The sequence below is a fragment of the Staurois parvus genome, unplaced genomic scaffold (genome assembly GCF_062004578.1).
Source record: "Staurois parvus isolate SC_StPar_1 unplaced genomic scaffold, SC_StPar_1.0 ptg000285l, whole genome shotgun sequence".
Lineage (NCBI taxonomy): Eukaryota > Metazoa > Chordata > Amphibia > Anura > Ranidae > Staurois > Staurois parvus.
This window is the reverse complement of record NW_028318081.1, coordinates 1,410,226-1,532,121: the sequence shown is the minus strand read 5'-3', so window position 1 is coordinate 1,532,121 and position 121,896 is coordinate 1,410,226. Positions and strand designations below refer to the sequence as shown.

The 121,896-nt window shown below is 42.8% G+C and overlaps 1 protein-coding gene across 1 annotated transcript; it reads left to right on the top strand.

Annotated features, from left to right (window-relative positions):
* Window positions 1–3,417: 3,417 nt before the first annotated feature.
* Window positions 3,418–108,350, top strand: HS3ST6 (heparan sulfate-glucosamine 3-sulfotransferase 6). The gene is made up of 2 exons (XM_089682113.1): window positions 3,418–4,093; window positions 107,061–108,350. The coding sequence occupies exons 1-2, from the start codon at window positions 3,630–3,632 to the stop codon at window positions 107,677–107,679; spliced, it is 1,083 nt and encodes a 360-aa protein (XP_089538239.1). The 5' UTR covers window positions 3,418–3,629; the 3' UTR covers window positions 107,680–108,350.
* Window positions 108,351–121,896: the final 13,546 nt, after the last annotated feature.

Genomic DNA, 121,896 nt, shown 5'->3' with positions numbered 1-121,896 from the left:
CTATTCCTCCAACTAACACCAACAACGGGGCACTATTCTTCCAACTAACACCAACAATGGGGCACTATTCCTCCAACTAACACCAACAATGGGGCACTATTCCTCCAACTAACACCAACAATGGGGCACTATTCCTCCAACTAACACCAACAATGGGGCACTATACCTCCCATTAGAACCAATGATGCAACAGTAATGTCGGGGCATTTTTTACTTCCACTGGCCACAGTCTGGCACCCTTAAAGCCTGAAGGACAGTAAGCTGACCCTTAACTTAGAAAGTTTGGAGACTCCTGATCAGGGGTGGACGGACAAATCATGGGGCCCCCAAACAATAGGGGATCATGAGGCCCCTGTGTCCTCACCCACAATCAAACCACACCCAAAAAAGCCTATGAAAAGGTACCAGGGGCATCTCATGGGGCCCCCTACTGACCCAGGGCCCTCGGGCAGTGCCCGTGTTCCCAAATGGTCAGTCCGCCCCTGCTCCTGATCTATACCAAGCCCTGTATACCGGTATAGGTGTAAAGGGGGACACACAATAAAACTCTGAAAGGGTTCCCCCCCAAATCAACACTAGACTGTTTTCTGAGCATGCAGCTTGGCTAATGCATAAAGAAGGAGAGTGAGCATGTGCCCCCTTCCTAGACCATAACTGGCAAATGTCTTCTATATAAGGAGGGTACTGAGCCAGGGGGAACTCCCTTGCAAAGTATAATTTCTCTATATTGATGAAGACAAGGGCCTCTTCTCAATTACCCTGGCCTGGTGGTTGTGGGGGGTCTGCCAAGGGGGGTTCATCAGAATCTGGAAGCACCCTTTAAAATGAAGGCTGACCCCAGATACTGGCCCTCTATGTGAAGGGGGAAGGAGTATATGGTACCCCTGGTTACTCATTCACAAAAAAATTGAAAGTATATGGAAACCACACATTTGATGAATGATGATGATGATGATGAATTATATAAATTCATCATCAATCTTGACTTCCGGTAATTTAGATCCATGTCAGTCTTGATGAATGACAAATCCAAAGAGTGATGTATCTCTGGTGACGTCATAGACCAAATATCTTCCATGGCCATGCCCACCCTGCCATGAGGTCTGGATGGCTACGGGACAGATATATGCATTTATTGGCAAGTGACATCCTCTTCCCTCCCTCCTCAGTCTTGCGGTGTGTGGATGTTAGTGAGAGAACCAGAAAACAGAGGACTAAAGGGAAGTGGATCTTTCCAATCTCTCACACAGAAAGTGATACACTTTCCTTCTACAACTGCAATATGCTGAGACCCTTTGAGGTTAATGTATGGGGGAAAGGCACTCTGATTAGGAGATACATGCTGGCTCCAAATGAGGGGCTAAAAAACTATTCAGACCAAAGACAGCCAGGGAGATAGCATTTCCAGAAGAAGGTTGACAGTAACAGTCTGTGGATTCCTCTCAGCTTTAGAGTGAATGTGTGCTCTGCAGGACAAAGAGACTGCTTCTCCAGCATTTGTCCATTCTCAGCAGCACAGACTTACTTGGAGTGGCAGTGCTGATTGGCTAAACCTTTTATTTCTTTCTTCCTTTTCTTTTCTTTCTTTATTTCTTTCTTTCTTTCCTGACCAATCTTATTTTCCTATTTGTCTGTCTACCTATCTTTTTTTCTTTTCCTTTTCTTTCTTACTTTTTCTTTTTCTTTCTCTCTCTCTTCTTTCCTTCTTTCTATCTATACTGACCAACCCTTTATCTGTCTATTTTCTCTTTCTTTCTTTCTATATCTATCAAGACATCTTTCTTTCATTCTTTTATTCTTTTTTACTTGGACTTTTTAAAGTAGATTGCAAACTGTTTTCTGTCTTTCCACTTCATCTATCTCATTATTTTCTATCTATCTATCTATCTATCTATCTATCTATCTATCTATCTATCTATCTCCTATGTATTTATCTATCTGTCCATCCATCTAATATCTATTTCTGACATATGTTTTAAATATCAATATATGTTTATTTTGTTTCTTCTTGCATATCTGTCTGTCTGTCTGATATCTATCTCTTTACTTATTATATACTGAATTATCTGTATTTCTTTTATTTCTTCTTTTATCCATCTATCTATTTATATCTGACATTTTTTATATATTAATATATGTTTCTTTTGGTTCTTCTTGCATCTATCTATCTATCTATCTATCTATCTATCTATCTATCTATCTTTTTTTTATTTCTTGTATGCTGAATAATCAATCTGTCTGTATTTTCTTTCTTTCATATACTGACCTATTCTTTATATATCTCTTAATTTCTTTCTTTTTGTCATCTTTTTATCTCTGACATATTCTTTATATATCTAGCAATATGTCTTTCTTTCATCGGACTTTGATAGTGGATTGCAGACTTTGGGTTCCTAGCTGCGGAGTGCCCTGCCTATGCTGTGGTCAGTGTCGTGGTCTGTACACACGATAAGAAAATCGTACAAATATTTCCGTACAAGGAACGATCAGCCGATTATCTGATCGTTACTATGATGCTTTTGACAACCGATTCTGACTTTTCAGACAAAAACCGAGGGTGCAAGCTAGAGAACATGTATTGTTTGTGAACACAATGTTTGATTTTTGTTTGATTTGTACAGTTATCATACAGAAATAACTGGTTAACCCTTTGAGGACCGTAAGGTTTTGGAACGCCAAAAGAATCAATTTTTTTGTTTTTAAAGTTCGTACACTTCAGTTGCTGTAACTAAGCCATTTAATGAAATAATTGGCAAAAAGCTAGATCCATTTGTTGTTTGTTGATAAGAACTAATATTTTGACTCAAACCAAAAAAAAAAAAGAGTTTTAAGTTCTTAATCGGATGATACACGCAATTACAAACATGGGACAAATACGTCCCTTGGTCCTCAAAGGGTTAACCCCCAGGGCATGATCAGAAGCACAGAATGGCCCCCCACTTAGTATGAAGCGATGTTGGCTCAGCTCGACAGTGTCGTGGGAGAATGTTCTCTCCAGTCCATAGCACTCCGACTACACGCTGATTGGCACTTCGGTGCGACCTTCTCACGGTGGGTACCAGGCTATCCTGGAGCCATCACAGCCCATATGAATGTGATGGAGCTTCTCCAGCCATGGTTCACACAGGAGCCCAGCCCTCACCATACATGGTGCACATTCTGATGTTCTCCCACTTCATCCAGAATGGAACAAATAAAAGTTGTTGTGTCTGTGTCCAATGTAACGATCAGGTACATACAGATCGGCTGTGGGAAGTAACAATGTATCCTGTAATCCGTTACTTTGTCATGGTACAGAGTGCTGCCAGACAGAGGTAAGTGTGTGATGTGAGAAGCTGTGATGGGAGGACTGGGAGGTGATGTTCCAGGAGGAGCTGTCAGATGTCAGGCTGGCTCCTCCACTCCCCCGACCAGCACAGAGCACGCTGTAGTCAGGAAAAGTCTGTCGGTGTGTGCGGTGCTTGTACAGAGCGCTCCTGTGCGATCTATGGTAGATGGACGATGCTGCCCCCTCTCCCCCTCCCCTCCCCCCACACACCACTCTCCTAGGACTTAGATCGCAGCCCGGTGGGGAGAAGTAGTGGGCACAGCTGTGCCATGCCGGCCATCCCTGCCCCCCGGACCCACTCATGGGATGCGGCACCCTGAACCCCCACATCGGATCTGCCGCCCACCTGGAAGCGCTGCGGGCTCAGCCCAGAGTCTCCCTGCTGCTGACTATGATCTTCCTCTTCACCTTCTTCTTCTACTGCCTCAGCGGCTCTTCCTGCGAGACCCAGCTCGGCGCATCGGACGGACAGCGCTCTGCGGGCGAGTCGGCGCCGACCCTGCTGCCGGACTACCGGAGACCCGAGCTCAGCCCCCGGAGGATGAACGGTACGCACCCAGCGCAGCACCGAGCGCAGCACAGCCCCCTCTCCGGTCACAGCGCCTACGGGACCAAGAACTTTCCCCAAGCCATCATTGTCGGGGTGAAGAAGGGGGGGACCCGGGCGCTGCTCGAGTTCCTCCGGGTGCACCCCGATGTCCGGGCGCTGGGCGCTGAACCCCACTTCTTCGACAGGTGCTACGACAAAGGTCTGGACTGGTACAGGTGAGATGGGGGAGGACCCCTACATTACATACCGCCTATAGGATACCCCTACTACATCTATATACCACCTATAGGATACCCCTACTACATCTATATACCACCTATAGGATACCCCTACTACATCTGTATACCGCCTATAGGATACCCCTACTACATCTATATACCACCTATAGGATACCCCTACTACATCTATATACCACCTATAGGATACCCCTACTACATCTATATACCACCTATAGGATACCCCTACTACATCTATATACCACCTATATAGGTTACCCTTACTTCAGCTATATACCACCTATAGGTTACCCCTACTACATCTATATACCATCTGTATACTGTTACCTCTACTACATCTATATACCACCTATAGGATACCCCTACTACATCTATATACCACCTGTATACTGTTACCTTTACTACATCTATATACCACCTGTATACTGTTACCTCTACTACATCTATATACAATCTATAGGTTACCACCTGTATACTGTTACCCCTACTACATCTATATACCACCTGTATGCAACTATCCCTACTACATCTATATACCACCTGTATGCAACTATCCCTACTACATCTATATACCACCTGTATGCAACTATCCCTACTACATGTACATACCACCTGTACACTGTTACCTCTACTACCTCTGTATACCACCTATACAACTATCCCTACTACATCTATATACCACCTATACAACTATCCCTACTACATCTACATACTATTACCGCTCATATATGTATATACCACCTATATACTGTTACCTGTACTATCTCCATATACCACCTGTATACTGTTACCTCTACATACTACCTGTATACTGTTACATCTATATACCACCTATATACTGTTACCTCTGCTACCTCTATATACCACCTGTATACAACTATCTCTACTACATCTATATACCACCTGTATACTGCTACCCCTACTACATCTATATACCACTTATATACTGTTACCTCTACTACCTCTATATATCACCTGTATACTATTATCTCTTCTACATCTATATACCATACAGTATATAATCTATTACTGAAACTATTATCTCTTCTATATCTATATATTATATTCTATATTATCGATCCAACGTTGAACTATTATCGGGTCTATTCTCTTCTATTCTGTCTTTTCTTGCATTTTTCTTTTATCTAATACTGACCTATCCTTCATTTATCGATCAATATATCTATCTCATCTTTCCTTTCTATGCTTTCCTTCTTTCTATCATCTATCTATCCTTTTCTTTCTTTCTTTCTTTCTTTCTTTCTCCAGAAGCACCTGCCTCCCTTGTTCTTGCAGTACACTATGGACCAGTGGTCTCCAAACTGCCGCTTGGGGGCCGGATGTTGCCCTTTGCTTGCCTTTATCTGGTCCTTGGGCAATCATTCCACCAACTGCCACCAATGACAAGCCACCATTCCACCAACTGACACCAATGAAAGGCCACCATTCCCCTCTTCTAATACCATAAACAGGGCACTATACTTCCCTTTAAAATGAACGAGGCACAGATGCATTTCTACCCCCACGGCCACAATCCGGCGCTCCTAAAGCATGAAGGACAGTAAGTGGCCCTTTGCTTAGAAGGTTTGGAGAGCCTTGCTATGGACAATTGTTGTGTGCTCTAATGTTCTATGAACTCAGTGAGGAGGCTAATATTGCATTGTGGACAATGTGAGTATAGATCTGGGGGAAAGTGAAGACTTGTATGAAGTATAACCACCTTCATGGAAGCATTCCTTCGTAATCCACGTGTACCTCAAAAAGAAGAAAACTCTACATAGTGCATTATCCCTATTTCATAAAGAGAAAATATAATCAAAAACCCAGTGTTAATTGTGTACAAAAACCACCACATGCCCACTTCTAAGTGGCTGTATAAAATACTCGTGCCCTATCTAAACTTGTGTATAGCTTTAAATCTCATTTCGTAACAAAGAACCGGTGCTCCGATGCATCCTTCCCTCCATAGGTGATACCTCTGAAAGAACATATAATAGTGTAATATCCTTTGATATCTATAAATAAGTGCTCCTCTCCTCCACAGCACTAGTGCACTGTAAATCCAATCTCCACCGCCTTCCAAACCATGAACCTTACCAGACTGCACAATCCACAAGCATAAATAATAATGGCTTTCCTCATCCAACATTACTTCAGCTCTCAATGTCCACATGGCGCCATAACATGGGTCAGAAACAAAACCATATGGTGTAGTATGTCTTCTAAAATGGGTCTAATTTATTAAAATTATGCTTACAATCAGAAAGGAATAAAATCGCATATCACTTGAATACAGAACTCATGTGTCCCCGTCGGTACCAGCGTCCAACATACAGAACCTATCTCAAGATGGCCGCTCCATAACTTCTGGTCTACGTCTACGTCGGACGTCACGTCCTTGATGCGTTTAGTCACTTCCGACTTCTTCAAAAAGGGCCTTTTTGAAGAAGTAAGAAGTGACGAAACGCGTCAAGGTTGTGATGTCGGATGTAGACGTAGACCAGAAGTTATGGAGCCGCCATCTTGAGATAGGTTCTGTATGTTGAACGCTGGTACCAAGGGGACACATGAGTTCTGTATTCAAGTGATATGCAATTTTATTCCTTTCTGATTGTAAGCATAATTTTAATAAGTTAGCCCCATTCTAGAAGACATACTACACCATATGGTTTTGTTTCTGACCCATGTTATGGCACCATGCGGACATTGAGAGCTGAAGTAATGTCGGATGAGGAAAGCCATTAATATTTATGCTTGTGGATTGTGCAGTCCGGTAAGGTTCATGGTTTGGAAGGCGGTGGAGAGTGGATTCACATTGCATTAGTGCTGTGGAGGAGAGGAGCACTTATTTATAGATATCAAAGGATATTACACTATTATATGTTCTTTCGGAGGTATCACCTATGGAGGGAAGGATGCCTCGGAACGCCGGTTCTTGTGGAATTTTGTTATGGAATGAGATTTAAAGCTACACACAAGTTTAGATAGGGTACGAATATTTTATACAACCGCTTAGAAGTGAACATTGGGTGTTTTTTGTACACAATTAACACTGGGCTTTTGATTATCTTTTCGTTTTATGACATAGGGATAATGCACTATGTAGAGTTTCTTTCTTTTTGATCTACAAATGGATTACGAAGGAATGCTTTCATGAAGGTGGATTGATTAGGAGCACAAATTTGTATTGATTTGAGGATTTCACAGACGCTGAGAAAGTTTTTACTTTGACTTTGGACTTTCAGGGGAGAAAGTGTGACTTTTTGTGTCTAGGGTGTTGCAGTATTGTTTCAGTTTATGATTTTGGGTGTAACGAATTTCTGATATTGCATTTGTATGAAGTATAGACAACATGCACACTATAGATACAAAAGTGACACTTTCATATTTGCAGACAGAATCTCCCTTAACATTCTAACATGATTGATCAGCAGTTCTGTTGGCAGGGATGGTCTGTGCAGCAACATTCATTATTTTGCTTTAAAAAGGCTCCATGTACACGGGACATTTCTGAACGATGGAAACTGACTGCTGGAAAACGTAGGTTAAAAAACGTCTGTTTAGCTGCGTTTGCATACCGCGTTTATGCGCATTTATGAGTGTTTGAGTTTAGAAGCGTTTTTTTAAAGATAACCTCAGGAGACCTTCCCAAATGCTCAGAATGCACTGAAAAATAGTAAAAAATTAACTATTTCAGCCATTTTGAGGGAAATAGAGAGAGTAGAAGCAGAGAGAGCAGTATGTGTTGAGATTAGCTGTCTTTTTTTTTGTGGTGTTTGGTTGTGTTCCGGCTCATTTCTGTGCAGAAATTATTGCAGCAATGTCTAACATATTTTCTTTCATGTGAAACCTCAAAGTATGGTGTACCGGGTCCATTTGAGTACCGGGAAAACGCTTTGCATGCATTTTTCATGATAAAAAAAGGCTCTGGACAGCATCTGGAAATGGAAGAGTTAAAAAAAATTTCAAACGCAATCGCTTATAAACGCGGTTAGCATCTACTCCTGAACGCAAGTTTTCTGCATTTCAAAAAATGACTGTAAACTCAATTGCCTGTAAAGGACGATGTGTACATGGACACAGAGGAAAACATTAGGGAGAGTTCAGGGGCTGCTGAAAAAAAACGCTGAACAGTTCTTAAACATGATTTTATCAGCTGCAGTGTACATGAGCCCTTAATCAGAAATATAGAATCAGAGATCAATATTGTAGCATTGTGCTGCAGACTGTGGAAATCATGTTTTGCTATGTAGAATTACAGTGTGTTCACTGAGGACATAGCAGTGGAAAATCAGTCATTTTAGCACCTTGTGTTTGAGAGCAGAAACCTGGATAGCCGCAGGAGCCCCATACACACTGTGCTGAGTCTGAATGCTGGTTATGCTGTCTCTGATATGTTGTGTTGATATGGCAGATCCAGTGTCAGAGAATATCTGGCTGTGTGTATCCAGTGCTGGCATTTCATTGTAAAGTCATGGGCGCCGTGGCTCAGACTGGCATCCATCATCCACAAGAGCTGTCCACGCCATCGCATTTCATGTGCTCTACAATGGTGGTTCACAGCGAGCTAAAAGCCCATGAAAACTAGTTACCAGTATGAAGTTGTTCAATCTGTGCGTTGCCGTTCAGATCTGACATAGTGGAAACGAACGTTCCCTGATCGAATTTATTTACATGCAGTTTACACTCAATTCCATGTGTCGTGCATAGGGCTGCCCATTCACTTCAATAGGCTGCTCTGTGAGCATTTGTCACCAAAAAGAAGCTCCTGCTCCTTTTTGGGCAACAAGCTTCCTGCGTTTTTTTTTAAAGGCGCAATTTACAGCATATTTTGCGTGATTCTGTCCCGAGACAATCGCAGCAAAATCGCACTGTGTTTGGGGTACCATTAGGAATTACAGAACCCAGAAATATTTTGCACATTTTACTTTGAATTGGAATCGCAGGCGGAATCGCGGTGACTCTGTCGGTGATTCCAAATGGAGAAGTGTGCATGGCGCTTTACAGGGCAATGTGTTGCGTTTTTGAAAATCCCTGCTTGCTGCATCCGCTGTCTCTTTCTTGTGTGTTATAAGCAATGAATATGGCACCCCCAATAATAAGCAATGTATGTGTTTTTCAAGTCACACAATTGTATTTCCCGTGTGCCTGCAGGAAGAAAGTGCATGTCAAACGCACAAAATGCGTCTTGCCTTGCTGAACTTTTTAACGCAAGGTATTAAAAATGTGCTAAAAACATACGCTTTGCAGGAAACACACGTGCGTTTCCGAATGCCGTGCTGTGATTGGGCCTTTACAATGAACGGTTCTGATTGTTTCCTTTTGGCCTGATAAATATACAAATAAAAGCATTTTGTTATATCTGTTTGATAAAAAAACAAACAAACCCTGTTGATCCTCCGAGAAATTAAGTGAGCTGATAACTTCCCGTACTGAGCTGACAATGCTCAACTGTTTTTATCAACCCTATATTAATTCTCTCCGTCGGACTACAGAACCCCTCCCCATTGTTATGAAGCAGAATAGGGGGGAGGTGTTCTGTAGTCCCATCCTAGGGTGACAGCTACTTCATACCTACAGTATAGTGGGAGACGGTTGTCACCCTGAGCGAAGAGAGTGTGTTACTTGTAGGTGAATTTAAGTGTTTTGTTATCTCTGATAAGTGCAAAAAAAATACCTGTTGATTCCGCCAGAAATCAGGTGGGTGAATAACTCCCCTCCCTCTTAGATTGTAAGCTCCCAGGATCAGGGCCCTCCAAGCCCTCTTGTATTGAACTGTATTGTTGCTGTATTGCCTTCCTTTACATTGTAAAGCACTGAGCAAACTGTTGGCGCTATATAAATCCTGTATAATAATAGTGAGCAGGGGCAGACTGACAACTCATGGGGCCCCTGGGCAATAGGGGATCATGGGGCCCCTGTGTCCTCGCCCACACTTAAACCACACCCAAAAAAACCTATGAAAGGTGCCAGGGGCATCTCATGGGGCCCCCTACGGACCCCAGGCCCTTGGACAGTGCCCGAGTTCCCAAATGGTCAGTCCGCCCCTGATAGTGAACTGACAATGCTGTACTGAAACCGCATTTTTATCAGTAGTCTCTGTGGACTACAGAACACCTCATCCTATGTTATGGAGAAGAAAGTAGAGGGTTTTGTAGTCCTGTTGTAGAGTGACAACGCTACATACAGTAGGGTGAACGTTGTCACTGTGGGACAGATGGGGTTTATTTACTAAAACTGGAGAGTGCAACTGTGCACAGAAACCAATCAGATTCCAGGTTTTATTGCTAAAGCTTAATTGAACAAGCTGAAGTTAGAAGCTGATTGGCTCCCGTGCACAGCTGCACCAGATTGTGAGCGCTCAGGTTTTAGTAAATCTCCCCCCCCATAGTGTGTTACTAAAAGGCTGTAGAAGCGTACTAGGTGAGCACAGCACTGTTGATGATTTCATGGTCCTGCCTTGCCATGTCTGATTTTCCTGAAGGGCGGAATTACACTTTAATTCTTCCTAAACATCACTCGGTCATTACGGGCCGAGCCTCAGAGAAGCAGTCAGTGTGTCAAATGAGACGGCCTTATCACAATCTATCTATTTCTGCATTATATAAGGCGTCTTTTTGGTAAATTAATCCCGGGATTTATTAGCTGTGCTGTGCCGGCTGAAGCAGAGAGATTTATTGTTGGGGAAATATATCTGATCGCCAAGGCTGCTGGAGAGGCAAGCAGGTCTGCCCTGGAGTTTAAATGGAACAGCGGCGTGCGGAGACTAGAAGCTGCAGTTACGTATGCGAAGTGCGTTTTTTTTTTTTCTTTTGAGTAAACAATGTTTAAAGGCCAACTCCATATACAAAATATTTGTTCGTTTTGTGAATTTTGTTCTAGCTTCTTATGTCTACAGTGGTGATTTAATGTGGACCTTTCAGTAACTTTACAAGTCTGCATAAATAAATGACCGACGTTTTATAAAAGATCCACATTTATCGAGAAAAACAATCTCATCGCCAAGGCTAAGTCAGGCTAAGATGATGTCATCAGTCTGCTGCAGGTGGGAGGCAGCATTTGTCCAGTCTCCTCTCCCCCAGTGATCACACTGCAACAGTGTAACATCGTAACTTTGTAGCAAGTCATAAGGTGAGAGGCTGCAGCAGGGACTGATTTGTCTCAGGCATGTATGAAGACAGCCAAGAACTGCACAGGCAGCAGGATTTACATTGTGTCATCTGAGAGCCATCATCTCAGCATAGGAAGCAGATGCTGCAACTGGATGATGCTTGAGCAAAAATGCCTCTGTTCATACACTGGGCTGGATGTGACATAATGTGGACTGCTCCATCCTGTATATTATAATGTATGTTAAATATTCCCCACTGCCCCGCTCTGAATGCTGTGCTGTACGTTACACATCCCACACTGCTCCCCTCTGAATGCTGTGCTGTACGTTACACATCCCACACTGCTCCCCTCTGAATGCTGTGCTGTACGTTACACATCCCACACTGCTCCCCTCTGAATGCTGTGCTGTACGTTACACATCCCACACTGCTCCCCTCTGAATGCTGTGCTGTACGTTACACATCCCACACTGCTCCCCTCTGAATGCTGTGCTGTACGTTACACATTCCACACTGGTCCCCTCTGAATGCTGTGCTGTACGTTACACATCATACACTGCTCCCCTCTGAATGCTGTGCTGTACGTTACACATCCCACACTGCTCCTCTCTGAATGCTGTGCTGTACGTTACACATCCCACACTGCTCCCCTCTGAATGCTGTGCTGTACGTTACACATTCCACACTGTTCCCCTCTGAATGCTGTGCTGTACGTTACACATCCAACACTGCTCCCCTCTGAATGCTATGCTGTACGTTACACATTCCACACTGCTCCCCTCTGAATGCTGTGCTGTATGCGTACAAATTCCACACTGCTCCCCTCTGAATGCTGTGCTGTATGTGTACACATTCCACACTGTTCCCCTCTGAATGCTGTGCTGTATGCATACACATTCCACACTGCTCCCCTCTTAATGCTGTGCTGTATGTTATACATTCCACACTGCTCCCCTCTGAATGCTGTGCTGTACGTTACACATTCCACACTGCTCCCCACTGAATGCTGTGTTGTATGTGTACACATTCCAGACTGCTCCCCTCTGAAGTACATTCCACACTGCTCCCCTTTGAATGCTGTGCTGTACATTACATATTCTACTGCTCCCCACTGAATACTGTGCTGCATGTTTTCACATTCCACACTTATCTCCTCTGAATGTTGTGTTGTACGTTAAACACTCGATACTGCTCCCCTCTGAATGTTGTGCTATACATTACACATCCCACACTGCTCCCCTCTAAATACTGTGCTGTATGTTACACATTCCATACTATTTCCTTCTAAATCCTGTGCTGTACATTATATATGTTACACTGCTCTCCTCTAAATGTTGTGATGTATCTTGCATATTCTACGGGATTGCCCTCTGAATGCTGTGATGTATGTTACATATTTTACATTGCTTCCCCCTGAATGTTGTGCTGTAGGCTACATATTTCACATTACTTTCTTCTGAATGCTCTGTTGTCTGCTTCATATTTCACATCTTTCCCTTCTGAATGCTGTGCTGTATAATACATATTCCACACTGCTCCCATCCTAATACTTTGCTGTATGTTAAATATTTCACATGACTCCTCCTCTGAATGTTTTGCTGTATGGTACATATTCCACACTGCTCCCCTCTGAATGCTGTGCTGTATGTTACATATTTCATAGTGTTTCCCTCTGAATGCTGTGCTGTATTAAACATATTCCACAGTGTTTCCCTCTGAATGCTGTGCTTTATGTTACATATTCCACACCATTCCCCTTTGAATGCAGTTCTATACATTACATATTCCTCACTTCTCCAATGTCAATGCTGTACTGTACATTACATATCCCACACGGCTGCCCTCTGATTGCTGTACTGTACATTACATATTCCACACAGCTGCCCTCTGATTGCTGTACTGTACATTACATATTCCACACGGCTGCCCTCTTATTGCTGTACTGTACATTACATATTCCACACGGCTGCCCTCTGATTGCTGTACTGTACATTACATATTCCACACGGCTGCCCTCTGATTGCTGTACTGTACATTACATATTGAACACTGCTCCCCTCTGATTGCTGTACTGTATTTCACATATTCCACACCACTCCCCTTTTAATGCTGTGCTGTATGTTACATATTCTACAGTGTTTGCCTCTGAATGTTGTGCTTTATGTTACATATGCCACACTGCTCCCCTCTGAATGCTTTGCTGTACGTTACATATTCCAAATGCTGTGCTGTATGTTACATATTCTACACCTCTCCCATCTGAATGCTGTGCTGTACATTACATATTCTTCACTTCTCCCCTCTCACTGCTGTACTGTACGTTGCATATTCCACACGGCTGCCCTCTGTTCATAGATGGTTCCAGCTGTAGCAGTGACCATGCTTCTCTATGGTGGGAGATGTCACAGTTCTGTGGTCCTCATGGAACCCGCCTTCTCAGACCTTCATATGGTCCTGCAATGCCATCCACCGTTCTTGTCATGTGATCTACCAGGAAGGATTCTGATTGGTTGCAGAGTAGATATTGAAATGTTTTGTGAATTCAGCCACTGTTATTCTCTGGATACTGAGTCATGTTCCTGTAAGGGGAGACGATCGCACAGCACGTAGAGTCATCCACATCTGCATTTTTTTTTTTCTACTAAGCATTTTTAAGCATGTTTTATGCCTTTTTCCATTTGTTGAAGTGAGTTTCAGAAGTGCGGTTTGGTGCTTTTCAAGTCGTACTACAGTGTATCTGAGCACCACAAACCAAAAATGCTGCTAAATTCGTTTTTAATATTTAAATAAAACCACCCTGTCTATCCATGCCCCCCCCCCCCCTCTCTAGCGTTTCTGATGATTCATGCAGCATTGACTTCCTGGAATCCATCTGCCCTTAGCTCAGGCAGGAGGGTATGCCTAACTGGGAAAGCCCCTTCTCCCCTCCAGAAGACTCCTGGGATGTATGACATCATTCTGCCTAGGCAAGAAACCAGGAAGTAAGTGAAGAAACGTAAAAGTAATTTAAAACAAGTAAATATGATATACTTTCCTATTTCTTTACTAACGCTAGCAGCATGAAGTTTACAAACAGTCCATGCTGATTGAGAAAGTGCCACTCACATATTATGCAGTCCCCCTTCCTCTCCGATGTATGACACGTGCAGTACACCCATACATCGGAGAGGAAGGGGGACTGCATAATATGTGAGTGGCACTTTTTTTATATTAAATAAAGGAGTCTTTTTGGCATACTAAATACTGCACTATGGAGGATCTCTTTTGTTGCTCACTGTGCTGGTGAGATACTATTCCACAGAATATCCTACCTGAGAGACCTGGAAACTTGTAGGAAACCAACTACAGGGGGATTGGTACCAGCCAGGATTGTAAAGGATCCAGGGTGATCCTGAAGGCTTTTTGGCCCCTTGGGGTCACCGGAAGGAGGTGAGGAGGCATTGTAGCCACAGTGAAAGAAGTGTGCTGACACTGTTACAGATCTTACAACACCATTTGCACGTTGCATGAGCATATTCAGCACCTATTTTTTATATGGACTATCAGATTATTTAGTGTGTTCATATGTGTTTTCTAGTGTGGTCACCAGGGGCGGACTGACAACTCATGGGGCCCCCGGGCAATAGGGGATCATGGGGCCCCTGTGTCCTTGCCCAAACTCAAAAAAGCCTATGAAAAAGGTACCAGGGGCATCTCATGGGGCCCCCTACTGACCCCAGGCCCTCGGGCAGTGCCCGAGTTTCCAAATAGTCAGTCCGCCCCTGGTGGTCACATTTGGCACATTTCACCTATTTGTTTTTTATCCCTTATCCGTAAGGGTCCTTATCATTGCTTTTTAGTTGTGGATATCATGTTTTGAGGTCACCTAGGTGACTGGGCACATTGTGTTTGGCACTGCATTGTGTGTTTATTTACGTAAGTACACATATTTGTTTATTTATTTGAATTATTGGGAGAAGCGCTGCACTATTTTCCATTAATTCACTGTATATGGTTCTTAAAGTGATATTACTGTTGTGGGTTTTGTAACACTTTAATTTGACCTTTGCCTCTAATATACACTGTATAGCAAAAATGATACATTTCAACAAAATGTTCAGTTTTTTAATATGTTTGTCAAAGGTTTGGGAAAATGACATGACAACTCTTAACTCAGCACAATGCATCACAGCGTACCTCAGTGCATATACCGTGCATTACGGCATGCTTTGTGGTTTGCAGGCCATTCATAATGAATGAGCTGTCCTAATGTAAGCCACATACAGGCATTGCATTGTGTGCATTAATGGACTGACACAGAATGCTTGCATGTGAATGGACCTCTAATTTCACTCACACCTATGGTTGGCAACCGGGGATCCTCATTTTTAAAGATTTTCTCCCCTGTTGTGTCTATAGCAATGGTCTCCAGCGGCCCGATGGCCAGGTGTGGTCCTTTGCTTCATTTTATCCAGCCCTTGGGGCATTATTCCCTCACTGTCAGCAACAGTGGGGCACTATTCCTCCTACTAACACCAATCATGGTGCACTATTCCTCCTACTAACACCAATCATGGTGCACTATTCCACCTACTGACACCGATCATGGTGCACTATTCCTCCTACTGACACCGATCATGGTGCACTATTCCACCTACTGACACCGATCATGGTGCACTATTCCACCTACTGACACCGATCATGGTGCACTATTCCTCCTACTGACACCGATCATGGTGCACTATTCCTCCTACTGACACCAATCACGGTGCACTATTCCTCCTACTGACACCAATCATGGGGCACTATTCCTCCTACTGACACCGATCATGGGGCACTATTCCTCTTACTGACACCGATCATGGGGCACTATTCCTCCTACCGACACTGATCATGGGGCACTATTCCTCTTACTGACACCAATCATGGGGCACTATTCCTCCTACTTTATATTGATCATGGTGCACTATTCCTCCTACTGACACCGATCATGGTGCACTTTTCCTACCGCTGATACCAATGATGGGGCACTATTCCTCCTACTGACACCAATCATGGTGCACTTTTCCTACCGCTGATACCAATGATGGGGCACTATTCCTCCTACTGACACCAATCATGGGGCACTATTCCTACCGCTGATACCAGTCATGGGGCATTTTTTACTGCCACTGACATCAGGACATTTTCTACTCCCACTGGCCACAGTCCAGCCCCCCCCCCCTAAAGAATGAAGGACAGTAGACTGGCCCTTTGCTTAGACAGTCTGGAGAGTTCTGGTCTAGCACAGGAAGTGAGGGGACATCTCCCTTGTAGGACACAGATAGCCAAAAACTATTAAATTAACTGTTTCCTCCTCTAATAAAAAAAAAATGTTGTAAATCGGCTTTAGATATTTTTTTAAAGGGCTCTCAAGCTGTTTATACACCGTATGACGGGTGAAGGAGAGAAAAAAATCGATTGCCTCATCAGCTCCAAACAGCGTGGATGGAGGAATCACCCCTGCCAGCTATTGTATTATGAAAACTGGCACCCAGTGATTGAAAGCCGCGGCCACAAATGGCGGCACGGGTAGGGCACGTGCCCCCTACCCAGAAATGCAAAATTAGATATATATGTGATTTTGCGCACCTGTGCCGCCCTATAGCAGTGTTTCAATGAGTACTGTTACAATTAGAAGACGCCTATGTGAAGCCAAGCTATCTGCAAGAAGCCCCCGCAAAGTCCCACTGTTGGAAAAAAGACGTGCTGAAGAGGTTACAATTTGCCAAAGAGCACATTGACTGGCCTAAAGAGAAATGGCGCAACATTTTGTGGACTGATGGAAGTAAGATTGTTCTTTTTGGGTCTAGTGGCCGGAGACAGTTTGTCAGACGACCCCCAAACACTGAATTCAAGCCACAGTACACTGTGAAGACAGTGAAGCATGGTGGTGCAAGCATCATGATATGGGGATGTTTCTCATACTACGGTGTTGGGCATATTTATCGCATACCAGGGATCATGGATCAGTTTGAATACATCAGAATACTTGAAGAGGTCATGCTGCCTTATGCTGAAGAGGAAATGCCCTTGAAATGGGTGTTCCAACAAGACAACGACCCCAAACACACCAGTAAACGTGCAACATCTTGGTTCCAGACCAACAAGATTGACGTTATGGAGTGGCCAGCCCAATCCCCGGATCTTAATCCAATAGAAAACTTGTGGGGTGACATCAAAAATGCAGTTTCTGAGGCAAAACCAAGAAATAGAGAAGAACTGTGGAATGTGGTCCAATCATCCTGGGCTGGAATACCTGATCACAGGGGCCAGAAGTTGGGTGACTCCATGCAACACAGATGTACAGCAGTTCTCAGAAACAGTGCGACTACAACCAAATATTCATTAAGTGATTCAAAGGAAAGCAAAATCTTCAAATATTTTTCAGTTTATATAGTGAATGTTTGAGTTTGTAAAGAAGAATACAAACACTGCTATTTTTTTTGAACCGTCTAATATTCACTTTTCTTCAATTTGTTTAGAGGAACAACACAAATTTGATCTATTTTTCTTCCTGTTTTGATTTGGAATAGAATGTGTCGTGTTCCCAATGCATTTGTGTGGATGGAAATAAAAGCTATTAGAAGGATTTTGAGCTTTATTCACTTTTTTCAACACACTGCTATTATTTTGAACACAACTGTATGTACGTATAATGTACATCAGTGATGGCTATCTCCATCTAGCAGCCGCCGTGCGCACTACTTACTTCTGACTTATGTTATCCTGCTAGAGTGCACACACGAGAAACCTCCAGAAACTTTCAAGGGGGCCCCAAGGTTTGAACTGCCTAGGAGCCTCCATAGAGTTTATTAAAGCACTTCCAACAGTGATCTGCAGTCAGATCACTCTTCAGAGAGCAGTTGGCAGGCAGTGAGATGTTTTATCACCTGCTTTAACCCCTAGAACCCCACACTAGCTCACTGCAACCAAGTTCATTGCACACAATTACGGGGTGCTTGCAGAGCAGCCTCATTCACTTGAATGGGTCACATTCAGCAGGCACTGTGCCCACATAAAGCAACAGAGGACAGAATTTCTGCCACGGCCACAAAACACCACAGTGGCAGTATGTGTACACCCCAACCCTGTGTTGCCAGTTTACAGTTTGTATAAAACAGACACACTTCTCTTATCCGCAAATGTTCATGAACAGGAGAAAAGTGCCCATAAAAAATCCCTTTGTTATGGTCTCTGACTGCCATATTCTGCTGTGAGAGGGTGCTCTGCCGGATTCTGATGTAAGGGGGCGCTCTGCCGGATTCTGATGTAAGGGGGCGCTCTGCCGGATTCTGATGTAAGGGGGCGCTCTGCCGGATTCTGATGTAAGGGGGCGCTCTGCCGGATTCTGATGTAAGGGGGCGCTCTGCCGGATTCTGATGTAAGGGGGCGCTCTGCCGGATTCTGATGTAAGGGGGCGCTCTGCCGGATTCTGATGTAAGGGGGCACTCTGACAGATTCTGATGTAAGGGGGGCACCCTGCTGGACTGCTGTAGTCCATACATTAGTAATTTTTGTTCGTACAACAATGTGTTGGAAAAAAAAAAAAGTTACAAACTACAAATTTGATGTGGATGGGAAATCTTTCCTGCTGAGGTATGTTCTGACAGCAAACAGGCTTCAATGTAATAAGAGAAATCCTTTTGCGCTCTTATGCAGGTACACGCAAATACTAACTGGTATGCACAAAGTATTCTGCAGCTGCTAACATCCAATCTTATACCAAGCAGACAATAATCATATACATGTAAAAATGATGTAGCGCTAGAACATATATACAATATATTCACACGGTCACCCGGTGGGATAACTTATGTCTCGATATTATCAACGTCCTACAATAGTGAGGAAATCAGCATGTGCACAGCCAAAATATGTGAAGTCCTTAGTGCACACAATAGAACACTGCAAACTGATCCACACATAAAAATCCAGTGATCCGTGTCACATTCCTCTTAGGCATGCAAAATAGGGGAATGTGTATGAACCCACAAACCCTCGAATGTGATCCTAGAATGGCTAGAGTGGCCTCTCACCTCCAGCCTGCGACCCTACAGGGCCACAGCGCTTAATGTAGACTCACACCCACAAGACTGGGGTAGGCTCCTCTTAATGCTGGATCATAAAGATGTCTCTGCAGCTTCCACCTCTCCTCTGATGTCCTTGCGGGCCAGTAAGCCGGATGTGTCCCAGCTCAGATCCCCATAAGATATAAAGACATATCCTCCATAGTGTAAAACTGTTTATTAAAAGTCATAAAAACGAAGAGAAACACACTCACATGGGCCAAAAGACAAATCGCGTTTTCCCCATATGCTGGGTGTAAGCATAGACCTCAGAAGGTGTTCCAAAATGGCGCCACGCCGGAAGTGCGTCACCACGTCAAGCCGTCGACGCGTTGCGTCACGTGACCTCGTGACTTCATCAGGGCCCGCAAGGACATCAGAGGAGAGGTGGAAGCTGCAGAGACATCTTTATGATCCAGCATTAAGAGGAGCCTACCCCAGTCTTGTGGGTGTGAGTCTACATTAAGCGCTGTGGCCCTGTAGGGTCGCAGGCTGGAGGTGAGAGGCCACTCTAGCCATTCTAGGATCACATTCGAGGGTTTGTGGGTTCATACACATTCCCCTATTTTGCATGCCTAAGAGGAATGTGACACGGATCACTGGATTTTTATGTGTGGATCAGTTTGCAGTGTTCTATTGTGTGCACTAAGGACTTCACATATTTTGGCTGTGCACATGCTGATTTCCTCACTATTGTAGGACGTTGATAATATCGAGACATAAGTTATCCCACCGGGTGACCGTGTGAATATATTGTATATATGTTCTAGCGCTACATCATTTAAACAGGCTTCAATGCCGCCAGAATACATTTATCAGGGCTGCCAGCTATAGTCGGCGGTGCTAATCGTGCAGAAATTTTCCTAGAGGCTGATTTTATAGAAGTCGATTGGTAGACCGATTTCTGTACAACCAGCCTGCCCATACATGGATCGAAATACAGCCAGTCACTACTGAAGCAGATGAATTTTGATCCATGTACGGTATGGCCGACTAAGACAAAAATATCCTTTTTGTGTGTATAACAACATATGAAATGGAGAATTTAATGGAAAAAAAAATGTTCCTTTGTGCTGAGGTTTATTTGTGTCTTTGAGACTGTCGGTTGTGGCACAATATTTAGTATGTTGTGGGTACAAGGAGTGTGGTATAGGTGTGCATTGTATACAGCAGGCACAGATTCTGTTCAATCCCTCTTTAAGATCCTCCCACTGGACAGCCACAGAACATATTTCTCTGTTCTTTCCCAGGGTGTACCATGTCTTTCATGATCCTAGTCTTGCTCACATTTTGTCATCCTGTTTTGACATTTTTATAATAAAGCCAGTCAGGTTACTTGTTATGGATATTAATATTGTTAATGTTTGCATATTGTTTGGAGGCTAAGTTCACCCTTAAAAAACATATTACATGTCCTGTGCACTGCTATACTGAACCCTGTATAGTTCTCTGCTGACCGCCTGTCCTCTGCCCTGCTGAAACCCTGTAGACTGGCCTACAAACTGCTGACTCCTACAATACACTACCATACTGACCCCTGTACTCCACCCTGCTGACCGCCTGTCCTCTGCCCTGCTGACCCCCTGTACACTGGCCTACAAACTGCTGACTCCTACAATACACTCCCATACTGACCCCTGTCCTCCACCCTGCTGACCGCCCGTTCTCTGCCCTGCTGACCCTCTGTACACTGCCCTACAAACTGCTAACTCCTGCAATACACTACCATACTGACCCCTGTCCTCCACCCTGCCGACCGCCCGTTCTCTGCCCTGCTGACCCTCTGTACACTGGCCTGCAAACTGCTAACTCCTGAAATACACTACCATACTGACCCCTGTCCTCCACCGTGCTGACCGCCCGTTCTTTGCCCTGCTGACCCTCTGTACACTGGCCTACAAACTGCTGACTCTTGCAATACACTACCATACTGACCCCTGTCCTCCACCGTGCTGACCGCCCGTTCTCTGCCCTGCTGACCCCCTGTACACTGCCCTGCAAACTGCGTATCCCTGTCCTTTGCTCTGCTAACCCCTTTCCTCTGCCCTGCTGACCCCCTGTACACTCCACTACTGATTTCTGTTTTTGTACACTGCCCTGCTGACCTCTTATCCTCTGCCCCCCCTGATATTTTCTTTACTACACCCCCATATCAGACTGGCTAGATCCGGCGCTGTCTCTATAACATGAAACAAGGACACAGAACCCCCATATGTTTTAGATACAAGAAAACATACCTAAACACAGAGGTGCAAATAGGCCCACACGCTAATCCTCTCCTTGGCAAATGCATTGGCTGTCGCCAATCGCCATATACATCTAAATCCAGTTTCTTTGTAAAGTTTCCTCCAGCAGATGTTCTATATTGAATGTGAAAAGCCCGCTCTTCAAGTCTTCACAGAATCAAACGTTTTCCCTTGCACTGTAATAATTAATAGCGTTTGATCTTCCGTGTGTGTCCCTGCCAAACAGACTGTAGAAGTTTGTAAAAAAATGACTTTGGAAGAATAGCAGATGCAGTGGTGAGCAGTCCTGGATGAAAAGGAAGTGCGTTTTTTTTTATTTGGTCATTGGATGGAGGAAAAGCTGGCTTTCATTTTGGAGATTTGTCTCCGTTTTCTATTTTAGCATCGGGCAGTATTAGTTCTATGCTGTAGGCCGTGTATAGGGGTTTCAGAGGCTGGGTTGTGTCAGACAAATCTTGTTGGCCAGCATACCAGGGTGTTGTCACCAGTTTTAGGACCTGGGTGGACAGGCTTTGAGCCTGTGTCAATGACATCAGATTGAGATGATTGGCCTCCTTTTAACTTGCATTTGACTTGCTTCAAGCAGGTTTTGCTTACTCATAGATTTGTATGGCAATGCAAAACCCACTTGAAGCAAAAAAAAAAAACCCATTGACACAATTCATAAGACAGATAAGAGAGAATGGAGGAATATACATAAAGAGTTCACTTCCTGTTTCAGAAAAAGGTTTTCACAGGGGCAGAAAGTGAGGAATATGCTCTAATTGGTGGTGACATAAGGATGGGAGGAAGTGCAGGGCCCTCGAGTATTGTTTTGTTACTGTATTGTCTCATGTTCTGTCCCCAACTATAATGTACAGTGCTGAACAAACCTTTTGGCGCTATATAAATACTGAATAATAATAATAATAAGCCCACAGAATACAGAGAGGGACACAGACATCTGATACTCCTGGAAGTGTCAAATGCCAAAAGAACAGAGTGAAGGCAGGAGACACAAGTTGCCAAAGTGGTTCTTTTAGGAGCTCCTCTATCACAGGGCACCTTTATTTGGATTTTTTTTTAACGCAGACAGAACACATAACGATGAAATATTGTATTGCATTAGCCAATCATTTTTTGCTTTCTGTTTCTTCATAGCCCACATAACTGGGGAGGATGGAGGGTATCTTTTGCCCTACAAATCTAGCCATCACTACCTTTTGTAGCTGCAGGATATGTGGAGCAATTCATCTTCAAAATTTATGTAAGAAAGTACTTTAAGTTTCTATTCAAAATCTCAGCCCCCCTGACTCCCATCAAAGCAGTAACTTGTAGGCGGGGGCCAGGGATTGAATATCCAGAAGGGAAGGAAAGACACATGGAGATCCGAATTTGCAGAAAAGTGTACTAACGTGAAAGTTCCATGAACACAGTTATAGAATTTATATGACAGTGCTGAACTGGCAACAACAGAGAAATGTGCAGTCCTTGGAGTAAGTCCTTGGACTCAGATGCCAACAACACCTTGCAGAGGAAGGGGCTAGCAGACAGGGATGCAACAAGACATATGGAGTTGAAAGGCTCCACACTGATGAACTGGTGACAAGTCCCTATTCTGTCCTATGCTAGGCACACTCTCCCTGACCAGCAAGTACCTGTCCCTGACCTAACCACATGCCAAAATTTTGAACGGACCAAACTTGCGTTCAAGAGTAGATTTTACTGGCGTTTCAAAGATGCTGTCCAGAGCCTTTTTTCATCATCAGAAATGCATGCAAAGCGTTTTCCATGTATTCAAATGGACCCGATGCACCAGCGCAGTCAGTTCCAGGTTTCGCGTGAAGGAAAAAATGTTAGAACGTGCCGCATTATGCTATGGGATCCATAGTGAATACAACCAGAAAAGACAGGTCATCCCAACACATACTGCTCTCTCTGCTTCTGCTCTCTCTATTTCTCTCAAAATGTCTGAAATAGTTAATTTTTTACTATTTTTCAGTGCATTCTGGGCATTTTGGAAGGTCTCCTGAGGTTATCTTTTAAAAACGCTTCTAAATGCAAACGCGCATAAATGTGGCTAAACTGACGTTTTTTAACCTACGTTTTCCAGCAGTCAGTTTCCATAGTTCAGAAGAGTTTTCCAGATGCCCCGTGTACATGAGCCCTAAAAATGTCCATGAGGTCAATTCCAGCCAGGATACTATCTACATGGAGTTTCAATGTTTTCCCTCTGTTTGTTTGGGTTTCCTCCAGATATTCAGGTTTCCTCCCACACTCCAAAGACATGCTGGAAGGTTAGTTGGCTCCTGCCTGAGACATTAGATTGTAAGATCCTTGAGGAAATTACAGGGACCGATGCAGGGGCGGACTGACCATCTGGAAACTCAGGCACTGCCCGAGGGCCCGGGGTCAATAGGGGCTCCATGAGATGCCCCGGTACCTTTTTCATAGGCTTTTTTGAGTTTGGGCAAGGACACAGGGGCCCTATGATCCCCTATTACCCGGGGGCCCCATGAGTTGTCAGTCCGCCCCTGGACCGATGTGAATACACAGTACGTAAAGTGCTGAGTAAATTGTTGGCACTATATAAATACCTGTAATATCGAATATGAATTTTAGATGCAAAGAAAAACGTTTAAATCATGCTCATTTCAGTTGTTGGAATGCAAAGTCTCCACATAAATATAGCACAGGCTCCTCTATTTTCAAGTCCCAGGCATGTATGTGTTACATGAGAAGCCCTTGTGTTCCTGATATGTGTTCTGATTTACAACCCTCATGACAGCCATGAAAATGCCTTCTCTGCTGCCGTGAAAAGAGAAAGCCCCAAAGTATTTTCTGTGCAGTGTTCGCACCGACTACACTCGCCATTCACGGGCAAGCTTTGGCGTAAGTGTCAGATGCAACATGCTATTATTTACCATCAGGCCTCAGAAGTCACAGGATCGATCAGTGAAGCGGATTATCTGTGCTGAGTTGTTTCCCACTTTCTTACAATAGACCTTTAGGGATCGTAAATGCGGCCAGACCATTCTTAGGCCAGGAATGAGGTGACCTGTGACCTTTGCCCCCGGGCAGTTGTTATTTTGGAGTATAGTTTCTCTATTAGGGCTAACAACAGGGTCACAGCCTTTGTAATGTGAGAAATGGCATATCTGAGGATTTAGGTGTCAGAGATCTTAAAAGGTGCCAAGTTTACGAGAGGCCTCTAGAATATTAACTTGGCCATTGTGTTTAAAATGCAACAGTTTAGAGAAAGCCCCTTCTGAATATGCCAGAAGACCTTAGAGAAGGTTCAGCAAATCTGTTTGGGGTCAGATTGTGGAACGTTCACGTCTTAGCCGGCACCTTCTTGACCCTTTTCAATGCTTCCTGGTCAAGCCTGCTAAGATGAAAGTTCATCGGTTGTGATGCATTTTAAGTTTGCAAAAATGGTTAGGAGGTATAATTTCTGGTAGCAGATGTTTTGTATGTCTCTTCTGCCAGAAAAAAAACAAGCCTTTTTTTTCAATGCAGTGCAATGCAGTGGACATCATCAGTCCACTCTCAACATCTGCAGGGTGCAAAAATGGTGCCGAGTGCCAGAATAATGTAACTCAGTGTGGAAGAAGCTTCTGAGAAGATGGTTGGACCATCATGGACCTGTCATTGCTAGAGGACTTTATGAAAAGTGCTCTAATGGCCATGCCAACCTCAACTTCTACTGTAAAATATGTCAACATTTTTTGGTTGAATTGTAAAAGTTAGAACCTTTGCCAGGTTTTTATTGCTGTTTGTGTCCCAGTTGGAGAGATTCACACTATTTGTCCTGAAAATCATTGTCAATGGGACAGAAAGTGGTGGGAAATCCAACATTTTGCAGAATCCACTAGAACAGAAGGGGAGGGTAAATCTTCAACAGGGGTACTTGTTCCAGTGACAACTAAAGTTGGCTGTACACCCAGAGCCGTGGATAAGGGGGTACCACCAGTCCTCCTGTACGGGGCCCAGGCCAGCAGGGGGGCCCAGGCATCTGTGTGAACTGGGTATGGGCAGGGAGGGTGATCAGCAAGACGGGGGGACAATTACTGGAATCAATCCTCTGTATGGCTCTTTCTGCAGCAGCTGAAAGCTGGATTCTTCTCCTCTCCCTCTGGTTGGCTTTCATGTGCTGTAAAGAGCCATACAGGGGATCGGTTCCAGTAATTGCCCCCCTGCAGCACCCATCACCCTCTCTGTGCACCATATGTAGCCCAGTGCCCCTACCCTGCAGTGCTGCAGTCTTCCCAGCTGCAAGCACACAATAGGAGCCTTCAGGATGGAGAGTGGGGGAAGGGTCCGGTAAATATGTTGCATTTACCAGCCCTTTCCTTCATTGAATGAACACAACGAGTGATCGGTAATTATCACCCAATGTGTTCATTCATAACACAGCTGTATACTGCTTTAGTATTGAGTGCATTCTCAAGTATCTTTTATGAATTTTGTATTTTGTATCACTGAACTACCTTTCTTTGTGAAAACTCAATTAACATTACGGAAATTATGGAATTCTCAGAAATCGCAGCATTCGATCTTCCCATCAAGTCTACTAATTTTGTATGAATGCCCTTCAAACTCCGTATGATTCTACTTGCATGAAAATCACATTGATGGGTAGAATTATGTTTGTTCAGATAAGAAATGAGAAAAAAACGGACATTGATTTGACCACATTAACCATTAGAAAATTGAAGGAATGTTCTGAATACTAACATTTTCAAACAAAATGTTTCTGGTGCATGGCCAGCTTAACTGCTTGCCTATTGGGTACTTTCACCCCCTTCCTGCCCAGGCCAATTTTCAGCTTTCTGTACTGTCGCATTTTGAATGACAATTGTGCTGTCGTGCAACCCAACTTACATTTTTATAATTTTGTGGAGACATATAGAGCTTTCTTTTGGTGGTATTTAATTACAACTGAGTTTTTTTAGTTTTGCTAATCAAATGAAAAAATACCAAAATTAAAAAAAATATATATTTTCTTAGTTTCTATTATAAAATTTAGCAAACAAGTCATTTTTCTCCTTCACTGATGTGCGCTGATGAGGCTGCACTGATGGGCACTGATATGCAGCATTGATGGGCACTGATGAGGCAGCACTGTTGAAGCTGCACTAATAGGCTGCACTGATGGCCACTGATAGTCAGCACTGATGCGCACCGATAGGTGGCACTGAAGGTCACTGATAGGTGGAACTGATGGGCATTGACTGGCAGCACTGAAAGACACTGACTGGCGGCACTGATAGGCTGCACTGATGGGCACTGATGAGGTGGCACTGATGAAACTGCACTGATAGGCGGCACTGATGGGCAATCACTGGTGGCACTGAAAGACACTAACGGCACTGATAGACACTGAGTGGCGGCACTGATGATCACTGGTGGTATTGATGGACACTGATAGGCTGCACTGATGGGCACTGATGAGGAGGTACTGATGAGGCTGCACTGATAAGCATTACTGATGGGCACCGATAGGCGGCACTGAAGGTCACTGATAGGTGGTACTGACTGGCGGCACTGACTGGTGGCACTGAAAGACACTGACTGGTGGCACTGAAAGACACTGACTGGTGGCACTGATAGACAATGACTGGCGGCACTGATGATTACTTACTGGTGGCACTGATGGACACTGTTGGGACTGCACTGATGGACACTGTTCGGGTTGGGGGCTGCACTGGACTGTCTCTGATTTTTTTAATACATTTACCGGTTCTCCTCTTTTCCCGCACTGTGACAGTGTGAGGAAAGTGCAACCGATAACCAGCAACTGTATTTACATTGTGATTAGCTGTGTCACTGGACACAGCTGATCACGTGGTAAAAGGGAGCTGTGATTGGCCCATTATGTCATGTGCTCTGATCAGCTGTGTCACAGAGCTCATCGGGTGCGCGCCCCAGGGACAGCGTGGGAGGCTCGGTTCTAGAGTACGTCTTATGATGCCCTCCCAGAACTAGACGACTGAGCTGTAGCCATCATTCGGCTATAGCCCGGACCTCAATTGGTTAAAGTGGTTGTAAACCTCAGACATGAAATATGAACAAAGTATATCCCTCTGTACTTGTCTCAGTGCAGAGCACTAAGTGTTATTTCTGTCTGCTACTTCATGCCTCTGCTATCAGCATGAATCACGTTTGAAAAGTTTTCGCAACACCAAGAGAAAAATGGTGACGGGGAGAGACCTCCAGCAGATTGCCAGCCTCAGCCCTCTCAGAACTCTCCTAATTGATGTAACTTCAGGTCCCCCTGCTTTTAATAGCTGAGAGATCCTGTGTAAATTCTGCACTTTGAATGGCTGTAGGAGTCAGACGGTTGTAGATAAACAGATACAACTTTCATATAGGAGGATTTGACTCATCTTGGTGTATCACCTCAGGCCAGTCACTTCACTGAGTATATGTAAGGGTTTATATCACTTTAAGAGAGACTTTGGAGATGATTCCCACTTTCTGTTGTGTCCCCAGGAAATGAAGTACATCTCCCAGCAGCACACAGACGTCTTGGGTTTTGACCATTTTATACTCAAGCTAAACTAAAACGTTTGAATTAGAAATACTGTACACGTAGATTGTTAGCTGATACTTAGCTCTAGTGTTTCATATATTTATTTTATACCCAATTGTAGCACAATTTCTGGCACTTTTTGTTTACCTGTCAAAATTAGTATTTTTTGCTAGAAAATGTCTTAGAGCCCCCAAACATATATATTTTTAAAGCAGAGGCTCTAGAGAATAAATTGTTGGGTTTTGCTTTTTTTAATGTCATGCGGTATTTGCACAGCAGTTTTTCAAATGCAATATTTTGGGAAAAAATTCACTTTTTTTAAATTTTAGTGCAAAAAAAAACACAATACATAACCCATTTTTTTTAAATATAAAAGATGATATTACGGTGAGTAAATAGATACCAAACATGTCATGCTTTAAAACTGTGCACGCCCGTGCAATGGCAACAAGTGAAGTCAATTTTACTGTTCGTAAGCGACGATTTATAAGCTTTTACAGGTTTACAGATGTCTGGTGCTAGAATTACTGCCCATGAGCTGATGTTCGGTGATACCTCACATGTGTGGGATGATCGCTGTCTGCATGCGTGCTGGTCCGTCGCATGTGTGCGATCACGGGAGGGGGGCTCGCAAGGGCCTTTATTTATTTATTTTTTTAACACTGTCACTTTAATTTTTTAACCACTTTTATTGCTGTCACAAGGAATGTAAACATCCCTTGTGACAACAATAGACACGTGACAGGTACTCTTTATGGAGGGATGTGAGGTCTATAAGACCCTAGATCCCTCCTCTGCACTTAAAAGCATTAAAAAAAAATAGTGTTTTTGAATGCTTTCAGTTTTTTAAAAATGGAGCCGTTTAGTTTCGAGTAAACTGGAAGTGATATCGGGTCATCACTGGTTTACTATAAGAGAGTCGATCAAAGCTGATCTCAACTTGGTTCGGGTGTCCGGCCAGCCAGCGGACATGCCGGCTGGTTGCTTGGGTCTCCAGGTGGGACGGGAGATCCTGAGAGCGGTGGAAGGCGACTACGTGAGAGCAGTCCACCGGTTCTAAAAATTAGTAGCGGAGTGATGGCTGCCTTTTAGGCATCACTTCGGTATAATCACCCGAAATTCAGCAACGTACAGGTACGTCGCTGGTCCAGAAGAGAGTATATTAAATGGATTTTGTTTGACTCTGCCATATTGATGCGATTTACATCAATACATCGCCCCTGATGACATCAATTGGATGACGAAACGCGCCGGCGTGATGTCATCACGTTTTTTGGAGGGACGGTGGCCATTTTCCTGGTTCGAATCTTGATGCAAATGCTGGTAACCATCCAAAACAATGTACGACTAACTTGTAATTAAATGGAGTGATTTTATTACTTAAATACTACACTATGAGTGGCCTTTTTCTTTTATTCCTTATCTAAATATTGGATGGGAGTCTTCTTTTAGGACCTTTTTCAGAGGGGAGGATTAATATCTATCTGGATGAGGATTGCTGGTTCCATGATCTACACATATTCATCTCCCATTTGAGTTGCCTATATTGACCGGTGTGTTTCAGTCAGTGTTTCTGGTAAGAGGCTGAACCATTCGGGTGTCCTGGTGATGGTGGATCGTGGGAATTACATTTGGGACTTTTTAACTGGAACTTTTTTTGATTTATTGGACTTTATGTTTTTTTGATTAGCGCTGCAATTTTATTTTTATTTACTATTAAATAAAATAGAAATGAATTGTGTTCTACGATCTTCTAAGACATTATTGCACAGGGTGAGCTTGACTACAGCATGTTCCTGGAAATGATTCTAAAATGTGGGCGTGTGGGTGTTCTGCCTCCTCCAGATAGAAAGGCAGAATTGAAATACTGTCCTGAATAGGGAACATCTTGGAGCTATCGTAAGTGATGGACAAGCGAATTAGTCTGAGTGACAGAGACGGCAATTATGCCACTCAGTAGAACTTGACAGGGCAACTTAAGGTCAACATTGAAAAACTGTGCGGTGTACAAAGGCATCTATGAGCTCCCGAGGGATGTCCTGACACATATTGATTGCACAGACCAAGGGAAGTCAGCCTTTACATACTGGAGATCCAAGGAATGTAGCGCCATCTGTGTCAATTGTTTGGGAATTAACTTGCTAATGTTCTGATGTGGGCAAGTGGGACATCTTCCAGTTGCAGTCACTTTTAGCCACACCCTTGGAACCCCCCCCCCAGTCATGGTTCCATCATTTTTAATACAAGCCATACATGGGTTGAATTCAGAAGAAAATTGGAAATTCCGTGCATTTTGTAATCCAATGGTGCCGCCACTGATTTTGAAATTCGACCAACCAAGCCTTTGATTTCACCTCATGTTGCTACAGAATAGAATTTTCATGGCCAAGAATTTTCTTTTCTTTCCAGGTCACAGCTCGCGCTCATTTCTTTTTTGATTACATTTCTCGCACAATTCTCCCATCATTGATTAGAAATTTGTTAATTTTTCAAAGCATTTCCAACATGCCCGATCACTCAAATTCGATGGTCGCTTGAAAATCGGCCGATGCTGTGACCCACTAATGGTGCGAAATTCGAACGAAAATTCTTAGAAAAGATTTTCGAAAGACAATTCTTTCAAAATTTGACCCATGTATGGCCGGCTTTAGTGTTGAATATACTCAAGGAGTGTAAGGGTTCTATGATTTCAGACATTAAACTTTGTTACTACAACACTAAGCATTAAATTGGATAAAATGTAAACTTACACAACCAAGCCGAGGAACTTCTTAGAACTGGCCAGGGTACTCTTGCTAATCCAAAATATCGCCAGTTCCCTCCCACCCACTGATTGGCTGATTGGAATAATGTCAGCACCAAGTGCAGAATGCGGTATTAACCCTGCTTTGTGTTGCCTATGTGTTCTTTTTTGACCAAATATCATTATGCTTGGCTTTTTTTTTGCTTGAATATTGTCACAATTAGCCTTTTGTTCTGCACATATTGCCTATTTGATGCCCATGTGTTGCCTTGCTTGCTCATTTGTTGCACCTGTATTGCCATGATTTCCCATTTGTTGCCTACTTTTGACCTTGAATGCCCATTTGTTGTCTACGTATTGCCATGCCTCTTTGCCTATTTCGTGCCCATGTATTGCAATGAGTGTCCTATTGTTGCCTATGTATTGCAACAATTACATGCTTGTTGTCCATGTATTGTTCTGGTTGCTCATCTATTGCCATATATTGCCTTGATTGCCCATTGGCTGTCTATGTTTTGTCGTGAATGCCCATTTATTTTTCATGAATTGCCATGATTGCACATTAGTTGCCCAATTCTCACCATGATTTCTTATCTACTGCCCATGTATTGTCCAGGGGCGGACTGACCATTCGGGAACTCGGGCACTGCCCGAGGGCCTGGGGTCATTAGGGGCCCCCATGAGATGCCCCTGGTACCTTTCATAGCCTATTTTGGGTGTGGTTTGAGAGTGGGCAAGGTCACAGGGGCCCCATGATCCAATATTGCCCGGGGGCCCCATGAATTGTCAGTCCGTCCCTGGTATTGTCTGGCCATTTGTTACCCATGTGTTGCCCTTACCGGCCATTAACAAATGTAACAACCCGTGTGATGTCCTGATTGGACAACTGTTGCCCATGTTTTGTCTTGATTGCCCCTTTGTTGCCCCTGTATTGCCACAGTTGTCCATTTCTTTTCCATGTATTTTTGCATTGTAAAACCCATGTATTGTCACAGCTGCCTGTATGTTACCATTATTATAAGCAAATCCTTAAGCCTGACACTATCAAGCCACATCTTTGGCCATGCTGCCAAGTTTCTGTTCCATGGTACTCTTTCCTCTACAGCAGTGGTCTCCAAACTGCAGCCACTGCTTGCCTTTATCCATCCCTTAGAGCACTTTTCCTCCCACTAATACAGGGCACTATTCCACCCACTGATACAACAATGGGGCATAATACATACTGACACCAACAATGGGGCACTATTCCTGAAACTGACACCAATGATGGGGCACTAGTCCTCCAATGCCAATGATGAGGCACTATTCCTTCCACTGGTACCAATGATGGAGCACTATTCCTCCCACCGACACCAATGATTGAGCACTATTCCTCTCACGTGCAGAAATGATGGGGCACTATTCCTCTCACTTACAGCAATGATGGGGCACTATTCCTCAGCCTGACACCAATGATGGGGCACTATTCCTCCCACTGACACTAATATTGGAGCACTATTCCTCCCACTGACATCAACGATGGGACACTATTCCTTCCACTGATACCAACAACAAGTCACTATTCCCTCCACTGACACCAATGATGGGGCACTATTCCTTCCACTGACACCAATGATGTGTTGTTTACTCCCACTGACTCCAGAACAATTTGTACTCCAAACGGTCACAGTTCAGCTCCCCTATAGTCTGAGGGACAGTAAACTGGCCCTTTGTTTAGAAAGTTTGCAGACCCTTGCTCTACAGGATCTCAGGCTGAGAGGTTAACAAAAGTTGCCTGTTATGAACTCTACTGTGCAAGAATATGAATGACTTTTTTTCAGTTAACCATTGCAATAAAAGCTCAAATCATTTATTTTCCAAACATGCGTCACACTTCCATACTAAATGCATTGTCAGCTGAAATGCAAACATGTTATAGCAAATGTTTGGCATAGTCAGCTCTGCATGGGTCCTTATGATTCTTCACACAATGAATAATGCAGAATGCTATTGACTGTAAATAGAGCGATTCTTCCTTTTACAGTTAGAAATTAGCATGTGAACATAAGGCAGAAGTAGGAAAATATGTGGGTGGGGATTAGGGGTGATCTTTTTGGAGTGACAAGATGGATGGTGAAGGGTTTTTTTCCAGACTCTCCCCATAGAAGGGAAAAGGCTGAGATTCAGAGGTATAAGTAGAAGTTTTAACACCCCAAGTTTGCTATTACAATCCCTACCCAAAAAAGCAGAAAATACCACTGTCCAACCTCATGTTATCCATTTTTATTTCATACTCCTTTTCCCTAGTTTAATTCAGAGACAGCGGTGATGCTTTTTAAAATATATTTAAAGGGATGGTCAACTTTTTACAAAACTTGAAAAAAATTACCTACTTTATTTAAAAAAAAGTGTGCAATTATTACATTTTTGCATCAGGACTCATGAATGTGATACACAGGCTCCTGCATCATTTACATCCCAGCCCCTATTGAGGTACAGACCTTCAAAAATGGGGTTGGAGAAAGTAAACAATGGGCGTTTGGTGACGTCATCGCGCTTGTGTGGGTGAGTTCCTCTGCACAGCCAAATTGAATTAAAAAATCAACAGGGAGAAGCACCTTGTGATTCAGATATGGAAGAGACGGTTTGAGGATGGGCAGTTGGTGAATGTGACCAGGTTTCACCCTATATTTTTCATTGTGCTCTAGGAAGATGCAGGATCCCTGACCTCTGTCTGGACAGTGCTGATTGGCCCTATGCTGATCACATGCACTCTCCCAAGAAAAAAAAAAACCTCTAGCAATACACCAAACTGAGCATGTGCAGAGTGACTCCACACAATATATCTTATCAGGAGAAAAGAGGGGGACACGGGAAGAAGGGGAGGATCTGAGAAGTCAGGATCAAACAGCATTTTTACACAATGCAGAGGATTAACCCCTTAGGTTCCACAGTGAGTATAACAAGAATGCTTTACTGCATCTACAGACTGATTTTACTGTTGTGGGTTTAGTAACACTTTAATCTCCTAAATACAAACAGCGCCCCCAATGAGCCTAAGATGGCGGCTCATACCTCTACACTTATGGCTGCAATGTTTGTTCTTACATGCGTGCCTTCTCAACGTGTCCCAGTCATCTTAAAGTAAATTAATCCCATAAACGCACCTATGTAACGTGAGCTAGTTAAAACTTTACATTCTTCTTTTTTTTTTTACAGAGCGCATAATTTCTTAGCCGTTAATCTGCAGTTTTGATCTCTTCTCCATTATCTTGGAAATTTGACGAAAGCGTTTAAGAGGCTACTCTATCCTGATCCCCTGTAATCCCCCCGAAGATTACTGGATCGGTGTAACATTGTCTGTGTCATTACAGACTCAACACAGAAAAGAGTTTTGTGATGTTATTAGTGTCAGACTGTCTATAGATGGAATTAGGCCTCCGAGGAAGGAGGCAGCGCGGTCCCAGCCCTCCTGTCTAGCGCCGATTCCCAGTCCCATCCGCCTTGGAACATGAGTAAAAAAATGAGTGCCGCTGGCGGGTCAATACACCAAGCCAATACCCCCAGGAGCTCTCCTGACACAATGTTTGGGGTTGTTTGACATCGTCTGAAATCCAATCCATAAAATATAATAGGAGTTTACATTGCAGATAATCCGCTGACTATATTGACACAAAGAAAACAGACTGGACAGCCGGGGTGAGGCAAGATTTGTGGGAAACAGATTTAATCTCAATATAGAAATGTGCGCTTCTTTTATAAGAAATTAAGGACAAATGTAACATGGAGCAGTTTTTATTGCATTCAATGCATTTTCTGGGATGCGATACGAGGGCTGTACTGAAAGTAATGCAAGTGGACATAACTTTTTTATTAAACCCAAAATCTAAATAATATATTGCACCCTACCAACCATTAGATGTGGTGACTGCATTTGTTTTCTTCTCTCAGGTTTCTTCCACCTGTGTTGTCACCTGCTGATCTGGCCAGTATTAGAGTGCCCCTACTCTGGATGAAGGAGCACAGGGGCACCTATGGATAGTAGCATTGTCAGTATGGAGGAGGGGAGTGTTAGATGGACTAGCAGATTTAACTACACTAACACATTGAAGTCCAGCTAACACTTTATAGGAAGTTAGTTTTTTTTTAATTTGGGGATAAATGTTTTATATAAATAAATAAAAGGTGATTATCGTAAGCACCACTGCCAGTGCTACATAGTTACATAGTTAATCTGGTTGAAAAAAGTCACAAGTCCATTCAATTCAACCAACAGAAAAAAAAAACCACATACATACAAATAACCTCCATATACACTATCTAATGCCCACTTGATCCAGAGGAACCCCAAGAAGCAATTCGGATATTCCCTGGATCAACTTTATATATAATTTTTTTTTAAATGTTAATGTGTTTCTAAACGTAACTTTAAAAACATTTTTTTTTACAAAAGTAACAAACATGTCTATAATTACCTGCTCTGTGCAATGGTATTGCACAGAGCAGCCCCGATCATCCTCTTCTCGGGTCCCCAAGCCAGTGCTCCTGGCTCTTCCTCTTCATCCAGAGCCTCATTAGGAAGCCACTTTCTATGGGGGCACTCATGCAGATTCGCTCCTGAGACCTGCTACCTGTGTCCTTAGATACAGACAGTGGGGCACCACCCTGCCCCCTCATCACAGAGTTTGATTGACAGCAATGGGATCCAATGGTTCCTGCTGTTATAGATCTGAGGAGGGACAGAGCCTGGAGAGCTGCTGCTTTCATGCACAGCACTGGATCGCGATGGGGCTCAGGTAAGTATGGGGGGGGGGGGGATTATTTTGGGGGGAGCTAAATACAGAAGTTTTTGTTGCCTTCATGAGTAGAATGCATGAAGTTAAAACACACTCCAGCCTTTAGGACCACTTTAAATGGTTTGTCTCATCTCTGATACATTCTGCTTTAGCTTGTTCTGTTGCAAAACAACAGACTTACTGGTTGGATAACATGATGAAAAGATTTAGTTATTTCAGATACTTATATAACACCATCAATTTACGCAGCGCTTTACATATACAGTATATTGTAAGGTCCCTAACTCACACTCATACATACACATACTAGGGCCAATTTAAACAGGAATCAATTAACCTACCAGCATGTCTTTGGAGTGTGTGGTGGAGTGGGGAACTGGAGTACCCAGAGGAAGCCCACGCAGGTGCAGGGAGAAGATGCAAACTCTCTGCAGGTAGTTCCATGGTTGGGATTTGAACCAGCAACCCTAGGGCTTCCAGGTGGAAGTGCCAACAACTTAGCCACTGTGCTGTTTGGAAGAGAGGCAGCCTAAAAAAGAAAACTAATGCAGTCGTCACATCTAAGCAATGGTAAGCTGCGATAAAATAATGCTTGCTTTTGGGTTTAATACTGCTTTAACTTACCTGGGCCATTCTAATATTGCATGTTGGTAGAGTAACTCATCTATAGTAACTCTTCTACTTCTTTTCGATTGCAGGCAAATAATGGATTCTAAGCAGAGGCAACATGCCATCGTTGATTTATTGATGAAAGAGGGTGCAGGCTGTCTGACATCTGCAGAAGGCTACAGAATGTTTATGGAGATGACACCATTGACAGGAGCAACGTCTTGTCATAGATGGCTCCCTGTCATTGATGTCACCTCCGTAAACATTCTGTAGTCTTGTTTAGATGTTATCCAGCCTGCATTCCTCCTTCATCAAAAACCCAATGGTGGCATGTTGCTTCTGATAGGAATCCATTATTTTACTACAATGAAAAAGAAGAAGAGTTACTATAGAGGAAGAGTTACTCCACTGACATGTGAAATTTGAACAACCTATGAATGTTAATAAAAACATGATGTGCATTTTTTCATTACTCTCAGTTCATCACTAATATACAAATACCAGATTTGTGCTGTCCTTTGAAAGTGATTGTGAGCATCCTGGAAAATGTCATATATTTATTTGTTATGCTGTTCATGGAGCTACAATATGAAAAACTATTCTTGCCTTGCCTCTGTCACTGGGAAATGAGCATTTATTTCATCAAACAATTCCCGTGCTGTCTTCTGCCATCATTGTATTACATACTCAAGGAATTTTAAAACAGTTGCAGTGTTTCCTGGAAAGCATCAAGAAGAATGTAGAGGGTCTTTTTAATTTTAATATTTTCTATATTTAGCAAAATTGTACTTGTTCCAAAAAAGAGTAAGGTTGGGTGTATTGAAAAATGCTGAGGAAGTATTATATATAAAATAAAAAGTCTCAATGAGAAGTGGAAAGACAGTGTACTATTTTTGAGTGAAGAAGAATTTAAAGTTCTTGAAGCACAGAAAAGGAGGGCAGTATGTGGAAGAGAGCAACATGCAATGTATAACAGTAGGCAGTGTGTACAAAAGAAGAGGGTGAAGGATATGATTGTGGGCAGTATGTATAGGAGTGTGGAGGGTATGACAGTGGGCAGTATGTATAGGAGTGTGGAGGGTATGACAGTGGGCAGTATGTATAGGAGTGTGGAGGGTATGACAGTGGGCAGTATGTATAGGAGTGTGGAGGGTATGACAGTGGGCAGTAGGTGTAGGAGTGTGGAGGGTATGACAGTGGGCAACATGTATAGGAGTGTGGAGGGTATGACAGTGGGCAGTATGTATAGGAGTGTGAAGGGTATGACAGTGGGCAGTATGTATAGGAGTGTGGAGGGTATGACAGTGGGCAGTATGTATAGGAGTGTGGAGGGTATGATATTGGGCAGTATGTATAGGTGTCTGGAGGGTATGACAGTGGGCAGTATGTGCCAGAGAAGAGTGTGGAGGGTATGACAGTGGGTAGTGTATACAGGACAGGAGTGTGGAGGGTATGACAGTGATCAGTATGTACAGGAGAGAAGTGTGGAGGGTTATGACAGTGGGCAGTATGTATAGGAGAGGAGTGTGGAGGGTATGACAGTGGGCAGTATGTACAGGAGAGGAGTGTGGAGGGTGTGACAGTGGGCAATATGTACAGGAGAGGAGTGTGGTGAGTATGACAATGGGCACTATGTGCAGGAGTGTATACACCATATGGTTTTGACAAACCACATTAAAACGCTAAGATGTGAACTGCAACAACATTTGGAGAGGGGTGTGGAGGGTGTGACAGCGGGCAGTATGTATAGGAGTGGAGTGTGCAGGGTATGACAGTTGGATGTATGTACAGGAGAGGAGTGTGGAGGGTTATGACAGTTATGATAATGAGCCGTATGTACCGGAAAGGTGCGTGGAGGGTATGACGGTAGGAAGTATCTGCAGGAGAGGAGTGTGGAGGGTATGACAGTGGGCAGTATGTACAGGGGAGGAGTGTAGCAGGTGTGAGAGTAGGTTGTATGTACAGGAGAGGCGTGTGGAGGGTATGACAGTGGGCAGTATGTACAGGGGAGGAGTGTGGAGGGTATGATAATGAGCCGTATGTACCGGAGAGGTGCGTGGAGGGTATGACAGTAGGAAGTATCTGCAGGAGAGGAGTGTGGAGGGTATGACACTGGGCAGTATGTCAGGAGAGGAGTGTGAAGGGTAAGACAGTGGGCAGTATGTACAGGAGAGGAGTGTGGAGGGTATGACAGTGGGCAGTATATACAGGAAAGGAGTGTGGAGGGTATGACACTGGGCAGTATATACAGCAGAGGAATGAGGAGGGTATGACACTGGGCAGTATGTACAGGAGAGGAGTGTGGAGGGTATGACACTGGGCAGTATGTACAGGAGAGGAGTGTGGAGGGTAGTACAGTGGGCAGTATGTACAGGAGAGGAGTGTGGAGGGTATGACACTGGGCAGTATGTACAGGAATGTGGAGGATATGACACTGGGTAGTATATACAGGAGTGTGGATGGTATGACAGTGGGCAATATGTACAGGAGAGGAGTGTGGAGGGTATGACACTAGGCAGTATATACAGGAGTGTGGAGTGTATGACAGTGGGCAGTATGTACAGGAAAGGAGTGGGGAGGGTATGACACTGGGCAGTATGTACAGAAGAGGAGTGTGGAGGGTAGTACAGTGGGCAGTATGTACAGGAGAGGAGTTTGGAGGGTATGACACTGGGCAGTATGTACAGGAATGTGGAGGATATGACACTGGGTAGTATATACAGGCGTGTGGAGGGTATGACAGTGGGCAGTATGTACAGGGGAGGAGTGTGGAGGGTATGATAATGAGCCGTATGTACCGGAGAGGTGTGTGGAGGGCATGACAGTAGGAAGTATCTGCAGGAGAGGAGTGTGGAGGGTATGACACTGGGCAGTATGTCAGGAGAGGAGTGTGAAGGGTATGACAGTGGGCAGTATGTACAGGAGAGGAGTGTGGAGGGTATGACAGTGGGCAGTATATACAGGAGAGGAGTGTGGAGGGTATGACACTGGGCAGTATGTACAGGAGAGGAGTGTGGAGGGTATGACACTGGGCAGTATGTACAGGAGAGGAGTGTGGAGGGTATGACACTGGGCAGTATGTACAGGAGAGGAGTATGGAGGGTATGACACTGGGCAGTATGTACAGGAAAGGAGTGGGGAGGGTATGACACTGGGCAGTAAGTACAGAAGAGGAGTGTGGAGGGTAGTACAGTGGGCAGTATGTACAGGAGAGGAGTTTGGAGGGTATGACACTGGGCAGTATGTACAGGAATGTGGAGGATATGACACTGGGTAGTATATACAGGAGTGTGGATGGTATGACAGTGGGCAATATGTACAGGAGAGGAGTGTGGAGGGTATGACACTGGGCAGTATATACAGGAGTGTGGAGTGTATGACACTGGGCAGTATATACAGGAGAGGAGTTTGGAGGGTATGACACTGGGCAGCATGTACAGAACGTGGAGGATATGACACAGGCTATATTTTATATATATTTTATATATGTTCTACTGTTGATCTTTTAGAAGAGTGCGAGAAAATACACCAAAAATACATCAAGTAGGTTTTTTTTTTGTTTTAACAAACCACATTAAAATCCTAAGATGTGAACTGTGACAACATGTTAGTAGCTGGCTGTTATTTTGCTCAGAACTTCCATTGACCGCATGCCCCTTCCTTCCAATACACATGGGTACACGATGGCTGGACAGCGTACAGCGGTGCAGTGAATAATCAGCCTCACAGCCCATGGTAGAGAGCGCTGGTTGATGTGTGTGATTAATTAGCTCAGGCAGTGAGCTCTTATCATTGCTGCCATTCATGGCTTGCATCTGCCAATAATGTCTCAGAGTTTGCGGTGAGGAAATGACAGCCTGGTCAGCGTTGTGTCAATAACCCTCTTCCAGCTATTGACAGGAGCTACCAAATTAAAGCGTCACTCTCCCTTCGGAGTTAGGGTGGATTTAACCCTGTTTTAGTTTGGTTCTGTCGACATTTATGAGCTTCACATTCCATTGTCTAGAATTCCATGTTCAGTCATATATGCAGATATTGCATTTAATCTCAATCATTGGGCACAGGCAATCTGCTGAGTGGTTGATATTTATTTTTTGTCACTATATATGGTATGATACATTGTTTTTTGATGATGAAAACCTCTACCCCAGGTAAATGCTGGAAAGAGCAAGTAAAATGTAACCCACATTGACTGACTTCTAACTCTTCCATACAGTGGGCTACTTATACTCACCATCTCTGTTCTCCCCAATTGTTCCATTTGGCCCCTAGGAGCAAAGAACAGCAAAAGTTCTCCCAGGTATGGAAAGCATGTAGGTCACCTTCCTTCTTCCCATGTGAGAACAATGGTTCTTGGTGATTGGCCACTGAGGGGAGAATCCTAAACACTGTGCAAATCCAGGATACCTACATGGGAATCCTCTCACTCCTGGCCAAGGAACCGGGGGAGCAAAGAAAAGGGAAGTATGTGCAACCTTAACTCTGCAACTTAGCAGGGTAGAGACCCACAATGATGAGCAGATGTACAATGTATAGCTATGGACAGGGCTGTGGATAAGGGGGTACTAACAGTCCTCCTGTACAGGGCCCAGGCAGCTGGGTAAATTAGATGTGGATAGGAAGGGTGATTGGCACGGCGGGGGGGGGGGGGGGGCAATTACTGGAACCAATTCTCTGTATGGCTCTCTCTGCAGCAGCTGAAAGCTGGCTTCTTCTCCTCTCCCCCTCTGCTGGCTTTCAGCTGCTGTAGAGAGAGCCATACAGGGGATCGGTTCCAATAATTTATCGTCCCCTTCCATTCCTGAATGAGTGATCAGTACCAATCACTCACTGTGTTCATTCGTAACTGAAGCATAGTAAACTGTTTTTTTTCTGTGGGGATGGGGGAGCCCTGCTAGGTTGGATGTATGGGGCCCTGTGGTTTGGGGGGCCCTGTCAGATTGGCTTTAAGGGGCCCTGTGGTTTCTAACAGCAGCCCAGGCTATGAAAGGTGTGCAGGAAGAACAGAGCACGTGTAGAGAAAGTATGAAGCGTATACTGTAGTTGACCCATATTCATAATTGTCGTCACACCTGCGCCCTTCCGCTTTTCTATTCATATAGCAAAATTGGCAAATAATTCACAATAGCACCTATGGTCAACAGCCCTCAATTCACCCGATATACAGTACATGTCTTGGGGAAGCGAGTCAATGTTCACTCTTTGCACTATTGCACACTTGCCAGCTGTCACCCTCACTATAGGGTTGATTTACTAAAGGCAAATAGACTGTGCACTTTTCAAAGCGCTGTGCAGAGCTTAGTAAATGAGGTAAAACTTCCCTTTGCCAAGAATACCCAATCACATGCAAGGAAAATAGAAAAAAAAAACAGCATTGTTGCTTGCGCATGCTTGGATGATGGAAGTCAGCAGAGCTTCTGTTCATTTACTAAGCTCTGGAAAAACTGCACGTGCAAAGTGCAATTGCACTTTGCAAAGTGCACAGTCTAATTGCCTTTAGTAAATCAACCCCTATATGTTTGTTATGTGTTCCTATTTACACAGCATGTAAAAGTAATTTAACATTATTTTTTACCTTTCTGGTTGTTTCTTTGGAGCAGGTTTACACATAGAACTCCATAGGCAGTTTGAAATTGTTCACAATAGCTTGTGATATACAATCCAGCGACAGATATAGAGGCAGTTTTTTTTAAAGTGCATTAACATTCAATGCACCACCCAAGCCTTGATGATTTATCCCTTTGGACAGACAGTACGTATATCTAGTTTACAACTGATAATGAGATCTTCCAGCACAGTAGTCAAGGTTATTATGGTAAACATTAACCACCCCCTTGCCCCCTCAACATTTTATAGAAGGATTTTTAACCGCTTGTCTACCAAGGTAAGTTTATAAACGTCATGGCAAAGGGCCAGGACTCTCAAAGGGGTGCCGCCACCCCTTCTGCCAGCTGTGCCTAGCAGCACCCATGGTGGTTCTTGGGCTTTCCCATTCCACCAGGCAGCACAGGACTACGAGAATCAACTTCCTTGGTTATAGCAGGAAGATGTTGCACGATTCTTCCTGGGACTACTGACCCTGAAAGTGACGGGTGTTAGGTCATTCCTCAGCTGGTTTGGCCAAGAATGCAGCTATTTCAGCATGATCTGTTCTGGAATAGCGCCATTGGAGGACTATAAAGAGGACCTGTCAACTGCACATACTATCATAGAGGGGGCTTGTAAGTAATGGCAATAAAGTAGAAAAAAATGTGAAAAGTGTAAAAAGAAAAAAAAAAGATTTAAGTCACCCCTGTACTCACCACTTAGAAAAAGCAGCGCAGGGCTAGCATGTGTATGTACAGTGAGGTCCATAAATATTGGGACTTCGACACAATTCTAACATTTTTTGCTCTATACACCACCACAATGGATTTGAAATGAAACAAACAAGATGTGCTTTAACTGCAGACTGTCAGCTTTAATTTGACGGTATTTACATCCAAATCAGGTGAACGGTGTAGGAATTACAACAGTTTGCATATGTGCCTCCCACTTGTTAAGGGACCAGAAGTAATGGGACAATTGGCTTCTCAGCTATTCCATGGCCAGGTGTGTGTTATTCCCTCATTATCCCAATTACAATGAGCAGATAAAAGGTCCAGAGTTCATTTCAAGTGTGCTATTTGCATTTGGAATCTGTTGCTGTCAACTCTCAAGATGAGATCCAAAGAGCTGTCACTATCAGTGAAGCAAGCCATCATTAGGCTGAAAAAACAAAACAAACCCATCAGAGAGATAGCAAAAACATTGGGCGTGGCCAAAACAACTGTTTGGAACATTCTTAAAAAGAAGGAATGCACCGGTGAGCTCAGCAACACCAAAAGACCCGGAAAACCACGGAAAACAACTGTGGTGGATGACCGAAGAATTCTTTCCCTGGTGAAGAAAACACCCTTCACAACAGTTGGCCAGATCAAGAACACTCTCCAGGAGGTAGGTGTATGTGTGTCAAAGTCAACAATCAAGAGAAGACTTCACCAGAGTGAATACAGAGGGTTCACCACAAGATGGAAACCATTGGTGAGCCTCAAAAACAGGAAGGCCAGATTAGAGTTTGCCAAACGACATCTAAAAAAGCCTTCACAGTTCTGGAACAACATCCTATGGACAGATGAGACCAAGATCAACTTGTACCAGAGTGATGGGAAGAGAAGAGTATGGAGAAGGAAAGGAACTGCTCATGATCCTAAGCATACCACCTCATCAGTGAAGCATGGTGGTGGTAGTGTCATGGCGTGGGCATGTATGGCTGCCAATGGAACTGGTTCTCTTGTATTTATTGATGATGTGACTGCTGACAAAAGCAGCAGGATGAATTCTGAAGTGTTTCGGGAATATTATCTGCTCATATTCAGCCAAATGCTTCAGAACTCATTGGACGCCGCTTCACAGTGCAGATGGACAATGACCCAAAGTAGACTGCAAAAGCAACCAAAGAGTTTTTTAAGGGAAAGAAGTGGAATGTTATGCAATGGCCAAGTCAATCACCTGACCTGAATCCGATTGAGCATGCATTTCACTTGCTGAAGACAAAACTGAAGGGAAAATGCCCCAAGAACAAGCAGGAACTGAAGACAGTTGCAGTAGAGGCCTGGCAGAGCATCACCAGGGATGAAACCCAGCGTCTGGTGAAGTCTATGCGTTCCACACTTCAGGCTGTAATTGACTGCAAAGGATTTGCAACCAAGTATTAAAAAGTGAAAGTTTGATTTATGATTATTATTCTGTCCCATTACTTTTGGTCCCTTAACAAGTGGGAGGCACATATGCAAACTGTTGTAATTCCTACACCGTGCACCTGATTTGGATGTAAATACCCTCAAATTAAAGCTGACAGTCTGCAGTTAAAGCACATCTTGTTCGTTTCATTTTAAATCCATTGTGGTGGTGTATAGAGCCAAAAATGTTAGAATTGTGTCGATGTCCCAATATTTATGGACCTGACTGTGATTCAATTCTCTTGAGATTTTTGCTTTAGCTTTACCAAAAACCATCTAATAGGAGGTCAAACCCAAACAACACTTTCAGTTGCATCCAATTAGGCAGACCCTTGCACTACACAGTTGAAGGTAAATCTAAAGGAAATTGGGCAGAAAATTGTATAGTGTATGGCCAGCCTACCTTCAACTTTTTCAATTAAGTTTTGACAATAAAACTTGGAAGCTGATTGGATTCTCTGCAGAGCTGCACCAGATTTTGCACTCTCAAGTTTTAGTAAATCAACCCCTGAGTGACAACTGTGGCCGCTAGTCTAAAAATTTTAACTAAATTCTCTGTGGTAAGATGTCACTTGCCTACTAGCGTGGTTTTGGGAGAAAATCTGATCACCCAAAGCATGCAAAGGTAAGAAGTACATACAAAGTACGTCTAAAGCTGGCCATACACTATACAATTTTCTGTCCAATATCTGTCCAATTTCCTTTAGATTTACCTTCAGCTATGTAGTGCAAGAACCCGCCTTATTGGATACAATGGAAAGTGTTGTTAGGTTTGACCTCCTATTATATGGTTTTTGGTAAATCTAAACCAAAAATCTCAAGAAAATTGTACAATGTATGGCCAGCCTTAGGCTAGATTCACACCTATGCAGGTTGCATTTGACCTGTTTCTGCATTGCGTTTTGCATTTTTGCACCTGTGATTTTTTTTGTGTTTTGCGGTTTGTTTTTTACAATTTTTGATTTTTCTTGTTGCTAGGCAGATTTAAAACGCCTCAAAAACTCAGCAAACACACACTATGTGCTTTTCTGCAGCATTTCCATTGAAGTCTATAGAACCAAAAATGCAACTTTTTGCGTTAAAAAAAAGTTCCTGACCGTTTCCAAAAAACGCACCGGGTGAAAACGCAGAGATGTGAATGTGTCTGATAGGAAATCATGTACTGTGTTTCTGAAAAACGCTGCGGAAACCGATTAGGCGCGAACCTAGGGTAAGATGCTATCAAACCTTAAATCCTGCATGGCACGGCAAATATGGCAACCAGTTGGCCACCACACCACCCTTTTTAGCTTTAGTGATCAATAAATAGTACCATCTCATAGCACTTTGAAGCTGATCTGCAAGTAGATATTAAACAAAAATATTAAATGCAGTTATTAATGAATAATTAATGAATGTTTATATAGCGCTTCTCTCCCTAGGGATTCAGAGCACTTTTTCTGCTGTTGGGGCAGCCTGCCAAGGCAGCCATCTTGGGCATGCTCTATAGAATAACATACTAGGGCCAATTTTAGACAGGAGCCAATCAACCTACCAGCATGGATTTGGAGTGTGGGAGGAACGGAAGAACCCGGATAAAACCTTTACAAGCACATGGAGAATATGCAAACTCCAAGCAGATAGTGTCATGACCAGGACTTGAACCCAGGGCTGAAAGGCAGGAGTCTTAACCACTATGTTTTTATATTTTAAAAATGTAATAATGTTAAAGAAGAAAAATGTTAAAAAGAAAAAACTAAATGTTAAAAAGAAAAAACTAAATGTTAAAAAGAAAAAGGGACATAACACACATTTAGTATGCTGTGTCCCTTGTGTTGATTTTATTTCTTTTAGTAGCAATCCACTCTACCCTGCAATCCCTCACCCCTGCTGCCATAATATTCCAGTGCGGTGGGGGGAAATACAACTAAAGAGCTCTCAGGAGCTATAATCAAGACTGAATGACAAGACATGACTATGCTCGCCCTTTCCTCTAGATCCACCATTCATAGAAGCCATACTTCTATGAATGATACAAGATCTATGAATGGAGGACAGGTATGATTGGTAACTCCGCTTCCTCCATTCAGAGATCCTGTGTCAATATTGCGGGGGTGAGGGGTGCAGGACCAAGTGGATTACTACTAAAAAAAAAGAAAAATCAGCACAAGGGACACAGCATATTAAAAATAAGTTATGTCCCTTGTGCTGATTTTTCTATTTTTTCTTTCACTACAACTAAATACCTGAATTTGACTTGATGTCAGTCACTTATAATCCCTTCTGAAGCAGCAATTAGATAATTTCTGTTTTGAGGTATGCAAAGAAAATGCTCACAGGAGGAAAGAAGAAAGATGACTTTATTAGGCTGTTGCTGATCTGTCACTGTCCAATCAGTGATTGGGGCAGAGTAGACCAGGCTGTGTTACTCAGGTGCAGCCGAGAGAAGTCAGGCCACCAAGCTGGCTAAGCTATGTAGCAGGGCTGTGTACATTTCAGCCCTGCGTGGACTGGAGTACAAATCCTTTAGCAGGTATAACAGCTTCTATATACGTGGTTCTAATGCGTATTTAGCTGTTTGCCCGGAGTTTAGCTTTAAACATTTAGACACTAGCAAAGCGGCAATCATTTTAATAGCAAAATTGACACATAAAAAAATAACAGTGGTAGTAATCATAATACAATAGTGTGTCTGGCACTTTGATGCCTTTTACTGATCAGAGTTCCGGCTGATATTTGGAATAGATGTACAGCACATGTACTACAGAGTAAATACTAAAATTATGACCATTAGGAAGGAGAGACCATGCTAGCCTAGGAAGAGCTAAAAATACACTTTAAATTACAGAGATGAAAAGACAGAGCAGTTGATCTTTATCTGCCGTCAAAAATCGTTATTATTCTTCTTTTTAAAAGGTTGCAGAACCGCGTGTACCAGAACACAGGAAAAGCAATTATTGTCTTTTCTGAGGACAGTTCTATTTTTCTTGTGCTGGAGCTCCATGTTCTTACAGTAATGTAATTATAGAAAGAGATCACAGGTGAGCTCATGGTTTGCTCCAACTGCTGTAGAACTACAAGATCCAGCAAACCAGTCAAAGACCCATTGGCTGATCCTGATCTAGATTATCTAGAACAGGTTCTTTCAGTGCCAAAATAGCCATTGTTATTCTTGTAGTTAATGTATGCTGGGTTCTATAGTGCCTGAATTTTGGAGAGCTACAAGTTATCCATTCTTGCCCTATATCAGCCATGCTGAAGTATGGAGTTGGCTTTGCATTTGCACCTCTAACAACCTCCACTGTTCTAGGAAGGCCTTTCTGGAGATTTCCAAATGTGTCTGGGGGAAATTGTGACCATTCCGCCCAAAAAACATTTATGAGTTCAGGCACTGATGTTGGATGAGAAGACTTGGCTCACAATCAGCAGAGTACAGAGTGCAGGGTTCAGAAGTGTGCTACGTACAGAGTGCAGAGTTCAGGAGTGTGCTACATACAGAGTGCAGAGTTCAGGAGTGTGCTATGTACAGAGTGCAGAGTTCAGGAGTGTGCTACATACAGAGTGCAGAGTTCAGGAGTGTGCTACATACAGAGTGCAGAGTTCAGGAGTGTGCTATGTACAGAGTGCAGAGTTCAGGAGTGTGCTATGTACAGAGTGCAGAGTTCAGGAGTGCACTACATACAGAGTGCAAAGTTCAGGAGTGTGCTATGTACAGAGTGCAGAGTTCAGGAGTGTGCTACATACAGAGTGCAGAGTTTAGGGGTGTGCTATGTACAGAGTGCAGAGTTTAGGAGTGTGCTACATACAGAGTGCAGAGTTCAGGAGTGTGCTACATACAGAGTGCAGAGTTCAGGAGTGTGCTATGTACAGAGTGCAGAGTTCAGGAGTGTGCTATGTACAGAGTGCAGAGTTCAGGAGTGTGCTACATACAGAGTGCAGAGTTTAGGGGTGTGCTATGTACAGAGTGCAGAGTTTAGGAGTGTGCTACATACAGAGTGCAGAGTTCAGGAGTGTTCTATGTACAGAGTGCAGAGTTCAGGAGTGGGCTACATACAGAGTGCAGAGTTCAGGAGTGTTCTATGTACAGAGTGCAGAGTTCAGGAGTGCACTACATACAGAGTGCAGAGTTCAGGAGTGTTCCATGTACAGAGTGCAGAGTTCAAGAGTGTTCCATGTACAGAGTGCAGAGTTCAGAAGTGCGCTACATACAGAGTGGAGAGTTTAGGAGTGTGCTACATACAGAATGGAGGATTCAGTAGTGCACTAAATACAGAGTGCAGGGTTCAGGAGTGTGGAGTTCAAGAGTTTGCTACATACAGAGTGCAGGGTTCAGGATTGCGCTGTGTACAAAGTGCAGGGTTCAGGAGTGCAGAGTTTAGGAGTGTGCTGTGTACAGATTGCAGAGTTCAGGAGTGTGCTAAGTACAGAGTGCAGAATTCAGAAGTGTGCTATATACAGAGTGCAGAATTCAGGAGTGTGCTATGTATAGAGTGCAGAGTTCAGGAGTGCACTACATACAGAGTGCAGGGTCCAGGAGTGCAGAGTTCAAGCATGTACTACATACCAAGCGCAGGGTTCAGGAGTGTGCTATGTACAAAGTTCACAGTTTAGGAGTGTGCTATGTACACAGTTCACAGTTCAGGAGTGTGCTATGTACACAGTTCAGGAGTGTGCTATGTACACAGTTTACGGTTCAGGAGTGTGCGATGTACAAAGTTCACAGTTTAGGAGTGTGCTATGTACACAGTTCACGGTTCAGGAGTGTGCTATGTACAGAGTGCAGTGTCCAAGAGTGAACTGTGTACAGAGTTCAGAAGTGCAGAGTCCAAGAGTGTTCTACACAGAGCTTGTCTTCTGTGTTTACAAGTGACAGTACCGAGCAGCAAGCACCAAACCAGTGTCCTATTCTGCCACAATCCAGCTGAAAAAAGCCCTGAGCACAACTATTGTCATTATTTGTCTTTGTTTTCACACTGTTAAGGGTCAGTTTATAAAAACATTTGCATAGCCATGTTTGATAGCCAGTGAATCTGCATAAACAATTGTTCTATTTGTATTGGGCAAAGCAAATGCTCTTTATGCTTGTTTCTCTTCTGAATGAACGTTATTTTATTATGAATAGTAATAAAACACTCTTTATGGCCACTAGGTGGAGCTGAGGAGCATAGAAAATACATATGTTTATATTGTAAAGAGCTGAGCAAGCTGTTGGCGCTATATAAATCCTGTATAATAATAATAATATGTCTCTGTAACAAGAGATACAATGTAACAATTGTAGAAAACGCTAAAGGGAATTAGCAAATACATGTAAACATTGGTTACATTCTGTAGAACTGGAGAAGGAATTGGGAAGAAAATGTAAGCATTGGTTAGATGTATATGCTAATTCCCTCTAGTGTTCTCTAGAATTGTTACATTGTATTTCTTGTTACAAAGACATATGTATTACTTGTGCTCCTCCACACCATCTAGTGGCCATAATGTGGCATTTTACCATTGACCATAATAACCGAACATTTGCTCAGAAGAAAAGATCGACTAAAGGGTATTTGTTTTTGCCCTGTTCGCATAGAACAAATGTACATGGATAAATGGAATTATGAAGATTTTTTTATAAACAGACCCCTAAGACCTCATAAGCTAGCCATTAGTGATGGGCTGAACACCCCCCTGTTCGGTTCACGTTCGAACATTCAAATCTACCAAAAGTATGATACCGCATGAGTTGTATTGTTAAGTCATGCGGTATTTTAGTATTGAAACATTCATACATGTTTCAACTGTCAGCACGGTTCCCCACTGACAGCTAAATGTCAAAAAAATTGCCGGAATTCCCCGACAATTAATAAAAAAAAAAAATAAAAATGGCATAGGGTCCCCCCTCATCCATACCAAGCCCTTTGAAGGGAACCCCCCACGCCAAAATGTAATTAAGAAAAAAAAGAGGGGGGTCCCCCTCAAAATCCATATCAGACCCTTATCCGAGCATGCAGCCTGGCAGGTCAGGAAAAGGGGGGGGGGGTGAGCGAGCCCCCCACCCCTCCTGAACCATACCAGGCCACATACCCTCAACAGTGGGTTGTGCTTTGGGGCAGAGGGGATCCCACCCCCAAAGCACCTTGTCTCCATGTTGTTGGGGACATGGGCCCCTTCCCCAGAACCCTTGCCAGTGGTTGTTGGGGGTCTTTGGGCGGGGGGCTTATCAGAATCTGGAAGCCCTCTTTAACAAGGGGGCCCCCAGATCCTGCCCCGCCCAATGTGAATGAGTATGGGGTACAGGGTACTGCTACCCATTCACAAAAAAAAAAAGTGTAGTGGAAAAAAAGACAGGAGACAGTCTTTGACAAGTGCCTTATTAAAAATAAAAATTAAAAAAAGTCCCCCCGAAGTACATCCAAGATCAATCATGATGCCTGTCGCCACCACCGACCCGAAAAAAAAATCCGACGCTGGCTCCCTGCCGTCTGACAGCTGCGCTGCCATGACAGTTCTTAAATAGGGTGATGATGTCACAAGGGGGCAGGATCGCCCCGACTCTTGTGACGTCATTATGTCCTGTGATTGGCCAAAGCATTACACCTGACCACAGGTGTAATGTCAAATGTCTGCGCAGTGCAATTTGAGCCATCCACTTTGGCTCAAATCACATCGCATGCGCACCAGGGTGCAGGATCTTTTTTTAAATCCGCACCTGAATCACATCGCATGGGTGTTCTTACCCATGCAATGCGATTTCTGGCAATCCCATCGTGTTTTGCGATCTGTTTTGGGATGCCATTAATATATCATGGACACCCGCACAGGATTCACAGCGTTTCCCGCACCGCATTGGCGTAAACCGGATTGGAGTGAGAAATCATGTAAAGCAGTTGGTGGAGTGCAGGAAGTGGCAGCAAAGAGGCTGCATGAGATCAACCACCACCAAAGGATGGTAAAAGGCCAAAACAGTCTTTTATTTAAAATAGGCAATTTAGCAAACTAAATGTCATTTAGGGTTTACATCTACTCTGATTGTCACAGGTTTTCCTGATCTTTCTGCTTTTTTAGCAGTTTGGCCAACGCGGAGGGAAGCAGCTTGCTGGATTGCCAGCAGCCGGCCGCCCAGACCCCAGGCAAGGTCTAGCTGAGGGTTTAAGTGGATGGGCACAGGGATCAGCATCCTGTTTTGTTAGCACAAGAGATGAGTTTAAATGAAACCATATGGCCAGTGGGAGCGACGGAGCAGCAGTGTTCCACGCTCGGATCCCATTTCATGGCTTCCCATCTGTTTTTGGCTGGATGGTAATTGTGCGTTGACGGTCAGGAGCCTCTGACATTGGACGCTTCAGACCCTTGTTTGAAAATCTGACCGGTCAGCCGTGAGGACTCGCTGGCCATCTCTTCGTAATGGGGGACATTGCACCGTACCGAATTCACATTGTGCTAATTAGAAGAGCTCTGTACATCCTGCCCTGCCAAGTTCCCCAAATGTGCGGATGTGATACAATGTGCCAGGGCAGAGCCGATGGCGGCCTGTGGGCCAGATCCAGCACAGACAAGCCTTTGTACCAGGCACTCATATTTTCTTGTTGATGTGAGCCTTTTATACAAACTTTCTCCGCTCTTTTGATCTTCCAAGAAACTCTCATCTAAACCCTAATTAGATGATGTTTAGTTTGCTAAAGAACTGTGAATCATAAACAAACAGTTTTTTTTTTCTTTTGGAAAAATATATTTTCAAGTTTTTATCTCTTTTGCTGCATCTCTGTGCCGCCGATCTCCTGCAGCCTCTTTCAGGCCATATCCTGTCTATATACGCTGAAGCGTTGGCTGCATGCCATTGCTCAGGACCAGCTGTCTGATCATGACAACGGTGGACCTTGCTTGTGCAATGTTTGTTTGCGCAGTTGCTTGTAGTCTCCATTAGGGGTGCAACAAGGTGCCAACACAGGAGCACAATTGGAAGACGGTTGTCACCCCCATAACAGGGGGTGCCTAAGTGAAGGCCTTCATGGCAGGATCGCCAGGTAATTGTAAAACAACTTTTGGCATAACATTAAAGCAGAACTACACTGCACCTGAGCACCACAAACTAAAGTAAAATTTAATTCATTTTTAACCACCTGAAGACTGCCCTATAGCTGTTGTACTGCTACAGGGCCATTCTCCTGTGCAAAATCCCACACACACACACACACACATATATATATATATATATATATATATATATATATATATATACGTGATTTTGCACTTCTGCCATAGGGTGCTCGTGTGCGCTGCTGAGAGCTTGCTTCTGCTGTGAACACTCACAGCAGAAGCCGTTCTGCGAGTTCCAATGAACCGATGTTTGCCATCACCCGCCAATGATCATCGGGCAGGATAAAGAACAAAGCTCTGCCTATGTAAACAAGGCACAGTTCTGTTCTGACAGGCAGGGAAGTGAAGGATCATGTGTCCCTGTAAAGGCTGGGAACACGATCCTTCACATCCCTTAGTAACAGCACCACCTAGTGTACACCAAGCAAATAACTAGGCACACATTTAACCCTTTGATCAACCTAGATGTTAACCCCTTCCCAACCAGTGTCATACGTACAGTGATCGGTGCATATTTTTAGCACTGATCACTGTATTAGTGTCACTGGTTCCGACAAAGTGTCAGTGTAAAAATGTCTGCTGCAATGTATGCTAGCGGCATAAGGATTTAAAATAGTCAACATGTTGGAATTTACATTGACACGTTGAAACTTATATTATGGTTAAGGGATTGGGTTAAAATCCACTTTAAAGGGAAACTTTGAAGCCAAACTGCAGCAATAAATAACAAGATAAAAATGCATATTAAATTATTTAAAATTAACATTTGATAAAATTAGAATGAAGAGTTTATATAACAAAATCAGGTTTTGCTGCAAATTTCATCATCAATCTAGACCAGTGGTTTTCAAACTGCATCCTGGGGGCCGGATGTGGCCCTTTGCTTGCTTTTATCTGGCCCTTGGGGCACTATTCCACCAACTGTAACCAATCATAGAGCACTATTCCCTCTATGTAAACCATCAATAGGGCATTATACTTCTTCTCACTGATATCAACAATGGGGCATTATTCCTCTTATTAAAACCAATGATGGGTCACTGATCCCGGGAAATTTTCTGCTCCCACCGGCTACAGTTTAGCTCCCCCAAAGTCTAAAGGACAGTAAACTGGCCCTTTGCTTAGAAAGTTTGGAGACCCCTGATCTAAACATTTCCCAGGCAGTTCTTTTTTCTGCCACTAGATGTCCTCAGTATAATGGCCAGCATCATTGAACACACACTTCTTCTTAGCCTGTGACTGGACAGTGAAAAGAGAAGCAGCAAAGTGATGGGTTCATCTCTCTCCCACTCTGCTCTCTTCTCCTATCAGCATGCTCATTGTCAGCTCATGAACCAATTGGCTCCTTCTGTTGCTTCTTTCTCTCACACTCCAGCACTGCTGGACAGGGACTGCAGGAGGCTGATATCAGGCCACATTCAGGTACTTACACTGCTTGTCTTAAATCAAAAATACATTTAAAAACATATTAATGATTGCAGAGCTGCATTAATTTGTGAATTTTATATCTACCTGGAGTTCACCTTTAATGTCATTTCAGTAATTACACATTTTGCATTTATATTTGACCTGATTTTTCATATGTTCAGATTTTTATAGTTTACCAATCCTTGTTCTTAATTTATTTTTTAACCCACATTTTTGTTGACATGATCGGTCTAGTGAGAGGGTCTCTAAATCCTTCTGAGCAGTGTCACTCCCGTCACAAAACACCCTGGTCATAAGTGAGTTAAGATGTTTGGCAATGAAGCTGTGAAGACATGTACTGAAAGTTGGACTCACGTTGGAAGTTTCAGCTGTCAGACTACAAGAGAAAAAAACTGGGTGTTATTTGGAACATCCTGTGTCTGTCCCAGCTGATGTGTTTCCGGCTCACGAGTTACATGATGAGAACACATGGCAATGTTCTAGATGGGAGGGATTAAAATAAGGAGAAAAATCCAAAGGAACATTTATATAATACTTTGTTATGTGCATTTAGTCTTGCAGGCCATATCACACACAGTCCTCTTCAGGGGCAGGAGGCAACGATGGTTGGTAGGCAGCTGGCCCACTGACATGACAGTGGTGGTACAGCCTGGGGTGATCCACCAATACTACCACCTTTGATTCTCCTGTGTGACTTTTTTTACTGAGCGCTCAGTCCACTTTTTTACTGAGCACTGAGTCCTGTGTAATGAACATATGTCCAAGTTTAAAGGGATGAGGTAGCAACCCAACATCCATGTGATGGGTAGATCTCGGCCCTGCTGTGCATGCCCCTTGGGTTCTACTGCAAAAAACTGCTTCACATAGAGTTACCAGCAGCACACAGCCCTCGTATTCATTTCTTACCTTCTCTGAGGCAGGTCTACCCAAAATGGTGTTGCTTGCATTGGCTGCAACTGTGGAGTAAGGCAAGTTATGCACTAAGAGGCAGCTCTACTGATTGACACTTATGGGGGACATTGCAGGGAATGATCTTTGGCCCTCACAACCACTTGAACCATGCTGGGCTTTCATAAACCAGTCATTTGCTCAGGCTCGGCACTCAGATGCTCCAAAAGGGATACTTCTACCTCCACCAAAAGGCTGCATTCACATGTAAGCTGAGCTTCTGGTTGGTTTGAAGGCTTTTTTTTTTTTAGAACATTTACAGGCATTTTTGCTGGTTTTTGTGGGTGTCTAAGGTACTGTATGAACAGTTTAATAATTTTTAGCCAATGGAAAGCTAGCCAGGAAAAAAAAATGTGCAATGTGTGCATTTTTGCATGTTTATTCACACATTTGAATGTTTTTCAAGTGGTCCAAAAAAAAAAATCTGTTGAGGACAAAAAAACACTTTAGGCTTGTAACTCAAGAGAAGTTCTTGTACATGTAGTTTTCAAGGTACAAACTTCAAGAGACACTTCACTTAGTTGTGTACAAGGAGAAGTAAAAACCATGGGATTTTGGATGCAGGTGTGAAAGGGGCCTCTATGTTGGCACTTTGTTGAAGCAGATTATCATCTCCATTTGCAGGTTCTTAACTAAGCCATACTCAGGTGAATTTGTCCCCCTCCCTTAACATTGACCTGATGCAATCACCAATGTATGGGGTCACTTCTACACTGACCACGAATGTTAGGAGAATTTCAAAATCATTACCAAAATGATTTTGTTGTATGGAGGACTAGATACACCATGTTCTTTAGTGTTTACTTTAAAACTTTCTGATCATTCTAAAATACCATGAGTTAGAGGTATAATCAGTTTTTGGGGTTCCCTGAGACCTGAAGTTTATTTGAAGGGTTCCTCCAGGGTAAAAAGGTTGAAAAAACTTACCTAACCCTTAATACATTTTCATATAATATCTATAATTGACTCCTACAGATGGTTCACCATAATTTCCTGTGCCGAAACTCCAGACAGCAGTTATACACAGCTTCTCCCTGTTTCTCTCATCTTAGCCACTATTACTGTTGGACACAGTATAGCCTTTCCCCATTTAGTTACCTTTTCTTGGAACCTTTACAGTGTAAAAAGGTGTGCTGTACCTTGGAGATCTTTGGTCTCTTCCATGTTGTTCAGATGGATCTCTACCTTTCCGGGGTTGGCTACCCATGGTATATAGGGTGGGTTTCCACTGATTTTTAATATACACACCAAATGCATAACATGATATGCAATTAAAAAAAGTATGCTTTGCCTTGCAATGGGCTGGAGGAAAATAAGTCATGTGGCCTTTTTGGTCCATGTATGTGTGTTGAATACTCAAACTGTCCTGTCCGGTCTGTGTGGTGGGTTGAAGCTGCTCTCAGGCCTTTCGCTGGGCTGGCCCCTCCACGGTTGACAAGTTGTCCTCCCAAGGAGACAGAGGGACAGCGGAGATCCTTTTGTATAGCTACCAGCCTGCAGGTATGCTCCCCTCCCTGGGGTCCTTTCCTGGCTCCACACTGCAGTCCATCCTCTATCTGCACACTGCTCCCCATGCTCTGCCACATTTAAGGGTTGGCTTGATCACCGTGCCTGGCCTCCTGCCAGGGGATTGGACAAGTTCCCTTAGACATGCAGATCGAGGCTTCCTCCCCTCCTCCGCCCCTCTTCCAGAAAGTTCTCTGAGTTTCTGGAAGGGTGAGTGGGCTCTAGAAGCCGTGACCTGTAGAGCCTTCCAGCCTGTCCTGAGGAGAACGCATTACCTCACCCCCAGGCTGACAAATCCCAAGCTGCTACCCAGACTCTATCTAACAAAACAACACTACATTCATATCATTAGGCAAGGTTCACACTCATATATCTGTTTTCATTAGTTTTCTGTGTGTTTTTTGTGTTCTCACATTAAGGACTAGGAGATCAAAGATGCATTTGTTGCATGAAAAGAAATGCCTACACCTTTTCACAAGTTGCATAGAAGCACGTTGCATAGGTGTGAACTGGTCCTATAGACAATAATGGAATGTATCTTGTTCTGTATTGTAGTGTGATGGCTGAAGTCCAACAAGTCACACAGGTGTGGACTGGGACTAAAGCTGGCCATAGACTGATTGAAATCCGGCTGGTTCAGCTGATCATAATGAAGCCGATCTATTGATCAACTTAAGTACAACCAGCCTGTCGTTTTTTTTTCTTGCGCTCACTGCCACTGGCTATAGCTGGCAGTGATCATTGTATACTGCTGGCTGGGAAACCTCAGTCTGTCAGAATACAAAAGCGCTGCGGGAGGGATTCCCCCATCAGCACTAACTGTGTTGATGATGGAATCAAGCCATTTTCTTTCCTTCAACTCGTGGTCTGTTGGAATTCTGTTGGAAATGTCACTTAAATGACAACTCTGCATCTCTGGGGCTGCTGCCATCACTTCCAAGATGGAGGTGCCCAGCAGCAGTCTCAGGGCTTTTGGATGTCTACACAAGAGAAGCTTTTATAGGTAAATCACAGGCATAAAATACTTTCAGATATTTATTTGTAAAACATTTTGAAAACCATTTATCATTTTCCTTCCACTTCACAATTATGTGCCACTTTGTGTCAGTCTATCACATCAAATCCCAATAAAATACATTTACGTTTTTGGTTGTAACATGACAAAATGTGGAAAATTTCAAGGGGTATGAATACTTTTTCAAGGCACTGTATAATTATATGAGAAGATTCTTTTTACAATAAATGGTCTGGCAGTAGGGTCTCTTTAATGAAATGTAAAGGATTAAAGAACAGTAGCCCATCTGACAAAGGCAGGTTTGCTGCAGATCAGTGCAAAGGACTTAAGCCAGAGACAGCCAGGCAACCAACCTTTTTGGAAGGAGATCGCAATGGTGATCTCTGTATTTCTCTCAGACAGGTTTCCTTTAAATACCCCAAGGTTCAGCATTTCTGTGGTGTGCAGGCACAATTTTCTACAGCAAAATACATTCTGCTACAAAACTTCAAAGTCGACCCGTTCTCCCCCTCGACATGGCCAGGGACTCGTCTGCTCTTTCTAACACTGATCTTCCCGCATATGTTGTGCATTTGTCTTGCCTCATAGCATTTTACATAAATAGCGCTGCTCTGGGCAGATGAGCTTCAAACTAATCAAAGGCAGCGCCAAGGCCGCAAAGTACTTAAAACCAAAGAGATTTCAGAATGTTATTACCGCCAGTTGTTTCTTGAGATTGAATGGCCTTTGTATTGAGGGGGAAGGGACATAACATAGCCCCTAGAGCTGGCCGTACACCAGATTTTAAAATAAATGGTCGCATAAACATTCATACAAAAACACTCCGTGAATTCGATGGCTTGACCAATGTCGTTCAAAAGTACTTCAAAGGTTTTTTCTTTGTAACATTCAATTCTAGAATGAATGGACTTTATGAAATGAAAACTGTATTCACTGTTAGCCAGGGGCGGACTGACCATTTGGAAACCAGGGCACTGCCCGAGGGCCCGGGGTCAGTAGGGGGCCCCATGAGATGCCCCTGGTACCTTTTTCATAGGCTTTTTTGAGTTTGGGCAAGGACACAAGGGCCCCATGATCCCCTATTGCAAGGGGGCCCCATGAGTTGTCAGTCCGCCCCTGCTGTTAGCTATTCATTTGCTCAAGAAAAATTCTGCTCCTTCTACATTTCTACAGTCTAAAACACAGTGCGAACATTCCGAACACCCTCCCCCAAGTGTATGAGCATTGTGTCAGAAAAAATCCCCCCCCCAGCATCAAAAAAAAAAAAATGAAGCACTAATCTTCACACTTAACCCCTAAGCAAAAATTCCCTTTGCAAAACAAAATTCTCCCTAAACAAAAAATGTACCCTCTTTCAGTACGAATCCTCCATCTCAGCTCGAATCTGCTCCCTCCCTATATCTCTCCACCAAGCCCAAATCCTCTAACCTTCAAATTTCCCCTCTGAGCACAAATCCCCTTAAACACCCTCTCTTAGCACTAATCCTTCCCCCAATTTCCCCTCCTAGCATAAATTCCCCCAATCATCCCTACTAGCACAAATACTCCCCTCCCCCCAGATCCCTTTTCCTAACACAAATCCACCCTCCTAATGCAAATACCCCTCCAAATCACCCCTTCTACCACAACCCTCCAGGTCCCCAACCGCGCCAAGGGCAGCCATCCCTCCTGCCCACCCCTTGTCCTGGCCCTGAGAAAACAAACATCGTTTTGACCCCACTAACGACTAGAAAGCAAAGGAACGTTCTTAAGATGAAAGATTGTGAATGAAATTCTACTAGTGTATGGCCGGCTTAACTCAAATTGTCCCTCTTTTGACATTGAATCCTTCTGTCCACCTTTTACCCTCTTTTCCCTCCTCTTGACCTTTTTTTTATATTTGTGCTATGCTACACTAAACCTTTTATCTCTAAACTCAATTAATTATTCAATTTATTTATACAAAATCTAAAGGAAAAGTAGTGGTTAAAAAAGTGGATTTCACCCATTTTTGTGCGTTTTTTCTTCCTTGTCTCCATAACTGGGGAAATGTAAGGGGGATCATTTAACTTTATACTCTATGCCTCGTGATGTCCCTCTCAGTGTTGGGAATGTATAAATCCCTGCGGGGTTCTTTTTTCTGTATGCATCCAGTTGGTGAAATTTCCCTTCTTTTCGCAGAGACACAACATGTAAAGTCACTTTTAGACAGATGTCACCAAAACATGGGTCCCTATTGGAAGCTTTCCCATTGATAACAGTGGTTATCAAGATAATTAGGGTGAATCTCCTTAGTGGGGACACAGTTTTCCATCTCTATCCAAAAACATAACCCTTTCTCCCAAATGGATACATCCGTATGTCTTCTGGTTGAAGCGAGTATCGTTTTTTTAAGCTGGCGATGTAGAAAAATGTAAAACCAATCTGAAAGGCTAAAAAGCCGCTGGCTGACCTTTACATGCAATGGAATGGGGGTTCCCCCCCAAACCCGCCACCTTCTGCCACCTTCCCAGACTCTACCGTCCCACTGGGTAGTCACTTGGTGTTTAAAATATGTCTATAATGTGCTTTTTTTATTTAAGGTGGTTATTAATTAAATTATTAACACACCCAGTGAAATCAACGCACCATCCAAAATAGCAACCTGTAGTGCTAAAAAACCCTACTACAGTTGTGGCCAAAATTATTCAACCCCCACTGAAATTGAGTGTTTTGGCCAGTTTGACATTGCTTTTGATCATTCAGTCATCTTGCTTACATTTACATTAAAGAGGCACTTGTAGGTCAGACAAATATAACATAACAGTTATAATGAAATAACCACAAATGTCTTTTCTGTGCTCACAGCATTATCAGTTTTATTCAACCCCCAAGTGACATTCAATCTTAGTACTTAGTACAGCATCCTTTTACAGTTATAACAGCTTTTAAACGTGAAGCATAGCTTGACACAAGTGTCTTGCAGCGATCTACGGGTATCTTCGCCCATTCTTCATGGGCAAAGGCCTCCAGTTCAGTCACATTCTTAGGCTTGCGCACTGCAACTGCTTTCTTTAAGTCCCACCAGAGGTTCTCAATCGGATTTAAGTCTGGTGACTGCGATGGCCACTCCAAAATGTTCCAGCCTTTCCTCTGCAACCATGCTCTAGTGGACTTGGAGGTATGCTTGGGATCATTGTCCTGTTGAAAGGTCCAACGTCTCCCAAGCCTCAGGTGTGTGACGGACTGCATCACGTTTCCATCCAATATCTCCTGGTACTGAAGAGAATTCATGGTACCTTGCACACGCTGAAGCTTCCCTGTACCTGCAGAAGCAAAACAGCCCCAAAGCATGATTGACCCTCCACCATGCTTCACAGTAGGCAAGGTGTTCTTTTCATCATAGGCCTTGTTCTTCCTCCTCCAAACATAGCGTTGATCCATGGGCCCAAACAGTTCTAATTTTGTTTCATCAGTCCACAGAACACTATCCCACAACTTTTGTGGTTTGTCCACATGGCTTTTGGCATACTGCAGTCGACTCTTCTTATTCTTTGGAGACAGCAAGGGGGTACGCCTGGGAGTTCTGGCACGGAGGCCTTCATTACGCAGTGTGCGTCTTATTGTCTGGGCTGAAACTTCTGTACCCACATCTGACAAATCTTTTCTCAGTTCCTCAGCAGTCACACGGGGACTTCTCTCCACTCTACGCTTCAGGTAGCGCACAGCAGTCGAAGTCAGCATCTTCTTTCTGCCACGACCAGGTAGCGTTTCAACAGTGCCCTTTGCCTTGAATTTGCGAATGATGCTTCCTAAGGTGTCTCTTGGTATGTTTAACATCTTTGCAATCTTCTTATAGCCATTGCCCTTCCTGTGAAGAGAAATCACCTCTTCTCTTGTCTTCCTGGACCATTCTCTTGCCTTCACCATGTTTGTAACCACACCAGTAAATGTCTAGAAGGAGCTGAGTATCACAGTCATTTTAAAGCTGCCTAATTGGTGCTTATTATGCTTGATTGCTGCTCGGTGACATCCACAGGTGTTTTCAATACCTGATGGAAAGCACCTGTATGAACCTCTGTTCTTCAGAGTGGTAGTCTTTAAGGGGTTGAATAATTGTGGCAATGAAGAAACCACATAAGAACCATTTACTACTGTATTACATAAACAATTGATGTCATTTTAGTTGCATTTGGGTAGTTACAACGTCCTTGTAGGATTTGATTCTGAATACAATTCCAAATGTACACTATAGTCCCTAAACCCCTTTACAGCATTGGGGGTTGAATAATTTTGGCCACAACTGTATATCATAGATGAAAATACATATACTTAAATATATAAATAAATCCATAAAGTCCATGAATGAATGTCCAATTCATAAAGGTGAAGATCAAACATAAATGTATGCTCTATGAAAGTCCACCATAGGAATGTGAATAAGTCCTTTTGATCCACTACATCACCACATGATTAAATCGGATTTTCACAAGTGTCAGCATGAAATTCCACTCCAGTGACACCTCGTGGTTAAAAGTAGAATGACCCCCAGTTCAGTGACACTCACCAGATGCCGTGACCCATCTCTACATGATAGGCAGTAGCACTTATAGTGAGTATCATTCGCAATCAAGACTTCAATAAATGAGCCCATTGGCAATGAAAAGCTGATAAAATGGTAGGAAATCTTCTATAAGGATCACTTAGCCACAAGAAGGGAAATAAAGGAAAGCCAATAGTGTAATACCGCTAAAAACCATTTATTGTAAAATAAGTATTGTACTCACATAACAGTGCATGCATGCCCAACATCCATAATCCCCTCAAAAAGTGAGGTGTATCGCCTAAACAGTGTCTCACCCGAGTCTCCTCGCTACGCGAATGCCTATCATAAACAATTGTCGTGCGGCCCGACGCTGACGCGTTTCGTCACCTGACTTTATCAAAGGTGGTTATTAATTAAATTATGTTTTAATAGCAATGTGACTACAATAGGTAGTTTTTGTACCTTAAAAGTTCCACATGGTTAATCTCTACTTTTTGGTTGTTATAAAAAATTATTATCTTTTTGTCTGTCCTCATACCATTTCTTGTTGTAAACATTATGCATTATATCACAGGAAACAATAAAGACGTGAACAGACTCCACTGTAAGCCTTTTTAAAGTATATCTAAAGCCCAACCTTTATTTCACCACGTAGACAGCTCTCACTACCATACGGCATAGGATGCACTTTTTTGTGCAGTAGTGCACTTTATTGACCACATGGAAAATCTCATTGATATGTAACTCTGGACAAAATTGCAGGCAGGTGCAGTCTGTTTTCTCCACTGTAGGGGTCACTGGACTGAGTAGTACCACAGCCTGGAGAGAAAGTCCAAGGGAAACATAGTTTTTTTATGGTTTCCTGGGTCAATGGAGCAGTGCTCCAGCTGGCTAAGCTGCGGCTGTGTGACCCTTGGCAGCCGTCTTGGGTCAGCAGGGTCTATTTAAACTGTTACTAAACCCAGGACCCTGCATTCCCTATATCTGGTCTCCCCAGACCCTGCATTCCCTATATCTGGTCTCCCACAGTACACAGAACATGGATGGAAGGGCAATTATTTTAGTAAATATAAACTGCTAAATACCTTTTCTTATCAGCAGTACAGTATATAGCAATCTTGTGACTTCTATCATTGTCCAGCCGAGCACATGTTAAAGGTTGTAGGAGGAGTCTTCATTCTGCTGTTGGAAGATGCAGGACCCCTGACCTCTGTCTGGACAGTGCCGATTGGCCCTGTGCTGTGCTGATCATATGCACTCCCCCCCCCCCTCCAAAAAAAAAAAAAAAAACCTCTCTAGCAATACACACCAAAGTGAGCATGTGCAGAGTGACTCCACATGATATGTCTTATCAGGAGATAAGAGGGGGACACTGGAAGAAGGGGAGGATCAGAGAAGTCAGGATCAAACATCTTTTTCACACAATGCAGAGGATTAACCCCTTAGGTTCCACAGTGAGTATAACAAGCATGCTTTACTGCATACACAGACTGATTTTACTGTTGTGGGTTTAGTAACACTTTAAGTCCCTGCCCCGGGTTTCGGTGTGCATTTCGTTAGTAACTAGTGTAGGGAGAAATAGCCACTTATTAGGGAAAGTACTAGCGGTAGGGAAAGGTTCCAGATGAGTAGGGACAGGCTAGGGACTTGCTGTTCTGTAAAGGAGCCTCCCCTCTTGGGATGCGAATAGCCGGGCCACACTTTACCCTCTGGAACAGACGCTGTTGGCATCTCCCCATAGCCACCTCTGTGACTGCATTGAACTGTGAGTTGCTTCCCTGGTGGCGCTGTCATGCTAGGGTGTTTGTATCCATGGCATTCTGCTCAATACAAGTCAAATTTACTGCAACCAGATTCTGTGTGTTCCCTACCGCCACACCACGCTGCACCTCCTCCCAAGCTGATTTATGTTTTTTTAACAAGCACCAAATTTGTGAAGGTTCCTATTAATCCAGGTCATAGTATAGCTAGTTTAGTTTAGTTACATTCATCTGGACTTGTTTTGTAATGTTGAAGAAGTTTCACAACTTATTCAAAATCTTCTTCAGTTCTTTGGGTCAGGAACATACCCACCTTCACCTTAAAAGATAAGTTCACTTATGGAACATATTACATGTTCCACCTGTTTTTATGTTTTTTTTTATGTTCCCGCAGCTGCAGCTGTGCACGCCGCCCCCCCTCCTCTGACAGAAAGTGCGTTGCTCAGCCCACATGGCTGCGTCATTTATTCACAGACTTCCGAATGAATGAACTGCAAGTCCTGACAGCCTTAGTTTTCAATGAACTACCATGGCGCTGTGGAGCGCTGTGGTAGTCCATTGAAGCTTCCTGTCAGAATATCTGCTTGACTGTACATCCTGCAGGAGACCTGCATGGCATCAGCAATCTACTGATTACTGGTGCAATTCATTACTGGCTCCTTACCTGCAAAAAAATTAACATTTATTATTTTTGTACAAAAGGTGAACTTATCCTTTAATCCAATCACCATGTCAAAGATGCTGACTGTTCAAGAACAGGATGGGTGGTGAGAATGGTGATGCCACAAATTTATTTCTAGAGATCTATAAATCAGACCAAAAATAAGGGAAATTTGAGGATGAAAAGGGACTGAGGGATTTGCTGAAAAAAATGGGATTGTTACAATATAGAAAAAAAGTTAGCTGTAATTAGATATGTTGGTGACCTGACTCTTGGTTATATGGTATTCTGGATTATATGGTATTGTACTTCAGTTGTGGCATGTTTCTGTGGTTTTTGGTTCTCTTCATAGGTCTTAATTAATTGACTTAATGTTTTCAAAATACTATTCAATGCTACTGTGCTCCAGTCTGCATTTAGTCTCCTAGATTGTAAGCTCGAAAGAGCAGGGCCCTCGAACCCCTCGTGTATCGTTTTGTTACTGTACTGTCTCATGTTCTGTCCCCCACTATAATGTAAAGCGCTGAGCAAACCTTTTGGCGCTATAGAAATACTGTATTATAATAATAATAATAATAGTGGCTCATTAGTCTGGTCGATTTCCATTCTAAAAAAGAAAAAGTGGGATTGTCCCATCTAAAGAGGAAGCCAGGTCAGATGAGATGTGGTTGAATATAATGTGCTACTGCATGTTGCACATCATCAATGCTCTGTGCACGGCTGTATAAAATTGTCCATATTCAGGAAGATGTATGGTCTGTGTAAGCCCAAGGCATTTCCTTGGCAGGAATTTCCCGGGAAACCCTTTTGCTTGCACAGACTTGTTTAGCTGCAGCGAAGCCCAACCACTTTTTCCGGAGTGATGCTCGGTGCTCACAGGAGCCTAAAAAAGCTGACACATACAATGTGAAGATATCTGATATTCCTCACGAAGAACATCTGGAGGACTTGTATCAAGCGCTAGAACCTTTCCTCCTCCTGCAAGGTTATCCTGTTGCCTGAAAGCCAAATTTTATGTTTGTAATAAAAATTAAAGTGGATCTTCCATGAAAACTGAAAGGTTTGATTCCTTGTTAGCTCCTCACCACCCAAACATAATTAGCAGTAAATGAAAAAACTTTGCAAATAAAGATTTAACAAAAAGAAAAGATAAAAAAAATACCTCAACCTCAGCTTGCAGAGGTTTCAGGTGACGTAACCGTGCCACCTGGGATAGCTAGGCACTCGAAATACCGCGAGACGACATCCCAGTCCATTGTAGGAGAGCATTCTTGTGGGATTTTAAAGGCCAAGAGGCCGCTGTGAGGAGGTGATGACAATGCACGTGTCTCGCAGAAGATGAGTTTTTTTTAAATCTTGTGTCTTGTAAAATCTTTATTGTTAAAATTGGATTGACATATTTTTCATGTGGGTGTTAGGGAGCTGGCAGGGAAGTGGACCTTCTATTTTCATGGAAGGCTTGCTTCAAATTACTTCCCAAGGCTGGTTAATAATGACAGGGACCGTAATATGATTTATAAATATCACTTACCTTCATTGAAGCAAATACAAATGGGAAGACAGAAAGCTGAAGAGATTGAGAGGAGCGGCAGAAATAAGACATCCCCCGAAGAACTGTGATTTCTGTCAGCTGATCCCTGGCAGCCAATTGAGAGTTAGCAAAGAAACATGGGTGCAAGAGATGCTTTCTTTGAATTATGTACACAGGTCAAAGCCTCAGTGTAAACAATAATCTGTACCGATCAGGGGCGGACTGACAACTCATGGGGCCCCCAGGTAATAAGGGATCATGGGGCCCCTGTGTCCTTGCCCAAACTCAAAAAACCCTATGGAAAAGGTACCAGGGGCATCTCATGGGGCCCCCTACTGACCCTGGGCCCTCGGGCAGTTTCCAAATGGTTAGTCCACCCCTGGTACCGATTGACAGCTCTTAGGCTCCTTTCAAAATACTGTGACCCCAAAGTTGTGCGACTTGCTAGCAACATGTTTGCAATTTGCTTGGGACTTTTGCAATCTAACAGTCTATGGTACTGAAGTTGCACCAAAGTCACAGAAAAGTAGCGCAGGAACCTTTTTTTTGTTGCTGCGACTTGAGTGACATTGATTAAGATGAATCCCATTAAAATGAATGTATTTTGACTTGTTATGCGACTTTATGTGTCACATGTTGCATGATATGTCTTATCAGTGTGAACCAGGGCTAAGTGGACAGAAAGAGAAGGGGAGAAGATACAAAGTTGTAATTGCTACCTGCCTGATTTGTATGGATGTATTATTTTGCTGATAAAGATGTAAACCGGTAAAGCGGTTAAGTATGTGAGTGGGACAGAACCAGCACAGGGGGAACCTTAAAAATGTTTTTATTAATTTGAATATTTATTTTATTTTTATGTAATTATATATTTTGTTTTATTATTATATTTCTTTTTTTATGCTGTTTCTTACATTTTTAATTTAATGTAAACATCACTTGTGACAGCAAAAGGCAGTGACAGGTACTCTTTATGGAGAGATCTGGGTTCTATTAGACCCTAGACCTCTCCTCTGCCCTAAAAGGATCTAAACACACTAAGATGAGTGTGATAGAATGCTATCAAGATTTTATAAAATGGCGCAGCTTACTTCTATTGAAACCAGAAGTGACAATAGTAGTCACCGGTTTCCTGTAGCATAGAGTACCTTCCAGTCCTCCTAAGGCTCTATGGTAAATGGAACCAATGGCTTCAGTTCCTGGATCTCCGGTGGGATGGTGATCACGGAGAGGCACTGGCGATTGACAAGGGGGAGGCAACCCCTGCCGCCGCCGCCACCTGTAAAAGCAATCCGGTGGCTAATTAGCCGCTCGGATGGCTTTTACAAAAAATCCGGCATCCGGCAGGAAAAAACAATGCCAAGATGATGCCCGGTATACCACATGTATATATACGTTAGCAGGTCTAGTCTGAAATGCTTTGTCCACAGCACATTGACAATAGACAGACAGTGCTTACCTCGCCCTACTCCTTTTAGAAAGGAAGCCTGTATCTGGATGAAATAAATACAAATATAGTGAAATTATTCCTCTCCCCGGGGACCATGAAGGAGTTCTCATAACATCTGCTGATTGAGGAAGAGGCAGAATTATAGGGCCTGTCAGCAGGTTTGATTGTGTTGGAGGCTGACAGAGGGGACCTGTATTTAAACAGGGAGCAGCCCGTGGTGATGTTACTCGCAGCGTGCGGAAGATGGAGCGGCGTTATTAGAGAATTAATTTGTATCGCAGCTGTAAAACACCGCGGATGCCTGTCCCAGAGGGCCATAATCAACTTTTTTTTTTTTAGCAGCTTTAATCCTTTCACTTCATCAAAGAATCATGCAGCGTTTATATTCAGCAAGTGGGCAAATGTGTTTTGGCGCGGGACGGGAATTGTTGTTGTGAATCACAAACCAATATGACAGCAGTGTGCATTAGATAGGATAGAGGCAAGTGGAGGCACAAGAGCTTACACACAGGCAAGCTCCCTTTTTAGTAAGGTTTGCGATGCGGGAGAAATATGGACAACTGTGGTGGTGGGACAATGACAATGTTTTTGGAAAATTCCAACAGAACAGAAGAACGTCAAAGTATCAGAAATCCAAATATTTTCTATGATGCCAGCAATCAACAGTGGTATGGGCAGCACAGTGGCTAAATGGTTAGCACTTCCACCTGGCAGTACTAGGGGCGTCGGTTCAAATCCTAACCATGGCAGCACCTGCCTGGAGTTTGCATGTTCACCCTGTTCCTGTGTGGGTTTCCTCCGGGTACTCCGGTTTCCTCCCACACTCCAAAGACATGCTGGTAGGTTAATTGGCTCCTGTCTAAACTGGCCCTAGTATGTGTATGTATGAATGTGAGTTAGGGACCTTAGATTGTACGCCCCTTGAGGGTTAGGGACTGATGTGAGTGTACAATGTAAAGTGCTGCGGATATTGATGGCGCTATATAAGTACCTGAAATAAATAAACAAACAGCGGTGTCATGAAAGTGAAATATCAGCTTATACCTAACTGGCTTTAAAACTGCCCCCCCCCCCTAAACCTTTGCTAACTAACCCATGGAAGAAAGACATGTACTTACCTATTTTCAGGCTGCTCCTGTCTGGTCATGTGATCTCCTCTGTGGCAGCCAGCGTCAGCTGCAGGGGAGAGGAGAGAGCGCTCCAACAACGGACGCTAGTAAAGCTTGGAGTGGTGACGTCACCCACAGGTCTGATTGTTGGCTCTCCTTTACCTCCCCTGCAACTGCGCTAACACAGGGGAGCCAGATCACATGACTGGACCAGAGCGGCCTGAAAATAGGTAAGTACAGTATATACAGTATGTCTTTCTTACACAGGTTAGTTAGCATAGGACAGTGTTTCTCAACCTTTTTTCGGTCAAGGCACCCTTTAAATTTATGGACAGTCCCGAGACACCCTTTAAAATTATAAACAGTCTTGAGGCACCCCATTCTAAAATGTGAAAAACTATTCTATTAACGCAGCAACACCCACACATGTAGGACACCCAACATTACAGGTGATTTATTCTTCCAAAGCAAATACACTTTTGCAGACTGGTACTGACTAGTATTCCAATGTTTCTCTTTTCCCTCACTTTTTCCCCATCACTGAGCAAATGTGACCCCAGCACTGATGGAGAGGGGCATGGGAGGGTGAAACTAGGATGCTGTGCAGACAGCTGACATCCTCCTTATCATCTGATGATTGGTTATCAGGACGCAGGCAGCTAGAAGGTCGTAATGGTGCACAATGGAAACCTGTGGCTTTGTGCAACTAGAGGCAGGCTTGTTCCACCCGCTGGCTTGTATACAAGTTTTGGGCAATTTTTAGACATTTTGCCAAGGCACCCCTGCAGAAATCTCAAGGCACCCCAGGGTACCTGGGCACCCTGGCTGAGAAAGGCTGGCATAGGAGGGGGAGGGGACAGTTTTAAAGCTTGTTAGATATAAGCTGGAATTACACTTTAATACATTTTCTGACATTCAGATGACTGAGGTGCCATTCAAACTATAGCATTTTATTTAAAAGGAGTCCCATTCATTAATGACTCTCCAAATGCCGCAAAAAAAAAAAACAAACACATCAAACATGGTAAAATGTGAAATAAAAACTGCTTATAAAAAGGTGCTTAATGCAGCCCACTGAAATTAATAAGCTGCCCTATGCATGTAGCAGGACAAGGGGCAGACGTGCACATATGTGTCATGCCTGCATGTCATAGTGTGAATGGGGCCTGAAAGTAGAACTCCAGCCGAAAATACCAAATTAAAAATTAACAGCCTGTTAAGAGTAAAAAAAAAAAAAACTACGTTTGCTGCAATCATTAGTGTTAATCCAGAGATTTTCCCTGCAGTACTTTTTTCTGCCACTAGATGTCTTTAGTTTGATGGCCAGCATCATTCAACCCACTTCCTCTGAGCCCAGCTCTTCTTGGACCCGCCCCAACCTGTGACTGGACAATGAAAGTAAGAGAAGTACAGTGATTAGCTCATCTGTCTGTCACTCTGCTTTCTCCTCATATCGGTATGCTTCTTATTAGCGCATGAACTGATTGGCACCTTGAGTTGCTTCTTCCTCTCCAAGCCCTGCTGTACAGGGACTGTTCTTTCAGGTACTCATACTTCTTGTATTTCAAAAAATAAATTGAAGGATTTATAAATGAATACAATGCTGCATTAATGTATGCCTGGAGTCCAGCTTTAAAGTAGATAGTAACTGCCCCAAAAATCATAAGATCTTTGATATTCTATTATCCAGGGGTGGTCTGACCATTTGAGCACTTGGGCCCTGCCCGAGGGCCCGGGGTCAGTAGGGGGCCCCATGAGATGCCCCTGGTACCTTTCATTGGCTTTTTCATAGGCTTTTTTGGGTGTGGGCGAGGACACAGGGGCCCCATGATCCCCTATTGCCCGGGGGCCCCATAAGTTGTCAGTCCAATCCAATACACTATAATGCAGTATAAGCCTTTGGGCCGTTAGTGTGCAGGTGTGGGCAGTCCCACATTGTACTAGCCGGCATGTGGACAATGTAGGGGGTTGCCACTATCGGAACATTTGGACCTGTGGGGGATGGTTCAGCTTAGTGTTAAAAGGGGGCTGCTTTTTGGGTTTTTTTTTTTTCTAATGATGAAACTTGTCCTTTCTTAGGTCTTAGGAATTAATGACATGTAAGGGCCATACAGTGCAGCAGTGCTTTGAATCCAGGCTGCATGATGATGTCCCCCCAAAATGATTTGAGTCAGCCTTGGCTCAGAGGAAATGCGGTGACTGGTGGGAACTAGTGGTGAAAAAGAAGTACTGCAAGGGACAACTCTGGATTGAACATAATCATTTCAACAAAAAGATTTTCTGTTCCTGTCCTGTCCAGCCACAGGGGGGTGCAGAGGCTGACCAGGCTGTTGCCTAACTGAAGTAGAGAAAAATCAGGTCATCCACCTGACTGTGCTGTCTGGCAAGACTGTGTTATTTTAAGGACAAGTTGGATAGCGCTAGAAATCCTTTGGCAGGAAACACACTTCCTACACTGTCTATGGATTGGTTTTATCTGTGTATTCATCTATTTGACAGGGGTTAGGGATTTCCCTCACTAGTGTGCTCCTCCTGCTTGCTCTGCAGAAAGCTCCTGTAGACCACAGGTGTCAAACACAAGGACCGTGGGCAAAATCCGTCCATCTAGGCCATTTCATTTGGCCCTTGCATCTCTCCTGCAGGTACCCTCTTCGTCTCCGCCCCCACATTGTCTCAGCAGGCAGCAGCAGAGAGGAGGACAGAAATCCTCCGCCAGATCCTGCACCTCTCAGTGCAGCTGCAGCACCCCTTCATCTCTGCCTCTCCTGGTCTCAGCATTCAGCAGACTGACTGACTCCACTCCTCCTCTAGTCCTCCTCCAGACCCTGCACTTTCTGCTTTCCAACTCTGCCCCCAAAGGGAGTGCACAGTGATGTTAGGGAGGGTGTGGGATTCTTGACATCTGATGTAATGGGGGGGGGTGCTTTGGATATCTAGTCTTACAGATACAATCAGCCCTTTGAGGCCAACCATAATGCTGATACGGCCCATGATGAAACAGAGTTTGACACCCCTGCTGTAGATGATCAAAGTTGCCCATTTAAGGCTTTTACAGTTCTAAATCTTCCAATGATGCCACAATGCTGCTCCAATGAGTTTGACTGCAGGATAACGCACTCTATAGAGGAAACTGCAAGGGGGGAGGTGGAGACCGCAGTTTCCAGAAGCAATGCTGGAACAGGGAATGACCCTTTAAAGGTGAACTCCAGACAAACAGGCTTAGCTGCTAGAGGACTTGTTTTTCGGACCAGCCAGTTCTGATATGTCCACAGCCCTGCCAAACAGCACAGCCAGCCCTGCGATTTGGCTTTTTCCTACTACATGCAAACAGTACAGCTAGGCCACCTCCCCAGGCCTCAGGTCTAGGAGTGGATAGTGAAGGAGCAGCAGACAGATTGAGTTATCTACACTAATTGCATTTATATTTCCTGATTTTTTTTTTAGACCCAGTCTGGGAGTCGATAGTGAAGGAGCAGCAGGACACTGCTGAGGTCATCTCTCTGCTCTCTTCCCTGTCAATATGTTCCTTACACAAGAACACATATTGGCTTCTTTTTTCTCCTATGAACATATTTTATCATTAAATCCTCAGACTCTTGGATGTCTGATGGTACTTTCACTGGATTGCAAATATGTTCCTTGTCAGCACATTTGGGTGCAGCACCTCTGATTTCCCCTCCTTCTCCCAGTCTGAGTTCTCCTTTACAGGGAATTACAAGAGGTCGCAATAAAGACAAACTGAGTTACTTACACTGATTGCATTCATCAATACATATGATGATATGATGCTCTCATCCTCTGTCAATATATTCCTTACACTAGAGCACGTGTTGGCTTTTTTTCCGGCATGAATTAATTTTATCATTAAAAACCTTGCACTCTTGGATGTTTGATGATCTTTCATTGGATTTTACAATACATAAAATAATAATACATTCCTCGTCAGCACATGTGAGTGTGTCACCTCTGATTGGCCCCTAGTACTGCCTCTTCTCTCAGTCTGAGTTTTCCTTTACAGGGAATTAGAAGAGGTTGCAATAAAGACAGACTGAGTTACTTACACTAATTGCATTCATAAATACATATGATGATATTTTTTAGACCCATTCTGGGAGTGGATAGGGAAGGAGCAGCAGGACACTGATGAAGTCATCTCTCTGCCCTCTTACCCTGTCAATATCTTCCTTATACTAGACCATGTATTGGCTTTTTTTCTGATATGAATTATTGTTATCATTAAAATCCTTGAACTCTTATACATTTGATGACGGTCTTATTGGATTGAAAATATGTTCTTTGTCAGCACATGTGAGTTTTGAAGCAATAGTTGGCCTCAAGTACTGCCTCTCCATCTCCCAGTTTGAATTCTTCATTACAGGGAATTATATGAGGTCACAATGAAGAAAGATTCAGCTACCTACACTAATTGCATTTATAAATACATTTCATGACTTATTTTAGACCTAGTCTGCAGGTGGATAGTAAAGGAGCAGCAGGGCACTGATGAGGTCATCTCTCTGCTCTCTTCCCGTCAATATGTTCCTTACACTAGAACCCCCATTGGCTTTTTTCTGTCATGAGCCAATTTTATCATTAAAACCTTGGATTCTTGTAAATTTGATGGTGCTTTCATTGGGTTGCAAGTATGTTCCTTGTCAGCACAGGTGAGTGTGTCACCTCTGATTGGCCCCAGGTACTGCCTCTCCTTTTACCAGTCTGAGTTCTCCTTTACGGGGAATTACATCAGGTTGCAATGAAGACAGATTCAATTACCTGCACTAATTGCATTCATAAATACATTTCATGATTTTTTTCCAGACCTAGTCTGTAGGTGGATAGTAAAGGAGCAGCAAGGCACTGAAGAGGTCATCCCTCTGCTCTCTTCCCCTGTCAATATGTTCTTTACACTTGAACACACTTAGGCTTTTTTCTGTTATGAATCCTTTTTATCATTAAAAACCTCAAAGTCTTGGATGTTTGTTTGGCGCTCTCATTGGATTCTAAAGTGAGTGGAGCACCTCTGATTGGCCCCAAGCATTGCATCTCCTCCTCCCAGCCCGAGTTCTTCTTTGCAGAGAATGACATGAGGTTGCAACGAAGACAGATTTAGTTACCTACACTAATTGCATTCATAAATATATTTCAGGACCTTTTTTACTGCTTGGTTATTTTAATTGTTGGAATGAGGGGACGATTATGGAACGTCTGCGGGGCCCTTCAGATCCAGCATGTAGACTTGTTCCCAGGCTGTCAAGCTGTGTCTCTATTAGAAGACTTGTCTCCTTCCATTAGAGACTTGCAGATGCCTTTATGGTAATAACCCCAATGTATTAATCGGCTTCTCCTCCACCTCTGCCTTCTTTTCACTAATAAAGTCCATATGTAAATCACAGACTGTCATTGTTTTATACTTTTAATAAAAGTCTGGGGTTATGAGCTACCGCCGGCAGTCAAGACTATTAACCTGTCACAAAAAACAACACTTTTTTACTGGAGCGATCCAACAGAAGTGATAAAATGCTGCTCAGTGTCCTTATTGTTAATGTAGCTGCACTGACTGGTATTTAAAGGGACTAAAATAAAATAACCCCAGTGTCATTTCAGGACAGCAATGAATCCTTTCTGTAGAAAAAATACTTTTTTACATAATGGAATCCCCATTGTTCTTACAGCTTGGCACATGTGTAGGAATTTAAAGCTGAACTCCAGGATGAGCACATATATTCGAAATAAAAGAGACGTGTATTCTTACTGTGAACTTGGTATACTTTACGTATTTCTTCCAGATCTGTGCAGTATTCCAGTGTGATGCTATTCATATGCTCCTGGACAGGGGCGGACTGACTATTTGGAAACTCGGGCACTGCCCGAGGGCCCGGGGTCAGTAGGGGGCCCCATGAGATGCCCCTGGTACATTTTTCATAGGCTTTTTTGAGTTTGGGCAAGGACACAGGGGCCCCATGATCCCCTATTGCCCAGGGGCCCCATGAGTTGTGAGTCCACCCCTGCTCCTGGAATCTCTATGGAAAAACGAATGTAAACAGATGATCATCTGTTTACATCCAATAACATCTGCATCTGTCAACATCCGTTTTTTGAATTGGATCAAAGCCCTTAGACCCCTTTCACACAGCTGTTCCATTTGTCCGGTTTTCATTGATCAGTTGATGGATGAAAACAGGACATCAAATTCATCTGTATGGAAAAATGGATGTAAATGGATGTTCATCCGTTTACATCCGCATCCTTCAACATCCATTTTTTGAATTGGATCAAAGCCCTTAGACCTCTTTCACACGGGTGTTCCATTTGGTCGTTTTTTATCGATCAAAAAAAATGAAAAAAAGACATCAAATTCATCTGTATGGAAAAATGGATCCATTTACATCTGCCAACGTCGATTTTTTGGAACGGATCAAAGCCCTATTTTTGTTCCATTTAAAAAAAACAGAATGAATGTAAATGGACAAACGGTTTGTTTTTGCATCCGTTTTTGTATTGGTAGTGGTTATCAAAAACTTATGTAAAAACTGATGTAAACTGATCTGTTTTTTTCTTTGAAAAAACTGACTTAACTGATGAAAAAAATGGAACGCCCACGTGAAAGGATCCCAAAGCCCAATTTTTGTTACACTAAAAAAACGGAAGGGATGAAAAACGGATGTAAACAAACGTTCCATTTTTGCATTCATAGTGGATGTAAAAAACTGATGCAAAAAACAATGAAAAACTAATGTAAAAACTGATTTTAACTGATGAAAAACTGATCGTTTTTTTCTTTGAAGAAATGTGACTGAACTGATGCAAAAAATGGAACGCCCGTGTGAAAGATGAAAATGGATGTTTTTTGTCTGCTTCTGTTCAGGTCCATTTTTTAAAAGGGACAAGTCTGCATTTTTGTTCTGCTAAAAAACGGAAGAGATGAAAAATGGATGTAAATGGACAAACGGTCCATTTTTGCATCCGTTTTTGCATTGGTAGTGAATGTGAAAAACTGGTGTAAAAACGGATTTAAAAATGGATGTAAAAATTTAAGTAAAAACTTTTGTACAATTAATGTAAAACTGATCCGTTTTTCCCTTGAAAAAATTATGAAAAAAACAGAACGCCTGTGTGAAAGGGGCCGGGTCCTTTCACATGGGTGTTCTGTTTTTTTCATGATTACGGTTGCATTTTTTTGGATCCGTTTTTGATCAATTTACATCAGTTTTCATCAGGTTACATCAGTTTTTCATCAGTTTTTTGAAAAAGTTTTTTACATTCACTACCAATTCAAAAATGGATACAAATGTGGACCACTTGTCCAATTACATCTGTTTTTCGTCAGTTTTTTCAACAGTACAAACATAGCGCTTTGATCTGTTCCAAATAACTGATGTTGATGGATACGGATGCAAACATCCGTTTTTCTATAGAGATACATTGATGTCCATTTTTCCTCCATCAACGATTGGATGAAAAACGGACAAATGGAACACCTGTGTGAAGGGGGCCTATGTTTTGACAAGTTTCTTCATCAGTTTTGGAAGGAGGATGCAGTTCCAGAGTGGAGGGAAGGTAGGAAGCACAGGCTGCAAGGGACGGGAGTATATCGTGCATTTTTTTTTTTTGCAGGGAACTGCTGTTGTCAGATCTTTGGTGAAACATCAGTCACTTAAAAGTAACTTTAAAAATTGCTGATAGAGGAACAAAAATCATGTATTTTAAATGCTTACTTGTAGTGTTTTACCTATTCATAATATTTCTTTATTGACTTGCAATGTGTCTTTGAGCTTGCTGGAAAATAAGATTCATTCAGGAAGAGTCAATTCCTTAGCAGAGACCTCTCCTTTTATACAGTATCTCCCAGAAGTGAGTCCAAATGTAAATATTTGATTCTATCTTTACATGTGACAACACTGAAGAAATGACACTTTGCTACATTGTGACCTAGTGAGTGTACAGCTTGTATAACATGTAAATTTGCTGTCCCCTCAAAATAGCTCAACACACTGCCATTCATGTCTAAACCGCTGGCAACAAAAGTGAGTCCACCCCTAAGTGACAAGGTCCAAATTGGGCCCAATTAGCCATTTTCCCTCCCAGGTGTCATGTGACTCATTAGTTACAAAGTCTCAGGTGTGAATGTTGAGCAGATGTGTTAAATTTGGTGTTATCGCTCTCACTCTCTCATACTGGTCACTGGAAGTTCAACATGGCACCTCATGGCAAAGAACTCTCTGACGATCTAAAAAAGAATTGTTGCTCTACATAAAGATGGCCTATGCAGCACGGTGGCCAAGACCATACAGCGGTTTAACAGGAGAGGTTCCACTCGGAACAGTACAAAAAATGGCCACTGTCCTAGTCTATAACTGGCCTTCACAGCAAGGAGCACATGGAAGGGTGTCGCATGTAAAACAAAAAAAAGATCAAAGCCCTATTTTTTTATACATTATAGCAAAGTGTAATTTCTTCAGTGTACTCACTTCTGTGAGATACTGTACATCAAAACCCTCTCCTCTTATGGGAGTGTTCTATTAATTTCTGTGCTGGCCCAGTTCCTCTGCCTTGCCCCTATTCTCCCTACATAAACCTTTATGCGGCTGCCAGGGGAGGAGTGAAGGGGAATTCTATACATTTTCTATTGAGCGGATACTCTGAGTCTGCTGGAGCTGCTGACATCACAGCCACAATTACAAAGCATGAGGGCTGATTTACTAAAAATGGAAAGTGCAAAATCTGGCGCAGCTCTGCACTGAAACTAATCAGCTTCCAGGTTTTTTTTGTCAAAACTTAATTGAACAAGGTGAATTTAGAAGCTGATTGGCTACCATCCCCTTGAGATTTCAAGGTAAGGTACCAAACCAGCAGTACTGGAGAAAATGTTCAAAAGGATAGTAGTATCGGATAGTCAATAGGATTCTGCACTCAGACATTCAAACGTTCCAGCATTGACAAGCTTTTTTGTGTCATCCTGCTGTGAACCTGTACTATTATTAAAAGACTTTTGCTTGGTGCTTTCATTAGACTGGATATAACATCTAAGATGGTGGCACCAAGCAGCAGTCATAGGGCTTTTGGAAGTCCACACAAGGGAGGTTTTACAGGTAAATAAATGGCTTAAAATGTGTTAAATGAGCATATAATCTCATGAGAACATTTTTGTTGAAATGGTCTGGTGACAGGGCCTCTTTAAGCTCTCCATAGATATTTGTCTGAATTACAGCAACGTCAGTCTCTAAAAGGAGGCCATGGTGATTTATTTTTTCACATAAACATATTTACATCTAGGCATTTTCCTTCATTAAATATATTTCACTCAAGCTCTTTGAAATTGCGCTGTAATGAAAGTTTGCCTCTTAGGAATTTTCCATAGTTAGTGCAGGAAAAAAGTGTAAATTGCGATGTTGTTATATAGGAGTAATTTTGTTTTATGCCAGAATAATTGAATCCTTCAGTCTCCTGGGGAAGGAAGGCCTTTCGTACTCTGACAGCTCAAAGCTTATTTTAATGCTCTTGTTTACCGGCCTAATGAAGGTAGGTGAGGCCTTGGAGCAGGTATGCCATTTAACTCTTTACATCTCAATGGAGATCTCCGGAGGTCAGTCAGATTTTCGGAGTTCAATATGGAAGAACCCCCTTTCAGAGGTCTGACTGGCTATAAGGTAAATAAATACAGTTCTCATAATGAAGAAATGATCTTGTATGAGGAGCTCCATTGCAATTACCACCCATAGGAGATGAGGAACAAAAAGGGAAGGTTTTGGGGTTTTTTAGAGTAACGATAGATAACACTGTTCAACAGGTAAAAAGTTTTGGGCATAAAATTAGCTAATCTTACATAATTTTGGGGTGCTGAAAACGAAAATGACCCTAAAAAATGTTGATTGGCTCTAGTTTCCATGATATATTCACCCATCTAATGACGTAAGCCATTCAAAATTATGATGCAACTTCAGCTGCATATTGCGCAATTGATACTGGTGACCAATAGAAAATTGCATGTATACTGAGATGATGCAATATTAGCCTTTAATTGCATCACTTCACTGCATAAAAGCTGCAGTATCTGTAGCTGATTGTAGTTCGTCTTTACATTTCGTTTTATGCTTATATAGGCTACTCAGTAATGCCTGGAACTTGTGTGAATAAAGCAGATAATTTCTGCTATATCTGCGGTGAAATAACTTTTATCTCACAAAAAAGGAGGATAACAGGAATGATTAAGAAAGCCTACAACTTGTATTTTGGCTGCAAGATAGGAGACCAGGACAAGAGCTGGGCACCACATATATGCTGCAATTCTTGTGGGACGGCACTGGAGCAATGGTTGAATGGAAAAAAGGCATCTATGCCTTTCGCTGTGCCAATGATTTGGAGAGAGCCAACAGATCATGTTAGTAATTGTTACTTTTGTATGGTGCCTCCAATTGTAAAAGGGCTAAATAAGAAGAAAAAGTTATCTGTGCACTATCCAAATATTCCACCGGCAATACGTCCAGTTCCTCATGGAGAGGGGCTACCAATTCCTAAAGCACCAGAATCCTTCGTGGTTGAGTCAAGTGAGGAAGAACCTGAAGCGTGTAGTCACGTGCAGTTGTAAGAGATAGCCCTTTCCTCGAATACAAGAGAAAAGCCAAGAGAAGCAAAACCGACACAAACTGAAGACAAAACTAGTGAGAATCCTAAGTATTAAAATGATTCAACTTAGCTTATGGCTATAATTTTTCTTGGTAATCCTATGCAATATATTATGCCATTTAGGCTTTGTTATGTAGTCAATATCACTTGCTTTATATTTGTGGAAAGACATCTATCTATATAATTATTGTGCATTATGTAGTCATTACGCCTATAGTAGAAAACTTTCCGTTTACAGAAAAACTAGAGCCAATTGACAAATTTCATTGTTATATTTGAACTCAGAATGTGAAATTCATTAAGAAATGGATCCTTTTGTTTCCAAAACTGGCAAAAAATAAAAATTTGTTGAACAGTGTAATTCATACTACTATTAGTTTAATATAAGGAAAGGAGCAATTCGCTAAATGCAATCAACCATTAATAACTTTATTGGAGTCCTCCCAACTTTAGACTTTCAAGAAGAGGGACAGCCTGGAGATGGGAATAATAGGATGTACACAGCATGCCATGATGGGAAGGGGTTCATAGGGCTTCATATTGAGCATGGTTAATAAGATTTAATACAGTAAACACTATACACATTTACTGCAGTCCTTGTACCCATATAACTCTCTGTAACTACTGTTTTACAGACACAACTTAAACCTCAGGACAAAATATTTTTAAAACTCTTCCATTATATATGCTGTCTAATACTGCTTTAAAGAAGAACTTCATTAAAACAGTTGAAGGCTACACAGCAACCAGCAATTATTTAGAAAATAAATATTCGGTCAAGAATATGTAACATACAGCACTGCATATAGAATGCAGCAAGATAAAATAGTGGCCCCTACATTGATGGAAAGTGAAAGGAAAAAATGTCCAATGTTGGTTGTCAGTAGGAGGAAAATAATGCCCTATTGTTGGTCGCTAGTGGGAGAAAAATGCCCTCTAATGGTGGTTAGTGGGGAAATGCTTGCCGTTATTGGCCAGTTGGAAAAAAATGCCTGGCCTTAAGAGTTAGTGGGAAGAAAAAAAACGGCACAACTTTATTGGGCAGCAAAATGGTTATGGTGTCAGTGGTCAGGGGGAATAAAAAGTGACACAGTGTCTGTGACCTCAAATCAAGCCCCCTCAGACCCCAGATTAGCCCCTTATACTTCTTTTCAGAACCAAAACCATACACCTTTAAACTCCCCTTCAGACCCCAGATTAGCCTCCCTGTATACTTCTCCTCAGACCTCAGATCAACCCCCTTAAACTCCCATTTAGACACAGATTAGCCCCTCTTAAGCACCCCTTCAGACCCCAAATCAATCCTCTTTAAATCCCCTTTCAGACTGCTGTTTAGCTGCCCTTATACTTCTTTTCACACTCCAGATCAGACCCCCTTAAACTCCCCTTTAGACTCCAAATCAGTCCCCCTAAAAATCTCCCTTTAGTCCTCAGAGCAGCCTTTGTTAAACTCCCATTGAACCACACAGCCCCCATTAATCTCCCCTTCACACTACAAATCAACCCCCTTTAAAGTTCTCTTTAGACCCCAGATCAGCACCCCTTAAACTCCTTCTCAAACCAAAGATCATCCTTCTTAAATTATCCTTCAGATCATCCCCCCTTAGAATATCCTTCAGACCCCATATCAGAAAGCCTGTAAACCTATCTTCAGAACCCAGATGTTGGTACAAGCTACGTACCCGGTTTGCCCCAAACCATAAGCAGGAGCTCTGTCTGCAAGGATCCTGGTCCCCTACACAGTTTTAGCATTCCAAACCATGATTTTCAGCTTGAGTGCTTGGTAGATGCAGGAGAATTAATCCACCTGATAGTTTCTTCTATCTCTCTAGAACTCAGTTGGTGAGACCTTCCACCATCCCTGCTGTATTTTTTTGTTTTATATTATGGAGAAGCTACTCAAAACTCCCAAGTGTACAAGAAATGGGTAAGAGATTATGGTAGGAAAGTCTCATTGTTCTATAATAGAATCCATTATAGCACGACTTAAGTTGGCACTGGTAGATTTTTTAACGAAGTTCGAACGAGTGTTCATACAAAAATTCTCTACATTCTATGATTTGATGAAAGACATTTGAAAGTAGTTCGAAACTTTTTTTGCTTTTAACACTCGATCAATGGACTTTCCTGAATGGAAACCATATACATTGTGTATGTGAGAAATGTATTCTTTCGAGAAAAGTTTTTCATTCTGCTTATTTGAGTTTTCTCATCACTGCAGTTGAAAACTGACCCACTAATGATTACAAAATCAAACAAATGTCCTTAAAATAACAAAAATGTTAACAACGTTCTACTAGTGCTTGGCCAGATTAACTCCATCAGGTTCTTATTTCTAAAATGTCTCTTTTGGGTTGACTGACCCTTTAAGATAAATGTTGGTTTATAACAGGCTTGGTTCTATGCAGTTTGCTTTTGATCCGTTTTATAATGCATTTTTGCATTGTGCTTTGATTTTTTACATACATGTTTTTAGCGTGTTTTGCTTTTTTTTTCAGCTTTTTTTCTTTTTGCTGTTAAAGTAGACATTTTTTTGTTGCTGGGCACAAAAAAAAGGAAAAAGCAATAAAAATGTGCCCAAAACACAGGAAAAACACACTACATGCATTTCAGCACCTTCTCCATTGAACTCTGTTGTATCAAAAATGTCTCTGACCCATTCCAAAAATGCAGCAGCTCAAAAAAGCATAGATGTGAACATGTCCTATAGGAAACTATGTTAAATGGACTGTAGTGCATTTCTGCAAAAACCAAAAAGGATTAGAAAACTCATTGGTGTGAACCAGGCCGCAGAACACCGGTTGCGCTGTGTTTTTGGTATATTTTTCAGGCGAAGAGTACAGAAAGTTGTCTTTGTAACTCTTTAGTATAGAATATTTTTTAGCCTTTGCCCAGAAAGTAAGATCTTTTGAAGGGTTCCTAGTTTGCTGGCACAGCCCTGCTTGGCTCCAGACTGTCATGAGGCGTCCGGGGGCAAAGGGGAGATGTTATGAAAATGATTTCACTCGCCACCCCCTTGTCGCTAATTGAAAAGCCTTGAAGTCAGCGGGAGCCGTTTTTATTCCAGACGGATCATTTCCTCATTAGGGACCTCATTAGCATATCCATCCCCGGCTTAAAGGCAATTAAATTTCAGCCGCTGCAGAGTGACGGTGAGACGTAGGCTTTGGATCTCATGAGGAGAAAAATCAGAAAAGGGAATAAAATACAAAAACTCAATAAAGGAGCCATTCAAAGTAAAAAGAATGATATACTATATATAAAAAAAGAACTTAAGTTTACTTTAAAAAGTCATTTATTTTAGGGGAAAGAGCTGCTTAAAAAAATTACAAATATACAAAAAATTAACTATATCAGCACAAAAAGATATTTGGCAATTTCTCTATAAATCCTACGTTCCTGCTAGCTGTCATGTCAGGATGAAGTGCCAGTTGGCAGGGTGCCAGATGCACGAAGGAAAACACCATTCCCCCAATTTTTCATTTCCATTTTATATACATACTCAGATCTGTTAACCAGTTCTAAAATTTCTCACATACATGTAAAAACCTGCTTTTTTTTTTTTTTTTTTACTTAGAATCCCCAAACATGATACATTTTCTGAAAGCAAAGGCCATGAAGAATAAAGAGGTGGTTAATGCAATTTTTTATGTCACACGATATTTATTTATTTATTAACAGGAAAAATACACTTTAACAAGTGATCTGGCATATATGGTTAGGTCTTCATAAACCTTTTTCATTCAATCCAATCAGGCAATGCTGTGCAGCCTCCTTGGGGCTGAGAAAGCCCAGAAAAGCACTACAGCTGTGGTGAAGTTTTGAGAATGACACAAATAATAATTTTCACAAAGTCTGCTGCTTCAGTGTTTTTAGATCTTTTTGTCAGATGTTACTATGATATACTGAAGTAGAAGTATAAGCATTCCAAAAGTGTCAAAGGCTTTTATTGACAATTACATGAAGTGTATGCAAAGAGTCAATATTTGCAGTGTTGACCATTCTTTTTCAAGACCTCTGCAATTTGCCCTGGCATGCTGTCAATCAATTTCTGGACAGCATCCTGACTGATGGCAGCCAATTCTTGCATAATCAATGCTTGGAGTTTGTCAGAATTTGTGGGGTTTTTTCGTTCACCCGCCTCTTGAGGATTGACCAAGTTCTCAATGGGATTAGGGACTGAGGAGTTTACTGGTCATGGATCCAAAATTTTGATGTTTTGTTCCCCAAGCCACTTAGTTATCACTTTTACCTTATGGCAAGGTGCTCCATCATGCAGGAAAAGGCATTGTTCATCACCAAACTGTTCTTGGATGGTATGGAGAAGTTGCTTTCGGAGGATGTTTTTGTACCATTCTTTATTCATGGCTGTGTTCTTTGGCAAAATTGAGTGAGCTCACTGCCTTGGCTGAGAAGCAATCCCACACATGAATGGTCTCAGGATGCTTTACTGGTGGCCTGACACAGGACTGATGGTAGCGCTCACCTTTTCATCTCCGGACAAGGTTTTTTCTGGATGCACAAAACAATCTGAAAGGGGATTCATCAGAGAAAATGACTTTACCCCAGTCCTCAGCAGTCCAATCCCTGTACCTTTTGCAGAATATCAGTCTGTCCCTGATGTTTTTCCTGGAGAGAAGTGGCTTCTTTGCTGCCCTTCTTGACACCAGGCCATCCTCCAAAAGTCTTCACCTCCCTGTGCATGCAGATGCACTCACACTTGCCTGCTGCCATTCCTGAGCAAGCTCTGCACTGGTGGTGCCCTGATCCCGCACCTGAATCCACTTTAGGAGACGGTTCTGGCGCTTGCTGGACTTTCTTGGGCACCCTGAAGCCTTCTTCACAACAACTGAACCCCTCTACTTGAAGTTCTCGATGATCCAATAAATGGTTGAATTGGTGCAATCTTAGTAGCAGCAATATCCTTGTCTGTGAATCCCTTTTTGTGCAGAACAATGATGACTGCACGCGTTTCCTTGCAGGTAACCATAGTTAACAGAGGAAGAACAATGATTTAAAGCACAACCCTCCTTTTAAAGCAGGGGTCTTCAAACTATGGCCCTCCAGCTGTTAAAGTACTACAAGTCCCATCATGCCTCTGCCTCTGGGAGTCTTGCAGGGACTGTCAAAGTCTTGCAAGGCCTCATGGGACTTGCAGTTCCTCCACACCTGGAGGGCCATAGTTTGGAGACCCGTTTTAAAGCTTCTAATCTGTTAATCTAACTCATTCAGCATCTCCAGCCTTGTCTCGTCAACACTGACACCTGTGTTAACGAGAGAATCACTAACATGGCAGCTGGCTCTTTTGTGGCATTGCTGAAATGCAGTGGAAATTTTTTGTGAATTTACCCCCCCCCCCCCGGTCACATCAAAGCCAATTTTGAAATCCTGCGACTTACAGTGAAGTCGCACGATTTCAAAATCCGGTTACCTGCCAATTTCATTGCGATTTGCAAGACATCTGATATAGATGTCTATGCAAATCGCAACAAAAGTAGTACATATACTACTTTAGAAATCAGTGGCGCTCCGACCAAGTCGGAGCCGCACCAATATGATCGCTCTAATAGCGGACAATAGGGTGCGACTTGGTATACGATTTGCAAGTCACCTGGCATGCAAATTGCATGCCAAGTTACACCTGATGTGACCGCGGGGTAAGTTAATTTTCATGGCAATGAGGGACTTTGCAATTTTTGCAATTCATCTGATCACTCTTCTTAACATTGTGAGTATATGTAAATTGCCATCATAAAAACTGAGGCAGCAGACTTTGTGAAAATTAATATTTGTGTCATTCTCAAAACTTTTGGCCACGGCTGTGCAAAATAAGAAAAAGAAAGGGGCGCACAAGGCTTGCGCATTACCTTGATAAAAGTGTTTTAGTAATAAAATATACAGTTGTGACCAAAATTATTCAACCCCCACTGAAATTGAGTGTTTTGGCCAGTTTGACATTGCTTTTGATCATTCAGTCATCTTGCTTACATTTACATTAAAGAGGCACTTGTAGGTCAGACAAATATAACATAACAGTTATAATGAAATAACCACAAATGTCTTTTCTGTGCTCACAGCATTATCAGTTTTATTCAACCCCCAAGTGACATTCAATCTTAGTACTTAGTACAGCATCCTTTTACAGTTATAACAGCTTTTAAACGTGAAGCATAGCTTGACACAAGTGTCTTGCAGCGATCTACGGGTATCTTCGCCCATTCTTCATGGGCAAAGGCCTCCAGTTCAGTCACATTCTTAGGCTTGCGCACTGCAACTGCTTTCTTTAAGTCCCACCAGAGGTTCTCAATCGGATTTAAGTCTGGTGACTGCGATGGCCACTCCAAAATGTTCCAGCCTTTCCTCTGCAACCATGCTCTAGTGGACTTGGAGGTATGCTTGGGATCATTGTCCTGTTGAAAGGTCCAACGTCTCCCAAGCCTCAGGTGTGTGACGGACTGCATCACGTTTCCATCCAATATCTCCTGGTACTGAAGAGAATTCATGGTACCTTGCACACGCTGAAGCTTCCCTGTACCTGCAGAAGCAAAACAGCCCCAAAGCATGATTGACCCTCCACCATGCTTCACAGTAGGCAAGGTGTTCTTTTCATCATAGGCCTTGTTCTTCCTCCTCCAAACATAGCGTTGATCCATGGGCCCAAACAGTTCTAATTTTGTTTCATCAGTCCACAGAACACTATCCCACAACTTTTGTGGTTTGTCCACATGGCTTTTGGCATACTGCAGTCGACTCTTCTTATTCTTTGGAGACAGCAAGGGGGTACGCCTGGGAGTTCTGGCACGGAGGCCTTCATTACGCAGTGTGCGTCTTATTGTCTGGGCTGAAACTTCTGTACCCACATCTGACAAATCTTTTCTCAGTTCCTCAGCAGTCACACGGGGACTTCTCTCCACTCTACGCTTCAGGTAGCGCACAGCAGTCGAAGTCAGCATCTTCTTTCTGCCACGACCAGGTAGCGTTTCAACAGTGCCCTTTGCCTTGAATTTGCGAATGATGCTTCCTAAGGTGTCTCTTGGTATGTTTAACATCTTTGCAATCTTCTTATAGCCATTGCCCTTCCTGTGAAGAGAAATCACCTCTTCTCTTGTCTTCCTGGACCATTCTCTTGCCTTCACCATGTTTGTAACCACACCAGTAAATGTCTAGAAGGAGCTGAGTATCACAGTCATTTTAAAGCTGCCTAATTGGTGCTTATTATGCTTGATTGCTGCTCGGTGACATCCACAGGTGTTTTCAATACCTGATGGAAAGCACCTGTATGAACCTCTGTTCTTCAGAGTGGTAGTCTTTAAGGGGTTGAATAATTGTGGCAATGAAGAAACCACATAAGAACCATTTACTACTGTATTACATAAACAATTGATGTCATTTTAGTTGCATTTGGGTAGTTACAACGTCCTTGTAGGATTTGATTCTGAATACAATTCCAAATGTACACTATAGTCCCTAAACCCCTTTACAGCATTGGGGGTTGAATAATTTTGGTCACAACTGTATCAGATGTATACTCACAAAGCCAACATTTCACAAGCATATCATGACCAACACTGGCCCATGGTCTGCAGTACTCCGCCAGTCCTGCATACGAGAAAAGGCTCAAAGAATGGCTGATGCGTTTCAAGGGGGGATCCCCTCTTCCTCAGAGCCAATTGGCTGTTGCACCCCTTTCTTTTTGTTATTTTGTAGGCCAAAGTGTGTTATTGGCCCAGTAAGGAAGTACTATACTTATTTAGCAGGAAGGCAGCAAATACCTAAGTATAACCTCCATATTAGGGCAGATTTGATATTTCCATAACACCTCTCAAGAGCCATCCCACTGCTTGCATCAGGACTGGGGGCTCTTGGAAGGACTACTGAGGCAGGGTGCTGTGACCTTTTCAGGAAGCTATGCACAGCATCCCCCTCCAGTCATGATCTGCCTGCATGCATAGAGAAGCACAGAGGCCTAGTAATGATGTCACAGGACCTAAAATAAAGTGTGTAATGAAAACAGAAAGGTTTTATCACAAAATTTCATTAAAATGTTGATAAGGTGTAAAAGATGAACCAGTGAAGGCAAAATGTAATCAGAATAAACTTCAGCTTTAGACAAAAATGTCTGGCTTGGCTACTCCTGTGACAGTCTGTGGCTGGGTTCCTGTATGGCGGAGAGGCAGAGAGATGAAACAGATGCATTTTCCCAGTTCTCCGGGTGTGAGATGGGACCTGGCAGGCGCTGACTCTCATGGAGCAGGGCAGCCAACATGGTTGGCCACAGGAAAGCTGCGCAGCTAATGGGCTGTCACTTGCTTCGTCTTGGCAGCACAGGCACCTTGGATGACCCGTCTGAGGTTAATTTTCTCATTACCGCACAGCATGCCGCCGAAACTCAGATCCCCCCCCCACATGTACAGGACAATCGCTGCCTGTCGAGCGAAAAAAATTGTGCTCTAATCCAGAAATAACAGCATATGTTCAGAACGGAGGGTATAGAAAAGATGATTGACACAGGCAATGCAGAGGAAAAGACAAAAGTATCTGCAGCCATCAATCATAGCAAAGATGACAGCTGCGTCCTGATTGGTGGCTGTGAACAGCAGACTTCTTTGCCTCCAGTTTTCATGCATAAAGCTAAAAAGATGTCACTGTATTTAACCACTTGAGCCCCAGAGGATTTACCCCCCTTAATGACCAGGCCTTTTTTTGCTGTTTGGCGCTGCACTAATTCAAATGATAATTGTGCGGTCATGCAATGCTGTACCCAAACAAAATTTACGTCCTTTTTTTCACACAAATAGAGCTTTCTTTTGGTGGTATTTGTTCACCTGTGCGCTTTTTATTTTTTGCGCTATAAACAAAAAAAACACAAAAATTTTGAAAAAAAACAATATTTTCTAATTTCAGCTATAAAAAATATATCGTAAACTCAAAGTTAGTCATAAATTTAAGCCAAAATGTATTCTGCTCCATGTTTTTGGTAAAAAAAATCCCAATAAGTGTATATTGATTGCTTTGTGTGAAAGTTATAGCGTCTACAAACTATGGTATAGATACTGTAATTTATGCCTTTCTTTGCTATACAGAGCTGCACTAACTCAAATGATAATTGCGCGGTCATGCAATGCTGCATCCAAACGAAAATTACGTCCTTTTTTTCACACAAATAGAGCTTTCTTTTGGTGGTATTTGATCACCTGTGCGCTTTTTATTTTTTGCGCTATAAACAAAAAAACCACAAAAATTTTGAAAAAAAACAATATTTTCTACTTTCAGCTATAAAAAATATATCGTAAACTCAAAGTTAGTCATAAATTTAAGCCAAAATGTATTCTGCTACATGTTTTTGGTAAAAAAAATCCCGTGCATTAGCGGGCAAACTGGCGCTATCTAGGAGGGGCGCTAACACTATCGGAAGTCACCAGTGACACTAATACAGTGATCAGTAAAAATCTGTTCACTGTAATCAATGACACTGGTGACAAGGCAGTGAAGGGGTTAACTGGGGGGGGGGGGGGCGATCAAGGGGTTAAATGGGATTTCTGGTGCACTAGCGGGCAAACTGGCACTATCTGGGAGGGGCGCTAACACTATCGGAAGTCGCCAGCGACACTGATACAGTGATCAGTAAAAATTGGTTCACTGATCAGTGACACTGGTGACAGGGCAGTGAAGGGGTTAACTGGGGGGGGGTGATCAAGGGGTTAAACGGGATTACTGGTGTACTGGCGGGCAAACTGGCCCTATCTGGGAGGGGCGCTAACACTATCAGAAGTCGCCAGCGACACTGATACAGTGATCAGTAAAAATTGGTTCACTGATCAGTGACACTGGTGACAGGGCAGTGCAGGGGTTAACGGGGGGGGGGGGGGGCGATCAAGGGGTTAAACGGGATTACTGGTGTACTGGCGGGCAATCTGGTGCTATCTGGGAGGGGCGCTAACTCTATCGGAAGTCGCCAGCGACACTGATACAGTGATCAGTAAAAATTGGTTCACTGATCAGTGACACTGGGTGACAGGGCAGTGAAGGGGTTAACTGGAGGGGGGGGGGGGCGATCAAGGGGTTAAACGGGATTACTGGTGTACTGGCGGGCAAACTGGCGCTATCTGGGAGGGGCGCTAACTCTATCGGAAGTCGCCAGCGACACTGATCAGTAAAAATCGCTTCACTGATCAGTAACACTGGTGACAGGGCAGTGAAGGGTTAACTGGAGGGGGGGGGGGGCGATCAGGGGGTTAAATGTGTCCTAGAGTGTTCTAACTGTAGTGTAGTGCTTGTGTACTCACTTTTTGGATGTCTTCTTCTCTGTCTGGAACGGAATGTGTCCAGGCAGAGAAGAATGACATCATATCCTGCCCTGTGTATGTCAACACAGGACAGGATAGGACAGGGACCGATCATGTGATTTCAGCCAGAAATCACTGGCTGAAATCTAATGATTGATCCCTCCTGGATCAAATAGTGTCACCCGCGGGTCGGCGGGAGCGCGCGCGCGCCCCCTGCCGGCGAAAGTGTCGGGAGCGCGGAACCCGTTTTAAAACGTGGTTTTGCGCTCCACTGCCACCCTGCACACGTATATACACAGTGGCAGGGCGGCAAGCGGTTAAATATAGAATCCTAAGTTTTTTTTTAAAGTGGTAATTAAAAAAAATGTGAACAGGCGGGTTTTTTTTTAAGGCATAAGAGACCTACTACATCTCTTCTGCGTTCAAGTGATTGCACACCTCGGAAATGAAAAATGTACAAAGCATATCCCTCTAAAGTTTGTACTTGCCTCAATCCAACGCACTGATTGTGGTTCCTATCTGATCTCTCCCCTCCCTATCATGCTATCTGCATGAATTACTTCTGACAGTCTAACTTGACACCAAGCAATCTTGGGATATGACCCCAGCATGCAGCAGCTGATTGACAGTTTCAGCTGTGCATGTTTCTCTATAGGTGGGTGTGGGTGGTCCATTGCTTCCACTCAGGTCTCAGATTACACTGAGCTCCCCTCTCATACAGTGCAGTGTGTGATATCAGGTCCCCTGTCTTCTAGAGCTGCAAACAAGTCTTTGATCTGTGTATTTTAGAAGGCTATAGAGAAGATGAGGTTGCAGATAAAAATGTACAACTTATGTAGTATTGTCTATCACCTGAGGCCAGTCACTTCACTGTGTATACTTAAAGTGTTTGCATATGCAGTAAAACATGCTTGTAATACTCACTGTAGAAAAAGACTGGTTGATCCTGTCTGCTTTGAGCCTCCCCTTCTTCCACAGACCTCAGTCCATCTGCTGATAGTACAGAGCTCTACGAATCACTCTGCACATGCTCAGTTTAGTGTGTATTTCATTTTTCTTTTCTTTGGGAGAGTGCATGTGTTCAGCACAAGGCCAATCAGCACTGTCCAAACAGAGGGTCAGGGGTCATGCAGCCTCATAGGACAATCAGAGGAGAATGAAAATTCCTCCCACATGCTTTAACCAGTGCTCTGCCGGACACTGATAGAAGTTACAAGACTGCTCTAACTGCTGATGAGAAAAGGTATTTAACAATTTATATTTACTAAAATACCTGCATTTCCATATCCTGTGTACTGTGGGAGACCGGATATAGTGAATGCAGGGTCCTGGGTTTAGTAACACTTTAAGGGTTTACAACCACTTTAAAGTTTCTTACCTGCCTGTCTGGCAGCTGCTGCAAAGAATGAACTCCTGCACATGCACCAGAATGATGTCCTCTTGGCCCAGCCAATCAAAAACGCAACTCAACCGCACATTTTTACCACCCTCCAACCACATGTTTAAATGAGGCCTAAAGGTTAGGTATGGGGACATTACCCCTTGGGTTCTTGAACACATACTGATATTCCTGGCAGAAAGTTCCTGCATGCAAATGCAGTATAGTACATGTGTATATGTTCCTATTTGCATGTACACGTGTAAAATTTCTTGTAGCTGTTTTTGTCAAGGGGGTGTGATGTATTCATGTATATGCATATATGCGTATAAAATTCTGACCAGCAAAGCAAATTTTTTTTTTTTTTTAACTGATCTATACGTAGCACTAGTTTACACATCTGTGTGTACAGCCCCATTAAAAACAATGGGCTGCATTTACGTCAGTAAAGAAAAAAACCCAGAATGTCTAAAAACATGGTGTTTTTGTGCAAGATCCCTTTGGGGGAATGGGAATTTATGTTATTCTTGACACTTAGGGGTTTATTTACTAAAGCTGGAGAGTCCAAAATCAGACTCCCTTCTGCATAGAAACCAATCAGCTTCCAGGTTTCATTGCCAAAGCTTCATTGAACAAGCTGAGGTTAGAAGCTGATTGGTTTCTATGCAGAAGGGAGTCTGATTTTGGACTCTCCAGCTTTAGCAATTAAACCCCTTACAGTCCAGGTAATAAGCCCCATAAAGCACCCTCCTAATAAATAGGTATGACAGGTAAAGCCTGTCCTGCGGTGATGTGGAATGCCTACGAAGAACTTCCACATGGCTGCTGAAGAGTCTCTACTTTCCTCCGTAGACAGAGAAATCCTCATCAATCTCCCCCTGACTATATCTGGCATGTGCGATGCCCGCTGCCTGTCTCCGGGGAATGGCAGATGTCGTTATCTCGTTTCATGTTTTATCGTTTATTTCATTCATATAAAACATTGCCGCAGCGCCATACCCTCCCGTTATTGTCTGCTGCCTAAAAACACAGATACAGATTTCATAGTAAAAAAAAAGGCAAATGCATCGCAGCAAGGAAAACTTCAAGGAAATATCCGTTCTTTGTTCTTCCATTCATATTGTACATTCGGGTTTATTAGTGATATGCCATGGCGTGATTGGAAAGAGGTTTAAACATGCAAACATTTATAAGGGGGAAAAACCAGCTGGGGAAAAGTGAGAAAGTCTGCATAATGAGCGGTATAGATCATCTTCTCATGGGCCATTGTGGTCAGGCTGAGCTGGGCTTCTAGTGGTTATATCTGTGAAGGACTGTTTTTCAGAGGGTGTTTGACAGGTGGTCAGGATGTGGCTTTAGCCCTTAATATGTCGCCCCACCACGCCTGCGGTTGCAGGATGATCGTGGCGCAGCCCCATTCCCTTGTTTGTGTGTGGCATGCGTCTGTGAAGCAAAGCATTATGGCTGCAGCATGGATAAAGCCGTGAGCAGCTGCATTTCTTTGTCAAAGTGAACGGTCGTTGAGTAGTAAAACCACAGCTCAACTGCCTGCTTTTACCACCCCTCTGGCTGACAACATGACCGAGCCATTGCAGTTCCTTTGGATATGACAGCAACCTTTGCTAGCTATCTTAGGTCAATGACCTGACTGTGCCATTTGTCAGGGGTGCTTGCATCACAAGATTGACAGAACAGAAGTACAAATCCTGTGAAAGATAAGGAAGACCACATATATACAGCAGACCTTTAGTATGTGTATTACATTGCTTGCAGTTACAAAGTTCACTTCTATAGATATTTTACAAAAGTATTTCTGCTTGTCAGGGACTACATTTTTATTTTTGGCTTTCCTTCAATTTTTTCTTCCATTTTTTGAATCTCCTATCCCCTTCCATTAACCCAATCAGTATGTTGTCAGTCCTAGGTGGTAATGAGGCAGCGTGTTGTGCAGTCAGCTGTTTTATATCTCAGGGTAATACCATTACCTTGAAAAATCTATTCCTCTAATTTAAAGTTAACAAAAATGGGATATTCATTTAATTATTCATTGTACACATTGTAACTCTGTTTAGGAGATGTCTGCAGCCAGTGTGCCCAGTTTCCTTGGCACCCTCAAGAGACCCTGCCACTGGACCAGGGGCGGACTGACAACTCATGGGGCCCCCGGGCAATAGGGGATCATGGGGCCCCTGTGTCCCTGCCCAAACTCAAAAAAGCCTATGAAAAAGGTACCAGGGGCATCTCATGGGGCCCCCTACTGACCCCGGGCCCTCGGGCAGTGCCCGAGTTTCCAAATGGTCAGTTTGCCCCTGCACTGGACCCATCTTCCCATAAGATTTATTATGTATTTTATATACACTATATTGCCAGCAGTATTGGTCGGCCGGCCTTTATACGCACATGAACTTTAATGACATCCCAGTCTTAGGCCGTAGGGTTCAATATTGAGTTGGCCCCGCCCTTTGCAGCTATAACAGCTTCAACTCTTCTGGGAAGGCCGTCCACAAGGTTTAGGAGGGTGTCTATGGGAAGGTTATTCTTCCAGAAGCACATTTGTGAGGTCAGGCACTGATGCTGGACAAGAAGGCCTGGCTCAAAGTCTCCCCTCTAATTCATCCCAAAGGTGTTCTATGGGGTTGAGGTCAGGACTCTGTGCAGGCCAGTCAAGTTCCTCCACCCCAAACTCGCTCATCCATGTCTTTTTGGACCTTGCTTTGTGCACTGGAGCGCAGTCATGTTGGAACAGGAAGGGTCCATCCCCAAAGTGTTCCCACAAAGTTGGGAACATGAAATTGTTCAAAATGTCTTGGTATGCTGACACCTTAAGAGTTCCCTTCACTGGAACTAGGGGGCCAAGCCCAACCCCTGAAAAACAACCCCACACCATAATCCCCCCTCCACCAAACTTTACACTTGGCACAATGGAGTCAGCGAAGTACTGTTCTCCTGGCAACCGCCAAACCCAGAAATGTCTATTGGATTGCCAGAGAAGCGTGATTCATCACTTCAGAGAAGATGTCTCCATGCTCTGACGCTTTGCATTGCACTTGATGATGTAAGGCTTGGATGCAGCTGCTCGGCCATGGGAACCCAGTCCATGAAGCTCTCTACACACTGTTGTTGTGCTAATCTGAAGGCCACACCAAGTTTTGAGGTCTTTAGCTATTGACTCTGCAGACAGTTGGTGACTTCTGCACACTGTGCGCTTCAGCATGCGCTGACCCCGCTCTGCCATGTGACGTGGCCTACCACTTGGTGGTTGAGTTGCTGTTGTTCCCAGTTGCTTCCACTTTGTAATAATCCCACTAACAGTTGAGCGTGGAATATTTATTAGCCAGGAAATGTCACGGATGGACTTATTGCACAGGTGGAAACCTATCATGGTACCACGCTTGGAGTCACTGAGCTCCTGAGAGCGACCCATTCTTTCACAAATATTTGTAGAATCAGTCTGCATGCCTAGGTGATGATTTTATACACCTGTGTCCATGGAGATTATTGGAACACCTGAATCAAATGATTTGAAGTGCCCTGATGATTGGTGCCAATCCCTGCTCTGACAACTGCCGGTTCTTGGCAGTACTTTCCTCGCGCTCTGACAGCGCAAGGAAAGTGCAGCCGAGAACTGGCAATTGCATTTCCCGGTGATCAGCGTGTCATTGGACCGCTGTGATTGGCCTTTTACCACATCACATGATCAGCTGTGTTCGTAGGACACAGCAATCATGGAGATTGCCGGGTGCGCGCACCTCTTCAGTTGTTTGGTAACACAAATTGCTAATCACATAGCAGCTACTCAGTGCATTTAGGCATCTAGACGTGATGAAGATGACTTGCTAAAGTTCAAACTGAGCATTATAATGAGAAAGAAAGGGAATTTATATGACTTTGAACATGGCATGGTTGTTGGTGCCGGACAGGCTGGTCTGAGTATTTAAAAAAAAACTGATCTACTGGCATTTTCAGGCACAACCATCTCTGGGGTTTACAGAGAATGGTCCGAAAAATAGAAAATATCCAGTGAGCAGGAGTTGTGCGGGCAAAAATGCCTTGTTGATGTCAGTGGTCAGAGGAGAATGGGCAGACTGGTTCAAGATGATAGGCAACAGTAACTCATGTCAATATGGACCAAAATCTCTGAGGAATGTTTCCAACACCTTGTTGAATCTATGTCACAAAGAATTAAGGCAGTTCTGAAGGCAAAAGGGGTCCAACCTGGCACTAGCACGATGTACCTAATAAAGTGGCCGGTGAGTGTATAGCACAAGAGCATAAGTTATAGTAAAAAGTTCCCCAAACACTAAATGGGCTTTTGTTATTCACCCAAAAGATTTTCTTGTTAATATTTTAGGCAGTTTTGCCTCTTCTGGCACATCCTGGCTTTCTATAAACATCCCCATATAAGTTAATAGGTTTCCTATTTCCTGTTCCTGTGTCGCTGGTAGAATGGGCTGCGTAATAAAAGACTGACTTCCACTTGGATCCAGTTTCTGCGCCCATCCTTGTTGGCACCAACTACAATCTGGATGTATTGAGTTACCAGTAAAGGAGAAACATAAAGCACCGAGATTATTCCTAGCAGAGTTTTTATAATAATGGTGTTTGAAAATGGGACAGAAATGGGGAGTGTGTCAGAGAAGATTGCCATACAGGACACAGGGATATTTGCTGGGGCGCCACCATAGCAGTAATGGTAGATGGTTCTTCTTTGATTCAGCTGACGGGAAAATAATTGCAGATGTTGTTGTAGCTGAAGAACCATAAACACCAGAGAGGAGACATACTGCCCCATATAACTACTTTCACAGCTGTTCTATAAACTGCTACGTCGGCCTAGTAAAAGTCTACTGGGCCAGTTATCCTGCTTAACCATCAGACATGAAAGATACTTTTAAATCTCTTTCAGTTTTAAAGACTCAAGAGAGGTATTTTTAATGTAATGTTTTTAGAAAAATTCTATATTTTTTAATCTTCAGTATGTCCATGCAGAATAAAATATACAGTGAAGGAAATAAGTATTTGATCCCCTGCTGATTTTGAATGTTTGTCCACTCACAAAGAAATGATCGGTCTAAAAATCGAATGTTCGGTGTATTGTAACACTGAGAGACAGAATAGCAACAAAAAATTCCAAAGAAATGCATGTCTAACAAATGATGACTGATTTGCATGTTCATGAGGGAAATAAGTATTTGATCCCCTATCATTCAGCAGGATTTCTGGCTACCCGGTGTCTTTCATACAGGTAACAAGTTGAGATTAGAAGCAGTCTCTTAAAGGGAGTGCTGCTAATCTCATTTTGTTACCTGTATAAAAGACTGAAGTATATAGTCAGTGTGTTTATACTGTATATCGGTTTAGTCGTATCTGACTCTCTGCAGCTCTGTAGGTCATCTCTCCAGGCACCATATCTGATACACTTGAAAGCCTTTCTCTATAGAACGTTCTTGGCAAATGTTTTACAAGATAGGTCACCAGATCTTTCCTCAACCCTCCCCAATTGCTTAAGACTGGCATGCAGAATGTGACAAATTGTGTGTGTAGCTCACCCCCTAAGGAGCCACCGGCGAACCTAATTCCTTCCCCCCAGTTATTACACATACAACCAGGCACACAGCCTTTTCTTTGCTCTTCCATTGGCTCAAATGACTAGTCTAGGGGTGTCTTTTCTTTGGTTTTATTGGAACATAGAACTTGAATGGGGATGAGAAAAGCATGGGATACCCCAAAACTAAAGAACTGGAGAACTGGAACACTTATGTACATGTGCTTTTTTTCATTTTTTATAAATTGCAAAGATTTCAAAACAAATTTTTTTCACATTGTAATTATGAGGTATTGGTTGTAGAATGTTGAGGAAAAAAATTAATTTACTCCATATTGGAATAAGGCTGTAACATAACACAATGTGGCAAAAGTTAAGCGCTGTGAATACTTTCTGGATGCACTGTATGCTGTTTGCATTTAAAAATAAATATACTGCCTTCTTATTGGACATTCAGCTGCATTCATTGGTATAGTTTTTCATCTGCCCGGGGTTTAGCTTTAATATCCAGCACTGTTCCCATATTTCATGTATTGTTCTAGTTTTTTTACATCAACATTTTCTTGATTCCCAGGAAAAAGAAGGCACTTTGTTGCTGCACAGATAGGGCATTCATGTGAATCTGTAAAGTAGAACTAATTTCCCACATTATAGCACATATGTCAGTGAATCGTATAATAGTAATACATACTGCATGGATATTTTTGCATGACGAGCATCAGAAACCCTATTAACCCAGTTATTGCTGTCTGTCCCCACAATACGCTGAAGCGCCTTAGCCGAACTTCTGTCTGACGCTTGATCATGTCCACATGCACTGCCAACCTCAGACTACACATCCCATGATGCATTGCACTGGCGTTTTTCAGTGTGTATATGTGCCTGATGTTCTTGGTACCTTTTACAAATGAAAATAAAGCAGAAAAAAGTGAATGAATATGAGTCACTGCATGGGCACTACTGTCAGTCAACATACGTGTAGAGGCTGACATTTGTTGCATCACAATCTTTTATTGTAGTCCCAAGTGAGAATGCACAGGGAGAGTGGTTACAATAACCTCATGAACAATACTGCTACCAGACTCATCCACCTTAACCATTCCATATCTGCTATCCCTCTCTGCCAATCCCTCCACTGGCCTCCACTCAGTGTCCTCCATCCCTCTCTGCCAATCCCTCCACTGGCCTCCACTCAGTGTCCTCCATCCCTCTCTGCCAATCCCTCCACTGGCCTCCACTCAGTGTCCTCCATCCTTCTCTGCCAATCCCTCCACTGGCCTCCACTCAGTGTCCTCCATCCCTCTTTGCCAATCCCTCCACTGGCTTCCCATTGCCCAATGGATAAAATTCAAAACATTAACAATAACATATAAAGCCATTTACAGTATAACTCTGCCCCCAATTACATCAGCAATCTTGTCTCCAAATATCACCCAAACCGTACTCTCCACTCCTCGCATGACCTCCTGCTCTCTAGCTCCCTTGTCTCCTCCTCCCATGCTCATCTCCAGGACTTCTTCAGGGCCTCCCAAATCCTCTGGAACCCTCTACCCCAATTTATCAGACTATTGCCTACTCTGCCCACTTTTAGGCGATCTCTGAAAACCTATCTCTTCAGCTAAGCCTATCCTGCCCTCAGCTAATAACAGAATCTTCTATTCCTCCTTACCAGTCCATCCTCAACAGTTTTTACCTTTTGTACCACTAGCCCCTCCCTCTTAGATTGTAAGCTCCGAGGAGCAGGGCCCTCCTATCCCTCTTGTATTGAACTGTATTGTTGCTGTATTGTCTCCCGTTATATTTTAAAGCACTGAGCAAACTGTTGGCGCGATATAAATCCTGAATAATAATAACAACCATACAGAGAGACCATGGAGGGTGAGCATAGCCACCATCCTATAGAAAGCACGACAGCAGGATTATAGAAATAAATCATTTTTATGAAAAACATGTAGGGAAAGTTAGATACATGTTATATATTTTATATAAAGATAGAAATTGCAGTTATCTTGATTTTTGTCATTTGGGTTTAGTAACACTTTAAAGTTTAGGTATGGCGATTTTTACATATTTACAGTCAGGGCTTTTTTTCAACGGGAACGTGAGGGAATGCAGTTCTGACACCCCCAGCACTGAATGGGGTGCAGGAGGGTCTATTGATGCTGGCTACTGGGGGGTCTATTGAAATGGGGGGATCATTTGTTGCTGGAGAGCTCTATTGTTGATGGTGGGGGATTTACTTTTGCTGGAGGAATCATTTGTTGCTGGAGAGCTCTATTGTTGATGGTGGGGGATTTACTTTTGCTGGAGGATTCTTACTTTGCTAGGGGTAAAATAGTTGCTGGGAGGGATCTACTGCTGAGGGAGCAGTTTACTGTAGCTGGCTGCTGAAGGGTCAATTGATGCTGGCTTCTGTGAGATCTACTGTCTGGTTACATGGGGGGTCTAGTGTTGCTGGGGGGTACTTTTTTTTGGGGGGGTGGCGAAATTGCTGCTGGGGGGATATATTGTTGATGGGTGGAATTTATTGTTGGGTGGATCTATTGTTGCTGGAGGATCTATACGTGCTGGGGGTATATATTGGTGCTGAGGGTCTATTGTTGCTAGTGGGATCTATTGTTGCTGGAGGGAGAGTATTGTTGCTGGGCATCTAGTGTTGCTGGTAGAGATCTATTGTTGCTGGTTGGTCTATTGCAACAACTGTGGGGGTCTAATATTGCTGGATTTTTTTTTTAAAGTGGGTTGGGGATGGAGAGAAGGGATTACTTAGAAGGGGGGAGTACCTGCACCTATTCTCTGTGAAAAAAGCCCTGCTCAGAGTACATTGGTCCATCTTGGAGCAATCTAAGTATGTCTGTGCCATACCTGTGGGATCACCATGGAAATCACTTCAGTGATTTCCACTAGCTTCTGGGTCCCTGCCAAGCTACTGCCCTGCTGCATGGGCATCATTCAGAGAAAACTTTGCATTAACTCAATGAATGTAAAGTATTCCCTGATTGGATGAGGTGGAGAGGCTGGGTTGTGGCATCACAATCTCAATCAGAGAGCAAAAGCTTGACTTTCGGTTGAAGCACAGCATTTCAATGCAATACCCCACTTGGGATTGAGAAAAACAAAAAACACAGATCCCATTCTGGAAGGTGCTGCTCTACCTCCCTCTGAAAAGCATTCCAATGCAGATCCACACTGTTTTTGCAGCCTTACAATGGCCTGTGTCACTTGCATGGACAGCTCCTTTGAACGCATGATGTAAGTTCACAGTAATAGATTCCAAATGCAAATACCGCACTTAGAATCAACTTCAGACCTTTTACCTGCTTAATTGATGAAGAAATAACAAAGGAGTAGCCCACACCTGGCCATGAAACAGCTTTTGATTCAATTGCCCAATTACTTTGGTCCCTTGATAAAGGGGGGATGGCTACTCTTAAGAGCTGTAATTCCTAAATCTTTCCTCCAGTTTGGATGTACATACCCTCAAATTAAACCTGAGAGTGTGCACTTCCAGCCCATATCCATTATATAACTATAGCTTGAACATGTTTTGGTAAATACCTGAAAAAAACTAAAATTGTGCCTGTGTCCAAATATACATGGACCTAACTGTATATATATATATATATATTAGTGCATTATGCGTAAGGGTCTGGAACAGACTTTTTGGGGGGCTCCATGATTTATTTTTTGTGCCCCCCCCAGCATCCACAGACCCTCATCTAAGTTAAGGTGCTGGTATAGATGAAGGAAATTCTCATCTGCTTTGTTTACAAACAGGATGACACAGCTGGGGGCTTTGATTTTGCTGGCAATTTAAACAGACTTTTTTTTTTTTTTTGCAGATGTCAGTGTTGCTGTAGTAGGTTATATACATTGCACAGATGTGCCACTTCACAGGCAGGGTCAGGGCATCCAAAGGGCATTTTATTTATTGGTGTGTTGCATTTATAACATTTTACATTAAACATTACTAAAATCATTCCTCCCTGTCAAACTGAATTTTTTATTTATTTATTTTTTGCATTGGTACTTTGGTCCCACTTTAGTGCCCAGCACTCCATGCCATTTGTTTGACAATCAATTGCCTATTAGCCTAGAGAATGGCCAGAAATGATTACTAATATTTAGCTTCTTAAGGGCTCAGTTACACTAGTGGTTGGGCACACTTTTACCACCCCCAATCACTACCCCCCTTTAGCTGCAGAGGGGTATACACACACTTTGCTTCACGGCCATGTCAGGAATTATACCCCCTGTAGCTTTCGGTGGGTGTAGTGCCCATTCAAGTGATTAGGGCAGCTCTGCAAGCAGTTGCCCAGGGGTTGGCTTGGAAAGGAGGAGTACCTGCATTCTAAGAATAAAAAGCCCTGTCTATGAATATACTTATTCAGTTTATAACAATATGAGTACCATTAAATTCCTATATTTTTTACATATGTATACCTTTTTAGAACATTGAGTGTTGGGGAAAGGGGAGTGGAGGAGGGTCCTTGACTACTTCAAAAAGTATGAAAAATGCTGCTGCAGTGCATTGCATAATTACAAAAATGTCTACTCTCTATACATCTGAAAGATCTGACATTTTGCATCCATTAATATGGAAATGTTTGACCAAGTGTAAGACCAGCCAAGTCTTTCTTCAATAAAAGTGAGATGGATGACTTTCTGAAGTTCTGAAAGTTCCTTCCTAGTTTCTGTGGCTGAGTCTAGTCAAGTCTGTAGGATTCTCACTCTCTCTGCAGTGTAAGGCTTAATGTCATCCTTGCTACAGGTTGTGTTCTCTTTAGTATCAGATACCTGTAGGCGATGTTTAACATTCCAAAAGAGAATTCTAAGGTCACTCAGAATTAGCTGCACTTTTAATTAAAGTTACGGGAAGAAAAGGGAAGTGCTGCATAATGCAAGGCTGGAGGTTTAATGTCCATGGCGTCTCAGGTACAAATGAACATTATCAATAATTAAAGAAGGCAATATAGTGGAGATATTGATGGAGCTTGATGAAAACCAGTCCTGAGATGGTTAGAAGACGATTTCCCAAGATATGTATTTTAGGTACAAAGATGGGTACTTACTAGGATTGCAGCACAACATCAGCAGAGCAGAACAGAAAACAAGGGAAAATGGGATTTTACAGGTGTGACCCCCAAAGAAACAACACAACACATTCAAATAGTTATAAAAAGTGTCTACTGACAAACATAAGAAATTTCCATTAAAAACACTTAGGGTTCATTTACACTCAACTTTAACACACTTTAAAGCACCTACTGCTTCAACATGATTGTTTTTATGTGTTTATGTGTATGAGGGTCCGACGTCCTCTAGTGGGCCCTGTGCTCACTGCCCGGCACCATAGAGCTCGATTGGCATATGCCATTGAACACCAGAATTGTCAGGTCCACCACTGGCGCCCTGTGCTTTTCACAGATGAGAGCAGGTTCACCCTGATCCCATGTGACAGACGTGAAAGGGTCTGGAGAATCTGTGGAGAACATTTGGCTGCCTGTAACATCGTTCAGCATGACCGTTTTGGTGGTGTGTCAGTGATGGTCTGGGGAGGCATATCCATGGAGGGACACACAGACCTCTACAGGCTAGACAATGGCACCCTGACTGCCATTAGGTATCGGGATGAAATCCTTGGACCCATAGTCAGTGTCCTGGGTACCTCCTGGTGCACGGCAATGCACCGGCCTCATGTGGTGAAAGGTATGCAGGCAGTTCCTGGAGGATGAAGGAATTGATACCATTGAATAGCCCCCACACTCAGCTGACATAAATCCAATAGAACACGTCTGGGATATCATGTTTCGGTCCATCCAACTACGCCAGGTTGAACCTCAGACTCTCCAGGAGCTCAGTGATGCCCTGGTCCAGATCTGGGAGGAAATACCCCAGGACACCATCCGTCGTCTCATTAGGAGCCTCCCCCGACATTGTCAGGCATGCATACAAGCACATAGAGACTACTGAATATCATTTTGAGTTGCTGCAATGACATTTCAGAAAAATCGGACTAGCCTGCTGCATCATTTTTTCACTTTGATTTTCGGGGTGTCTTTGAATTCAGTCCTCTGTAGGTTGATCATTTTCATTTCCATCAAACGATGAGGCATCCTTACGTTCCTTACACATTACCCAGTCCATATCAGTATAGATATCCAGAATATTTTTGCCTATTGAGATCTGATATGTTTTCACAGTGTTCCTTTAATTTTTCTGAGCAGTGTATATACACAGGAACTGGAAGTGAGATCTCAAACCTGCAATATTGCCAAAACAAAGCAAAGCTAACGCTGAATAAAAGCCCCTCAAAAGCTGTAAGTGCCATTTTATTTAGTGACAGGGGCTTTGATTGGCAATCAGAGCGCTTTTAAAAAGCCCATTCTGTAGGAAAGACAGCTTGTATATTTTATTTGTGTTATTTATTGTGTATCTGTGTACTTAACTGATTCCTGGATTTATGCAGACATCTAAAATAGTACATTATGGTTCTAATTTCATTACTATAGAAACAGAAACATACAGTTGTGTCCAAAATTATTCAACCCCCACTGAAATTGAGTGTTTTGGCCAGTTTGACATTGCTTTTGATCATTCAGTCATCTTGCTTACATTTACATTAAAGAGGCACTTGTAGGTCAGACAAATATAACATAACAGTTATAATGAAATAACCACAAATGTCTTTTCTGTGCTCACAGCATTATCAGTTTTATTCAACCCCCAAGTGACATTCAATCTTAGTACTTAGTACAGCATCCTTTTACAGTTATAACAGCTTTTAAACGTGAAGCATAGCTTGACACAAGTGTCTTGCAGCGATCTACGGGTATCTTCGCCCATTCTTCATGGGCAAAGGCCTCCAGTTCAGTCACATTCTTAGGCTTGCGCACTGCAACTGCTTTCTTTAAGTCCCACCAGAGGTTCTCAATCGGATTTAAGTCTGGTGACTGCGATGGCCACTCCAAAATGTTCCAGCCTTTCCTCTGCAACCATGCTCTAGTGGACTTGGAGGTATGCTTGGGATCATTGTCCTGTTGAAAGGTCCAACGTCTCCCAAGCCTCAGGTGTGTGACGGACTGCATCACGTTTCCATCCAATATCTCCTGGTACTGAAGAGAATTCATGGTACCTTGCACACGCTGAAGCTTCCCTGTACCTGCAGAAGCAAAACAGCCCCAAAGCATGATTGACCCTCCACCATGCTTCACAGTAGGCAAGGTGTTCTTTTCATCATAGGCCTTGTTCTTCCTCCTCCAAACATAGCGTTGATCCATGGGCCCAAACAGTTCTAATTTTGTTTCATCAGTCCACAGAACACTATCCCACAACTTTTGTGGTTTGTCCACATGGCTTTTGGCATACTGCAGTCGACTCTTCTTATTCTTTGGAGACAGCAAGGGGGTACGCCTGGGAGTTCTGGCACGGAGGCCTTCATTACGCAGTGTGCGTCTTATTGTCTGGGCTGAAACTTCTGTACCCACATCTGACAAATCTTTTCTCAGTTCCTCAGCAGTCACACGGGGACTTCTCTCCACTCTACGCTTCAGGTAGCGCACAGCAGTCGAAGTCAGCATCTTCTTTCTGCCACGACCAGGTAGCGTTTCAACAGTGCCCTTTGCCTTGAATTTGCGAATGATGCTTCCTAAGGTGTCTCTTGGTATGTTTAACATCTTTGCAATCTTCTTATAGCCATTGCCCTTCCTGTGAAGAGAAATCACCTCTTCTCTTGTCTTCCTGGACCATTCTCTTGCCTTCACCATGTTTGTAACCACACCAGTAAATGTCTAGAAGGAGCTGAGTATCACAGTCATTTTAAAGCTGCCTAATTGGTGCTTATTATGCTTGATTGCTGCTCGGTGACATCCACAGGTGTTTTCAATACCTGATGGAAAGCACCTGTATGAACCTCTGTTCTTCAGAGTGGTAGTCTTTAAGGGGTTGAATAATTGTGGCAATGAAGAAACCACATAAGAACCATTTACTACTGTATTACATAAACAATTGATGTCATTTTAGTTGCATTTGGGTAGTTACAACGTCCTTGTAGGATTTGATTCTGAATACAATTCCAAATGTACACTATAGTCCCTAAACCCCTTTACAGCATTGGGGGTTGAATAATTTTGGACACAACTGTAGAAAAGTCACAGCAGAAATGGACCAAGGGGTCAGTCATGTCTGCCCCTTTAAAATTTTTGTTTGTGTTTTTGGGTTTTTTTTTTTTCATTTCTTTTTTGCTTAATTCTTCTTCAAAATTTTCTAAAGTTTCAGAGTTTACAGCAGGTATTAATAAGAGAAGAGAGACTTGTGTAGTACAAGGGATAACAGTGTGGTGGAGTAACTCAATTTTCAAGATTAGAAAGGCATAGAATGGAATGATGGAATTATGGGCATATAATGGAATTTCAAGAATAGAAGGGCATGGAATGGAAAGGTAAGGAAAAAGTAGGGAGATTAGGATCAGGGAGATAAGGGGTAAGGGTAGGTGGGTACCCTGGAGTTGTTAGAAGAGACCAAGGTCTTCTCAGAGTGCAACACCCAGAGGGCTCGTAAATCAAGTAAACAGTGGTCAAAATTGCCTGGAAAAATAGGTAATCCATAGGTCCCAAATTTTCTTAAATTTCACTTCTAATTTTTCTTTGGAGAAAATTCAATACATTCTAGATTTGACTTCAACCAGTGTGTGTTGGATAGTCTTCCAAATGGTTTGTTTAGTGGCTGTCTGAAAATTAGGTCATTAGGGTAAATTGGAATTTCATAAGGACTGGTTTCAATTTTTGAAGTTCCTCACAGGGGTTCAAGATGACAGGAACCTGTAGTAGCTTGTGGAAGTATTTTTTTTAAAAATATAATTATATAAAATAATTTACAACAAAAACCATGGAGCCTGTTAGGATTCACGTGTGCTTATGGTACTGCTGAATATTGTTCTAGTCTAGTCCACATTCCTTCACACATTCCAAATCCATATCCCATTCATTCTCCACAATAAGGTTACAGTGACAACCCCCCAAGCATCTGTAGTGTACTTATGCTCTCGTCCACAGCTGGTGAATGGAGTAAAGTTCAGTCAATACAGTTGGATCTCGTCTGTGTAAGAGCCTTGAATGGAGAATGAAAGCTTAATTACAGCATTGGCTGCCTATTGCACATGTTGGGTATCAGATGACAGCAGTAATGGCGTATTATCTGATAGTCCGGAGATGGCTGTGACAATGGAAATGTCGTGTACGCTCTCCTTTATCTGCTGATGCTTGAGGAATCCCCCCGCACAGGTTACTGTTTCAACAAATATTAGATTTGGCTGAGGTCCGTCTTTCAAGAACTCCTCAAATCTCAGGTCCCCGAGGAGCAGAAAGTGAGAACACAGCTTTTTTTATATCAACCGTTTTCATATAAAAATAGTGCTATTCATTACAGCGCTCCCTTTACACCAGCTGGAATTACAGAGCTGACTATGGCCAGAGGTAACTGGATATTCACAGAAGCATCTAGGTGTATATGCCTAGTATAATTCTGCATCATTCAACCCTGCAGAAAACCTAAAGTGGAACCCCAGCCACAAAAACTTTCTTGAAATATATTCCTTGGCAGCCACAAAGGATATACTAAATCCACTTTGTGTACACCAAATGTCTTTGCAATCCCAAAAATTTAATTTGTTTTTAAATGCAGGTTGTATAAGAACCTGAATTTGACCTGGTATCACCATGTTGCAGTCCCTGTACAGCAAGGCTGGAGTGTACGAGGAAGAAGTAGCACAAGTTACCAATCAGGTTATGTGCTGACAAGAAACATGCTGATAGGAGGAGAAATCAGAGTGATAGAGAGATGAGCTCATCACTGTGCTGCTTCTCCTTTCAGTGTCCAGTCACACGTTAGGGCAGAGTCCGGGATGACTTGGGTTTAGAGGAAGTAGATTAAAGCGGAGTTCCACTCACCCTGTGAAAAAATAAAAGTCAGCAGCTACAAAAACTGTAGCTGCTGACTTTTAAAAAAAACAGCCACTTACCTGTTCCTCAGTCCCGCGGTGGGTCCCCAGTGTGTCCTGTAATCCAGGAGGCCGGCATCATCAGTGTGGGCATCCGGCTGTGACAGCTTGCGGCGTCACAGCCAGGTACCCACTGCGCATGCGCGAGTAGCGCTGAGCTTCATGAATGGTCCTGTAGTCTTCTGGGACCTGTCACATGTCCCAAAAGACTACAGGGAGGGAGGACACCTTCCGCTTCCGATCGCCTAGGCGATTGGACCAGAAACGGGGGCGGGTACCTGTCAAATCTGGGTATCCCCTCACCCTCTCCCCCCAAAGGTGCCAATCCTTAATGGGGAGCAGGACAGCAGTCCTTAAAGCGGAACTTCCCCTTTTGGGTGGAGCTCTGCTTTAAGTTATGCTGGCTATGAGTCTGGACATCTAGCAGGAGAAAAAAAAGGTACTGAGGGGGCAGTCTCTGAAATGAAGGTGGATATTGCAGAAAAGCAGGTTTTGTTATTTTATCTTTTAATTGGCTTTTAATTTTTATTTTGTTATTTTTGACCGGAGTTCTGCTTTAACCCATGTATGACTGCATACCATGTGCAGCAGTAGCAAAAAGGTGGACTTTACGCCCACACATCACACAATCGTTGCTTTGAAGACAACGTATATGTGCTGATCCTGAGTGCTCCCAGTACAAATACTGACCTGGTGAAGACAGCTCTAGGTCTGGACTAAAGATCGGCAGCCAGCGAGAACAGCTTCTGATTATGTGACCACTGTGATAGTGGTCACATGATCGCTGATCCTTTCCACCCCCCCTACATTCAGAACTGGTTAAAGGGATACTGGAGCAGGCAGGAACAGGGTTAAAGAAAAAACAAACTCACATTACCTAATATTGATACAGAATACTAAATAATAAATGTTTCAAATTTGCTAGTAGTGGTAGATGAGATTTTATGAGTATATTTTCTCCAATACCTCTTTTGTCATCCCGCTAAGAAATTTCTGTTATCATCTGTTATCTGTTCAGGTAATCAATGCCATCGTGTGAAATTACTGATGTGCACCTACCTACTGTAGCTGGTTACAAGTTGCTGGTGGCTGGTACAGGTTTACAATGGAGTTAATATTGGATGTTCTTGTCAGGGACCATAATTATATTTATTATGGTAAACAAAAAGAAAAATTTGGTGGTATATACCTGGTATCTCTCCATCCTCTTGGTCTTACCTGGATCATGTTTTCTTTCATAATATTAGAAAATCCCTGTCTGCATACAACTAATCATTCTTCTTGTCTTCTTTTTTTAGAAACTTGATGCCACGGACATTAGAGGGGCAGATCACTATGGAGAAGACCCCAAGTTACTTTGTAACCCTCGAGGCACCAAAAAGGATTTACAACATGTCCAAGGACACCAAACTTATTGTGGTGGTCAGGAATCCGGTGACCAGGGCTATCTCTGATTACACACAGACTCTCTCTAAAACTCCATCACTTCCAACCTTTCAAGCTTTGGCCTTTAAAAACACCAGCACGGGCACCATTGACACTTCCTGGAGTGCCATAAGAATTGGCATCTATGCTAAGCACTTAGAGAACTGGCTCCAGTACTTCCCTCTTTCCAAATTCCTTTTTGTCAGCGGGGAAAGACTGGTCAGTGACCCAGCTGGAGAGATGGAAAGGGTTCAAGACTTTCTGGGGCTAAAGAGGGTGATAACAGACAAACATTTCTACTTTAACAAAACCAAGGGCTTTCCGTGCCTGAAAAAACCAGAGGGAAGCAGCAAGCCACGGTGTCTAGGGAAATCCAAGGGACGGCCACATCCAGATATAGACCAGAGACTCTTGTTACGTCTCCAGGACTTCTATAGACCGTACAATATGAAGTTCTACCAAATGACCGGCCACGACTTTGGCTGGGACTAATGTCTTCCGAAAACAGTTTATAGGACCCATATCTTTTGTATGCCAGTATAAATGAGACTTATTTCCCTTTTAAAATTGAGTGTACAAATTTTGTTTCCAGTATGTACAAGAAAATTCCTTTAATACAGCATTCATGAGACCAGGCAGATGTGGATTCTCAGATGTGTTTTATTGTTGGACTGCTACTGAAATGCCATTTAAAACCTTTTTTTTCTTTTTGGATAGAGTGGGGAAGGTTTGGAAACCCTGTTAGGTTTTTATTTCTGTCCTTGTCCCAGTTCGGGGGATTTTTCCCTCTCCTCCTATACCGGTGGAAACACAGGAGGTGAAGAGAATCTCCACAAATTAAAGACATTCTAACCCTTCCCAATTCTACTACAAAAGTGCTTGGAGTGTTTCAGGATCCTATTGAAGAATAAAGTCTCCTCACTTCCTGTATCTAGAACCACACAGGAAGTGAGGGGAACTATTCCCAATGGGGTCAGAGGCAGCAAGAGAGACCAGTATTTTTTTCTGAGATTGAAAAATGTTCGGGATTTTATTGATTGGGAATATTCTTGCTGACTGCTAATTTTTCAAGAAACCCAAACCCATTACCAAACTGTTAGCTTTGGGATTAAAGGAATTTTACTGTGCCTATGTCAAGATGCATATTAAATCTTATGCAAAAATATTGCTTTCAAGCAGTGTTCCTCCCTTTTTGATCACCAGATATTCCCAGCAATTTATGTTTCAGGAAATTCTCTCATCAAGAACATGTGGAATAATTACTAACACAGTGCAATAGGTTAACATGGTAAAATGAGAACAATCCGTAGGAGCATCAAGCCTGCTACATAAGCTGCTTCTTCCTCAGGTGAAGAAATTGTCCATTAGGGAAATGTCAAATGGACAGCATCGAGATACAAAGAAGATGGATGTTTAAGATCATAGCTAAGGCTCACCTATATTAGTCTTTGCTCAATTAACCTGAAGTGGTCCTTCACTCCCTGTTCAAACCCTACGAGCAGAAGTCCTTCAGTGGTTTGTTGAGCGCAAGTCAAAGCATCTGAATAGGATGAGTTCCTAGCACAATGCAAACATGGTATAATTTCAGTAGTAATTTGATAGGAAACTCTCTCTACCTCTTGCTCACAGGGTTTATTGAGCCTTTTGAGAAGCATGTACAGGAACTCCAGCTGGGGTGTCATCTTAAACAGCTGTCATTCCCTGACACAAGTAAGAAGATTAAGAACTGGAGTGGTGGAGTGCTCCACCTGGTGACTATTACAAAGTGATATGACAGCTTTTTTGAAGTAGCAACCAAGTGCACGATGAGCCCTAAAACAGCCCCTGAAGTGGCATCTCAATGTTTGTTGAAAAAGACAGTGCCAAAGTATGGTTGGCGGTCTAGATAATGTTTATTCAACGCAGTAATATTATAAAAACAGCCTATTCATTTCAGGGGGTTCGTCAGGGCTTAGTAATGCTGGACTGGGAGAGATGGTCTTGGGAAAATATTTTTCGGAAATGCTGCTGTTAAAATTTTACAATAGCACAAGGTCTGCTTTGGTCACTGGTTTAGCCAAATAACTGGGACACCTACTAAAATGACATCACCTCAGTAGGAATTCGGTAGGAAATAACCTCTACCTATCACATGAGTGATGAGAGATATCACAGGGAGTAATAAAAATAGTTTCTCACTACAGAGTAAGCAAACAAAATAACACTGGGACCTTGCTCTAGAGACGAAAATAGAGGTTTCAGTGGGTAAATTTGGGTTTTGGCTGGACATACCCTTTGTGTTCATTTTTCTACTTTGTTATTCATTGATGAACTGAGAGTGTGTTGTCGAATGATAGAGTAGGAAATAACTGGAACCCCTGTCAGGTTTTTTTATGCTGTGTATGCCCTGTTGCATAGATTTCCCTTCACTTAAAATCCATATCTGCAGTGCTTTATGTAGTGCGTTTTTGCACATGCGGTTTAAGGCATTTTGATGTGTTTTTTGTTGCGTTTTTATGGGGGGGTTTTTGGCCCAGCGAGGGGGAATTTCCTCTTAGATAGCTTTCCCACTGGAAGATTTCCCTTCTATTTCTGTTCCAGGGACACCTATAAAATGTTGGATCCATGCCCCTTTCCATACTGATAATAATGGTCAACAGGACAAATAGAGAAGGTAAATCTCCCTGACAGAGACACCGCAAGAAAAACCTGCAATAAGAAAGCCAGCACACCAGCTTCCAGTTCAGACCTTTACTGGGGTTCTGTTACACTAAAGTTATGTTTTTGGGAACGCTATGACCCCCTCTATGAATGTAACAGACAGAACATCTGTCTGTTACCTTCATGAAGTGGGTTGCAATTTCCTGAAACGTCATGCTGGTTTAATGGAACTCCAGTTAATGTCTAAACTGGAACCTGATGTGAAGTTTTTATTGCAGATTTACACTGTACCACTGTTTTCAAGAGTCCTGCACATGAACTGTGGCACATGAAGATAATGCTGGCCATAGATGGTTCCAATCTTGGCCGGTCCAGCAGGGACACATTACCGCAACTCAGGGCTTTTTTTCCTCATAGTATAGGCGCAGGAACTCCTCCTTCTTCTGATTCACCTTTGTCTCTGCCTCCTACCCATGTCGGAGTACCGTCCCTTGGTTCTACAATCTACCCACCTCCCAGTACTGCCCCTCCTAGACAATACAGAACCAAGTATCATTTTATGGTGCTAAGTAATTTGTATAGAATGTGTTAATGATAACAAGAAAATCAGTAAAATATATCCCCTGCAGCTAGCAACAACAGACCCCCCCAGCAATAATAGATCTACCACAGCAAAAATAGACCCCTGGCAGCAACAACAGATCTCCCAGCTAACAGCATCAATAGACCCTCCAGCAGCCAGCAATATTAGACTCATCCCTCATCAGTAGATCTCTCCCGGCAACAAATGACTCCCTAGAAACATGAGACCCCCATGCAACAAGAGATCCCCCACCAGCAACAATAAGCCACCCCCACGCAAAAACAGGTCCCCTCCAGAAACAATAAATCCCGTAGCAGCAAGCACCAGTAGACCCTCCAGCTCACCCCAGCACCCCCTGCAATTATATACATTCAGTGCTAGAGGTGCCAGAACTGCATTGCCCCATTTTCGAACTGAAAAAAAGCCCTACCACAACTTACATGCAATGCTCCTTCCAAACAAATGGAAGTGAGAAGGTTTGGGAGCTAATGGAGAATATGTCAAGGAGACCATAAAGAACAATAAGAAACAATTTCATGAAAAATAGATTACAGGGCCGTAGAGTAGAGGATGTGTATGTATGATTGTTGGCGAATAAGGATATTGTTTAGTGTCCCTTTAAATGCAAGCAGTGTAAGTATCTGAATGTGATCAGCTATCAGCAGGCATGGAGTCTGAGAGGAAACAGCAGCACAATCAGTTCATGTGCTGACAAGGAGCATCCTGATAGGAGGAGAAAACAGAGTGAGAGAGAGGAGCTCATCACTGTTTTGCTTCTCCTTCCACTGTCCAGTGACAGGCTGGAAGCAGGTCCAAGATGACCTGGGCTCAGAGGAAGTGCGTTGAATGATGTTGACCATCAGACTGAGGACATCTTGCCACAAAAAGAAGTACTTCAGGAGAAATAGCTGAACTAAAGCTGAATATTGCAGCATAAGCTGGTTTTATTATTTTATTTTTAATAGACGATTCATTTTGATCTTTTTTTTTTGGAGTTGGACTTTTCCAAACGACCGAGCAAAAAGGAGAGAAAAGATTGTATAGAAGCGGCTTAGTGAAGTGACAAGGTGTTTTTTGGTTCAAGTACAATGCAGGTTCTCTTTATGATTTCTTGCCAGAGTTCTGTTTATAAAGCAAGCCTCCTTCCTTCATTATTATAATACCATAGCACGGTCGTTGAGAAAAGGGGTGGAGTCCTTATGAAAGGGCACATCAATCACGCAGGCGGACGGCAGCATGAATCCTATATATGGCCCTGTCCATAGCCACACGCGCAGCCTGCCAATAAACCTGACCTATTTCCTCTTCTGTAGTCACCCGCTGAAACTGGAACACGTTTTTACGTGGAAAGCCATTCGTTCGGTGAACGCACCTTGGGCCATGATCACTCGAAGCACTGAGAGAGCAGGGAACAATAGCCGCCATCCGGGAGAAAGGAACACTTTGAAATACAATCACAGAGAAGTTCTGGTGAAACAGGAGACGGAAGGACTTGCCTGTTCAACATCGGACACATGAAAGGCAGCTGTAATAAAATAGCAAAATCCTAAATACCTCCAACTTTTTATGAGTGGGGATGAGGAAACGTGTTCTTTCATGTGTGATACCAATACTTCTGAGACAGATGAGTGTTTTAGGTTTTGGATACTTTACATGTCGCTATGTGGCTGTCACAGATTAGAACAGTAACGAGCAAACCTGTTCTGGAGTCGCAGCCATCTGATCAGCTGTATTTTGCAAACTAATATGCTTGGGGGCCCCCATTCACCAGGACACATTGAACAACCTCATGGGGTGTCATATCATCGTAATGTACTGTGGATACTTTCTATAAGGATTATACAAAGTCCAAATGAGGACTTAGCTAAAGTAGAACTTTGGCCAGGCTACAGACATGGAAAGGCTTACTCCAATGTTAAAAAATAAAAAATGCATATTGAAAAAAGAAAAAATGTGCATTTATTATTTTTCTGCATTTGAGCCCTTAAAGCACTGAGACCATGATCAGTGGATTGCGTGAAACAGGTAATTGATTCACCGATAGCCCCTGCCAGGCTGGCCAGGGACACCTTACATCTTCTTCATGCTCAGGAATGGGATATTATTATTACAGGAACTTATATAGCACTGCCAATTTACACAGCACTTATATATATATTGTACATTCACATCAGTCCCCAGCATACAATCTAAGGTCCCTAACTCATATTCATTCACATACTAGGGTCAATTTAGACAGTAGCCAATTAACCTATCAGCATGCCTTTGGAGTGTGGGAGGAAATTAGAGTACCCGGAGAAAACACACACAGGCACAGGGAGAACCATGCAAACTCTAGGCAGGTGAAACCACGGTTGGGATTCAAACCAATGACCCTGCCTGGCAGAAGGAATAACCATTTAGCCACTGTGCAGTCCAGGATAAAGTACGCATACCTATATTAGGGAGATACTCAATTAAAATTAATTACATTCTCCTGGGTTGGTCCACCTCCAGAAATATGAGAATGTCCACACATGATCAATTTTTACTGTAGCAAGATTTAATAACAACTTTGTTCAACACAACCATAACTTCAGGTCCATGAGCAACAGTTCATCACAGTATAATATTCTCACTGAGGAGTAGATTTACTAAAGTTTGAAATCTGGTGCAGCTGTGTATGGTAGCCAATCAGCTTCTAACCTCAGCTTGTTCAATTAGGCTTAGACAATAAAGCCTGGAAGCTGATTGGTTTCTCTGCAAAGCTGCACCAGAATCTGCACTCTTTTAGTTTTAGTTAATCAACCCTTGAATGGCCGGCTATCTCTTCCAACCTCCTCAATATAGGTCCCCCATAAGTGGGTCCTAATACAGAGTCTCTAGAGGCCTTACCTCAAAGGGTTCACTTCCTCAGGCTACAGGCTTACATGTTGTATACCATGGTTAGCCTATTCCCATCACTCCTCTCCCTAGACTCCTCCCACTTCAGTATATATAGGGATGCGCTACTCCACCCACCAGATCCACCCAGGGGAGGGACCTCAGTAAAAGGGGGCACTAACCCCTGCTTACATTGGAGTATCAGGTCTATACCAAAGTATGACCCTTCAGTTATGAATCTGGAGGAAGAATAAATGAACTATGAGCGTGGTGACATCATCTCACTTGTGATCCATTGAGAACTATGAGTCCCTCTGCAGAGGTGGCAGATGGGACATCTAGTTTCTTAATTCACAGACTCTGTGAATGGATTAAGCAAATGTCCAGGAGTTATGCACAGCCATGCCAAATTCAAAAGATGACAATAATGCAGGGATTTGATTCAGGTATGTGTGGGGAGGAAGGTGAAATTAGCCTATTTACATAATTGTAATAAGCAGTAAAAAGGCTTAAATAACACAAGCCCTCTGACACACTTAACCCTAATGTAGATGGTCAGACACTATAGCTGGCTTCTGTGTTCTTTACCTCTAGCAGCCGCCTTTCCCATAAGGCAAGCAGGCCTACCGGTACTTGGTTGCCCCCAGGACTTATAAACAATGCTATAGTGCCTGGCTACCACGTTGGGGCAGGCACAAACTGAGCATAGAAAACAGGTACTTGCAGTTGGCAGACAAGCAGAGTGGTTCAATGACAGTCCGGGCACAAGGCAGGCAAGGCTCAGGATAGTCAGGGTTAGATCTGCATACAAAAGGCAAGCAGAGTTCAAAGAGTAGTCAATATCCGATCCAAGTTCGTTACCAAGAGAATCCAAACAGCAGAGCAGGCCAGACAGACAGGTAGCTTGCAGCACGTCTTACAAAGGCTATCACAAACATGAGACTGCAGGCTTGGCGGGCTAAAATCAGGTTTGGTCTCCACCCAGAGACTGGCCACATCAATCACCTTGCAGGTGGACAGACACACAGGGAGAGTGCATCATAGCCAAAACCAGGATGGAATGGGACCAGGAGCTGTGTTGGATCAGAAGCACTAAAGGCTCCTGACACGCTCACTGATGTAGCTGCACACACTGTGAACTAATGTGTGCTCCTATTTCAAAGCAAAAATACTGTTTAATTTTCTCTCAGTAGAACATTTTGTTTCATCTCCCATTGGGGACATAACAGTCTGTAAGAACTCTAATCCCTGAGATCTGACTAGAAGACAATAGTCTGCATCTGTTGTAATCTTTGAGAGTGTATTGCTCCAAAGCACTTGTAGCTACAGAGGTCAGTGAGTGCTTATTTTAAAGATTGGTTCCAGGGATTTCTAAATAAAATTGTCCCCCAACATCAGCTTAAAAAAGAAAAGCAACCTGGGCTGCGGTCTGGAGCTGTCTCCTGCTTACTTTCTTTTTAGCCATAAGTCTTTGGGGTTAATGATGGCATGCTGTGAATGCAAGACATGCCTGCCTCCAAGGTAGCATCAGCATGGATTCCATTAATTCACAATGTATCGATGGAGAGAGTGGTGCTGATATCATCATGTTCTTTGCATCCATAATTCTATTTTAACCCCAAATAATGGCATCAGCAGTTCATAGAATATTGTCTGATGGACATTTTTTATCATTTTAGCCATCTGTTGAGGATAAACTAACCTGGGAATCAGATTGTAGGCTTACATACACCCAGTTACCAGCACTGTTGACCCAACTGAATTTGTTTTTTTTTTTATAAATTTTTTTTTTATTGAAGAATATTTACTGTAGTAAAAAGGCATTTCATTACAGAAAAAAAGAGTACAATTAACAGTTAATTGATAACATCAATCACCTAGATAGGTAGATATATTAAAGGACAATCAGAATGAGAAAAGCAGTTATGAACCACTATTGGATTACATTACAGCAAACATTCACAAAATGAGTTCACACAAGAGGCCAGTTTTGGTTATTTAGATTTACTAATTGGCAGTGATGAATGTTGGAATATGTTAAAACTTGCAAATCTAGACATCATACCGATAATTTGTAATAAAGAAATATTTTTTAATACAATTTTTGTATATACTGTATTTGGGAGTTTAAATTCAAGCCAAATAGCCCTGGAACTGTAAAAAAGTGGTCTTAATTATTGATCAATTACGGTAAAACATTTTTTTACACATGTTCAAAAAAGCCTACATTTAATGTAAAGCTGTCATTAAAACAAAATGACAAACCAACTCCCCATCCTTGCGCTAGGCCCCCCCCCCCCACCTTCCAGTGCCTTAAAGGGTACCTCCTCTTTCCTAGGGAAAAAATAAAATAAAAAAAAATACATATATAATAGCTGCACACGCCATATTGTAAATGAATGTTATTAAACACGTCAATACTGGACAGGGCATGTGACGTCATATGACGCCCTCCCAGATCCAGGAAGCTCCCGCTCACCCGTCAATTGACAATAGGTAGGACAAGAAGAGGGTAAAAATTAACTTTTCTTTTTCAATCTGCAGCACTGTAAGATGTACGTAAAGATGTATGGAATGCCCTTCAGAAATGCCATTTCCTGCTTGAGTGATTGGCTTACTGATTTTCCCAGAAGTCTGCAATTGGGCATCCTCTGCAATAAAAATGTCCATTTTGTTAAGACACTTCCAAAGGAAAAGCGCATCTAAAGGGATGCAGAACCTGCCACTTTCCTCATTAGAACCCTGCAAGTGCAGCAGCTGATTAATAATTATAAAGTCACTCCCATTCACATTGCACATGGGCACAGACAGACAAACAGCTATTTCTTCAGAATAACAAAAGGTAAGAATCTGCAACAAAGTTCGTTTAACTCCTTACAATGTACATAGATTACCCAGAGGAAATGTTTTTTTCTCAACATAAATGGAGTTACTCTTTTCCTTTACTGCTGTCCCTCCCATCCCATCACTGGCTCTGTTCTAAAACAATGCTAGGTACTTCCAGTATGTGGAAGCACGTGACATGCCATGGGATTCGCATTCACAATAAAGCATGTGGGGTCCGAACAGCCAATCACCAAGCTTCAGCAATGTCACATGGGACAGAATGGGAGGGTGCCAAAATATATGCATCAATCACCAATCAGATTGCAAAGCAGCATCAGCGTACCAATGTAGCTGTAGTAAAGCTAAATAAAGCCAAATTTTTATTTTTATTTTATAGATCATATGTTTATGATCCCAAGGAGAAGATCTGTGCTTTCTTCCTGTCCCAGTGACACCCGTACAACAAAGTGGGGGTGGTAGTAATTGGAACAGGAAGGTACAGGCAGTATTGTCAAAAGTTTAATAATCAGTTCAAACGAATTTCAGAGGGGCACACACAACCAAGAACAATCATGCTAGAAACCTAAATAAAACTACTGTAATGTATGTTTCCAACATTACGGTGCATGGAGAAAACACTCATTGAAGCTGCTTACATAGCATAAAACGATAATTAGTCTTCATGGGAATAGATATCTATTTCTTGGTTAATCAAACGGTAATAAATACCAGCATGATAGATTACAGAGAGATAGAGGGAAGCGGGGGCTCTGGGAACTGCACCTAACGAGCAGGAAAAAGATCCATTTTAATGAGGCTGATTTGGTTAATGAATGGAGGGACACCTCATTAACCTCTAATGATCAGCAGCTGATTACCAACTTTGAATCTTCCATTAGCCAATTCTACGTCTTGGGGAAAAGTCCCAGACAAGACACAGCTATCGAATTCCCTTCACTGCCTATTAACAGTTACAAAGCATTTTGCAGGATAAGTTCAAAGATCTGCCAGTACAAATATTGTTTCGGCAGACAGACAGATCCTCCTTGGGTGGATACGTTTCCTTTTTTTTTTTAATCTGGAAATTTGGAAAATGAAAAGCAGAAAAAGTCAATGTAAAAAATTACTGGTCTCTTGGTTAGAACCCAACTTAAATCCAAAAGAAAACCTCTAGCTTTTGAAACATCTTGCATGACGCAGGAATTGCTTAGAAATGCTGTATTTTACAGAACTGGTTATTATTAACAGTTATTAATGTTATAATGGTGCATACAGATATAAAATTATACTATACATGGTGCATGCAGGGAATTATTATTATACATTCTGCATATAGATATTATTTTTACAGGTGTATACATGAATTATTATTATACAGGTTTTATTTTTATTATTATACAGAATTTATATCGCGCCAACAGTTTGCGCAGCGCTTTACAAAATGAAGGTAGACATTACAGTTACAATACAATTTGGTACAAGAGGAAGCAGAGGGCCCGGCTCGTTAGAGCTTACAATCTAGGAGGAAGGGTTGAGTGATACAAAAGGTAATAGCTGTGGGGGGGATGAGCTGATGGAGGAAATAAATGGCAGTTTACTAGTTAGAAGCAGGATAGACTTCTTTAAAGGCTTCTTTAAAGAGAAGGGTTTTCAGGGATCGTCTAAAGGTGGATATATTAGGAGATAGCTGGAGAGATTGGAGTTCATTAGGATGGGAAAAGCTCCGGAAAAGTCCTGGAGGCGAGCATGGGAGGAGGTGACACAGGAACTAGAGAGCAGAAGGTCTTGGGAGGATCGAAGAGAGCAGTTTGATTGATATTTTGAGACCAGGTTGGTGATGTAGCTGGGGGGCAGAGTTGTGGATGGCTTTGTAAGTTGTTTTTAGTATTTTGAATTTTATTCATTGGGTGACTGGAAGCCAGTGGAGGGATTGGCAGAGAGGGGTAGCAGACACTGGTAAGGTGGATGAGCCTGACAACAGTATGCATAATGGACTATAGGGGGGATAGCCTATGTAAAGGTAAGCCAATGAGGAGGGAGTTGCAGTAGTCGAGGCGAGAGATAACCAGGGAGTGAATTAGCTTTCTGGTATCATTGATTAGAAAAGGGCGTATTCTAGAGATATTGCGGAGGTTGAGGTGGCATGATTTGGACAAGGATTGGATGTGGGCCTGAAAAGATAGTTCAGAATCCAGGGTTACCCCTAGCACCCTGGCATGCGGGGATGGGTTGATAGTGGTGCTATTTATCCTGACTGAGAAATCAGGGGAAGAGGCACGTGGGGGGGGAAATATTATGAGCTCAGTTTTGGATAGATTGAATTTTAGGAAGTGCTGTGACATCCATATGTCCGCTAGTAAATCGGTGATGCGTGACGAAACTGATGGGGTGAGCTGAGGAGTAGACAGATAGATGTGTGTCATCAGCATAGAAATGGTATTGGAAACCATGGGAAGCTATTAGCTGACCCAAGGAAGAAGTGTAGATCGAGAACAGGAGAGGTCCAAAGACAGAACCTTGGAGAAGGAGAGGAGAAAGTAGAGTTGTAAGTGACACTGAAATTGATGTGAGATAGGTAAGATTCGAACCAATGAAGGAGGGGGGGGGGGGTCAACTGTGTCAAAGGCAGCAGAGAGGCCCAAGAGTAGGAGTACGGAATAGTGACCATTGATTTTAGCAGTTAGTAAGTCGTTTGTGAGTTTTAGGAGAGCAGTTTCTGTGGAGTGTTGTGGGAAAAATCCATACTGAAGGGGATCAAGAAGATTATTCTCAATAAGGTGGCAGTTCAGCAGTTTATAGCATGCTAACCACCTCACTGTTACTTTTCCTGGCCAGCTTGCATAAAGTTATCAGAATACATTTTCATTGACATTGGTCCTTCAAACCAGTTCAGCAGCAAAGTGTCTCTGTCTACTATTAAAACCGCTAACCTGTGTAGCAAACCATGCTGGTTGTTGCAGTTCTTCAGAAGGCCTACAGCCACAGGTGTCCTAGCTCACCTCTTACCTAGAGCCTGAGCCTCATATTTTTGCTGCAGCAGCTGCAGCTCTCTAACAATAGTCGGTGTGTGTCTACGAGAATTTGTCTTGGCCTGACAGGAGGCCGGTGTGTTTACTGCGATATAAAGGGCACAAATGACATGAAATCAATCGCAGCGGCTCGCTTCACATAAAGAACATTTTTGTTAGCTACAGCATGCTATTTTAAGGTCACCGGTGATGTGCGTGACGGAATGGAAAAAGTCCGATTGGGGGGCATTAGAGAAAGAGCAGCGCAGGTTTTTCAGGTTTCTTCACATAATGTGGATATTTGTGTAAGTAATCAGTAACATACAGTCATTTCTTCTATAAAAATAATTTCTCTCCTTCACCTTCTGCAGGCCAGGCTGACGGAGACAGGGTGCCAGCATTGACTGCTGGAATGGCAGAATCAACAGAGATAAGTTATATCTGCTGCCTCGCCTATCTGCAGCTCTGGTAGTGTCCCCTTACAGCACTGCGATTGGTGTTACACAGCACACAGCAAGTTCAGGTAGGGTTTAGATGGGTGTCAGGAGGCCAGTAGGTGGCTTTGTGCCACTATAAAGATGGAGTGGAGTCTTTAGAGGTAATTGTCCCCTCAGGGACTCCGTTGGTGTCTCAAAGGTATCAACTGTTTGATTGGATGCTGCAACTTCTGCTGACCTTTGGCAGCCATCTTGGTGTAGAACCTTACAAATCAGGGTACCTGTGTCATTCGGTTACATATAGTTACTTAGTTAGTCTGGCTGAAAAAAAAGACAAAAGTCCATCTAGTTCAACCATTAAAAGAAAAAAAAGTTATAATCCTATACCCACAGTTGATCCAGAGGAAGGCAAAAACAACCTAGCAAAGCATGATCCAATTTGCTCCTGCAGGGAAAAAAAACTCCTTCCTGATCCCTCGAGAGGCAATCGGATATTCCCTGGATCAACTTTACCTATAAATGTTAGTATCCAATTATATTCTGTGTATCCAAGAAAGAATCCAGGACTTTTTTGAAGCAATCCACTGAGCTGGCCAGAACCAACTCTTGAGGGAGTCTATTCCACATTTTCACAGCTCTCACTATGAAGAAACCTTTCCGTGTTTGGAGATTACATTTTTTTTCTTTCCTCCAGACGTAAAGAGTGCCCCCTTGTCCTCTGTGATGACCTCAGGGTGAATAGCTCTACACCGAGTTCACTATAGGAACCACTGATGTAGCAGGTTAATGGAGCAAGTAGAGGGACAGGGAATGAGACCCCACTTGCTAGGGAGAAACCAAAACTCCAGATCAAAGGCGCTTGGGGGTAGCTTCTGTAGATTGCAATGTCACAGTAATTGATAAAAAATAAAGTTGTAATCCTATGACACAGTTTGTTCTTTAAAAGTGATTTTATTATAGTCTCCAAGTTCAACACTATATACACTCACCGGCCACTTTATTAGGTACACCTTTTCAACTTCTTGGTAACACAAATTGCTAATCAGCCAATCACATGACAGCAACTGAATGCATTTAAGCATCTAGACGTGGCGAGGACGACTTGCTCAAGCTCAAACTGAGCATCAGAATAGGGAAGAAAGGGGATTTAAGTGGGGGCCAGACAGGCTGATCTGAGTATTTTAAAGGAGAGGATTACAAGAAGGAGAAAAGATGATTAAAAGAAAAGTATCAATCTACAGTATAAAACAGCAATATTGGTTGCAGAAAAAGTGAAAAACTCACTTCACATTTTACTGCTCTTTTACTTTAGGGCCCATTCACAGGATAAGACCAACAACAGCAGTGTGAGTAAACAAAGTCCTAACAGACAGGACATGTGGCTGATTACCTAGTCTAAGTAGGACATGTTTCATTTTTACACAGCGCAGCTACTAATTTTACTGTCCAGTCACAGTCTGGGGAAAGATCCAGGAAGACCTTGGATCAGAAGAAATTGGTTGAATGATGCTGGCTATCAGACTAAGGACATCTATTGGTGGGAAAAAGTACTGCAGGGGGAAATCTCTGGACTGAAGCTGAATATTTCAGCAAAAGCTGGTTTTGTTATGCAACCTTTATATGGTCTATTGATTTTTATCTTATTTTTGGCCGGAGTTCTACTTTCGGTTATTCTAGTGCATGAAAAGGTTGATTGCCAGCATCCTGGAAACTATTCACATTACTGCTACTATGATTTTTTTTTGTTCCTGTTACAGCTGCAATTTTCTAAAATCAGTGGCATTGTCTGTATTTGGACTCAAATCCCAAACCTTACTGAGAGTAACTTGTCTGACTGCAAGCTCTTGTGCCTTCACTTGCTTCTATTCTATCCTATGAACCGTTCCGCTCCAGAACACATTTGCCCATTTGCTAAACATACGCTGCGGGATTCTTTGATGGAGAAGATGATGAGAAGGTGTTATTAAGTTTCAACTTCTCTGTTCTTCTTATGTGTCATAGATGAAACAAAGATGGGTCGCCACACTAGAGAAAAAAGGAGAAGTCTCCCCTTCATCCTCAGCTATACATCTTCCTACCTATGGCCAGACTAATATTGACCATAGAAGTTATAATCTGATTTTAAAGTTTCATTTAGATTTACCGATAATGATGTAGTATAAGGGACAGGGGCAGACTGACAACTCATGGGGCCCCCAGGCAATAGGGGATCATGGGGCCCCTGTGTCCTTTCCCAAACTCAAAAAAAGCCTATGAAAAAGGTACCAGGGGCATCTCATGGGGCCCCCTACTGACCCCGGGCCCTCGGGCAGTGCCCGAGTTTCCAGATGGTCAGTCTGCCCCTGATAAGGAA

What these genes read in the sequence shown, in the direction of transcription:
- HS3ST6 (XM_089682113.1), top strand. Translation starts at nt 3,630, where the DNA reads ATGGGATGCGGCACCCTGAACCCCCACATCGGATCTGCCGCCCACCTG. An exon ending in AAAGGTCTGGACTGGTACAG is followed by an intron (nt 4,094 to 107,060) that starts GTGAGATGGGGG and finishes TTCTTTTTTTAG; the next exon opens with AAACTTGATGCCACGGACAT.